Raw genomic sequence first — 143,775 nt, 5'->3', positions numbered from 1 at the left:
GTTATTATACTTGGTGTTAATAACAGAAAAACAAGTTCCTGGCTTGAAAGATGCTTCTGTAAATTTCTGTGAAGGAGCCTCTCTCTAAATGTCATGACCTGATCTGAATGACGTCGGAATTTGTACCAACCAACTACATCCTGAAAGCATATACAGAGAAACATCAGGGGTGTACCTCAGTGACTACAACCACGACAGGGCTTGCTGTCATGCCCGAGCAGTAAGACTGATGACCTTAAGGATGCTATCTTAATATTTAGCAAGATGGGGCCTATGTAAACAAAACACACACATACAAATACACCTTACCTTTTGTAAAGTATGCAAACTGACTTGGAGTTAAACTACTTTCCATTCAGTTACCAGGGTACAATCTTATTTAATATAGATTAAAGAAAAAAGGTCTTAGCTTCCTTTAGTTTCCCTTATGGCGTTTACTATCTTAAAATCTTAATCTTTAGTCAAATTTAAATGAAGAAAATGTCAGTGACAACTAGTTAGCTTCCTGGACAGATAATTGGTTTGTTAAGTAAGTAAACGGAACACAGTAGCTTTTAACTGAAACTCATATGGGAATGTTACCCTATATAAGCAACCCCACAAAGCTGGTTTCAAGATTAAGATCATGCGTGAAGGGGTTTTGTAAACTATAACATGCTAAACAAACGGGTTGTTAGTATTACTAAACCTTTTTTTAACCTGGAAAAATAAATCTCATTGACTCAAAACAGTACTAATTATAACAAAGAACAACCACTCATTCCTACAGGTACATTTTTACGTACATGTAACTGAGGGGAAAGCACTTTGAACAAAAGATGTTTTTTGAAAGAAACTTCTTTTACTGAACTACTTTTATTCTCAACTAAGAGATCAAAAGGTTTTAAGAGGAAAAAAGTACCCAGAAAAAAATTTGTATTGGGAAGAAATATCTATTTTAATCATTCAACATGTTTTAATGCCAAGTAGGCTGTGGAGGATCCAAATCAGGTCCCGTACAGGAAATCACCCCCCACAGAGTAAACAAGAGAAGGTGCAGCCAGGCCAAATAACAGCAGGGGACTGAGTCCTAGAGTGAGTGGTGCTGGAAAGGGGGGTGGTGGGAACATAGGAGAGGGAACGATCAGTGTAAATCAGAACAGTCAAGAGAAGGATGAGAAGGGAGTTCCCTGGTGGTCTAGTGGTTAGGATTCAGTGCCACTTTCACTGCTGTGGCCCAGGTTCAATCCCTGGTCTGGGAATTGAGATTTCATATCAAGCAGCTGCCTGCTGCAGCCAAAAAGGATGAGAACAAGATGAAGATTTTTTATTTATTTATTTTTTTTTGTCTTTTTGTCTCTTTTTAGGGCTGCACCAGGCAGATGGAGGTTCCCAGGCTATGGGTCTAATTGGAGCTACGGCCGCTGGCCTATACCACAGCCACAGCAACTTGGGATCCAAGCTGTGTCTGCAACCTACACCACAGTTCACGGCAACGCCGGGTCCTTAACCCACTGAGGCCAGGGATCGAACCCGTAACCTCATAGTACCTCATCAGATTCGTTTCCGCTGCACCATGACGGGAACTCCAAGATGAAGATTTTTTTAACAATTAGCTTTGCTTTCAGAGAAACCCCTTTGAATTTCTAGAGACAACAAGCCTTTCCTCACCTGTTTTACACAGGACATTGTAAAGACAAAAGCTGCTTGAAACTTCTGTCAAGAGTGTCCCATGTTTTTAGAAGCTGAGAAGTACATATAATACTAAAAAATAGGAGTTCCTGTTGTGGCTCAGAGGTAACAAACCCAACTAGTATCCATGAGGATGTAGGTTTGATCCCTGGCCTCGATCAGTGGGTTAAGGATCTGATGTGGCTGTGGCTGTGGCTGTGTCCGGCAGCTACAGCTCCAATTCAATCCCTAGTCTGGGAAGTTCCATGTGCCGCAGATGTGGTCCTAAAAAGACAAAAAAACAAAAAGCAAAAAACAAAAACCCTAAAAAAGAAAAAGTGAATCACCTTTTTGACACTTGATAATATTTTCTTCAGCGCTTGCTCATTGACTTCACCAGAAGAATTGTAAAAGCTGTAAAAGCCAAAGTTACAGGCACTTCAAACAAGTTAAAAACATTGAAGATTTTATCAGCACTTTTAATTTTAGTTACTCCTATAGCCCAACCACCCAAGATCCATACACCCACTCACCTGCTAGATGAAGTTCTAAAATAAATAGGAGAGAAATTCTCAAATTAACAGACTTAAAACTGTAGAAATATGTGGTCCATAAGCAATGAGAAAGGAAAAGCGGTGGAGAAACTTCACAGGAAAAGTTTGGGTACCACATTTTTTTTTAAACCTAGAACAAAAACTATCCACTAAATATAGGTATTATAAGTTTCCATAGCTAATTCACAATTTACTTAATAAAAATTTTTTTGCAATAATCACACATACAAAAGTATGTGTAATGTGAATAATGAAGCACAATAACAAAAAGACAATTTATTTATTGCTAATTCCAAAAGCTGTACTTAAATTAAGAGAAGTGCTTTAGGAGTTCCCTTGTGGCGCAGTGGATTAAGGATCTGGTGTTATCAATGCACCAGCTCAGGTCACTGCTGTGGCGTGGGTTCGATCCTGGTCCAGGAACTTCGACACGCCATGGGCACAGCCAAAAAGAAAAAGAAAAAAAAAAAGAGAGGAATGCTTTAGGAGTTTATTTTTTGGGGGTGCTAGGGGTTAGGTTTAGTTTAGCGATCTCTGCGCTGTAGTTGGAATGTCAAAGATGTAGGAAGAATTGGAAAATAATTCTAAAGCGTTTACTTCTAGCTTTCTTTCCCCTCCAGGGACTGCAAATAACACTCTTCTCCCTTTAACACTCATTTCTATGCAAATGTAAAATCCTTGACAAATAACATGCATTGAAATAGGCTTTTACTGGAAATTCCTATCTGTACACTGAAAAAATTCAGTTATATAGAACTGAAAAAAAAAATCCTAATAGGCAATATATTTTTTCTTTCTAACTTACAAAATAGACAAAATAAAGTGTTTTACCATCAAAGGGGCTAATTCAGCTCATCAAACAGATCTCTCCATTTTGCTATTTATTCCAATATGGAAAATCTAAATACCAGAGTTTACTCCTATATTTCTCTAGGATGGTCCACTTCTGAGCGTCTCAAAAACCGGGACACAAGGCAGTACACCAGGGTGTAAGAGAGACAATAAGATCGCAGTGTCCATCTTCTATGCGAGCACTGGCTTTATGTGACGTTTCTGGGAAGGGGGGCAATTTTATGGAGAAATAGATATTTTGTGCAGGAGAATTCACGTTAAACTGCATACTCTTTTTAAAAGTGACTTTAAGTTTTAGGCTTCAGTAGGCTGTTTTCCAGATTTCCTCCTGATTTCTGAAATAAGGGAATAAGTGTTTTGTCAGAGGAAAACTTTGAGAAACAATGTATTAGAGCAAGGTTGACAATTTTTTTTCTGTAAAGCTCCACAAAGTAAGTATCTTAGGCTTTACTGTTACATATTCCTCCATTGTTCTTACCCCCCCCTCCAACCCTTAAAAAATAAATACTAACTATCCATAGAGCACCAGATAAAACAGGCCATGGAGCCAGACTTTGCCATCCTCTGTATTAGAACATAAAACTGGGCATTAAAGCTTATCTAGCTCGGATTCTAAGAAGTATGGTGTTAGAAGACTTTCTTTTTCACATGTTCACTTATATCATTTAAAACAAGGAAAAGAAACATCATACTATGCTATTGGATTAGATCCCAAGAAATCCTGATTCTTCTAAGTTTGCCTACCACCCACCTGTTCTTCCCCTCATCCTCCGACTTTCAAAGCTAAAAGGCTGAGGCATGGCTGCCTCAGCTCTAAGGCTCCATGAAGTTGGTCTAGTTAGTTAAGGCGGCTGCCAGAAGAGAGTGAATCATCCCCCCACCCCCACTTTCCCTTGTTAATCTATCACTGGTGCAGAGTCCCTCAAGGAAGTACTTTTTATGAGTTTCCACCAAGAATCCCTCACTCAACAAATACTTTTTATACCCACCGTCTATCAGGCAGTAGAGGAGCTGTGCTCCTTTCTGGCTCAGCAGTTCATGGACACACTGAGCCTTTGTCTGTCATGCCCAACGATGGTGTTTCTCACCTTAACAATATGCCCACTGCAGCTCTTACACAGCTTTAGGAATGCGTGCATACCCCGTGACTACAAGATCGTAAAGCTGATTTTTCATGCATGGTTTATATAAATCATAAAGCTATTTTGTCAAAGCTACACCATGTTGTCTATGGTTACAGCTGTTTGCTTTATGGAAATTCACTTTTCTGTGTATGGTACCTCCGTAAAAAGCTGTTAACAACAACACAGCCTATCAGGGGTTAACCGTACTACCACCATCTGCAGAACTGAGAGTGCAAGTTTCCACCCTGGAAAAGCAACAGGAAGCTGGTAGATGAAGAACCTAACCAGTTAATAGACATAAGCAATGAGATAAAAGTGAAGAAGCAGATAATAAGCCGGGAAAAAAAAGGATAGAAAAAAGGGCTGCAGTTGATGTATGAGAACGTGTCACTGAGTTTACATACGTGATGAGGCAACCGGGTGGGAGAAGGAAAAGCAAGGTGAACTGGTCCCTGGAAGAGGGAGTGAAGACCTGCTAATGGGGCCGATAAGTACTGAGGACAGGGTTGAAGTGAACAGGTGAATGTCAGGCATTGGGAAAAAAAAAACCTTTTTGAAAAAAGACTGAAAAAGGAAAAAAAGAAAAAAAAAGCCTTTTTGGGGAGGGGGAGGGACTGGGAGTCTGGGATTAGTAGATGCAAACTGCTGCATCTGCAGTGGACAAGCAAAGGAAGAGGTCCCGCCACAGAGCACAGGGAACCATATCCAGTCACTTGTGATGGAACACGATGGAGGATAATGTGAGAAAAAGAATGTACATGGGTCAATCTGTTGTACAGCAGAAATGGACAGAACATTGTAAATCAATTATAATTTTTTTTTTTAAAGTCTTTTTGGAGTTCCCTGGTGGTGCTGTGAGTTAACTGTGAGTTAAGGATCCAGCACTGTCACTGCAGCTCAGGTCGCTGCTGTGGAGTGGGTTCAATCCCTGACCTGGAAACCCGCCTGCCGTGAGTATGGCCAAAAAAAAAAGGGTTTTCATTTTAATCTAACCATCATGTATAACTTGTAACCAAGTTAGTTTTAAAAATTCTCTTGCAGGAGTTCCCACTGTGGCTCAGCGGTAATGCACCCAACTAGTATTCATGAGGACACAGGTTTGATCTCCGGCCCCTCTCAGCTGGGTTATAGATCTGGCATTGCTGTGGATGTGGTGTAGGCTGGCAGCTGCAGCTCCAATTCAGCCCCTAGCCTGGGAACTTCCATATGCCATGGGTATGGCCCTAAAAAGAAAAAAATTCACCTGCAGAGAATAATAATTTTCACAATGGACCATGTATGTCCTCTTAGTACTCACCTAAAGAGCTGATAGCATGGAATGTATTTCTGAACATCTGGGGAAAAAAAAGAAATTTTAGTTATGCTAACATTAATTATCAGTTGAATAACATATACTGACTTCATGCCAGGAAGTACATTACCAGTATCTCATTTAATTTCCACAAAATCTATGAGACTGATATTCTCATTCCTTCCATTTTAAAGATGAGGTATCAAGCAGAAAGATTAAGTGGCTCACCCAAGCCAGTGGAGGAGACAAAATCCACACCTATAGCCTGATTTGTAACTAGAATGCTATATTCCTTCTAAATAGGTTTAATAACAGACACACAAAAGATAAATTCCCAGTTGCTATATTCATTGAGTTCTGAAATGGCTATGCTCTAATTTTACCCAAGTGATAAAAACAGCTGCTAAAGGAATTATTGGTTGTTATTCCAACTGGTTGTTTCATAAAGGATTAGTCAATGTTAACTGTAGACTAAAGAAAAAAAGTCCAACACCTCTAAAGAGGTGAGTTTTACCCTCCTGTCAATAGAAATACTACACCTAAATACATCTAAATTCTGGGAGCTGCAGATGGTGTGCTAACAGATTAATTTCTATCACAAGACAGCATTAAAAATCATTTAAGAGAAGTTCCCATTGTGGCGCAACAGAAACGAATCTGAATAGGAGTTTCTGCTGTGGCGCAATGGGATTCACAGCCAGTTGGGAGCGCTGGGACACAGGTTCTAACCCTGGCCTCAGCATTGCTGCAGCTGCGGCTTAGGTCACAACTGTGGCTTGGACCAGATACCTGGTCTGGGAACTCCATATTCTTGCAGGGCAGTCTAAAAGAAAAAAAAAAAAGAAAGAAAGAAACAAATCTGACTAGTAACCATGAGGTTGTGGGTTCGATCCCTGGCCTTGCTCAGTGGGTTAAGGATCTGGCATTGCCATGAGCTGTGGTGAAGGTCACAGACATGGCTCAGATCCCGAGTTGCTGTGGCACAGGCCGGCAGCTGCAGCTCTGACTTGACCCCCAGCCTGGGAACTCCCGTGTGCCATGGGTGTGGCCCTAAAAGGCAAAAAAAAAAAAATATTTTAATAAATAAACATCATGTAAGACGTGTCAAGATGAATATGGTGTTTCCTCTATTATTCCAAATTTCCATATCCCTCATGATTCAGGAGGGAAGAGTGAAAGGCAATAGTCACCTCTGATGACACAGAAAGACATCAAGACAACACGAGTTCTTCTAGGCATCTCGTCTTTACATATGTCCCTTGTGTCAAGAAGCAAATCTTATCAGACAGCATGCACTGGACCACTGCAACAGTAACCCCCTATCGCAGTTCCTGGGATGGGTCCTATTTGAGTCCCTTCCTTGGGGAGATCCTAGCCAGACTGTTAGAAATTTCATTAGGCATCTAAATCAAAGACATCAGTTTGACTACAGAGAATTTGTGACCCTTCATCTAGACGAGGAAACCCAATACCAAAATGCTGAAGAGTCTTTTCAGGTAAATATGTGAAGGCTACAGACATCTTTGTACCTGCAAATGCCATGCGTACGGAGAGAACTACATGAAGACACCATCTCAATAACCTCATATATATCTATCAAGTATGATACTATACTATTACAAAAGTAATTCAGTCGGCCTTTTTCCCATGAAACTCCAGAAATTACGTAAGGTTTTCAATTACTTAAACCATTGAGTTTTTTCAGTTCTCATCTTCCAAATTTTCTCAAGCATGTTATGTGTCTGTCCAACCTGTTTTATTTTTTTTCTTGGTCTTGTTTACTGGTTCCTTTTGCTGCACCATCTTCCTGCCACTTAAATATCTGCAGGAGCTATTTCATCCTTATTTCCTCCTCAGTAATCTTAATTCACTTCCTATGTCTCATACTGTTTCTTCCTTTAGACTAGGGTATAGCCATCATTTTAACTGAGAAATGAGTGCAATATATTTTTTTAAAAACTTGCTTTTAAAAATTCATATCTATCTCAACAATGTAAAAAGTAATTTATGATGATCCGTTTTAGCATAAACTATCAAAATAGGAGATAAATAAGTGACTCACCAATTGTATAAATAACTTCAACATCATCCATTTGGGAATCAGTTATGCTGTTCTTAGCTTCACCTTTCACCTCCCCAAGGAGAAAACCTTCCTATGAGGATAAAAATAAGAATCAGATGTGGAATACACTGATAGAATTACCAGCCACTTAACAAACCAGTATTTCCCAAGTATTTTACACTATGTACAAGTGTGTGCTACCAGCTGGAGGACACACGAAAGAAAGACAGGTGCGTTCCAGCTTGGTTAAAAACACCCAAGTTGTAGAGACTGCAGACACCACTACATTTTGGCACTCTTGGAAGCATAAAAGGCTTAAAGCCAGAAATAAGCACACAATGTTTGCGGGCAAGGAGCCCTAGAACAGAAGCCTCGCATCTGTGAGTCAGGAAATCATAAGCAGAAAAGAATAACGCCAATAATGGACCCTCCTGAATGACTGGCCAGGCACTCTGGATTAAGAGCACCTGCTTCTGGAAGCCAGCGAAGGCTTCTGAACTATGAAGAGATACAGGGGTGGGTTTTTATTTTCATTTCAAAAAAAATTTTATTTTATTTTTTTCAGCAGCATCTGTAGCATATGGAAGTTCCTGAGGCAGGGAATGAATCCAAGCCACAGCTGCGACCTACACCACAGCTGTAGAAACTCCACATCCTTAACCCACTGGGCCAGGCTAGGGAACTGAACCCAGACAGCCACAGAGCAATGCTGGATTATTAACCTGCTGCACCACAGCAGGAACCTAAGAGTGAATTTTTAGATTAAAAATTGTGCACAATATTCAAGAGTTGCAGAGTCTGCCTTCTAAAACGGTAGCTGTGAGCTCTGATTCTTGTTAAAATATAGACATTTTGCCACAACGTCAGTGATTTCTTTGAATTTTAGAGAATTCAGTTATTTCTCTTGGCATTTAGAGACCCAGTGTGGTTGACAGTAAATTTTTAATCTTTTTTTTTTTGTCTTTTTTCTAGGGCCAATCCTGCGGCACATGGAGGTTCCCAGGCTAGAGGTCTAATCGGAGCTGTAGCCACCGGCCGACGCCAGAGCCACAATGTGGGATCCAAGCCTCGTCTGCGACCTACACCACAGCTCACGGCAACGCCGGATCGTTAACCCACTGAGCAAGGGCAGGGACCGAACCCGCAACCTCATGGTTCCTAGTCGGATTCGTTAACCACTGAGCCACGACGGGAACTCCAATTTTTAATCTTTATAATTACTTTAGAATGCTTTAAAAAAAAAGTTTCATTCGAAAGAAGAGCACAGAAGGAATGTTTCCACAACATCAGTCTACTAGGATCGAAGGAGGACAATCCAGACCTCTACACTCTAACAGTGTTCTAAACAAATCCCTGGACAGGAGACAATGTTTTAAGAACAACCATCTAGAAAACCACCTTTTAAAGACTTCAGGAAAAAGATCTAAGAAACAAAGCCTTCTCTAACATTTAGTACTAAGCATTTTGGGATTGCTAATCCTTTAAACTACAGACTAATAGACCCATTCTCTTTATAGTTACACTAAGCCACTCCAAAATAACTTCCACAACCACATACATTTTTTTTTTTTTTAAATGGGCCGCACCTGCAGCGTATGTAGGTTCCCAGGGTAGGGGTCGAATTGGAGCTGCAGCCCCTGGCCTACACCACAGCTCACGGCACTGCCAGATCCTTAACCCACTGAGTGAGGCTAGGGGTCAAACCTGTGTCCTTATGGATACTGGTCAGATTCGGTTCCGCTGAGTTATGGTGGGAACTCCCACATACATTTTAAATTATCCTGTGTTTGCTCTTTGCTAGGTGTTAATGTACAAGATTATTTAAAATTACATACATGGAAATGATCAATTCCAACCCATTTTGAGTAAGACAGCCCTTTATTATAAAAACGAAGGGCACAAAGAAATGACCATGCTTTGTTCAGTATGAGATTCTCTAAACTGTATCAGCCAATTACTAAGCACTCACTCTAAGACACTACTCAGGGTCAAAGTTTCAGTCTAAAATTTCGTAAAAGGAGCTCCTATCCTGGCTCAGTGGAAACAAATCTGACTAGTACCCGTGAGTGCGAAGGTTTCATCCCTCGCCTCACTTAGTGGTTAAGGATCCAGCATCACCATGAGCTGTGGTGCAGGTCGCAGACCAGCGAGGATCCCGTGTCGTTGTGGCTGTGGCGTAGGCCAGGAGCTACAGATCCGTTTTGACCCCTAGTGTGGGAACCTCCAAACGTCAAGGGTGCAGCCCTAAAAAAAAAAAAAAAAAAAAAAGAAAAATGTAAAAACAAAAGCTTTAAAAAATAAGCACTGTGTTTTTAAAAAGTCCTTCATTACTTCATCCAGAGGTTTTGAACGGGCAAAAGGAATAAGCATTTAAATATCTAATATGTGAGGACAAACTTAAATACTTAAATTTTAACGGAAAGCATCTCACAAGGAACTAGCTGAGGCCTCACAATATAACACATTTGATATCAATGCAAACAAAAGTCAAAGATACCCTCTAAGCACGTTAATCTTCTTCATCTAAGATTTCTCCCCAAATAGCCACTGGATGCACCGCTTATCATTCCCTTACCCGCCGACCCTTTCAACAAACGTGCACAGTAGCTGTTCTGCAGGAAAAAATCAAGAGTGGTCGGAAAACCCCTGGGGGTCTTAGGAGAGCCTTAACCCGCACCCTTCCCGGCGGGGCGACAGAACCCCCGCGACCTCTCTTCCTCCTCCACCGAGTGAATCCCGACAAGGCGAGCTGCGGCGGGAGAGCAAGGGGGGCGTGCGGGACTCTGCGGTCGGGCGCGGAAATGAACACCGGCGACCAGAGGAAGGGTCAGAGGGCGGGCGGCAGCTCCGGGACCGCCCAGGGGCTGAGAGGGCCGCTCGGGGGGCAGAGGGCCGGCCCGCCGCCGTCGTCGTCGTCGTCGGGGAGCCCGCGGGCGGGACCCGGGCCAAGGCGGCCACGAGGGGCCCGCGCGCAGGGCCTCTTCCGAGGCGACTGCAGCTCCCGCCCCGCCGCTCGGCTCACCGTGTCCGAGTCGGTGTTGAGGTGCTGGAAGGCGAGAGCGCCGAGCACAAAACCAGAGAGCACCGCCGACGTGCTCTCGCCCTCCATGTTGCCGCCGCCGCCGCCGCCGCCGCCGCGCTGGTCAAGGGGGCGGGGCGGAGGCGGGGCCTGAAGAGCTGGGGCCGCGGCCGCGCGACAATGGGGCGGGGCCAGTCGAGGGGGCGGGGTCTGCGCCCGCGCACTGGCTGCGGCGCGCTCCGGCGAGGGCACGGGCGAGGCGGCGCGGGCGCCCTCTGGTGGGTGAGGCGCTGCGCAGCGCTGGGACGGGCCTTCAGGCGTCGGGGCATCTCCGCCCAGGGCGACGGCCAGCGCTGCCACCTGAGGGAGCCTGTCACATATACACAACCGAAAAAGGGAACAGTGCTGACAGAATAGAAGCGTTGTTTAGTGACATAATATCACAGTGGAGATGCCGCTTTGCGGTTTTCCAAGTGCCAGATGCTTCCCTTCACCCGTGGAAACTTCTGGAATACTAATGACGGCCTCGGAGGACGGCGCTTCCAGAACCTCCCGTGATGTTCACCCCGCCGAGCGCAGGCGGGGAGCGCGTTTCTGTGAGTGTTTTCTTGCTTTTAGAAAATTGACTCACGGACCTTTTAATGGAAAGAACACACAGATTTTTAACCTTGTTCTGACAGTTTAATGTTAGGTGTAAAGACTGTTCCCGCTCCGAGGATGAAAACGTAGAGGGAGTGGCAAGACCAAGGCTTGACAGTTTCCCACACACGATTTTACAGTATGGATGTTATTTTATTTTTATTTGCTTTTTAGGGCCTCGCGCACGCAGACGGAAGTTCCTAGGCTCCGGGTTGAATCCGAGCCGCAGCTGCCGACCTGCACCACAGCCACAGCAGGGAGGCTCCTTAACCCCCCGGGCAGGGCCGCTCAGCCACTAGGCAGGTTCGTTACTGCTGAGCCATAGCAGGAGCTCCCAAACCTGCGGTTTGTTTTTCGTTTATTTTTTTGCTTTTTTTTTTTTTTTGTCTTTTTGCTTTTTCTAGGGCCGCTCCCGCGGCCTATGGAGGTTCCCAGGCTAGGGGTCCAATCGGAGCTGTAGCCGCCGGCCTACGCCAGAGCCACAGCAACTCGGGATCCGAGCTGCATCTGTGACCTACACCACAGCTCACCGCAACGCCGGATCCTTAACCCTCTGAGCAAGGCCAGGGGTTGAACCTGCAACCTCATGGTTCCTAGTCAGATTCCTTAACCGCTGCACCAGGATGGGAACTCCCCAAACCTGTGGTTTTTAAATGAAAGTCAGCAAACTATCAGACTAACCCGAACTGCTGCTGAATTGGATTAATATCAGACCACTAAAGTGAATTAATAGTGCATACTTCTGAGTTTTGTTGTGCAGCAGCCATATTTGACTAACACGTTGAAGACATACGTATAGTGTTAAAAATTATGTATTTATTCCCAAAAAGTGTTTCTTGCTGTCATTTCTGCAAAAGTTCTATTAACATGAAAAGATTGTCATGTAATTTGTATTTTGCAGATAGTAATGATCTAGAGTTCCCTGACGGCTCAGTGAGTTAAGGATCTGGGATTGTCACTGCTGGGGCTTGGGTCACTGCGATTATGGGCCTTGATCCCTATCCCAGGAATGTTCTGAGTGCTGTGGGTGTGACAAAAAAAAAAGAAAGAAAGAAAAACTATACTAATGATCTAAAGGATTAAAAAATAAAATGTAATGTATTCCAGGCCACCAGAAGTAAATTCTCACATAAAAGGGCAAATGATTTTTAATGTGGTTGCCAAGGCCATTCACTGGGGAAAGGACAGGCTTTTCAACAAATGTGAAAGAATGAAGTTGGACCCTTACCTTACAAAATCAATCAGCTCAAAATAGATGAAAGACCTAAATGTAAGATCTAAAGCTATGAAACTCCTGGAAGGTAGCATGAAGAAAAGCTTCATGACATTGGATTTGGCAGTGATTTCTTGCATGGGACACCAAACACATAGAAAAAAAAATAGATAAATTTTACTTCATTAAATTTAAAACTTTTGGGAGTTCCCCTTATGGCGCAGTGGCTAACAAATCCGACTGGGAACCATGAGGTTGGAGATTCGATCCCTGGCCTTGCTCAGTGGGTTAAGGATCGGGCGTTGCCATGAGCCGTGGTGTAGGTCTCAGACGCGGCTCGGATCCCGCGTCACTGTGGCTGTGGCGTAGGCCAGCGGCTACAGCTCCGATTGGACCCCTAGCCTGGGAACCTCCATATGCTGCAGGAGCAGCCCCAGAAAAGGCAAAAAGACCAAAAAAAAAAAAAAAAGTAAAATTTTTGTCCATTAAAGGACACTAGCAAGAGAGTGAAAAGGCAGAGTTCTTGTCATGGCGCAGCAGAAATGAATCTAAACTAGCATCCACGAGGGTGCAGGGTTTGTTTTTTGTTTTTTGTTTTATTTTTTTTTTTTTTTTTTGTCTTTTTGCTATTTCTTGGGCCGCTCTCTCGGCATATGGAGGTTCCCAGGCTAGGGGTCGAATCGGAGCTGTAGCCACCAGCCTACGCCAGAGCCACAGCAACGCAGGATCCGAGCCGCGTCTGCAACCTACACCACAGCTCACTCCAACGCCAGATCTTTAACCCACTGAGCAAGGGCAGGGACCGAACCCACAAGCTCATGGTTTCTAGTCGGATTCGTTAACCACTGCGCCACGACAGGAACTCCGAGGATGCAGGTTTGATCTCTGGCCTCACTCGGTGGGTTAAGGATCTGGTGTTGCCGGGAACTGTAGGCCGAAGACGTGGCCTGGATCTGACGTTGCTGTGGCACTACAGCTCCGATGCAACCCCTAGCCTGGGGAACTTCCATATGCCAAGGGTGTGGCCCAAAAAAGACGGGGGGGGGGGGGGGGGGAGAGAGAGTGAAAAGACAACCCACAAAATGCACAAAAAGGGAGAAATATTTGCAAACCATGTATCTGATAAGGGATTAATATCCAGAATATATATAAATAATTCAGTGACAACAGAAAAATAACTCATGAGCAAAGAACATTCAAAGATATTTCTCTAAAGAAGATATACAAAAGATCTGTAAGAACATGAAAAGATATTTAACATCATTAAGTGATGAAAACATGAAAAGATACTTAATCATTAAGGTAATGCAAATCAAAACCGTAGTGACATACCACTTCACACCCTTTAGGATAGCAGTGGTATAATAAAAGCTGTATTTGGTCTTTGTTCCTGCGTTCAGGAACAGAGTTCCTAAAACCCTTAGAGTCTGCAGTGTGATAAAAGTTTCTTCCATATGTATTGCAACTACCGGGGGGTGGGGATGGTGGGTTAGGTAGCTTAAGGATGGGAGCTAGTTTCCAGAAAGACCAAGTCTTGACTGGAATTTTTAGCCCCACTCCTGACCTCTTAGGTGAGAGGGGATGGAGACTGAGTTTAAATCACTAATGACCAATCATTTAATCAGTTATGCCTAAGTAATGAAACCTCCATTAAAACCTTTAAAGAACAGAGTTCTAGGAGTTCCCTGGTGGCACAGTGGGTTAAGGATCTGGCATTGTCACTACTGTGGCTCTGGTTACTACTATGGTGTTGGTTGGATCCATGGCCCAGGAACTTCCACATGACTTGAGTGTGGCCAAAAAAATCGGGTTCCAGATTAAAGACTTGAATATTAGACCTGAAACCATTGAACTCCTAGAAGAAAACGTAAATCAGTACACACTTCGACATTGGTCTTAGCAATGTCTTTCTAGATATGTCTCCTCAGGCAAGGGAAACAAAAGCAAAAATAAATAGGACTATGTCAAGCTAAAAACTTCTACACAGCAAAGGAAACCATCAGCACAATGAAAGGACCAAATGGGAAAAGATATTTGCAAATAAGGTATCTAGTAAGGGGTTGATATCTAAAATATATAAAGTACTAATGCAACTCAACAACAAAAAACTCCAAACAACCCAGTTAAAAAGTGGGCAGAGGAACTAAATAGACGTTTCCAAGCAAGACATAGGGATGGTTAACAGGCACATGAAAAGGTGTTCATCACTAATTACTAGCGAAATGCAAATCAAAATCGTAATATGATATCACCTCATACCTGTTAGAATGGCTGTTATCAAAAAGGCAAGAAGGAGTTCTCATAATGGCTCAGCAGTAACAAACCCAGCTAGGATCCATGGGGGCTCGGGTTCTATCCCTGGCCTCACTCAGTGGGTTAAGGATCTGGAGTTGCTGTAGCTGTAGCTGTGGCTGGCAGCTGGAGCTCCGATTTGACCCCTGACCTGGGAACTTCCACATGCCAAGGGTGCACCCCCCCCACAAAAAAAGTCAAAGTTCCTGTTGTGGCTCAGTGGTTAACGAATCCGACTAGGAACCATGAGGTTGCAGGTTCAATCCCTCGCTCAGTGGGTTAAGGATCTGGCATTGCTATGAGCTGTGGTGTAGGTCGCATACTCGGCTCGGATCCCCCGTCACTGTAGCTCTGGCGGAGGCTGGTGGCTACAGCTCCCATTTGACCCCTAGCCTGGGAACCTCCATATGCTGCAGGAGCGGTCCTAGAAAAGGCAAAAAGACAAAAAAAAAAAAAGGCAAGAAATAACAAGCATTGGTGAGGATGTGGAGAAAAAGGAACCTTCATGAACTGTTGGCAGAAATATAAATTGGTACAGCCTCTATGGAAAACAGTATGGAGAATCCTCAAAAACAAACAAACAAACAAACAAAAACAACAACAACAAAAAAACCCCAAAAATGAAAACTACCAGATGACACAACTATCCCACTTCTGGGTATTTATCCAAAAAATACCAAAACACTAAGTCAAAAAGATATTTGCACTGCTAGGTTCATTGTGGCATTATTTACGATAGCCAAGATATGGAACCAACTTAAGTGCCCATCAATGGATGAATGATAAAGATGTTGTGTGTATCTGTATCTACACACTGGAATACTACTGAGCCATAAAAAGATGAAATCTTGCCATTTTTGACACCATGGATGGACCTATGCTAAATGAAATAAGTCAAAGATAAATACCACATGATTTTACTCATACATAGAATATAAAAAAAAAGTAAATGAACAAACCAAACAAAACATGTAGATTCGGAGAACAGAGTAGTAGTAATCAGAGTGTAAGGTGCTGGGTAAATGGGTTCGACTGTATGGTGATGGATGGAAACTAAAATAAATCTAAAAGAAAAAGAGTGATTTAACCAATACTAAAGGATAATAGAGTGGCGGCTGAGAGTAAGAATGTATAGGTGACGGTTGTTGAAGCTGGGCGATGAGAATGAGGAAAGGCAGAAGGAAGAGTCAGAGGACTCTCCCAGTAAATTACGGTGGAGATCTCTAGATGATTATTAAGAAGTGGGGGCGTTCCCGTTGGGGCGCAGTGGAAATGAATCCAACTAGTATCCATGAGGATGCGGGTTTGATCCCTGGCCTCTCTCAGTGGGTGAAGGGTCTGGCATTGCCTGCTGTGAGCTGTGGTGTAGGTCGCAGGTGCGGCTCAGATCCCGAATTGCTGTGGCGGTGATGTAGGCAGACCGATGTAGCTTTGATTCAACCCCTACTTGGGAACTTCCACACGGAGAGGCAGTGCTGACTGCAGAGGGAAGGGCCAACTGGGTGGGCCTCCCTGGTGGTGCCAAGCCGGAGGAGCCTGGGATGCCCGCGGTGCTCAGGAGCCCCTCCAGCCCCTCCCTTCGGGCCTGGACATGCAGAAGTTCCCAGGCCAGGGGTTGAACTCATGCCACAGCAGTGACAATGCTGGATCCTTAGCATGCTAGGCCACCACGGAACTCCTCGTCCCATTTCTTGTGGAAGTATGCTTCCCAGCTGTATTAGTTTGCCAAGGCTATCATAAGAGAATACTTTAAACTGGGTGGCTAAAAGAATAGAAATTTATTTCTGGTTCTGGAGGCTAGATGTCCCAGATCAAGGTGTCAGCAGGATTGTTTTTTTCTGAGGTCTCTCTTCTTGGCTTCTGGATGGACGCCTTCTTGTTATGTCTTGGGCTGTGCAGGAGCAGCCCTGGTATATTTTGGGTGTGCAGACTCTTCTTGTAAGGACGTCAGTCATTTGGATTAGTTCCCACTCTAATGGCCTCACTTGAACCTAATTACCTCCTTAAAGACCCTATTTCCAAATACAGCCACAGTTTGAAGGACTGTTGGCTAGGGTTTCAGCATAAGCATGGGGGTGGGGGGCACAGTTCAGTCCATACCCCTAGCCTGATGCATTTAGGATCCCAGATAACTAATTCACTGGAGGTCTGATCCTGAGGGTCATTAAATGGTCTCCATAAGCAGATGACTTCCGGAAGTGGAAAGCTTTCTCCTGTAAAAAATTAGTAAGCTGACATCAGAATAAAATAGGGTTGGGAGGCCAGAAGGGGGAGCTCTCACACCCTGCAACAACATCAGAGCCCGACAAGAAGACGGACCGCTCTTCTCTCCCGGCCAGGACTCAGCCAATGAAAAGCTGTGGACTCTGCTTGCGATAGCCCTCCCAACAGCCCTGTCCCCTCTATACAAGCGCTCTCCTTCTCTTGCTTGGGTGGGACTTGCATGTGGCTTGCCGTGGTTGCAGACCTCAAAATGCAACTCTCTGGTGATCCTGAATAAACTCATCTTTGCTGGAGATATACCTGGCAGTTTGCTTTAGGCCAACACTCCAAAAACTTTGTGTATCAAGAAGATGGCGTTGGGTATTGTCCAAGATAAACAGATCTGGCCTTTAGTTGAAGTGGTAAAAACAGACTTTATTTAGGAAAAATTACCATAGTGAAGAGAGTTGAGCTCCACTCCAGTTTGTGCAGTCATGACTGGACACTTTCAGGAAGAAAGGGAATAGGAAGGAAGATGGGGCTTGAGCAGAGGCAGAAAGTGAAAAGTTACCAAAAAGGGGTAAGAGGCTAGTCAGTGTAAATATGATTGTCTGTGCTTACTCATTGCAGTTCTTTTTTTCCTTTTAAATTTCAGTTTCTTTTTGAGGATGAGTTTTCTGTCTTCATTTGAATGAAATGAGTTACTTTTTAAAATTAAAGTATAGCTGATTTACAATATTGTGCCAGTTTCCACTATACAGCAAAGTGACCAGGTCATACAACATATGTATGTTCTTTTTTTCATATCATCCCCATCATGTTCTGCCCCAAGAGGCTGGACACAGTTCCCTGTGCTCTACAGCAGGATCTCGTCCATTCTAAATGTCATAGTTTGCCTAATTGCCATTTCTTGAAATTAGGCTTCTGTCCTTCCAGAGAGACTGGGAGACAGAGACCCTATCCTTCCTGACGATTACACTTCAAAGGAATAGTTTTTCAGGTCCTCGAGAAAGACACTCTTGGACTGTAGGTGCTACAAATGCATCTAAAGGGACAGAGGAGATATTTACAGTTGGAACCCCTTTAAGTAAATGCTCTAAGGAAGGGCAGTCAGGGCCCTATCATCAGCTACTGGCTAGAACAAACAGCACATTCTTTTGGAAATCTTAAAATCTTCAAGACAGAATTTCATCCCAGGGCCACCCCAAGCATGTGCCTCTGTCTGCTAGAAGCCATGCAGTTGGTCAAGTCTCTTAGTGCATGGATTTGGACGGAGTCTTTTGTGCCAAGAGTTTTCTGCAGCTCTCAGCAAAAACGTCTTTCTCCCATTACCTTTGGATCAATATCCAAGATCCGACAATGGCCTTTAAAATTCCTAAATATCATGCTCAACAATCAAGGTGCAAATCTTTCCAAGGATTGGACTTTCCAACCGTTGGACTTTGTAGCTATTGAGTGAACTGGCCCAGGAACCGTCTAGAATTTTATCAGCCCCAACACATCTACGTGCATTGTGTACTCTAGGCCTCCAATAACAAGCTGCTGTTACTCTTGTCCCCCAGAGCCTTAAAGAGACCCAAGAGACATCAGGAATAGAAGGAGACAAGGCACCACAGTGGAAGCTATTATCTAATTATTTGCTCACAAAGTCATACAGAAACCATTATTTAATGCCATTCAGGGCATTTATTCTCCAAAATCAGACCAGATAAATTTAGACAGCCGCTGATACCTTAAACTGTACATTTATATCTCCTCAACGAGAACCCCTGGGACGTTTCTTCCTGTGCTTACCTCCTCAAAATGCAGCTTATAATTTGGGCACGATTCTGGTGAACAAGACTTGCTGTTTCAGCTGCCAAAGTTTCTCTTAGCTCCAGGAAGCCACCTTGTCCAAGGACCTGCCCTTTCTAGAGGGGCCAGCATCTAACTGGACATCCAGGGGTATAAAGGCCTGGCCGTTTTGGTCCAGTGGGGACAATTCTTGTGAGTTGTATATGCCCCAAAGCTTCCCTTGGCTTTGGTTTGGCCAAGGCTTTGCCAGGCCAGAATGGCTGCTGGATTCACCTTCTGCCTAATCCTATTCCCCACCCAGCCTCCCAGGTGTTGCTGTTCCCAACCAAGCTTGGGTCCACTCGCCTGACCTGCAGCAAAATCAATCTACTGACATGGGCTGTGCTGGAGGAAAGTACAGGGTCTTTTGCAGGGCACCACGCAAGGGTCTGGAAAGCTAGTTCTCAAAGACCCAAACTCCGCAATGGCTTTTAGGTAAGGATTTAAAAGGCAACATTAGGGGTGAGGGTCACAGGGTGCTTGTGCACATTCTTTTGATTTACTGGGGCTTTTTTGTTTGTTTGTTTTTTGTCTTTTTAGGGCTGTGCCCACAGCATATGGAAGTTCCCAGACTAGGGGTCGAATTGAAGATGCAGCTGCTGGCTGATGACACAGCCACAGCAATGCGGGAGCCTCGTCTGTGACCTACACCACAGCTCATGGCAATGCTGGATTCCAAACCCACTGAGCAAGGCCAGGGATTGAACCTGCATCTTCATGGATATTAGTCAGGTTTGTTAACCACTGAGCCACGACGAGAACTCTTCTGATTAATTGGTGGTGATGTTTTGGGAATCTTGATCACTAGTCTTCTGGTTTCACTCAGTCTGGGGTCTGCGTGGTTGTGGTCAGCATGTAATCAGCATCCTCCCGGTGGGGGTCTTGGTTTCCTCAGAACAACTCAAAGAAATGCCTCAGTTCAGTCTCTCTTCAGGAGGAACTAGGAGTCCTGTGACTGTTTTATGACTGAACTGTTGTTTCTTGACTGCTTTTCCTTCGTATCTGTATTTCTTCACTTCTCTAATTATTAACTACTTGAGTCAGCTCTTTGGAACTTAGGGAAGGCCTAGGAGGCTAAATGTTTTCTATAAACAAGAAGTGGGGGACATGGAAGGGCTTTGGCACCTGAGATGGCCTCCCAGGGGCCTGCTCGGTTTCACTGGTCCCCCCAAAAATGCCCCGAAGGTAGAATTCCATCTCAATGGTAGCTTTCAAAGAATCTAACATGCCTCAGGGGTCAGTTGGACTTTCCAAATATTCAAAACAAACCCATCAGTTGATTTTATGAGGATGATAAATTACCCAGAGAGACTGGAGACACTGCACTGGTTTGTGCCAGGATTTTTGATCTGACTACAAGTTCTGTGGTATGTAATTTAACCCTGACTATGTCCCAGATTGACTGGTCCTGGGTATAAAAATAGGTTCAAAATATTTCTTATGATATACATTTTTTCTTTTTAGGGCTGCACCTGTGGCATATGGAAGTTCCCAGGCTAGGGGTCAAATCAGAGCTGCAGCTGCCAGCCTACACCACAGCCACAGCAATGCCAGATACAAGCTGCGTCTTTGACCTATACCACAGCTCGAGGTGATGCCAGATCCCTAACCCACTGAGTGGGGCCAGGGATCGAACTCATACTTCCTCAGCGACCTGAGCCACCACAGTGGAATTCTTAACCCTGCGCCACAGCAGGAACTCCCTTCTTGTCTCTCTCTCTCTCTTTTTTTTTTTTTGTCTTTTGTCTGTTTAGGGCTGCACCTGCGGCATATGGAGGCTAGAGGTCCAATTGGAGCTGTAGTTGCCAGCCTACACCACAGCCACAGCAATGTGGGATCCAAGCCACATCTGTGACCTACACCACAGCTCACGGCAATGCTGGATCCTTAACCCACTGAGCAAGACCAGGGATTGAACCCGCATCCTCACGGATACTAGTCAGGTTTGTTAACCAATGAACCACAACGGAAACTCCTTGTCTCATTTTTTTACCTTTGATTGTAACCAAGAATAAACTCCTAATATGCTACCTAAGTGAAAGATCTCTGAATTAGTCCCAAGAAAAGAAAATTATTTATTAATTTTTCTGAGGTTACTACTTTGAGCTTGAGAGAGCTAAACTAGGATTGCCAAGCTGATGATATAACCTGGACTAGCATGAAACCTTCCAGTGGTGAGTCTGCATATTTGATTCCTGGAGCAAGTATGTCATTAATTTTTTTAACATTCCTTCCTCTATACAAAAAAATATATTTGTTTATTCAGTAATAATCACAGAAAGAAATAAATAATGATAAATGCCAAAAATGCAGACATTGAAATGTCTTTTTTATTGAATTTTATGTATAATTATGCCAGGAAAAATAAGTAATAAATAAACAAATTGATGATAAATATTAGAGTACAGAAAAAGACAAAATAATAGATGAATACTTTTTAATTCCATTAATGCATTTTTTTTTTTTTTGAAGTCGAGGAAACTCCTATGTACACATTGGTCTGTGTCATAATCAGTAGTAGTATTTCAGTTTTTCCATCAGAGGCATAAGTGATGAAGTGTATCTCATTCTGCTTGGAGTTCCCTGTGGAAGCTGGCAGGCACCGTCCCTGAATAAGAGAGAAGGACTTACACTCACTACAATAAAACAATTGTGTGAATAATATAGGTTATTGACCTAGTAGTCAAATAAAGACAGATGAAAACAGTAAAAGTAGGAAAACACTTTAGTTGTGTTATTAGAATCATATTAGTTATAAGTTTGATGCTTCAGAGAGATGTGCTTGCTTGCTTAAATTGGGATCCAATAATATTCACCTCTGTTAAGTATTTGTGACCTTTTAAATAGATGGGTTGATGCAAGGGAAGACTACATATTTTTACTTTTTTTATTTTTCTATTTGCATTTTTAGACATCTATTTTTCTGATTTAAAAAAAAAAACAAAACTGTAGCAGGAGTTCCTGTTGTGGCTGAGGGGTAAAAAACCTGACAAGTAGCCATGAGGAGGTGGGTTCTATCCCTGGCCTCACTTAGTAGGTCAAGGATCCAGTGTTGCCATGAGCTGTGGTGTAGGTCACAGATGCAGCTCAGATCTGACGTTGCTGTGGCTGTGGGGTAGGCGGGCAGCTGCAGCTCCAATTCAGCCCCTAGCCTGGGAACCTCCATATGCCATGGGTACGGCCCTAAAAAAAAAAAAGACCGAAGCAGGAATATGGAAAGCAGTGGTTACACTTGTGACATCAAATTTTGAACAAATGTACATAAAAGTAAATGAGTATCATAATAGAAAAGATAAATTATCTTAACAGCATATTGTTATTTACATAGTTTATTCAAAGTGAATGGAGCGTGTGATGGCCAGGGAAGTGCCCCGCTCAAGTCTCCTTCCAGAGAGCCCACCGGGCAAGCAGGGTTGGTGGAAAGCCTCCACCTGCAGCCCGTGTGGATGCCATGGCCATACTCCACCCCACAGCTGCTTCCAGCCAATCGGTGAGATGGTGGAGGAGCTAACACAGACCTATACCTTTGAAACAAAGTTATTCTGGGTTTTTTCCTCGGTTTTATTGAGGTGTGATTGAAAAAGAAATTGTATAAATTTAAGATGTACAACGTGAGATTTCATATACATATATCTTGTGAAATGATTACCATAGTAAAGTGAGTTAACACATCCATCACCTCACGTAGTTATTTTTCTTGTGTGAGAGCATTTAAAGTCTTCTCTCAGCAATTTCAAGTATACAACAGTGTCATTAATTATAGTCATCGTGTTGTATATTAGATACCCAGAAATTCTTCATCTTATAACTGAAAATTTGTCATCTTTGACAAATATCTCCTCCTTTACCCTACCCCAAATAATCTCCATTCTGTTCTTTGTTTCTTTGAGTTCCATTTTTTTAGATCCTCCATATTAGTGAGATCACATAGTACTTGTCTTTCTCTGTCTTATTTCACTTGACATAATGCCCTCAAGTTTCATCCGTGTTGTTGCAAATGGCAGGATCGCCTGCTTTTTACAGCTGAATAGTACTCCCCTGTATACATACACCACGTTCTTAAAAAATGAAGTCATTCTTGAGGTCACTACATAGAATATAGTACAGTATAAAAATAGAGTTATAAAATATCTAAAAGGTGAACTCAGAAAACGTTTATTTCATTTACACCAGTAGGACTTGGGAACTCCTCTGAAATGCTAGGAAGCCTGATCAGAACACAGATCTACCGAGCGTGTTTAGACCTCAAGTGTTATCCTGGGTATCCTAGGTAGGTAGGGATGAATCAGGCTTTAGTGAGAACCTTTACATTAGTAAATTACATTGCAGAGTACTTTGCCTTAGTAATACTAGTTGTTTTAATTCTTCATTTACTAATGATCTTTGACCTTTGACTTAATTAGATCTTCGTGGTCAAAGTATCAGAGATAAAAAAAAAAAAGGAGTTCCCCGTTGTGGCGCAGTGGTTAACGAATCCGACTAAGGAACCATGAGGTTGCGGGTTCGGTCCCTGCCCTTGCTCAGTGGGTTAAGGATGCGGCGTTGCCGTGAGCTGTGGTGTAGGTTGCAGACGCGGCTCGGATCCCGCGTTGCTGTGGCTCTGGCGTAGGCCGGTGGCTACAGCTCCTATTCGACCCCTAGCCTGGGAATGCGGCCCAAGAAATGGCAACAACAACAACAACAACAACAACAAAAGACAAAAAAAAAAAAAAAAGCCAGACATTAATTAAAGCAGTGAAAACAGATTTTCTTTAGTAACAGTTGACAGCAGTGGAAGGAGCTGAGCTCCATTCTGGTTTGCTTAGAGGTGACTATTACTGGGCCAAACTTGAGTCCGCTCACCTGTCATATAGCAGAGCTGATCACCTGACATCAGGTGGTGTTGAAGGAAAGGACGGCATTTATTTGCAGGGTGCCAAGCAAGGAGAACGGGCAGCTCGTGCTCAAAAGACCCAAACTCTCTGATGGCTTTTCGGAAAGGTTTTTTAAAAACTAAGGGTGTTGGTTGCAAGTGTGTGATCGGCTCATGGACATTCTTCTGATTGATTGGGGGTGAGGTAACAGGATGGTATTTTGAGAATCTCAGTTGTCAATTTTCTGGTCCAACCAGTCTGGGGTCTACATGCTGGTAGTCAGCATGCAGTTAACTTCCTCCACCTGGTGGGGTTTTTGGCATCCGTAGACCAACTCAAGGATATGGCTTAGGATATTATTGATAGCCTTTGAGGAGGAACTAAGCGTCCTTGACTTTTTTTTCTTTTTGGGAGAAGGAAGGATTTATTATTATGTGCAGCAAGTAAGGAGAACAGCAGGGATATCCCAGAGCAGCAAAGCTGGGGAATTTTAAGCCCGGGGTATATGCATATTCACAAAGGGGCTTAAGCAGAGGAGAATTCAGCATGTGATTGGGACCAAGGCCCACCAAGTCCGAGTCTTAGTTGATGGAAGTCAGGAGAGTCCCTGGCATCATTCTGTCCTCTCCTGGGTAGGGCCTTAGCTCACATCACTCCTGGAATGACAGTCTGTGACAGAGGTGCCCCCTCAGGAGGTGAAGATGTTGAACTTCCACCCCCACAGTGTTCTCATCTGCACCGGGTCAGCTCATTCATTCAGTTCAGTACCAAGCCGTGGATCTGGTACCATCTGAGGCATCGGGGTGAAGAAAGAATGTCCCTGGGTTCATGGAGCTGCATCCTCCTGCTTTGCCACTAACTCTTTGCTGCATGGCGTGTCTCAGCCCCTTTCATCTGTCTTGCCAAGTTCATGCTCTTTCTCTACAGAATTTTATTTTCTTATATCCTTGCTTTAGTCTGCTTACACTCCTACAACAAAAGTACCATAAACTAGGTGGTGTATTAACAAAAAACAGTTGTCACTCACCGTTCTGGAGGCTGGGAAGTCCAAGTTCATGGCCCCAGTAGATGTGGTGTCTGGTGAGGGCTTCTTCGCACTGTCCCTCACATGGCAGTGAGCTGGCTCTCTCGGGTCTCTTTTGTTAGGGTGTTAATCTCAGTCTTGAGGGCTCTGCTCTTGTGACTCTATCAGCTCCCAACAGCCACACCTCTTAATACGGTCACTGGGGGTTAGGACTAAAAATATGAGTGGAGGTGGGGCACAAAAACATCCAGACCACGGCAGCCCCTTTCACGTCTTCTGTCTCTTCTGTGCATCTACGCCCCACCTCTTCGGTTTCTACTTCCCTTGAATCTTTGTCCATGGGGAAGTTATTTTTGTTCCTATAGATTTATTATTTATTTATTTATTTATTTTTGTCTTTTTCTAGGGCCGCACTCACGGCATATGGAGGTTCCCAGGCTAGGGGTCTAATCGGAGCTGTAGCTACCGGCCTACACCACAGCCACAGCAACGCCAGATGCTTAACCCACTGAGCGAGGCCAGGGATCGAACCCACAACCTCATGGTTCCTAGTCGGATTCGTTAACCACTGGGCCATGACGGGAACTCCCTATAGATTTATTTTTAAATCAATATCAACTATTTTGCTAGCATGTGAATGTTGTATGAATAGAGATTAGTTGTCTGCCCAACCCCCACCCCCACATTATTTTTAATCCCTAGAATAGGCCTAGATCACGTTGACACTAAATAAGTATTTGTGGAGTGAATGTGTTTTGGTTGGGCTAGTTAGGTGTTTCTTGGATTTTTTTTTTTTTTCCAAATTAGGTCCCATGCAAGCTACTGAAGATACATTGAATTATATAGTGTCTGCTCTAACAGAGTTATAATCTAGTTAGAGACAGAAACATTAAAGACATAATCTCTTATGTTTGACATAATTACAAGTCTGATAAACACTTTATAGGAAAATATAGAAAGCTAGAAGCAGGGATAACTAAGGTACCTATGCCTCTAGTGTTGGCATCAGGAAAGGTTTTCCGAAGAATTTCAATGCTGGGAGGAAAAGGGATGGGGAAAGAAGCAGTGCCAGTCAGAGGAGCATCAAGAGTGGAAGCCCTGACCAGAACTTTAGAATCTTTATTATTGTTATTATCATTATTTGGCCATGCCAGCTGAACGTGGAAGTGCTGGCCAGAGAATGAACCCCAGCCACAGCAGTGACAGTGCCATATCCTTGTTTTTTAATTTTTTTCTTTTCTTTTCTTTCTTTCTTTTTTTTTTTGTTTTTGTCTTTTTAGGGCTGCACCCATGGCATATGGCAGTTTCTAGGCTAGGGGTCTAATCAGAGCTGTAGCCACTGGCCTACGCCAGAGCCACAGCAATGCAGGATCCGAGCTGCATCTGTGAGCTACACCATAGCTCACGGCAACGCTGGATCCTTAACCCACTGAGCAAGGCCAGGGATTGAACCTGCAACCTCATGGTTCCCAGTTGGATTCATTTCTGCTGCACCACGACGGGAACTCCCCCAGTGCTGTGTCCTTAACCTGCTGTGCTGAAGGAGGTTCCTTTGTAATCTTGCTTTGAGTCAACTGTGAACTGTTCCCAAAGTTCTGGGAAATCACTGGCATGAATTCTTTACCCAAAACGTTAAGCAAGTACTTACCCTTCGTGTTTAGGAGAAAAATAAAAGAAAAACAAGGATGTAGACTTTTAGACGTAAGTCTCAGTCAGTGGTATGTTTGGACTCTAAATAGTTGTGGATAATTGATTCATTACTGCACACGAGACTCATTTGCTTCTGTGGTGGCAGGTGTTTCTTTGTTTCGACTTAGAGTTCACAGTCCAGCAAAGAGGACATACCCTTGGGGAGGTGGGTGTGAGCTTATTCAAGAATTGTTTGCTGGAGATCCAGAGCTTTTGCCTTAGAGCCAAGGAGGCAGTCTTCACGTTATGCTAGAAAAACCAGTAATGAGGAATAGGACTGGGATTGGCGCAACCCAGTCTTTGGTGGAATGTTGATATTTTACACTAAAACGGCATAACCCCAAACATACTGATGCTTGCTTTCAAAGTGACTGCTCCAATAGCTGAGTGGAAAATGGATTGGAAGGGGCAAAAGTGGATTCATTCTAGGTTATTCTGTACTTATGGGTCTTAATTACTTTCTTCACATGCACTGGACCATTTTGTTCTTCTTTAAAGCTCCAAGATTTCCTATAATATCTGGCACATACAAAGTATGTCCTTCATATTTGCTTTTTGAATGAATGGATTTTTTTCATTAGGATATTATTTAAAAAGTCATTATATGAAATACATAGTAAGATATCCCAAGATCACCAGAATTTGGAAATAAAAAGATCCTTTGAGAATGAAAAGAATGTGTGTGTGTGTGTGAGTGTGTGTGCGCGCGCGCGTGCGTGTGTATTTCTTTGCTCATCATATTTTCCTTTTTTCTTTTAGGGCTGCGCCTGGAGCTTCCCAGGCTAGGGGTCCAATCAGACCTACAGCCACTGGCCTTCGCCACAGCCACAGCAACGCAGCATCCAAGCTGCGTCTGCAACCTATACCATAGCTCACAGCAATGCCGGATCCTTAATCCACTGAGCGAGGCCAGGGATCGAACCCGAAACGTCATGGTTCCTAGTCAGATTTGTTTCTGCTGCGCCATGACGGGAACTCAATGTCATTTTTTTCTTGATACTAATTCTCAGTTTTTCCCAAAAATGGTTTGAAGGGATGAATAAGGGAGCATAATGAGTCCTTGGTAGTGGGGAAAAAACTCATTTGAGAAAACTGGTCCTCAGAGTTCCTGAGCGGGTTAAGAATCTGGTGTTGCCATGAGCTGTGGTGTAGATCGAAGATGCGGCTTGGATTCGTTCTTGTGGCTGTGGCTGTGGTGAAGGCCGGCAGCTCCGATTAGACCCCTAGGCTGGGAACGTCCATATGCCATGGGTGCGGCCCTAAAAAGACAAAAGACTGAAAAACAAAAAACAAAAAACAAAAACAAAAAAAACTGGTCCATGTGTTGCCTAAGAGATGTGAGGAACACCCATAAAAGTGACTAGAGCCAGTTTTCTAGAGGAATGACCCGAGTATGACTAACATTAAGAAACCTGTGACCTCGCTGACTATGGAGAAATCTGTTTGAAGAAGGAAGGCAGGGAGTTTGGGTGGAATCAGGAAAAGCAAAGGAACCCGAGAGGCTGACCTGGGTGTCATCATGTAGCTTGACCAGAGGAGGGAACGGGCGGAGGTCCCTCATCTTTCAGCCACACAGCAGTGACCCCGCTCCAGGCTTCTCCTGGGCTTGGACGAAAAGACTTACTGCATTATATTGTCCATTTGCTCCCATTTCTTTTGGTTGGGAGTTTGGACTTCCATCCCTTTGACACAGTGAAGGAAGAGGCACCATGTTTGGAGGACATCCTGGCTACTAGAAAAAGAAAAAAAGCACCACACATGGCGCTTGGCATTCTAATTCATACCTTGGTCTCCTGTGAATTTAATTACTATGAACTGGCTCAAAAAGCCTGACCAAATCAAGTTTTTGGCTTTAACACCAAGGGCCATTTTAGCTCTTTCAAATGATCACACTAAAGTAGTGATGGGTCCCTATTTTTAAAAAATAATTCAATGAATTTTATTATATTTATAGTTGTGCCACCATCATCACAACCTAATTTTTTCATTCCTTTTTTTTCCTTCTCTTTTTGCCTTTTCTAGGGCTGCTCCCATGGCGTATGGAGGTTCTCAGGCTAGGGGTCTAATCAGAGCTGTAGCTGCTGGCCTACACCACAGCCACAGCAACGCGGGATCCACACCCTGTCTGTGGCCTATACCATGGTTCACAGCAACACTGCATCCTTAACTCACTGAGCAGCGCCAGGGGTCGAACCCGAATCTTCATGGATAAGTAGACAGGTTCCTTACCACTGAGCCAAAACAGGAACCCCACATCCTGATTTTAGAACATGTCCCTCCCCAACCCCCGCCCACCCTTCCCCTCCTCAGCCTGTCCCCTTTGGCGGCCATAAGTTTTTCAAAGTCTGTGAGTCTGTTTCTGCTCTGGGAATAAGTTCATTGGTATCCCATCCCGTTTTTAGATTCCACCTATAAGGGATATCATATGATGTTTGTCTCTCAATGTCTGACTTACTCCTTATGTTTGATATTCTGTCTCATCCTCTCTAACCCCATTGGAATCCTACAGGAAGAAGCTGCCTCCTCAGGGTAGCTCATTCCTAGGCAGGCTTTCAGAATCTGTGCTGTGCAGTCATTGACGTGGCTTGGCTTTAGCAGGGCTAGGGAGGTGGGTCACATTATTTCAGGTGGAAGTCATGGAGAAAATGATTTCCAGACACACTTTGGTAAAGGTAGGTCATTAGGAAAATCTGAAAGACTGAAGCTTTCATCAACACTAAGCAGCCTGATGTTCTCTTTAATTCGTTCGACACGAGTGTGTAGATGAACCATCTGCTTTTTAAGGTCTTTAATGACAGACTCATGGGTTGGGCTTTTCCTGGTTCCAAAGAATATGTACTCAGAGAATTCTCAGATCTCTGAGACATATGTATATGCTAATTTAAGAAATATTGAATAAAAAAGTGGATGGCCACTACTTCCTCACAGAGGACTTATGGACCCTGTGAATATGTGTGTGTCCCCCTTGAGTTCCAGAGACTCTTGTTTCGGGAAGCGCTGGGGAGATGATGGTCCCTTTTTTTTTTTTCTTTCTTTTTAGGGCGACACCTGTAGCATAAGGAAGTTTCCAGGCTGGGGGTCGAATTGGACTGCACTATAGCCACGGCAACATGGGATCTGAGCCACATCTGTGACCTACACCGCAGCTTTTGGCAAGGCCGGATCCTTAATCCACTGAGCAAGGCCAGGGATGGAACCCACATCCTCCCGGATGCTATGTCAGATTCCTAACTTGCTGAGCCACAGCAGGAACTCCGAGATGATGGTCTTTAGCTGGTTGTTTACTCATGAACAAGGTTGGATTACTAGCTTTCTGCAAATTTATGTTGAGGTTCTGCCCAGTGTGGTGTTTGTCTTTTAATGACGATAATACACGATGGACTTAAATGGACATAAAACAAAAACTTGTTTGTTTGTTAAAATAACAGTAAGAATCATGGAAATAACTGAAGCTTCGAAATCAGCCGGGAAGTGCTTGGTACCGCTATCAGTTTGAAGCTTTGCTCAACTAAACCCTGGTTTGAGAAGGGGGTGCTTTTCCTCAGGACTCCAAGGAGGAGACACAGGAGGGGACAAACAGAGTAATGGTAGAGCATTGCAAATAATAGAACTGTATCATAACAGTCGTCATGGTAGTCGAAGAGATTTTATTTTTAACAGAGGCCAGAGTGCATTGAAGCTATTAATTAGTCAGCGAGTTGTTTTCTTTTTAATCATTGTTGTCAGCCAGTTGCCCTCTGGGCAGAAGTGCACTTTAGCACTGTACATTACTGGGTGGTGACAGCAACCTATTACTTAAAGACAACGTCCGTGATCTGAAAACGATGTTAACGTATGAACTTGCAGAATGGAAGACTCCAAGACTAATTCTTGGATAAGAATGACTGTGGTCTTTAACTACTAATCTATTTATTTTTATTCTGCCTTGGTAGAGGGAAGGTATGAGCCTGAATATTTAAGATACCAATTTCCCTTTATTACCGCTTGTCCAGGTATATAATTTAGATATATAATTCAGAGCTGCATTTGGTCTTTAAACATTTTATTTTCAAAAGTTTTTTTAGGAGTTCCCATTGAGGCACAGCAGAAACGAATCCAACTAGAAACCATGAGGTTATGGGTTCGATCCCTGGCCTCACTCAGTGGGTTAAGGATCCGGTGTTGCCGTGAGCTGTGGTGTAGGTCGCAAATATGGCTTGGATCTTGTGTGGCTGCTGTGGCTGGCAGCTGTAGCTCTGATTAGACCCCTGGCCTGGGAACTTCCAAAAGCCTTGGGTGCACCCCTAAAAAGCAAAAAAAAAAAAAAAAAAAGTTTTTTTAGTGAGTTCCTGTCATAGCTCAGTGGTTAATGAACCTGACTAGTATCCATGAGGACGTGGGTTCGATCCCTGGCCTCGCTCAGTGGGTTAAGGATCTGGCATTGCTGTGAACTGTAGTGTAGGTTGAAGACTCGGCTCAGATCTGTTGTTGCTGTGGCTGTGGTGTAGGTCAGCAGCTACAGCTCTGATTCAACCCCTAGCCTGGGAACTTCCAAATGCTGCAGGTGCGGCCCTTAAAAAAAAAAGCGTTTTTTTTTTTTTTTTTTAATTTTCCCTGAAATATGAATACTTTAAGGACAAATGGCATAAAATCAATTTCTATGACAAATTTTCCAATGATGATTGAATTTCTGTGTGGAATTGATTATACCATTAGAAAATTATAAATCAAGAAACCATGCCTGGAATCAGCAAACCATTAAAAGCTATGACTCTGTGTGTGTGTGTGTGTGTGTGTGTGTAGATATGCTGCAGTATTTTCACCAGGGAGATGAGGACTTTACCCACTCTCAAGGTCAGAGGCTACATCATATATCAGCATCTGAGCAAAATGTTGGGATTATCCAGAAAATTGAAATATAAAGTCAATTTTAAAAAATCTGTTAAGACTTTTAGTACTTAATATAATAACGTAATGTTTTCAAAATTGGAGAGAGATTTGGGGAAGACTGGCAAGTCATGGATACCAGTGGGAATAAAAGTGGGTATAACTCCCTGAGTAAGAAGACCATTTCTTCCTTGTTTATCTTTTCAGGGCCGTACTATGGCATAGAGGTGTTCTTGGGCCAGAGGTCAAATTGGAGCTGTAGCTGCTGGCCTAGCTATAGCCACAACAACATCAGATCTGAGCTGCATCGTGACCGACACCACAGCTTGGTGCAACACCAGAACCCTAACCACTGAGCAAGGCCAGGAATTGAACCTGCATCGTCAGGTTCCCAGGCTAGGGGGCAGATCTGAGCTATAGCTGCCGGCCTATCCTGCAGCCACAGCAACGCCAGATCTGAGCTGCGTCTTCACCACAGCTCACAGCAACGCTGGATCCTTAACCCTCTAAGCAAGGCCAGGCATCAGACCTGCAACCTCATGGTTCCTAGTCAGATTCATTTCTTCTGTGCCATGTTGGAAACTCCCTGAAGCTGCATGCCAGCACTTTGGGGGCGTTCTGTTCATTTTAGCAAGTCTGCCTTGAGTATGTCACTGTATCAGAACACTGTGCCCCGGGGTGGAAGATGTTCCCCACCAGTTTTTACTGCTACTCTGACACTCGATGTAATAGGTCAGACATCATGTTCTATGATAGTGGCTCCCAGTCAGCTGTAGATTAGAATCCAGGGGGTTGCGTCCTATCCAGGAATTGGACTCTAAGCCCATCTATAGAGAAAAAGTTGGGTATGTCAGATGCATCCTCGAAAAGTTCCCTGGGAATGCTCCACCACGGAGACCAGTGCTCTTTCACCATGGCAGTTTTCCCTTCAATTTTGGAACCGGTCCATTGCGTCTTGGTCTGAGCACAGATGAAGTAGTTGCCTGACTTTTAGGGCTAAGCTCTTGAAAATATGCACTCCAGCGGTAAACACCAGAATCCTATTCCGTGGGGAAATGGTCACACTTTGAGAGCCTTCGCAGGAACTGAGGCCTCCAGAAGGAAAAGCAGGTTTATGTTCCCCACTGCCACGTGCTGCTTGCAAGTCCATGTTGGCTCTTTTCATTTAGTCATTTAACTGAATTCAGATCAGTGAAATGAGGCATGAAGTATGAGGCACAGAGCATCAGGCAGCTCTGCCGTAAGTAACGTGCCTTCATGCACTGTTGTGTTTTTGTTGAAGAAGCACTTTTATGTAGGGCAGTGGTTCTCCAGTGACAGCCCAGGGACTCCTGGAGGTCTCTGAAACCCTTTCAGGGGGTGCACAACTGTTTTTATAGTAATACTTAGAGGTTATTTTCTCTTTTGACCCTTATTTTCTCGTGTGTGGGATTGACCGTCTTTTTGATGTGTACACGTGGCCAGGCTCCTCAGTTAACCCAGTCAAACACTAATCTAGGTGCTGCTGTAGTGTTGTTTTGTAGGTGATTAAAGTACAAAGTTGAGAGTTCCTGTTGTGGCTCTGAAGTAACGAACCCGACACAACTAGCATCCATGAAGGCACGGGTTTGATCCCTGGCCTTGTTCAGTGGGTTAAAGATTTGGCGTTAGTGTGAGTTACAGTGTAGATTGCAGATGCGGCTCAGATCTTGAGATGCAGTGGCTGCGGCATAGGCCAGTAGCTGTAGCTCTGATTTGACCCCTAGCCTGGGAACCTCCATATGCTGTGGGAGCAGCCCTAGAAAAGGCAAAAAAAAAAAGACAAAAAAAATTAATTGAATTTAAAAAAAGAAAAATAATGATGCAACCGACAAGGGCTTAATCGCTAGAATATTTAAACAACTTATACAACCCAGCAGCAAAAAAGCCAATCAATCAATGGAAAAATGGACAAAAGACCTGAATAGACATTTCTCCAAAGAAGATATACAGATGGCCAACAAACACATGAAAAAATGCTCAACATCGCTGGTTATAAGAGAAATGCAAATCAAAACTACCATGAGATATCACCTCACACCAGTCAGAATGGCCATCATTAATAAATCCACAAATAACAAGTGCTGGAGGGGGTGTGGAGAAAAGGGAACCCTCCTGCACTGTTGGTGGGAATGTAAACTGGTACAGCCACGATGGAGAACAGTTTGGAGATACCTTAGAAATCTATACATAGAACTTCCATATGACCCCGCAATCCCACTCTTGGGCATCTATCCGGACAAAACTCTACTTAAAAGAGACACGTGCACCCGCATGTCCATTGCAGCACTATTCACAATAGCCAGGACATGGAAACAACCCAAATGTCCATCAACAGATGATTGGATTCGGAAGAGGTGGTATATATACACAATGGAATACTACTCAGCCATAAAAAAGAATGACATAATGCCATTTGCAGCAACATGGATGGAGCTAGAGAATCTCATACTGAGTGAAATGAGCCAGAAAGACAAAGACAAATACCATATGATATCACTTATAACTGGAATCTAATATCCAGCACAAAGGAACATCTCCTTAGAAAAGAAAATCATGGACTTGGAGAAGAGACTTGTGGCTGCCTGATGGGAGGGGGAGGGAGTGGGAGGGATTGGGAGCTTGGGCTTATCAGACACAACTTAGACTAGATTTACAAGGAGATCCTGCTGAATAGCATTGAGGACTTTGTCTAGATACTCATGTTGCAACAGAAGAAAGGGTGGGGGAAAAATGTAATTGTAATGTATACATGTAAGGATAACCTGACCCCCTTGCTGTACAGTGGGAAAAAAAAAGAAAAAAAAAAAGAAAAAGAAATGATGGACAACTCTCAGAGTTCTTGGTGTGGTACAACAGGATCAGTGGCGTCTTGTGAGCACTGGGAGGTTCAGTCCCAAACTGGTTCAGTGGGTTAGGGATCTGGTGTTGCTGCCACTGTGGCTTAGGTGGAAACTGTGGCTGGGATCTGATCCCTGGCCCAGGAACTCCGTATGCTGTGGGGTGTCCAAAAATGATAAAAAAAAGAAAAAGGGAAAAAAAAGACCTTCAATCTGTGGACTGTAGCTTCTTGTGCCTGAGAATTTCAGCCTGCCCTTCTCGAGAGCCTGTCTATGGATTTCAGGTTTGCCTAGTCAGTCCCCATAATTTTGTAAAAGACAGTAATTTTTTTAGGACTAGAAAGGGTCTTAGAAATTATGTAAGCATAAGGGAACATGATTTATCACCCAAACCAGGGCATTCTTGAGAGTGAAAGGAAGCATCGCTAAAAAATCGCTGTTGTAGAGAGTTCCCATCGTGGTGCAGCGGAAACGAATCCGACTAGGAACCATGAGGTTGTGGGTTCAATCCCTGGCCTTGCTCAATGGGTTAAGGATCTGGCGTTGCTGTGAACTGTGGTGTAGGTTGCAGACGCAGCTCGGATCTGGCATTGCTGTGGCTGCATCATAGACTGGCGTCCGATTGGACCCCTAGCCTGGGAACCTCCATGTGCCAAGGGTATGGCCCTAAAAAGCAAAAACAAACAAAAAGTTCCTATTGTGGCTCAGTGGAAATGAACCTGGCTAGTATCCATCGGGCTACGTGTTCCATTCCTGGCCCCACTCAGTGGCTTAAAGATCTGGCATTGCCACGAGCTATGGTGTAGGTGAAAGACACAGCTTGGATCTGGTGTTGCTGTGTCTGTGGTGTAGGCCAGGAGCTGCAGCTCTGATAAGACCCCTAACCTGGGAACTTCCATAGGCCTTGGGTGCAGCCCTAAAAAGAAAAAAAACAAATATATGATAGAAAAACAGATGAATTGTCCTGATCAACCTCATTATTGAGTATTTACTATCAGAGTTTAAATGTATAATCTCAAATCCCCGTAACTCTCCAGGTGGTGTTATTATCTCAGTTTAAGATATGGTCGGAGTAGTGGGTTGAACTGTAGCCTTCCAAATGTGCTCAAATCCTAACCTGTGAATGTGGCTTCATTTGGGGAAAAAAAGTTCTTTGCAGATTAGGTTATAATCAAGTTGGATCATCCTGGATTAGAGGGGCCCTGAGTCCAGAGTGATGCGTCTTTATACATGAGGAGAAGTGACATGAAGCCACATGAAGACTGAGCCAGTGAGTAAGGAGGCTACCACAAACCAAGGAATGCTGGGCTTTACCAGAAGCTGGAAGAAGCAAGGCTGGATTCGCCTCTAGAGATTGAGGAGGGAGCTTGGCCCTGCAAACACCTTAATTTCAGACTTCCAGCTTCTAGAACTGAGAGAGTAAATTTGTGATGTCTAAAGTCCCTAAGTTTATGGTAATTTGTTAAGGCAGCCCTGGAAATTAACTCAGTAGGTGCAGGAAGTCCTAAGTGCAGGAAGGGAGGGGGGAGCCTTTCTAGGTTTAACTGAGAAAGATTAAGGGTGGGCAAGGCAGGGTAAAGGTGGGCTTCCGGTGGCTCAGTGAGTTAAGGATCCGGCATCGTCCTGCTGTGGTGTGGGTTCTGGCCCTGGAACTTGCGTGGGTGTGGCCAAAAAAAAAAAAAAAAAAGGAAAGGAGATGAGTGAAAGGGAGCATTGGGATCACCCACCTTTTTTCCCCTTTCTTCTCCCTCCCTCATCGCTACCAAAGTGAGCCCATCTTGGCCCTCCCATGTTTTGGGGAGAAAAAGATGGAGAGGTTTGGCACTTGCACCAAGCTGCCTTCCATCTCAGCAATTTCAAACTCATAGTCACATCTGACCCCAAAAAGAATCCATTTTACCAATGAGAAATCGAGCAGATCCAAGCAGCGTCTGCGACCTACACCACAGCTCACAGCTACGCTGGATCCTTAACCCACTGAGCGAGGCCGGGGATGGAACCCACAACCTCATGGTTCCTAGTCAGATTCCTTTCTGCTGCGCCACCACAGGAACTCCATAACTTGGTTTTTATGACCGAATTATAGTTTTTTCCCCTTCGTAGTGGAGGAGGAGGTTTCCATACCTGCCTGGCAGGAGGTGTAGAGAACAGACATTGACGTTCTTTGCAGGGGGCTCCTCTTCTCTTCCGCTCCCCATTTCCTCCACACCCTGGCGGGGGGCAGCCTACTTTGCAGTAGTTACTATCCACACTGCTTCAATTCCATTTGCTTGCCCTCCCAGTTTTTCCAGCTTGCCTTAGGTCTCATATAGGGAGACCTATATGAGATTTTAGTTCCATTTAGTGACATCTGGAAACTCTGGGGAGCCTGAGTTTCTTGTCTATTACCATCTCAACATCGCTTCTCATGTTAATTCCTAAAAACATCGGTTTCTAAGAGGCAGGAATTACAGTGAAGCAAATACTTGCACAAGGCTTTGCCCTTCGTTGTTCTAAGAAGGGCTAGCTAGGCAGGGGTGCGGGGACTGAACACTCCAGAAGCGGGTCTGCTGGCTGAAGCTTGGGCGGTCCTGGCGTTTCTGCGGCTTCGATGCGCTGAGTGTTGGGTGGAGGTGGGGGAAGCCGGGGGTGGAATCTTGTCCCTGGAAGAAAGCGACGCTCAGAGGAAGGGTTTCTGTGCCAGGGAGGCAGCGGCTGAGCAGGGAAAGCTTTCCATTCTTGGGATGAGCAAGATCTCGCCAGGCAGCTCGGTAGAGGAGGGTTTAGAAGGAGGGAGGGAAGGAGGTGTAGGAGACCTGGAAGCGGAGGAACCCGCAGCTCAGCAGCGCTCTGGGCATTTCCTTCTCCTTGAAAGCCCTGCGGAGAGGTCGTTTTATGCCTACACAGACAGAACCTTCTGAAGCGTCTCGGACGTGTCAGTAGGTCGTTTCGGGGGTGAGAAAATGCTAACGTTTTGCAGATGAAAACTCTGCTCCCTAAAGGATCTCTGCGGAGAGCGCTGGGGGGCGGTGGCGCGGGGAAGGAGGGAGGCCGCCCAGAGGGCTGCGGCTTTGGTGCAGATCCCGCCTGGAAGCTCCCCGTAGGGCGGCGGAGGAGGTGGGGCGGGGCAGGGCGCAGAAATAGGCGCCCGCGTCGGAGCGCAGCTGCCAGCAGCACAGTCCTCGGCCAGGTACTGGTTCCGCTGGCGGCTGCTGCGCGGTGCAGCGCGCCGCAGGGATCCTCGCTCCGGGAGAGCCTGCGTGAGTCACCGCTGAGTTGTCGCAATCGCCTCCCAGCGGAAATCAGGCCCGGGGTGGGGCGCATTCCCCGCAGCGCCCGCGCGCCCTGCCCGCGCCGCGGCGTCCCTGTGCTCACCCCCAGCCCCTTTCGTCTGGAGGGCGCTGCCAGGTCTGCGCACGAGGCGGCGGCTTGAGCGGGGGCTGGGCCTCCATCCGAGAAAGAGTTAATCGGCCACGGCTAGGAGGAGCCCAAAGAGGAAGGAAGGAAATTGCTGTCCTTCTGAAAGTTTTTTCCTTCCTCTCTTCTTTCCCTGCAGAGGTGAGGGCCGGGAGGCGGCGGCGCTGACTCTCGGGAGCCGGGCTCCGGGACTCTGTTTCCGGAGCTGCCTCCCTACTACCTGGGGACAGGGACCGCTGTCGCTCTTGGACCTTCTCCGTGGACCCCTTCTGGGTGCGCCAAGCCATGGATGGCGCAGAGCTGGCCGGGAAGATCTTTTACACCTGGCTTACTCTGGTGCTCGGCTTCATACTGCTGCCTTCGGCCTTTGGGGTGTCTTTGGGCATCTCCGAGATCTATATGAAGATCCTGGTGAAAACTTTAGAGGTGAGTGCTTGGAGGGATGCTGCGCCCCCGTCTGGGAGGGCTTTAGGGAGAAGCCGGGACTGTGGGAAACTCGGGTAGAGCCAAAAGCCGTGTAGACACAAGGGGACCGGTTCGGAAGGTCAGTGATCAGGAGCCGTGTGAGGTTTAGTTTCTCCTAGGCGACATCTAGGCTTCTCCCGCAGAGCTGGAGGAGTCCGGGCCTAGACAACTGGACAACCTCGTTGTTGCTCTGGTTGAAGGTAGAACTAGCCCCATCCCCTGCTGTTAATTGTTATTCTGATTTTTACTGATGAGAATAGCACTTAGACCTCCTTTTCCATCTCGGAGTTTCTTCATATGCTTTATGCAGGGCAGCTGTCACCTCCTTCGATTTTACAGCCCCAGGGTTTCAGAAGCCCTATCTTGGACTAAGGCATCCTGTCCTGAAAGGCATCAAGTTCTAAGTTTATGTTCAAGATAGGAAACCAATTGTTGGTGATAGGAAGGCATCATGGAACGTTTAACTGGTGGCACTTGAAAGAAATATCCTTGAAAGTCTGTATTCTTTGACGGCAGCTCTTCCTACACTCCTCTATCCGAGTTTTGCAAAGAAAGGTGTTAGATGGGAGTAGGCCTAGTTGGGAACAACTGCAGGGCTTTACTAGATCACGGAGGGTTCCCTGTTGACCCTCAGATGCCTGCCAAAGCCTTGGAAGGTAGGGAGAACTCGTGTTACCCGCCCTTGCCAGTAAGAAAACAAACTCCAAGGAGTTCAGTGGTTTGCTTGAGTTAAGTGATGGAGACAGGAGTCTTAACTGAGCAGGAGCCCTGTAGCCTAGTGGTGAAGAGTACAGACTTTGGGTACAGACTTACTTTGACTTGGTTCCAAAATACCAGCTCTGCTTCTCAACATGTGACTTTAGGGAAGTCCCCTACTTCATTTTCCTCATTGATAGAGTAGGAGTTACAATAAGTACTTTTCCCATAAGGTTGTTTAAGTGAGTTAAAATATGTCAGGTATCCTAGAATGGTATCCGTACACCTTAGGTGCTATGTATGTGTTTGCAGCTGTTAAAAGAAGAGTATCATTATTACCTAGATTCTAGCATCCTTGTTTCTCTAGCTACTTCAGGACCTTCTAATACGGGTTCTCATTTTCCTGCTCGTGTTCTCTGTCTGCCCCGAGGACTTGGCTTTGTTTGCTCTTCTCTATCTCTAATCTCCTACCTGGAGATCACCTGTCATCTCCCACTAACTCATATGCGAATCTCTTCTGCGTGCTTATTTTCTGTTTTACCCCATGTTTTTGTTGCACCTTCTCTTTGTGGCTATTTTTCTGTCTAGCCTTTGAAGTTATAGTTGGTTCTTCATCCTCAGCCCTCATGTTTTGAAAATTCTCTTGTTTCTACTTGGAAGATATTTCACAGCCTTGAACCTTGCTTCCTGACTCTGAACTTGGTCACACTGTGAACTTCTTAGTTGCCTTTTCTGTTAAGATCATCCTTAGAAAACTCTTCCCATAGCAGCTAATGGTCACTCTTCCTCAGAACTCTGATGTGATTGAACTGTTCTCCCGCACACACACCAGGGTCTTTGGGAATTTATACTCCAAGCGAGAGTAGAGTGAAGTAAATCAATCATGGTCTTCTAGGTGCTGACTCCCACGTACTTGCTTGAGTAAGCCAAGGTACAGCTAAACAGATGTCAGGGAGAGAGGCCTTCTCGCTGCTCTTAGCCTGGTAAATAACTGCTATTCTTTGAAGGGATATCTTCAGTCAGGGTCTGGCCTTCCACGTGGCAGGGCCTCAGGTTTTAATTTTTGTCCATGTAGATCTGAGGAGTGACTTTTGGAGTTTCTCTTTGTCAATCAAAATCTGAAGAAGGCCAGCTTTCTGACTGTTGTGGGAGATAAACCACCTCGCCTGAAGCCCACGTAGATGGCAGCATAAGGACCACCTCTTTGCTAAGACTAAAGTTAGTAGGTCAGAGGGGTGGTTGGCATATTTGGAATTAGAGTGGGGATTCATTTTGTGAGTCCGCTCTGACTTGGAGGTAGCTGCCTGGAAGGCCTGGGTTTGGGGGCAGCTGGGCTCCTCAGGAAAGCGGTATGACCTGTGGCCGTATCTGCTTTAGACACGGCAGAGGGGGATGGCAACCTTGGGCTTTTCATCTTCCAACCAGAACAGCGTGGATGTTTCATACATTTCTCTCAGGCAGGGGTTGGTACAATGGATTGCTTTTTTATCCATTGTGGGGAAAATTTCCTTAAAAATTTTAAATATTAGACACCTTTAGATCTGGACAAATATTCTGACTTTTTGCAGCATCCATTCAAGGCCCAGCCCCGCCATTACTCATTGTTCCTTACGTGGTCTCAACGGACTGGGTTGTTCTTTCTTTCTTTTGCATTCCAGTCCCAAGAATATTGCTTGGGTTCTTTGATTGGAACTGGATATTTCTCAGGTTTCCTTGGTTACAATTCACATGGCATTTTATTTTATTTTATCTTTTTATTTTTTGTCTTTTGTCTTTTTAGGGCTACATCCATGGCATATGGAAGTTCCCAGGCTACATGTCGAATTGGAGCTGTAGCTGCCAGCCTACACCACAGCCGCAGCAACACTGGATCACTGAGTGAGGCCAGGGATCAAACCTGCAACCTCATGGTTACTAATCGGGTTCGTTTCCACTGCGCCTCTGCGGGAACTCCTTACATGGCATTTTAAAAGGTCATTTAGTTTTTTACATTATATGTTTACTTTGATAAGGTTTCCTAACTTAAATTCTAGAAGTTGCAATGTGTGTAAGGTACTTTCTGTGGTAATTGCTAATTGTCAAGTGACTCAGCCAGTTGCTCTTCTTGGGCCCCTGGTGGGCTCCCCAGTTCTAATCATGACTTACTGAGCACCCGCTGAATGCTGCCTTCTGCACTGCTAACTAGCTCTAGCTGTCTTCCTCAGTGCCCGATATGGCAAGGCTTGAATTCTTAGCTTAGAGTAAGTGTAGTGATTCTCTGAACCATTCATTTTCAAGGGATATGTAATAATTTCTGAGGAATATATAGGTCAATGTTATAACTTGATATCGGGGAAAGTTATTTTAGCAATACAGACAATGAAAAGTAAAACTTTCGGTTGAGAGGATTGTAGGGGTCATCTTCTTCCTTCCTGGGAGGGTGTATGTATCCAGATCTCTGGGAGCCTGTGAATGTTTTATGTTTGTCAGACAGGAGCATGGATTAAAGGTTGCAATATACTCCTCTCAGTCATGCAAGGTTAATGATGAGGTGAGGGTGGTGAAGGATTGCTATTCATTGGCCTAAGGTTCATGATTAGAAGGAAATAAAGAATGGGGAGGGAATATAGGACTGATGGAGAAGAAGGCGGCTGAGGAATAATATGTCCATTATCAAACTGGATAATACAAGCCACAGAGAGATAGTAAATGTTTTTGTTATTGTCTTTTTGCGTTTTATTGAGCTGCTCCCACGGCATTTGGAGGTTCCCAGGCTAGGAGTCGAATCGGAGCTGTAGCCACCAGCCTATACCAGAGCCACAGCAACGCAGGATCCGAGCTGCATCTGCAACCTACACCACAGCTCATGGCCATGCCAGATCCTTAACCCACTGAGCAAGGCCAGGGATTGAACCCGCAACCTCATGGTTGCTAGTCGGATTTGTTAACCACTGTGCCACCATGGGAACTCCGAGAGGTAGTGTATGTTAACGGACTAATTTTTCCATCAACTTTTGAGGAATGAACTGGATTCATGCACAGCTTCCTCCAAATTTCTGACACTGTACCCTTGGGCAGGTCACTAACACTTTAGTTTCTGTGTGTGTAGGTAGGAATGTGCGCACAGAGTTACTGTGCAGGTTAAATGAGGAGAGGTAGAGCATAGGAGGTGCTCAAATCTTAGTGGAGTTTGAAGTGGAACACTCTCTGGTTGTATTTTATTTTATTTTACTTTTTAAAATTGAGGTATTTATTTTATTATTTATTAATTTATGTACACTGTACAGCATGGTGACCCAGTTACACACACATGTGTACATTCTTTTTCTCACATTATCATGCTCTATCATAAGTGACTAGACATAGTTCCCAGTGCTACACAGCAGAATCTCATGAGGTATTGATTTAAAATGTTGTGTTAGGAGTTCCTGTTGTGGCTCAGCAGGTTATGAACCCGGCTATTATTCATGAGGATGTGGGTTAGATCCCTGGCCTTGCTCAGTGGGTTAAGGATCCAGTGTTGCTCTGGCTGTGGTGTAGGCCTGCAGCTACAGCTCCGATTCAACCCCTAGCCTGCCTGGGAACTTTCATATGCAGCAAGTACAGGCCTAAAAAGTTAAAAAAAAAAAAAAAAAAGCCGTGTTAGTTTCAGATGTGCAGCAAAGCGATTCACGTATACGTATATACACATAGCCAATCTTTTTCAGATTCTTTTCTTTTATGAGTTATTACAAAATGTGGAATATAGTTCCTGTCACTGCATGTTAGGACCCTGTTGTTCATCGGTTTTAAGTATAGTATGTGTATCCATTAATCCCAACGTCCTGACTTATCCCTTCTCTATGCCCTTTCTCCTTCGGTAACTATAAGTTTGTCTTCTATGTCTGTGGGTCTGTTCCTGTTTGGGGAATAAATAATTATTCATTTGTATCCTTTTTAATTTTAATTTTTATTGATTTTTATTTTTTATTTTTTTTTACAAGAGAGCAAATGCACTTTTATTTATTTACTTTTCAGTAAGTTTGAGTCCTTGAAGGGTGCAGCATCACATGGATTCTGTGTCCAATGGCCTGAGCAGGAAGGTTGCCGCAGAATTTGACATGAACCATGCCACTCTTGGCATGAGCACGATTATCTCTCCCCAGATCACTCTGGTTTTGTTAGGTTTTCCACCAGGAGTCACTGGTTATTCTTGGCTTTGTGCACATAAGCACATCTCTTGCCTAGGTAAAATTCCGTTTCATCTTGGTCATAAACAACTTCGAATTGAGGAAGAGCTGTGTGCTCCCTCTGGTTCCGGAGACCCCACTTAGAACCAGCAAAAATGGCCTTGGACCACAGTCTTCCTGATGTATTTGTTGTTTTAGTTATATCATTTTTCTTAGATTCCCCATATATTTGGTTGTGATTTTAATTTATTTTTTTGCGCCTATGTGGCTAAGATTTAACCTACCTCCAGATCTTTGATGAATCAGCACAACGCACATACTCAGAGCAGACTACTCCCATTTTCATTTAAAATTTTTATGTATTTATCTATTTTCTTTTTATGGATGCACCTGTGGCATATGGAACTTCCTGTGCCAGGGGTTGAATTGGAGCTGCAGCTGCAGGCCACAGCCACTGCCACAGCAACACTGGCTCCTTAACCCACTGAATGAGGCGAGGGATCAAACCCGCATCCTCATGGACACTGTGTCAGGTTCTGAGCTGAAACAGGAACTCCCTTTCATTTCAATTATTATTCTTCCCCTTACTGACTCCTCCATCCACTAGTTAGTTTTCCATCTTTTTAAAAAAGTATGTGAATAATTCTCAGGTGGTTAAGCCCTCGGTTATTATAACCCTTGGGGTATTATCCCTGGGGTTAGAAATACAATAAACCTACTGGAAGGCCTTGGCTGTTTATGACAGAAAGTCAAAGAAAAGCTACTAAAGCAATATGCTTTTCAGTTAACTTAATTCTATAGCAACTCTCTGGGATGGGTCTGTCACTATTCCTGTTGACAGAGAGGTGATTTGTCTGGGTGGTGGCATGCAGCTGCCGGTGGTAGGATCAGGATTTTAATTTAAATCTAGAGTCTGAATTCTTGTGCTGTCAAGATGACAGCGTCTGGGAGAGACCCTTTGCTCTCTTGCTACAGATGATGGCCAGCGGTTGTTTGAGTAGACCTTACCTTTTGAATTTTTATGTAAATGTATACATTTTTCCTTTCCCTCTCCTTAGTCAATTCTTCTTTTTTTGGGGGGGGTCTTTTTAGGGTTGCTCCCATGACATATGGAGGTTCCCAGGCTAGGGGTCCAATTGGAGCTGTAGCCACCAGCCTACATCACAGCCACAGCAATGCCAGATCTGCAACCTACACCACAGCTCACAACAATGCCCGATCCTTAACCCACTGAGCAGGTCCAGGGATTAAACCTGCAACCTCATGGTTCCTAGTCAGATTCGTTTCTGCTGCGCCGTGATGGGAACTCCTTAAATGTCTTTTTAGTATGAAAACTGAAAGTTGAATTGTCTAGGTGACAGTGTCACTTTTTTGACAGCTTTTGGCCTAAACTTTAAAAATTAGACTAAACCCTTTATTCTCGGTGGATTGTGGACAGCTACTTGTTTCCTTCCACGAGGATTCTGAAATTAGGAGGAGTGAAAATCTGAATGAAAGCTGTCACTCTCCTTAGTAGGGGAGTGATATGGGGTAGGGGGATCTGGGCGTGTTAGAAGCTGTTACCTTCAGGGCCCTTTGCAGACAGAGCTGCTGCTTTCATGGTACCTTGAGGCAGATGTGTCCTGTGGTACCTCGAGGGAGTTAGAACCTCTGAAGAGAACTTCTGCCTCTGTGTTGGGGCTTACCTGATCAGCTAGAGAGGCTGGTGTGGTAAAAGAGAAACAGCTGTTAATTGGGAGATGCACTGATGGTCTGGAAAAAACTGATCATTTTGGTGCCCACACAAAGTGGGACGTGGGGAAGGAGGAGGAAGCCAACATTTTTCTACCATATGACCGATTGTGTGGTGGTCATTGGCTAGGTTATCTCCTTTAATCTCCCCCCCCCCCCCCGCCGCTTTCCAGGGCCACACCCACAGCATATCGAGGTTCCCAGCCTAAAGGTCAGATCAGAGCTATAGCTGCCGGCCTACACCACAGCAATGCGGGATACGGGCTTTGTCTTTGACCCACACCCAGCTCACAGCAATGCTGGATCCCCAACCTGCTGAGCGAGGCCTAGGATCAAACCTGTGTCCTTAGGGATGCTAGTCGGATTCGTTTCCCCTGCGCCACGACGGAAACTCCCTATCTCCTTTCATCTTTACAACCACCTTGATGCTGTTTAGAGATGATGAAACTGAGGCCACAGGAGGTTGAGATCTTGTCTGAAAGGGTGAGAGCAAGGCAGTGGCACAGCTGCAGGTCGTGTGTACATCTGCATGTTGGGCTTCAAAATGTGGGCCTTTGGTCACTTTCACTGGAGAGTCAGCCCCCGAGACGGAAATGGGGTTTCCTGTCCAGATTCCCCTTGGCACTAGGTGACTTAAAACTTGCTGGTCTCCAGCACCGCAACAGACTTTGGCGTTAGCATTTCAGGAGAGGATCTGTTTTCTGAAACGTGTGTGATGATGGGACAGGGAGCTCTTTGGAGCGCCTCGTGCTTTTGGAGGACGGCCCCAGCATGAGTGTGCTGCTGTTAGGAAGTTCCGCAGACTGGGCGGCTTAGACCATGAGCATTTATTTTCTCACAGCTCTGGAGGCTGAAGTCCAAGATCAGGGCATTGGCAGGTTGGGTTTCTGCTTTGGCCTCTCCGCTCAGCTTGTAGATGGTGCCGTCTTGCTGTGTCCTCTGCACAGGCCCTGGCTCTCTTCCTCTTCTAAGGACACTTCACCCTAAGGGCCTCATTTTAAACTTAGTCACCTTTTTAATGGCCAATTTCCAGTAGAGTCACATTCAGAGGGGGCTGGGGTTAGGGCTTCAACACATGAATATCTTTCAGAAGGGTGGGGGATACACTTAAGCAAGTAATAGCCACAAAATACCAATATTTTCCATCATATTAGCATGGACTAATTGTCTTCGTCTAAGGGAAATATCATTTATATAAAATATAGGGAGTTCCCATCGAGGCTCAGCAGTTAACGAACCCAACTAGTATCCATGAGGTCGGGGATTTGATCCCTGGCCTTGCTCAGTGGGTTAAGGATCTGGCATTGCTGTGAGCTGTGGTGTAGGTCACAGCGGTGGCTCGGATCCCACATTGCCGTGGCTGGGTGTAGGCCAGTGGCTAAGGCTCTGATTCAACCCCTAGCCTGGGAATCTCCATGTGCCACGGGAGCGGCCCAAGAAATGGCAAAAAGACGGGAAAAAAATTATAAAATATAAAGATCACACACCCACAATAGAAAAAAAAAGTGAGCTCCAGAATAAGGGTGATTGATTATTTACAAAATTTTATTTTCATCGTATCGTTGGTCTACTTAACAACTGATAATAGACTTTTAAATGAAAAACTATGGAAAATAAACCTTTACCTCTATTGAGAAAAGGTGGGAGGTTAGAGTTTGAGAATTCCTTCCCCAGTTCATCAAGGAAGAGAAAAGAATGCAGCCAGTTTAAGACTCTGAGCCTGTTATCATTTGGGATTTGCCACTCGAAGCTGGGAAGATTAGGCCTCTATTTATAGGCTGTTTTCTAAGCATAACGTCATGTTCCTACTTTAATCTTTGGGATGTTGTGTGGGCACCTGACGTAGTCAGATCATGTGTTACTCCTTGGCCATCATGTACATGTTTTAGGTTCTTTATTCTCTATCGTTTGCTTCCTTATTTATTTGAAAAAAAATTTTTAACCTCTCTTTTTAATCTTTTCTAAGCTTAGCAGAAACAGGTTTTTGCCTTCACACATTTAATAAATTCTGTCTCTTTGCTCCTTCAGGGGTTCCCAAGTCCTAATTGTAGTTACCACAATGCCTTTACCTCTTGTTTCACTCTTCTACCACCTCCCCAAATCAAGTCTTTTTAACCATTGTTAGCTTCTAGAATTATAATCATCTAAGTAATATTTTATTTTTTAGTTAAAATTTTTTTTTTATTAAAGTCTGGTTGATTTACAAGGTTGTACCTATTTCTGCTGTAAAGTGATCCAGTCATACATATGTAAACATTCCCTTTTTTTTTTTTTGTCTTTTTATGGCTCAACCTGCAGCATATGAAGTTTCTAGGCTAGGGGTCCAATCGGAGCTGTATATAGCTGCTGGCCTACACCACAGCCACAGCAATGCCAGATCTGAGCTGCATCTGCATCCTACACCACAGCTCATGGCAATGCCAGATCCTTAACACACTGAGTGAGGCCTGGGATCGAACCCGAGTCCTCATGGATACTAATCAGGTTTGTTACCACTGAGCCACAGTGGGAACTCCCAACATTCCTTTTCTTATATTATCTCTTGTCTAAGTAATATTTTAATTGTTCCTTTTCTAAGCTAGAAAAATAGACATTGGGATTTTCCTGAGTGCTGTAAAAAGAGGTCACTTGCAGCTTTTGACCTATGATATGAATGGTAGATAATTTTGGAGGTGCATGCAAAATACATAAAGGAGAAAAGAGCAAAGCACATCTTGGTATGTTTCCTTACACTTTTCTTTATTCTTTTTCTTTCATTTAAAAAAAATTTATTGAAATAGAGTTGATTTTCAATGTTGTGATAATTCCTGCTGTACAGCAAAGTGATTCAATTATACATGCACACACATCCCTTCTCTTTCAGGTTTTCCCCACACAGACCATCACAGAATACTGGCTTGCGTTCCCTGTGCTGTACAGCCTGTCCCAGCCGGCCAGTCATTCCATACACCACAGTGTGCATAGCTTCTGCAGGATTATTTCAGATGTAGGCAATTTGGCATCTTTGAGTGTGTCTCACCCTTGAATACCTGATTTGTTGTGAAAATAGTGTTCTTTGTGACCTCTGTTTATGTTTTTGCATGTGTCAGTCTCATTTGATCCTCATAGCAATCCTGTGGGATAGGAACTATTATCCTCATTTTACAGGTGAGGAAACCGAGGGGGATTTAGTAACTTTAAACCCAGATAGACTTGATGCCATAATCTGAGCTCTTGCCCTTCATGCTTCATGACCTTTCCAAGGAGTAAGTTATTGGGGTTCCAGGTGTGTGTGGGGGTTTAATAAGGTAAACCTGATTTTTTCCCCCATTTTATTTGGGCATTATCAGTAACTAATATAAGAGTACACCTGGGACTTGGAATACTGTTATATCAGAGATTCAGTGGGGGTATCTCTTCAATTCACATAGCACCAGGACTTAATAATTAATTTCATGTCTGTACAGGCATGGCTTAAATATTTTACGTTCTGTTTGTGGCACAGTTTACATTAATACTTCTTGTTTTTGAACAGTGGGCCACAATACGAATTGAAAAAGGAGCCTCAAAGGAGTCAGTTCTTAAAAACTCAGCTTCTGTTGGTAAGTCTTCCTTTTCATTACGGTGGTTAAAATATCCAAATTGGGTATATTTTCATCTCCCCAATTTGAACTTGAAATATGCATAGAATAGTGTATTTTATGGTCCTTGACCTGTTCATAATTCTGTCCTTTATGCAGAATAGCAGCCATCTGAGTTTGAATGAGTTTTTCCTGTTCATCTGTGGATTCTTACAGGGTGTTTCTAAAGGTTTGCATTTAAAGGTGGTTGCTCCTTGTAGTTAATGTTCTTAAGAAAAAAAGAGGGAGTTCCCTTCCTGGTGCAGCAGAAATGAATCCCACTGGTATCTATGAGGATGCTGGTTTGATCCCTGGCCTTGCTCTTTGGGTTGGGGATCCAGCATTGCTGTGAGCTGTGTTGTAGGTGGCAGATGCGGCTCATATCCTTTGTTGCTGTGGCTGTGGCTCCAATTGGACCCCTAGGCTGGGAACTTCCATATGCCGTGGGTGTGGCCTTAAAAAGCAAAAAAGAAAAGAAAGAAAGAAAGAAAGAGGCTAATTAGATTACCTGGTATTAAGAGCAGTTTGTGTTCAAGGTTTCATTAGCCCTTTATTCTAACTTATGGTTCTCAAAGTGTGTTCCTCAAAATATTCTTTCCTGCCAAAAACTAATTGTTAATCCGTGAAATAGAAAAGCAGCTTCCTGGGGAAATAAGCCTGGGCACCACCCCATACTCCACATTCCTTTCGGAGAGTAATGATGTATGGTGACAAAGGCTCAGAAAAGTCTTGAGCAAAGAAACTTGATTAATTTTTGTTAGAAGTGAGTTAACAAGTCAACTGAGCTAACTAGTTCCTGCCTCTATTTGTGTGCCTTGCCTTTGACCCAGGAAACCCTTTCGCTTTGTTAAGAATGTTAAGACTTTAAAGACACTGGGTTCATAGGCAAGTGGAATTCCGTGGAAGTGAGCGCTGTGAAATTGGGAAGAAGCAAATCTTTGCTTTAATTAAAACATCAAGCCTTTATGTGTTTTTCCAAAATAATGTGGAAACAATTTTGAGCCCATCTAATTTAGGGTTAAAGATGGTCAAAATGCCAAACTTTTCACTGGAAGGAATTTAGCTTCTGGAGGCTTGTCTGCGAGGAGTTGTAGACATTATATACTATAGTGCATTTTGGAAATAAAGAATTTGAGCGAAAACGTCTATGCATTTTTGTGTAATTAGATTGTTATGTTCAAGTGATTGAAGAAACCAGTGGGTCTTCATGGTACTACCCAAACACCAAAGGATTAGCCCCGATGACATTTTTACCAAGAGTGCAGGTTTCTGGCTATGCTTGGTCCTCTTTTGATTGCCATATAACCTTCTCTCCATTATGGCAGATCTACTAATTTTTAAATTTTCTGAGTTCTTAGGATTTAAGGGGAGAACAAAATTAATTGCTGATTTTTTGTTGTACTTGGTGAGACTTTGGGCTGTCTTTGATCTTGGGCGAAATTCTATGTAGATTGGGGTGGTGGCACATGTCTTGGGCCATGAATTTAAAAAGGCACAAAGCGACAAAGTGTTTCAGTTTGAAAGGATAAGAGGATTAAAAAAGCACTAGGTGAGGGTGTTTGGAGCATTGTTTTAGTTTTTTCAGCCTTCGTGGGAGTGAATATTTCCACTTGTTTGATTTTTTTTTTTCCTGCTCTTATGTCTTTCTTTTCTATTTCCAGTTTTTGCCTTTTTTATGGTACTTCCAGGAAGGAGTGGAAATCAACAGGAGGAGAAAATATAAATCATACTGGTTTAGGGGTAAGGCTGATGCCTACAAAATTTGTCATATTTCATTCAGAGTGGCTGCTCTTCCTTTTGTCCTGTGACTACAGCAGTTACTGAGCATTTCCTACCTGTGAGGCTGACAGGGGCTCCACAGATGATGAAGACAGGGTTGCTGTGGGGAGTCAGGCATCCAACGACAGGCCACTGGGATAAATGCTAAAATAGGTTCATAAGCAAAGGATGATGTGATCTCATCTCTGTTAATCCCACAGCTGTGCCGGGCATGCACCTCCACTCCCATCCTGACTTATATCCTGCTTGGGTTGCCCTCTTGCAGGGTGTGTACCCTGTTGGTACCTGTTGGTATTTGGAGTCAGCCAACAGGTAGTATCACCATCCTGGACAGAGGTAGATGCTGATGAAAGATGCCAAGCACCTGGGTGCCCGGCTGGTGCAGTCTCCTGACTTCACAGCATCATGTCTGTACCAAAGCCGACCAGAGCACAAGTCAGTGTTGAGCTGGTCCAAGTTTAGGGATGTGTCACTGCAGGCCATGGGCCCCAGGGGTAACGGGTGCGATTTTGAGACATCTGAGTGATGGAATGCTGATAAGGGGTTTGGGGAGCGTGAGGGAGAGATGAGCAAACTGGGACAAGACTTACGTTTATTTTCTGCAAGCAAAAAATTCTTTCTGCCTCTCTTTCTCTTGGTAATACAGCACATTTTTGGAAACAGGTTTCAAATCTCCCACTCTCGTTAAACCCCTCTTTGTCTTGTACATGTGTGCTTTTAGCGAGTAAGCCGCTTGAAAGCGGAACCTAGGGACATTTGATCTTTGTGTTTATATACTTCCCTGCTGTCTGGCCATCCTCTACCACGTCTTCGGTGGAAACCCCGTCTTAGCTCACTGAGTTTCTGAGATGATCGTGAATAAGGGCTCTTTAAGAAGCTCTGTCTTGGCACTTTCCCCGTCTAGGTTTAAGGACTTTTCTTCCCCGTTAATGCGATGAAGGTAAATTGTCTCCCCCTTTCAAGTAATTAGGCCATAGGAAAGCTTCCGGCTTTGGTGGCGAACACAGAGCTACCCTTTACCTTAGTTTTTGTTCCCCGAGAGCTGATGTGCTAGAAGGGAAGCCACGGAAAGGCGGGCCCTGGCTCTGGGCTCCTCTGCACTGGCTGCGCTTTTGTCTCTCCAGCCGCAGCACACGGGTGTCTCCTCAGATCCTGGGACGGGGCCTGACGGAGAATTTCACAACTCTTGTTTTCCTCTGTTGTACGTAGTGCAAGGGGCTCTTTGACTCTGAGAAGCCGCCGTCCTCACCTCACTCTGGGGACCTGGTTTCCAGGACTCGTGCTTTCAGACGGGAACGTTTGTGATTGAAATGAATGTAATTAAGGATGTCATTTTCCTGACTCAAGGTAAATTCCAGTGTAATTGCATTCTGAAGCTAGGACGTTTTGAATGACTCCCAACCACGTGGTAGGAGTTGAGGCCTGGGGAGTGAGTCACAGACGATACAGATAAAGAGAGGCGGTGGCTCCATCTCTTTGGCAGAGTCCCCGCTGCCTGACTCAGCACTGCCGACGGTGGGCACACACTTCGCTCCTCAGGTCCTCTGCGTGCCCCTGTTCCAGCAAGGACTGGGAGTACTCGGCCTGCTGTTGGTTAATTAAGCTCCTGGGCTGAATTTCTCTTCTGCCCTGTGTCTCTTGCCCCTCAGCACCACCTCCCCGCTCCTCCGCTCAAATACACACAGAGGTCAAAAGGCTGTGGTGAAGGGTCTGATGTTATCCCTGTTCAGAGAGAGCTCAGGCTTGGAATTCTTTCTGTGACAATGGATCTGCCATGTCAATACCTGTACAACACTGGTTACAGCAACATTAAGCAGACCTCTAGTTCCCGCTGTGGTGAAGTGGGTTAGGAATCTGACTGTAGGAATTCCCACTGTGGCGCAGTGGATTAATGATCCAGTTTGTCCCTCTGGTGGCAGTGGTTCAGTCCCAACCTGGTGCAGTGGATTAAGGATCTGGCATGGCAGCGGCAGTGGTGTAGGTCACAGCTGTGGCTCAGATTGGATCCCTGGCCCCGGAACTTCCCTATGCCACAAGGACAGCAAAAAAAAAAAAAAAAAAAAAAAAAAAATCAGATCTCTTGAATTCACAGAAAATGTGGGTGGAATAATTTGTTAAAGCAGACACTTGAGGAGTATCATTTTTATATGTTAATTTTGACTTTGGCAGGTCATTTTTGAGAGTCTAAGTCAGTTAAGTCGTGGCATAAACTCTCTGAATATAAAATAGTATCCAATGTCCTCAAGGATGTGGACTATAATGCTTTCAGTAGGGTTATCTTGCTGATAAAATCCTGAAACTTGTCTAGATACTTGTAGAGAAAAATAATCCGATTACAGGATATAGAAGGATTATAAATGGAGTTTTTCTTTATCACAGCCAAACGTCCACCTGATTTTATTAGTCTGTCTTTGTTGGTAATGATGATAATGACAATTTTCAAACATATACAAAAGTAGAGAAATAGGGTAATGAGACCCGTGTAGTCCAGTTCGTTGTTTTAATTGATTAGCCGATTTACAGTATTGTCTTAGTTTCAAGGGTACAGCCAACTACACTTGATTTGATTATACAGATATACATCTATATTCCTTTTTAAAAATTCTTTTCCATTACAGGTAATTACAAGGTATAGAATATACCCTGTGCCTTACAGTAAATCCTTGTTGTTTATCTATTTGATATGTTGTTTATTGTATGTGTATCTGTCAATTTCATACTCCTAATTTATCTCTCCCCCCCTTTCTTCTTTGGTAACCATAAGTTTGTTTTCTATGTATGTGTCTGTTTTTGTTTTGTAAATAAATTCATGTGTGCAGTTTTTTAGATTTCACATATGAGTGATCTCATAGTATTTGTCTTTCTCTATCTGACTTAACTTAGTGTTGTAGCCCATATATCCAGCTTTTGTCAAGGTTTTGCCACACTTGGTTCATCTATCATTCCTTAGTGTTTGCTAAAATATTTGAGGCAGATATAAGATTCCATCTTTTCATGACTTTTTCTTTCTTTCTTCTTCTTCCTTTTTTCTTTTTTTGTCTTTTTAGGGCTGTACCCATGACATGTGGAGGTTCCCAGGCTAGGGGTGGAATTGGAGCTGTAGCTGCTGGCCTATGTCATAGCCATAGCAGTGAGGGATCTGAGGCACTTCTGCGACCTACACCACAGCTCATGGCAACGTCGGATCCTTAACCCACGGAGCAAGACTAGGGATCATGGATAATAGTCAGGTTTGTTAGCCATTGAGCCAGGATGGGAACTCCCTTCATGCATTCTTTTCAAAAGAACTTAAAAAATAACCACAATGCTATTATCCCTTTAAGAAACTTAATAATTTCTTAATATCATCTAATATGCAGTCCACATGTAAATTCCCTAACCAGTTCATAATGGGTTGACAGGTGACTTGTCTGACTCCAGAGTCAGTCATGGTTCACAGATACGGTTTGCTTATTTACTAATTGACTGATATTGTCTGTATTGGACATATGAAGTCCAGTTTTCCCTTTCTTTTCTTTCTTTTTTTTTTTTTGTTGTCGTTTTTCCTTTTCTAGGGCCGCTCCCCGCGGCACATGGAGGTTTCCAGGCTAGTGGTCTTATCGGAACTGTGGCCATAGGCCTACGCCAGAGCCACAGCAACACGGGATCCGAGCCGCGTCTGCGACCTACGCCACAGCTCACAGCAACGCCGGATCGTTAACCCACTGAGCAAGGCCAGGGATCAAACCCGCAACCTCATGGTTCCTAGTCGGATTCGTTAACCACTGCGCCACGACGGGAACTCCCACGGAGTACAGTTTTCCTTCTCGGAACAAAACTTACTGAATAGCAAGTTATTCTGAAAAAGAAATCACTAGCCTATCATGTGTTTTAATCCTCACATCTTAATGTAGCTCTGCAGAAGGCAAAGTTTTGATTTTTTTTTATTTGTTTGAAAACCAGAGGGTTAGTCATTTACATTTCTAAGTGCATTGTCATGAAAAGGTAGTTCAGCAACACTCTGGAGAGCACTTGGGCAAAATTCCTATCAAAGGTGAAGACCCACCACCCCACAGTTTTACTTCTCCTAAGACAGCGAAGCTGCCCAAACCCTCAGCTTGTGTGTGTGAGGGGACAGGTTACAAGTGCACGCAGACGGTGGGAAGGTGGGGACCACTCAGCCGCTCCTCGGGAGGAAAGTTACGTAGCTGCTTGACGTACTCCAGACAGCCATCGAGATGAACTAACTGGATTTACATGAAGAAAACGAAATGGCCCAGTCTCAAGCGATGTCGAGAGAAAGGAGATGTGTAGTGTAGAATAACCGTTTATTTAAACTTTAGTACCTCAAATATATACTATATATTCCTGTAAATGTGTGTAAATAAGTATGAAACACATGTGAAAATGAGATCCTGCAGGATAGCGGTGACCTGCTAGGAGGGAGGAGAAGAGGTGGGCAGGTGGGCTTTAACTGCACCTGCAGCTTTTTCTTTAAAAAATATCTGAGGGCAGATATGACAACGGGTATTTTTTCTTTGTTGAACTCATAATTTTTGTTTAAACATATTTTAAACATAAACGCTAAAAAAAACCCCAACCGAATAAAATATCAGTAGCCATTCATCTAGAGTCTGTAGTTTGATGAGCAGAACTAGTTTCGTATGAATAGAAAAATACAGACGTTCGTGTCGTGGCTCAGCTGAAACAAATCTGACTAGCATCCATGAGGACAAAGGTTCCATCCCTGGCCTCCCTCAGTGGATTAAGGATCCGGTGTTGCTGTGAGCTGTGGTGTAGGTCGCAGAAGCGGCTCGGATCTGGCCTTGCCGAGGCTGTGGTGTAGGCTGGTGCCTACACCTCCAATTGGACCCCTAGCCTGGGAACCTCCATATGCCACGGGTACAACCCTGAAAAGACCAAAAAGAAAAAAGAAAAAGAAAGAAAATACATACTATACCACAGGTGCATCAGTTAAAAAAATTAAATTTAGAAGAAAAAAAGAAAGGAAAGAAAGAAAAAAAAAGTACCTGACTTGCGGGTATGATTGATGGTTACGTGGTCCAAAATCCATTTCCAGTCAGTGTGACCAGTGCCTGGACTTTAAATGTAAACCCGTGGAACAAAGGCATTGTTCACTGAAGTATCTTACCTCTTAGCCGGATTTTGCAACTTCAGTACTACTGACATTTTGGGCTGAGTAACTGTTTGTCACAGGAAGCAGTCCTGTGCCATGTAAAGTGATTAGCCGTGTCCTGGGTCTCTACCTCCCAGATAATAGGTGACAGCTGTGTCCGATAGTAGCAGGTGTCTCCTGGGGCCAAAATGCCCCCTTCCTTCCCCCTTCCAGTCCTTTGGGAGGCCCCTCTAGTGAATGAATCTATTGGTACCCAGTCTCATTAGCATAACTTATTTTAGTTCTCTAAATCACAGCCCCTTGAAGAAACAGAACTTCATTGCCACAGTTTTGGGTGGCCGCTTTGCAAGGTAAGGCGTGGGAACGACGGAGTTCGTGGGGTCACTGGGCGGTGGGTGAGAAGGCGTGGTCTTAAGGAAAGGCCGAGGTGAGGCAAAGGACTTGCTTCACAGTTCGCCTCGAAATCCGACAGAAGTACCTCGCTGCCGTCTGGGGGAAGCTTTACTTTAGAGTGGGTTAGAGACTCGACCATGACTCTGTGCTCTCCCCGCTGAAAGCAGATGACTTAGCATTTAATCCTGGCCCACAATGAGTAAGCGGGGCGGAGTGCTGTTTCTGGCAGGAAAGAGGAAGACGGGAACAGTCCTATAACCGTGTTGGGAGCGACAGGTGGAAAAAGAGCACTTGAAGCCAGAGGTCACAGCAAGGAAGGTTCCCATCCTAAGAACCAGTTTTCCCAGTACGTTTCAGCCCATAAAACATACTCTTATTTTTTCGGTTTGTTTTTCTTTTCACATAGCTGTAACAAAGTAGATGGCTCATCCTGTCCCTATTTTCTGTGAAATTAGTTGAAAAACAAAACCATAGTATAAGCAGGTTTACAGTGTTTCTGTCCTCAGCACTAACGAGCTATTGGAGATCTTGTTGGCAATTCACCCTCTTTTAATACCAAACCCCTCGGCAGTTGAGAAGAGGGTACTTGCATCTCAGAATCGTGGAGGTTTGAATAAGCTGGGTGAGAACTAAGACTGAAGGATTCTTTGAGAGTGAAAGGATCATGGGATCAGATGATAAGATAGTCAACTTAAGAATAATAAGATGGCCGCCGTGTTTATCCGGAGTTTTCTTCACTGTTGGGAGGAGTGGACACCTCATCAGTACCCATCAAATTCAAAATTCAGCTCGTGGAGGTCCTGCTGTGGCTCAGCGGAAACGATTCTGGCTAGCATCCATGATGATGCAGGTTCCATCCCTGGCCTCACGCAGTGGGTTAAGGAAACGAAATCCACTTTGTGATTTTAGACAGGTTCCCTCCCATCCACCACACCCCTTCGGGCCACCCTCTCCCACAGAGAAAACCCCAGTCAAAACTGCAAAGCTGCTTCATTTTGTTCCTATTTTATAGAAACACCTATCAGTAGAACCCATCACCAATATTTGTTGAACACTGACTCCGCTGTGCACACTCAGTTCACATGGCCCACTTGAGGATGACGTCTTGTGGATCCTCATTTTACTCAAGAGGAAGCTGCGATAGAAGGAAGTCAGGCAACTTGCTTCAGATCACATCAGTAGTCAAAGGCAGCCCGAAAAGGAATCCCAGTTTGTCTTTCTCACTCAGAATCCCTCACCACCACCGCTACCCAAACCATGCCTTCTTTCCAGCTCCTCTGGTCAGTGTCTTATGATTCTCCCTTTGAAGGTTGAGGTAACTCAGCCGCAAATGCAAACTCCTCTGCCGAGCGTTGGCTTTGTCACATCCTAGCAAACTCATAACATTTCAATGTCAGATCAACAGAAATTTTAAGGAAATAACTATATTAAGAGTTCTCAGCTTGGGAGTTCCTGTTGTGGCTCAGCAGGTTCAAAATCTGCCTGGTATCTGTGAGAATGAGGGTTTGATCCTTGGCCTCGTTCTGTGGGTTGGCCTCTGATGCAGCTGGGATCCGGTGTTGCTGTGGCTGTGGTATAGGCTGGCAAGTGCAGCTCTGGTTCGACCCTTAGCCTGGTAACTTACATGTGCTGCAGGTGTGGTCCTAAAAAGAAAAAAAATAATATCCAGCTTTGTAATCAAAGATACCATAGGTAAACGCCAAATGATAAGACTGACATGGTCATTGAATTGTTGGTTCGTTTGTTGAAGTTTTATGGAAGTTTATCCCATGTTGTGGGATTTCTTGTTTAATCAGATTGCTTATGTCCAGATCAACAAAGTTAATGTAGGCTGTCAGCCAAGATATGGATCAACAGTATATTGAACGAGCTGTTAAAATGTTAGTTGTTCAAATGAAACTGCCTGTTATTCCAAATGCCCGTTGGTGTGTCTGCAGTGTTGACTGACAACTGATTACAATGGCCACACTTCCACCCTGCTTATGCTTTAAGTTAGGTGTAAACAAATGGTTAATTCCATGACTGGTATTTATATCTGGAGTTAAAATCTTCCCACTTTATAATCACCACTGATTATTTTGTAAGTTTTTGGAGAACTGCGGGGATCTATAAGGATGAAAAAGGAGGTAGGTTTTTTCCGCCCACCTTTCTCAAGAGACTAAAGTACATCGCCAGTACTCTTAGCTTAGTACTTTGAGTCTTGAGAACTGAGACACTAAAAGAAAATTACTCATAATAAAAAAGGCAAGTTAGTCTAGTATAGATATACAAACCATGTAGAAAACAGAAAACTAGAAGCTTTATTTCTGTAAAGCTTTTGATTCCATCTTCATCCCAATAATGGGGTCAACAAATCCATGGTGCTGGCTGGAGAGGAACTTCCATTCCCTGCAGTCCTAGCCCATTTTTTTGAAGGTTCCTCAAGGAGCAGAACCAGGAGACCCTTATGTCTCCCGTAGCTGCCGGGGCACCTGGTGAGCAAGAGGAGAGGACAGAATGCTCTGCTGTTAGGGCCTCAGAGCCTTCTTCCTGTCCATCCTTGAAGTGTCTCTCTGGAAACAGAGGTCTTGCCTCTGCGCTTCTCCCGCGTTGAGTGCTGAGCAGCCTGTACCTGCTCTTTTCACCTGGGAAGCAGGTGTGGACCCTGGTGCACAGGGATGCAGGACGAACTGTGTGGGTGACATCATTTGATCTTTTTATCCACGAACATCTGAAAAATGCCCTGTATGTGGAGGACAGCAGCTTCAGGCCTTTACAAAAGAGTTAAAATACTCTGGAGACAGTGCATATACATAGCAAGTGACATCCTTTGGCACGTTCTCGGAGAGAACAGCGTCAGGGGCAGTGGCTTCGAGTATGCCTTTGGAACCAGTGGCATTGGCTTAGGCAGAGGGGAAATTGACAGTGAATTGCAGAGACCACCCCTTAAAAAGAGAGAGAAAATAGGAGCTGCAGACCCAATAGAGAGTAGACACTGGCTGTGCGTATCAACCTGCTCGCTAGACTCTGTAAAATACTCCAAGTCTTTGCAAAGGGTTAAGTGTATTTTTTTTCAAGTGTGGTAAACTTTTCCTTTATTAAGTTGATATCTGTTAGTGTATCGTGCAAACAAAGCCCTTCCTCTTTTGCCTCTGCAATGAGATTGGCACAGGTTTACCTAATAAATGAACGGTCCCTTTTTCAAAGACTTGTACGTTCAAAATGGTGAGTTTCCTTGCCAGTCGTTGGCCAACACCCTGGACCCCGCCACAGCAGGTGTCAGGTGTGTGATGCCAGCAGGCATTGTGAAATCCCAGCATGTGACACTGTCAACCTCTGATGCTCACTTGGCGTCTCTACAACTATTCTGTGCCCAAGGTCGCTGATCAGTAGAGAAGCGTGTGTATCAGGGTTTGTGTGCGGGAGAAAAGCAGGCATTTTGTAATCAACAAAAGGATGTAACATCCTTTTTTTTTTTTAAAGGGACGTCCTTGCCTTTTGGCATTTCACCCTTATCCTCACGGGAAGTTACCTATTGTGTCCTTTAGTACAAGCCTGACTTAGTTTTAGAAACTTGTGTGATTTCGTAAGTTTCACGTAATGTGTTCTTTTTTTCCCTCATCTTTGCTGATAATCAGTAGAAACAACCCCTGCATCATATACTAAATGGGGTTGCTGGTTCATGGGCTCAAGGAAGACAAAAAAGGGGAAAGTGGAGTTCTGCTGATGTGAAGAATCTCGAGTGGTTTTAGGAAAAGAGGTATCAGGTGGAAGAAGTCGTAAGCAAAAGCAGGAGGGTAGGAGAGCCTAAGAGATTTTAGGGCCCGAAGAACTGATTTAGTCTGGCTGCAGCTAGGATGAACGAAGATGAGTTGGAGGTGGAAAGAGTTGAGACTGGATATTTCAATCCTAAAAGGGCTTGGATGCCAGGCCAAGAAATTATTTAATTACATTGTGAGATCTTAAGGTTTTGGAAGGTTGAATCTAGCAGCTTTGTGGAAGCGAGACCGGATGGGAAGAGGGCAGACTACGTGGAGAAGGAAGGTGGTAGGTGGAAAGCTGTTCTGGGAGGTGGTGGGGCCTTGAACCAGAGGCGTGGGGCTGGTGGAGGGGTGGAGCGTCTGGGCAGCCACCTAGAAACCTGAGCCATGGGGAGGAAGTCAGCACTACAGGTGCACGTTTTGGGGAGTTATTCGCAGAGGGTGGAAGTTGCAATGGTAGATGGAATGAACTCGGAGTGAAAGGCATTGATAGAGGCTAGAGGGAAAAAAAAGCATAGAAAGGGGCAGGAAGAGATCAATGAACCAGCTAAGAATCAGCCAGGGAAGAGGATGGGGGCAGAAGGCATAGGAAGCTCAGAGGAGAGGGAATTCTAACTTTATATTTTTCTCTCTCCTCTTTCCTCCACCCACTGATGCTCTTTTGTGCTACATTTTTCTCCCAAGAATCGCAGATGTTGTCCGTCCACTCCTTTTCAGAAATGCAATGAGAATACCTTATCTGTAAACTGCTTTTCCTTGAGTATATACACAGGCGAGGTGGAGGGGGTTACTAGGGACTTCTAAAGCTAACCCAGAAATGATGTAGTTGGCGGTATATTTGAAATGCAGGGGTGACACTGGTCATGTGGAAAGTGGTCACAGTACGGTTTCACTTTGCTGCATCTTTACAGTCCTGGACAGGCTGAGCCATCAGGCTGATGGGATTCTGGGAGAGCAAGCAGGTGAACACACTGAGGGTACAGGTGTGCCAGTTCTTGTGTAAATATTTTAAATTTTGGGTTTACACATCTTTTAAAAAGTTATTGCTATAAGTAATGTAGTTGCATGGCACAGAAATCATAGCAATTTAAAAACGTGCTTTTTGGGAGTTCCTGTTATGGCTCAGTGGAAACGAATCCGACTAGGAACCAAGAGGTTGCACGTTTGATTCCCTGGCCTTGCTCAGTGGGTTAAGGATCCGGTGTTGCCATGAGCTATGGTGTAGGCCAGTGGCTACAGCTCCAATTAGACCCCTAGCCTGGGAACCTCCATATGCCGCAGGTACAGCCCTAAAAAGATAGAAAGACCAAAAGGAAAAAAAAAATGCTTTTTGGGAGTTCTCACCTTGGCACAACAGGATTGGCGGTGTCTCTTCAGCACCAGCATCCATTCCTGATGTGGAACCCATGTCAAACACAGTGGGTTAAAGGACCCGGCATTGCCACAGCTTTGGCTCAGATCTGAGCTCTCACCTGGGAACTCCATAGACTGCTGGACAGCCAAAAAAGAAAAATACAAACAAACCTACATGTGCTTTTGGAGTTCCCTGGTGGCCTACTGGGCTAAGGATCCAGCATTGTCACTGCTATGGCATGGGTTGATCCCTGGCCCAGGGACTTCAGCATGCCATGAGCATGGCCAAGAAAAGAAAAAGTGCTTTGATAAATATAGCTTCCAGCCGTTACTGACACTTCCAGGCCGTATTGGTGTCCTGTAGATGGTGCAGTGGTTCTTTCTGCCGTTGCAAACGTGCTGTTATAGCGCAGATGTTTGTTATTTTCTTAATTTGTCAACACCAAAAATGACATACAATGAACACTACTCTGAGCCTGTGTTTTTCACTACATCCTATAGTCCTGTCTACGTAATGATGTGGAAAGTTTCTTTTTTAACAACTACAAGAAATTTCTTTACATGAATGCAAATGGTGCTTTTTACCTGTAGTTCTCCACCTTTTGCTGGCAAAAAAAAAAAAAAAAAAATCGGAGATACAGACTCTCTGTAACTTGAATTGTACTTACCGTGAATCTGTGACATGAACGGGCTCGCCCTTTCAGAGAGCATTTGTAGTTCTCATCAGCTCGTCCTTCATTAATGGCTGTACTGTTGTTCTTCCCCCCAGCTTCACCGAGGGTGTTCATGTATCTCAAACTCTTGGGTTTGGAGTTCCTGTCATGGCGCGTCGGAAACAAATCCGACCAGGAACCATGAGGTTACGGGTTCAATCCTTGGCCTCCTCAGTGGGTTAAGGATCCAGCATTGCCATGTGCTGTGGTGTAGGCTGGCACCACAGCTCCAAATAGACCCCTAGCCTGGGAACCTCCATATGCCGCAGGTGTGGCACTAAAAAGCAAAAAAAAAAAAAAAAAATTGGGTTTGTGTCAGTCTCATAGGTGAGAAGTGGAAGCTCAGGTTTAGTCTCAACTTGTGTAATTTCGAAACATTTTATGTTTAAGGGCCATCTGTATTTCTTTTCCTGGGAATTATCTACTTACGTCTTTTGTCCATTTTTCTATTTCTTTTGGTTTCTGTTTTCCTTTGACTTCTAGGACCCTCTCATATATTAAAGTGATTGGCTTTTATCTGTGCTGAGATACAAGTATTGCTTTCAGTTTGCGATTTGTATTTTTTCCTTTGCATATCGTGCTTCTTACTATGAAGATAGTTTTCATTTTTATGTAGTCAGATTCATCAATGTTTTCTTTTCATAGCTTCTGCGTTTTGAGTTTTTAGTGGAAAAATTTTTCCCTCTGCTGGGTCTTAAGGGAATTCTCTAACATTTTCTTTGATTACTTTTATGTCTTTAAAAAAAAATTTAAATCTTTGATCTACTTATTCTGGTTCATTTGTCCAGATGGCTATACAAATTTTGCAACACTCCCTGTTAAAAACCCCATCTTCCTGACTGATTTGCAATGCATCCTTAGTAATTCCCTGAATTCTAGTATATTTTTGGATCTGTTTCTGAACTTTCTATTCTCTTTGTCTTCTCATGCACTGGTATCACGTTGTTTTAATTATTGATATTTTAATAGATTGTTTTCATATCTGTTAGGAATTGTTGTTCTTGTTGCTTTTCCTTACAGAATTCTTTTTTCTTTCTCTCTCTCTCTTTTTTTTTTAGAAACACACCTGTGGCATATGGAAGCTCCTAGGCTAGGGGTTGAATTGATGCTGCAGCTGCCAGCCTACACCACAGCCATAACAACTGAGCAAGGCCAGGGATCGAATCTGCATCCTCATGGATACTAGTCAGGTTTGTTACCGCTGAGCCAGAATGGGAACTTCAGTATAAGTTTTTTGAATGAACAAGAGGATGAAGGGCCAGGGTAACAAAGTGGACCTTGTACACAGAGGGGAACAGATTGTGGTGGTTCTTTTTTTGTCTTTTTAGGGCCACACCTGCGGCATATGGAGATTCCCAGGCTAGGGGTCGAATTGAAGCTATAGCTATCAGCCTACACCACAGCCACAGCGATGCGGGATCTGAGCTGCTTCTGTGACCTACACCACAGCTCATGGCAACGCCGGATCCTTAACCCATGAGAGAGGTCAGGGATTGAACCTGTGTCCTCATGGATGCTAGCCACGATGGGAACTCCTATAGGTGTTTATTTTTATTTATTTTTTGTCTTCTTGCTATTTCTTTGGGCCACTCCTGCGGCATATGGAGGTTCCCAGGCTAGGGGTCGAATCGGAGCTGTAGCCGCCAGCATACGCCAGAGCCACAGCAACACGGGATCTGAGCCGTGTCTGCAACCTACACCACCGCTCACGGCAACGCTGGATCCTTAACCCACTGAGCAAGGGCAGGGACTGAACCCGCAAGCTCATGGTTCCTAGTCGGATTCGTTAACCACTGCGCCACGACGGGAACTCCCTCCTATAGGTGTTTAAAGTAAACTTTACCCTTGTCATATAAAAAAAAAATTTGAATGTAACTTTTTTTTTTTTGGCTGCCCCTCAGCATATGGAGTTCCCAGGCCAAGGATCAGATCTGAGCCAAAGTTGCTGCCTAAGCTGCAGCTGCGGTGATGCTGGACCCTTAACCCACTGTGCCAGGCTAGGGATGGAACCTGCATCCTCATGGACACTATATTGGGTTCTTAACCTACTGAGCCATAATGGGCAGTCCCGCCTTTTCTTTTGATGGTATATACGAATCTAGTTCTACAGCAGCTTTGCTGCTACATGGACACTTGTAAAACTTTTCTGTAGTGAATGTTTTCAGTTCGCGTCGTATTCATGTTTTTGCTTTCCCTCCTGTCTAGTCTCTCCACTTCCAAGACAGAGAAACTTCCAACCTTCAAAACAACAACCAAAAAATGACCTAGCCCACAGCAACCCCTCTTACAAGAACACTGCTAACTTGACCATCAAATAGATAAAATATTATCAATAACGGGCAGTAATTAAGCAGAAAGGCGTTAATGTGTCTGTGAACTCTCAGTGTTCTAATCCTTACGGGTAGTAACGTGCTTCTCTCCTCCTAAGTCTCCTCTTCTAAATCATTTTAGGTTGTAGGGTGAGTGGGTTAACACAGACCCGTTGCTCGGAGCAACAAGATGATAACGTGAATCAGAGGTGGGGCTGGTCCAGGTTTTGCAATAGCCTGAAACTTATGCAATTTGGAGACTCTCTTTAAGAAAAAGAATTCACAGAATTCGGTGTGGGAACTTCGAAGGGGCTGTGCAGATGAGGGAAGCTTAACCTTATTAGCTTCACGGTCAGTCTGCCTTTGGTTCAGAGACCTTGAACTCAAAGGTAGAATCATGGCCGAGGCGACAGCAGGTTGTTGGGTCCGAAAGAGGTAGAGGCTCTTTTCTGTAAACGTTGGCCGGGTGACCCTCCAGGTTAGTGAGGATGTAACAGGGGCAGACGACATCTGTGTATCTTAACCGCACAGCAGCACAGCACCGAGGGTGATTCTCCTTTCTAAACCTTCACTGATCTGCAGCATGCATGGGGCAGCTCCTTCTGCATCATAGAGGACTTGAAGGGGAAGGAGATTGGCAGGACGTCTGTGTGCTGAGTCATAAGCCAGACAGAACAGCCTCCTGGGACAGTTCACACCTGGCTGAACCACAAACTGAGAGAGCATTAGATGGACCTCTGCCGAGGGCTGCTTTTTGCTGGTTTATCTGAGAAAATCTAATCAGATGTTCTCCAGGCTGTAAAAGATTCCTGCCACAGTTTGAAAAAAAAAAAAAAAAGAAGTGACTCTGGCTTTTTTCTGGGATGGATGATCCAGTCTGAGTCAGTTAGTGACAAGCGCATATCCAGATTCATGATAGATGGAGGCTCTCCCTTCCAAGGTAGGAGAGGTCCTAGAGCCCCTGCTGCTCAGGGCTTCTCTTTAACAAGGAAGAAACGGGGCTGCTGTGGAGTTGATGGGGAAGATCTTACATATTCGAGGTTTGTCACCGAGGAGGTGGTGAACAGTGGCATGGAATTGGAGGATTAGGATATGAAGGAATATTTGGAATATTAGAACATGAGGGAGTATTTGGTTTTGGAGTTGCAGACTTGGTTTCGAATCCTGGTTTCCTTTTTCTCCCTGTGGCCCCAGGCAAGTTACCCAATCCCTCTGAGCCTTACTTTCCTCGTCTAAAAATGGGGATAATAAGAGTTCCCTGGCTGCTGTGGCGTGGGTTCAATCCCTGGCCAGGAACTTCTGCAGGCCCCAGGCAAGGCCAAAAAAACTGGGAATAAATTGGACGATACCTCATAGGATCATGAGGATTACATATGTGAGTGTACGTGTCGAGGTTTAGCGCAGTCACGTCAAGAAGCATTTAATAAATGTCAGTTGTCTTTTCGTTTAGAAAGGAAAACTTAGAAAATATTCATGGAAGGATACGTATGATTGGCGAGGCCCCTAACTGGGATTATAACTAGAAGTTGTGGGAACTCTTAATTGGAACAGTTTTCTGATTAAAGAAAAGTGAGACGTTCTCTCGTGGCTCAGCAGATTCAGGATCTGTCATTGTCACTGCCGTGGCTCTGATTACTGCTGTGGCAGTTTGATCCCTGGCCCTGGAACTTCTGCATGGTCTAGGCTAGGTCAGAAAAACTGAGGCATAATTAACATTCATTAAATTACGCAAATATCAACTGTTCCACAAGGTGAATTTTTACGTATTTATAGACCAGTGTGACTGCACCCAGATTCAGTGACAGAACGTACTCATGATCTCAGAGTCCTCTCGCCCTACTTGGTAGACGTCACTCGTCCCTCGGTCTCCATGGTGACCTCTTTTGATTTCTGTCCTTATCAATTAGTTTTTCTTTTCCTTTTTTGAGATGCATGTAAATGGAATCATACAGTATGGGCTCTTTTGTGTCTGTTTTTTTCACCCAGCATAATGTTTATGAGATTTCTCCATGTTGTTGCATGAATCAGTGGATTTTTTAAATCGCTGTGGAGTATTTCTTCATACAAATACGTAATAATTTGCTTACCCGTCATCACGTTGATTGACATTTGGGTTATTTTCGGTGTTTAGCCCTTTGGAATGAAGCTGCCATAACCCTTGCTGTGAATCTGTTTACTCATTTCTCGTGGGCGAACACCGTGAAGTAGACTTGCCAGGTCATAGGCTAAGCTGGTGTCTGGAACTGCTGGAAACTGCTTAGTGCCCTTCGAGAGCGGGGTCAAGCTCAGAGCTAAGTCTCAGTGCCTTCCAGTTGCTCCATAGCCTCTTCAGGGTTTGGTATTTTGGGCCCTTTTAGTTACAGCCATTGTGGTGGGTAAGTGGTAAGTACATCTCTCTCTCTCTCTCTTTTTTTTGGCTGTGCCCTCGGCATATGGAACCCAAGCCTCAGCAGTGAAATGCCAGATCCTTAACTGCTAGGCCACCAGGAAGCTCCTCATTTTTTTTTTTTTTCTTTTTAGGAGGTTCCCAGGCTATGGGTCTAATTGGAGCTACAGCTGCCGGCCTATACCACAGCCATAGCAATGCGGGATCTGAGCCGCATCTGCGACCTACACCACAGCTCATGGCAATGCCTCATCCTTAAGCCACTGAGTGAGGCCAGGGATCAAACCTACATCCTCATGGATGCTAGTTGGATTCATTAACCACTGAGCCACAATGGGAACTCCCATATCATCACCTTAATGAATGTCCTTTTATGGGAATATTTTAAAACTAATCTAGATTAGGTCCTTTTACTTCCAATTACTTTGGTATGCATCTCAAAATCTTGACTTTTTTTTTTTTTTTTTTGCCACACCCCATGGCATCTAGAAGTTCCTGGGCTTGGGATCGAACCTGGGCCACCCACACCTGAGCTGCTTAAGTGACAATGCTGGATCTTTAACCCACTGCGCCACAAGGGAACGCCTCAAAAACCTAACTTTTTAAAAACATAATCCTGCTACCATTATAACGTTTAACTAAGATAATAGCAATAAACTGTGGTTTTAAAAAGGACTTAGAAAGGAAAGCAGTGGTAATCAGGAACACAAAAGATCCCCCGTGAAGTAAGCACAGTCAAACCACCTAATTTACGTGTGGAAATTGTAACTTGACTAATGGCCCAGCAAATTTTTTGCATAAGATACAGTTAAAGCGTAGCCTTGTGGCATTACAGCTGAACTATTTTGAAAAAAGATGGCAAAAAGTGGACTGGAAACCTGTGCAGTTGGGTGACTGTGTCATTGATGCCCTGATTATTGTCTTAGTATCTGCGATGATTAACGAATTGGAGGAGAAAGGGGACAGAGCCCGGTGGTCTGTTTCAGGGAGCTCTCCTTGGCCCTGGCTTCTTAGAATTGTAGAAGGACCTTGTACTACGTCTAAGCGATTGAACGTGTGTCTTCTCTCTCTGGAGCTTGGTACTGAGTATTTCTGCTCTTTCATCTTAGCATCTCTCACCCACCCTGCTCCCCAGCCCCAACCCCAAACAATCTTTACACCTATTTCACCTTGGCCTATCAGGCCAGCCGCATTTATGGATTAGGAAGGATATCGGGACTTAGGAGGGAATAGCATAGGCTTGGCTTGCTTGCTTGCTTGCGTTTTTCTTTTTAAGGCTACACTCCCAACATAAAGAAGTTCCCAGGCTAGGGGTGGAATCAGAGCTGCAGCTGCCAGCCTACCCCACAGCCACAGCAACTCTGGATCCTAGGCACTTCCACAACCCACACCGCCACTCACGGTAACTCGGAATCCTTAACCCACTGAGCGAGGCCAGGTATCGAACACACATCTTCATGGATCCTAGTTGGATTCCTTTCTGTCATGCCACAAAGGGAATTCCCAGAAAATACTATTTTATTTAATTTATTTATTTATTTATTTATTTATTTATTTATTTATTTATTTTGTCTTTTTGCTATTTCTTGGGATGCTCCCGTGGCATATGGAGGTTCCTAGGCTAGGGGTCGAATGGGAGCTGTAGCCGCCAGTCTACACCAGAGCCACAGCAACGCTGGATCCGAGCTGCGTCTGCAACCTACACCACAGCTCACGGCAATGCCGGATCGTTAACCAGATCGAACCTGCAATCTCATGGTTCCTAGTCGGATTCGTTAACCACTGCGCCATGACGGGAACTCCAGAAAATACTATTTTAAAAGACACAGAGTTCCAATTTATTTAGGCAAGAACCATCAGTAGCTGCTAATACCGCTAGGCAAATGTTTGAAGATCAGGATATTTCTGTAGTCTCCGTGTATCTCCCTTTATGGAGTTCCCGTGGGGCTCAGCGGGTTACGTATCCGGTGTTGTCACTGCAGTGTCTTGAGTTTGATCCCTCTCCTGGGAAGTTCGCGTGCTGTGGGCACAGCCATAAGTAAATAAATAAATAAAATTTGTAAACAGGATCTCCCCTTTATAGACACTTTTCAGTAATAATGATCTATTATTATTAAAATCAAAAAGAAAAAGAATACATTCCCAGCGGAGAAGACTTGTCAGCAGACTGCCTCGAGCCAGGGGCTCCAGTGAGCATCAGCGGTCATGAGACCAGCTGAGCGCGGTGCCTCCTGAGGCCCCATGGGAGGGCAAGAGCACCGCTTCCACGGGGTTCCCACCCACAGCACTGCCTGCGTCCAATCATGAAGAGGCATCAGATCAACCCAGACTGAGAGACCTACAAAATAAATTGCTGGTACTCTTAAGAAATGCCAGGGTCTTGAAACACAAAAAAAGGCCAAGGAACCTTTTCATACAATTGGAGACTAAAGAGTTGACACTTGGAGCTCCCTTTGTGGCTCAGTGGGTTAAGGATCTGGTATTGCTGCAGCTGTGATGGCGGTTGGAACTGTGGCTCGGATTTGATCCCTGGCCTGGGAACTTCCATATGCCAAAGGTGAGGCTGAAAAAGAAAAAAAGAAACAGATGGCAGATAAGTGTAATGTGTAATTCTGGGTTGACGCCTGGACCCAAAAAAATCTAGGATACTATTAGGACCATTGTCAGAATTTAAATAAAGTCTGTAGATTAGATACTGGTATTGCAGTAGTGGCCACTTTCCTGATTTTGATAATTGAACTGTGGTTAAATGAGTGAAGTTCTGTGTCCCAAGAAAAATCTATGCTGAAATATTTGGGGACAAAGAGCATGAAGTCTGAAATTTATTCTCAAGTATTTCCAAAAAAAGTACTATTTTATACAACAGTAAAGCAAATGTGACAAAATGTTGGCAATTCGTTGATCTGGGTAAAGTGAACTATTGTTGCAACTTTTCTGTATATTTGAAATTATTTAACAAAAATCTTCCTGAGTTATTCCTGGGAGTGGAATTGCTAGGTCTGGGGCTGCGAATATCTTTAAATTTACTAGACAGTGCCAAATTGTTTTCTAGTGTGGTTCTAACGCTTGATATTGTTCAATTAAAGAAATTTTTTTTGTGGCTGCTCCTGCAGCATGCAGAAGTTCCTAGGCCAGGTATCGAACCCACATCACAGCAGTGATCCGAACTGCTGCAGTGATAATACTGGATCCTTAACCTGCTGAGCCACAAGGGAACTCCTTAATTATATTTTTTTAAATCAGTCTTCACAGGTATGAAATAGTATATCATGTGGTTTCAGTTTGCATTTCTCTGATTATAGTGAAACTAAACATCTTCTTAAATGCTTATTTGTGGAGTTCCCATTGTGATGAATTGGAAACAATCCCACTAGTGTCCATGAGGATGCTGGTTCCATCCCTGACCTTGATCAGTGGGTCAGGGATCTGGCATTGCCATGAGCTGTGGTGTGGGTCGCAGGCTCAGTTTGGATCCTGTGTTCCTGTGGCTGTGGTGTAGGCCAGCAGCTGTAGCACCGATTTGACTCTTAGCCTGGGAACTTCATATGTCACAAATGTGGCCCTAAACAAAGCAAAAAAAAAAAAAAGTTTTTTTGCTGTTACTGTTGTGGCACAGGTTTGCTCCCTGGCCTGGGAACTTCCGCATGCTGTGGGTGCAGCCAAAAAGAAAAAAAAAAAGGTCAGTCGTTAAGGCTTACTCTTTTTTTTTTGTCTTTTTGTCTTTTTAGGGCTGCACCAGTGGCATATGGAGGTTTCCAGGCTGGGGTCTAATCGGAGCTGTAGCCGCCGGCCTACACCACAGCCACAGTAACTCGGGATCTGAGCTGTGTCTGCGACCTACACCACAGCTCTTGGCAACGCTGGATCCTTAACCCACTGAGTAAGGCCAGGGATCGAACCCACAATCCCATGGTTCCTAGTAGAATTCGTTAACCACTGAGCCATGACAGGCGCTCCAAGGCTTACTCTTTTTATGAATTACTTGCCGTATACTTAGTGATCTTTTTTTTTTTTTTTAACTGAGGCCTTTGACTTTTTATTAATTTTTTTTGTACATCTGAATATATTGTGGAAATTAATCCTTTGTCAGCTAGATGCATTGCGGTTACCCACATGCTTTCAAAAGAGGCTTAAGGAAAATATAAATTTGTGTTATATTTCAGTTACACAGAATGAAGTAGGTCGGGGGCAGAGAAAACATTGCACATCAAGTGTGTGGGGGCAAAGGAGCTGGTTTCTGTTTACACATCTCTTCTCTCCTGGGCTCCTGGCTCAGTTGAATCATCTGTGGCAACTTGAACTTGTGTTCTTACCTCTGGTCCCCCTGAAAGAGGTTGTTTTTAGAAGGGCTAGCTCCAGTGTGTTGCATTCAGAGGTTTCCTGAATAACTGTTCATCCCTCTTCTTCTATGCTTAAAAAAAAAAAAATCTGTGCAAGTTGCTAAATAATGAAACTCTTGTATTGCTAAATACAGTGCTTGGATTGAGTAACCTGCTCTGAGTGGCACAGCAATACCTACAGAGCCAGAGGGTAATTCAGTAGCAACACTACTTGCTTTATCATCTAATACTGATTAAACCCTTTTCAGAGATGAAAAAAGGTTAATAAACCACTTGGACTGCACTACTGAAAAGCATAATCTAATGATCATTCAAGAAACTTATTACTTTATTGCTCTCATTCATAAAGTGATTAGGTATTAGCTTTGCAAGTGGGCAAAAACAAAGAAAACCTTCTGAAAAACCCAAAAGTAAAATCAGGCAACTTTAGGCTTTGGGGAGTTCCCTTTGTGGCTCAGTGGGTTAAGAACCCAATATAATGTCCATGAGGATGCGGGTTAGATCCCTGGCCTTGCTCAACAGGTTAAGGATCCAGCATTGTTGCAATCTTCGGCAAAGGTCAAAGATGAGGCTTCCTGTGGCTGTGGTGTAGGTCGGCAGCTGCAGCCCCCGTTTGATCCATAGCCTGGAGTCTCTATGTGCTGCAGATGTGGTTGTAAAAAAAAAAGTGAAAGAAAGAAAAGGAAGGGAGGGAGGGAGGAAGAAAGAAAGAGAGAGAGGGAGGGAGGGAGGGAGGGAGAGTGGGAGGGAGGGAGAGAGGAAGGAAGGAAGAAAGGAGGAAAGAAGAAACTTTTAGCCTTTATAAGGCTACTAACACTTGCCCACGCCCCACCCCACCCCCATTTTACAAAGGACGACACCACGTTAGGTGACTTACTGGTTACCCACAGTCATAGAACTAGCTGGTGGTTGTCCTAAAGGAACTTGACTTTGGACTCCAGATCCTGTTTATTTTCCAGTGCAGTATGCTACTGTTCCTTCAAAAAGTGGGTACATTGCAGCTCCTTCTCCGGATGCACATCCAGATTCTGCAGAGGATAGATAACATAGTTCTCGCACTTTCCTCTCTGATTTCCTAGTAAACTGGACAGTGAGAAAATCAAAGTGGATCCTCTCTCACGGAATTCAACCTCTTAAGTCTTGTCTTTTCTAATGTAGGAAGTAAATTCCTTTGTGATATGCCCCAGGGGGACACATGGATAGCCATCTCACTGTGTATATGGCTACTTTCTATTCTCGAAGATTGCCTCATGTGTGGCTTTTATCTAGTGGTTAGAACTGGGTGGCAGTAGTCATTTTTCAATTTACAAAACTTATGCTACTTTTAAAAAATCTTTGAATTATTTTCTTTATGGAAAGTACAATAACAGTTTGAAGGGGAAAATCTAATCCTGCTGCCCAGGAATAACCACTTAATGTTTCTGTCTTGACATTTTTACTACTAGATCCTGATTTTTTTTCACTTAAAATTATAGAGTTTATCAATGGATGTGCTATATATCTCATTGTCTAGGTCAATTATAATGGAAAATGCTGCAGTGAACACTCTTGCCTACATATCTGATTATTTTCTTAAGAGAGATTCCCAGAATTAGAATTACCAAATCATCAGCAAAACTATATTTAGTCTTTTCATGCCAAACAGATTTTGACAAAGTTGCTGCTAGTTCCGCACTGATAAAAATAGAGCATAAGAACACCTGTATCGTTTCTGACTTTGAACTTTATCATTAAACAAACACGTTGCTGATTTCATCATGTAAATAGGCCAGTCTTTGTCTAAGTCACATTTCTTTGATTAGTAAAAAGACTTTGATATATTTATTAGCTATTTATGATGTTTCTATGATTCATTCATGAACTTTGCCTGCATATTTGCTGGAGCCTTTTTTTTTCTTTTTAAATAATTTTTATGTATTAAAAATATCAACCTTTTGCCATTTTTCTTGCGCTTCTTGGTTTTAGAGTTTTCCTGTGGGGAAAACATAAGTCTTTGTTTCTATATGAGGTTCCTAAACCTGGGGAGAGGTTATTTCTGTAAGTTCTTTTGCTAACAGTGTGTAGAGAAAAAAATGCAAACAAAAGCCAGAGGGTTGCTGAGAGCCAGATTCCTCTGTAATGAACTGAAATCATTGGGTAGAAGCCATTTCATGCAGACCCAATGATTTTATCTCTTTTCCCACTGCTTGTCTTTTATTTCTGAAATTTGTTTCATGTTACCCATTAAACGTATTTTTTTTTTTTGGTCTTTTTAGGGCCACACCCTGCAGCATATGGAGGTTCCCAGGCTAGGGGTCCAATCAGAGCTGTAGCCACCAGCCTACACCACAGCCACAGCAATGTGGGGCCTGAGCCGAGTCTTTGACCTGCACCACAGCTCGTGGATCCTTAACCCACTGAGCGAGGCCAGGCATCGAATCCAGGTCCTCATGGATCCTAGTCGGGTTTGTTAACCGCTGAGGCACAACGAGAACTCCCCAATAGATGTGTTTGCTTGTCTTCTGCACAGTTGAGATATAGCCTCGTTGATCAGTTGTTCTTCCGTCCTATGGCGTTTTCTCATGTCCTGATGCTTTCTTTTAAGGTATTATCCAAAGAGATGAGTCACCCATGGAAAAAGGGCTGTCTGGTCTTCGAGGAAGGGACTTTGAGCTGTCTGACGTGTTTTATTTCTCCAAGAAGGGATTGGAAGCCATCGTGGAAGACGAAGTGACCCAGAGGTTCTCCTCAGAGGAGCTGGTGTCATGGAACCTCCTCACGAGGACCAACGTCAACTTCCACTATGTCAGCCTGCGGCTCACCGCCGTGTGGGTGCTGGGCGTCCTGCTGCGCTACTGTGTCCTCCTGCCTCTCAGGTGCGGCTCCTGCCCGTAACGTGACGGTATCACTGGGTCGGCTTTTTAAACTTTTTAAAATTTTTTAGCCTTTTAGGGCCGTACCCACGGCATATGGAGGTTCCCAGGCCAATCGGAGCTGCCTATACCGCAGCTCACAGCAACACCAGATCCTTAACCCACGGAGCTAGGCCAGGGATCAAACCTGCAACCTCATGGCTCCTAGTCGGATTCATTTCCACTGCGCCACGACGGGAACTCCTAAATTTTTTTTAAAAATTGAAGTGTAGTTGATTGACAACATTGTGTTCATTCCAGGTATACAGCAAAGTGAGCAGCTTTTAAAAAAAAATCATGTATGTAGTGACCACATGAGAGTATTAATAGCACTGATGTCACCCCTTTCCACCTAGCAAACACCACTAAACGTGACCTCCACAAAAAAGATATTCAGTATTGGGTTAAGGCTCATTGGGTTAAGAACTGACATTTTCTCCATGAGAATGCGGGTTTGATTCCCAGCCTTGCTCCGTGGGTTAAGGATCCAGCCTTGCCTCAAGCTGTGACATAGGATTTGGTGTTGCTGTGGTCATGGCGTGGGCTGGCAGCTGCAGCTCCCGTTTGACCCCTAGCAGGGCAACTTTCCTATGGTGTAGGTGTGGCCCTAAAAAGAAAACAACAACAAATTATTAAATATCTATTCTTTCACGTTTTCCCCAAGTGCACATGTTTATTCAGAATTCAGTACCTATCGGTCTTGATCCCTGTTGCGTTTGTAGTCATGGGAAATTTACGAATGGGTAGAAAAGAGAAATTAGAAAGAAGAGCGTTTCATCCAAACTGTGACTGGACTGCTACTCTCTGTTGGCTGCTCAGGAGGAGAAAACATGGGCGAGAGCGCTTCAGAAGAGTGGATTTGTTCCACGCAATTCCATCATGATCACTCCCTTTGCATAGAAAAGGAACCCCTTTTGGTTCTAAATTTGCGTGCCTCCTGATGAGGACATAGCCTCAAAGCCTGGTCTCCTGGAACCTCAGCATGAAACGTGAGTGAAAGAGGTGACCCCAGGCAGCGAGGTGAAGTGGTTAAGGTCTGTGTGCCAATCACAATGTTACTGATAACAGTCTTGCTTCATTTCCTTGGACGTGGCTTTGGTGTCCTCTCAATAAAGCTTTCCAGAGAGGTGTTACTAGCCCGCTAAAATTAGCACATGAGTTGAAATCTCTGTACCATCCCTAGGGTGGCTTATCCTTGCCTCATTCAGATTTATTACAGGGGAGAGATTACTTAAGTGTAGGCAAAGGCGCATTTCTAAGGAGCACTGTCTGTTTTCTTGTGCTCATATTGCCAGTGTATAGATACTGGGGCGTAGTAGGTCTTCGGGGAGTTATTTCAGCTGTGATAACGAAGTGAAATTCAGATACACTTTTGCTTCGTCGTTAAGCCAGTATTCCCAAAGTGGGGTTCATGCGCTCTGGGGATGCACAAGATTATCTATCTGCTGGTGGGTAAGAAGGAAATATTTCAGCTTTTTTTTTTTTTGCCTTTTAGGACCATACCCATGGCATATGGAGGTTCCCAGTCTAGGGGTCCAATCGGAGCTGTAGCCGCCGGCCTATGTCAGAGCCACAGCAACACCAGATCCCAGACCCAACTGTGCGGCCTGTACCACAGCTCACAGCAACGCCAGATCCTTAACCCACTGAGCAAGGCCAAGGGTGGAACCCACATCCTCATGGTTCCTAGTCGGATTTGTTTCCGCTGCTCCACTACAGGAACTCCTCAGCTTTTATTCCTTAGACACTTCTAGTCTCTTAGTGCTTCCATTGATTTTGTTTTTATTCTTATTAAGAAATGAAACTTGAGTACCGTTGAGTATATAGACGAGCTCTTACACCCTCACTTGGTTCATGGGTCAGGGCTGTATCCAAGGCAACCTGTGGAAAGACTGAGGACTTCATAGCCCAGACTACTTGAGATGCCCTCATGTGTTGGTTAGCTTTCACTTGCTAGGTGCCCAGCAAGTGATGATATGATTCTATTATCTAGTTTAAATTAATGCTTACAGGAGTTCCCATCGTGGTTAACGAATCTGACTAGGAACCATGAGGTTTTGGGTTCAAACTCTGGCCTTGCTCAGTGCGTTAAGGATCCGGTGTTGCTATGAGCTGTGGTGTAGGTCGAAGACGCAGCTTGGATTCCAAATTGCTGTGACTGGCATTGCTGTGGCTGTGGTGTAGGCTTGAGGCTACAGCTCCAATTAGACCCCTAGCCTTGGAATCTACGTATGCTGTGGGAGCGGCCCTAGAAAAGGCAAAAAGACAAAAATAAATAAAAATCAAAATAAAAAAATAAATTAATGCTTACAAAATAGATACTGATATAAAAGATTCTTGCAAAGAAACCATGGATTTAGGATAATCCAGTAATGTCAGCACCCCAAAACAAGAAGAAAATGGCAGAATTGAGGCTCCTACTCTTAGTACAGACTTTTTATTTGAAAGAATTGCTTTGTAAATGCTTTTTATTTTTTATTTTTCTGTCTTTTTGCCATTTCTAGGGCTGCTCCTGGGGCACATGGAGGTTCCCAGGCTGGGGGTCTAATCGGAGCTGTAGCCTCAAGCCTACAGCACAGCCACAGCAATGTGGGATCCAAGCTGCATCTGCGACCCACACCACAGCTCACGGCAACGCCGGATCCTTAACCCACTGAGCAAGGCCAGGGTTTGAACCCTCAATTTTGTGGTTCCTAGTTGGATTTTTTAACCACTGAGCCATGAAGGGAACTCCTGTAAATGCTTTTTAAAAGAAGCACCTGATATAAAGGGAATATTTAAAGAAGAGATTGTGCTAAAATTGGTTGTATTGATGGTTCTATGCCTCTGTGAATATCCCAGAAATCGTAAAATTGCACACTTTAAGTGGATGAATTGTATTTCAGTAAGGCTCTTAAGCAAAATAGATTGTAGTAGAAAACTTGTGTCATTTATGAGAACTCTTCTGTTGGCTCACTGAAACTGGAAAACGGAATTTTCTGGCCTGTTAATTTAGGAAATAAAACATTTTCGTAGTTTTGAACCTAATTATTAAACATGTTAAACTGTATAACCTGAAAGTTCCTAAATGGCCTAATGGTTAAGGATCTAGTGTTGTCACTTCTGTGGCTCTTGTTTGATCCCTGGCCTAGGAACTCCCACATGCTGTGGGTATGACCAAAAATGAATAAATAAAATAAAACATATAACCTCTTCTGATTTAATGTATAGGGACAAGTGCTTCTCAATAGAGCAAGATGACATTATTTTATTTATTTATTATTTTTTTGTCTTTTGTCTTTTTTAGGGCTGTACCCGCGGCATATGGAGGTTCCCAGGCTGGGGTCTAATTGGAGTTACAGCTGCCAGCCTACACCACAGCCACAGGAACCTGGGATCCGAGGCGTGTCTGTGACCTACATCACAGCCCATGGCAATACCAGATCTTTAACCCACTGAGCTAGGCCAGGGGTCAAAACCACAACCTAATGGTTCCTAGTCGGATTCATTTCCACTGCACGACAACAGAAACTCCAATATGACATTATTTTAAAACTCTTGCATAATTGTTTTTTTATTACTCAATGAATTTATTATATTTATAGTTGTACAATGATCATCACAATCCAATTTTATAGGATTTCCATCCCACAACCCCAACGCATCTCCCCACCCCCCCGAACTGTCTCCTTTGGCAACCATAAGTTTTTCAAAGTCTGTGAGTCAGTATCTATCTGTTCTGCAAAGAAGTTCATTGTATCCTTTTTTCAGATTCCACATGTCAGTGAAAGCATTTGATGTTGGTGTCTCATTGTCTGACTGACTTCACTTAGCATGATGATTTCTAGGTCCATCCGTGTTGCTAAAAGTGCTGGTATTTCGTTCCTTTTAATGACTGAATAATATTCCATTGTGTATATGTACCACATCTTCTTGATCCACTCTTCTGTCAATGGACATTTAGGTGGTTTCCCTGTCTTGACTATTGAAAATAGTGCTGCAATGAACATCAGAATACATGTGTCTTTTCGAGTCATGGTTTTCTCTGGATAGATGCCCAGGAGTAGGATTGCTGGATCAAATGGGAGTTCTATTTTTCATTTTCTGAGGCATCTCCATACTGTTTTCCACAGTAGCTGCACCCATTTACAATCCCACCAACAGTGTACTAGGGTTCCTTTTTCTGCACACCCTCTCCAGCACTTATTGTTTGTAGACTTTTGGATGATGGCCATTCTGGCTGGTGTAAGGTGGTACCTCAGAGTGGTTTTGATTTGCATGTCTCTAATAATGAGTGACGTTGGACATCTTTTCATGTGTTTTTTGGCCATTTGTATGTCTTTGGAGAATTGTCTGTTTAGATCTTCTACCCATTTTTTGATGGGGTTGTTTGTTTTTTTGGTATGGAACTGCAGAAGGTATTTATAAATTTTGGAGATTAATCCCTTGTCAGTGGATTCACTTGCAAAGATTTTCTCCCATTCTTTGGGTTGTCTTTTCGTTTTGTTTAGGGTTTCCTTTGCTGTGCAGAAACTCTTAAGTTTGATTAGGTCCCATTTGTTTATTCTTGTTTTTACTGTCATTACTGTAAAAGGTGGATCTGAGAAGATGTTGCTGTCGTTTATGTCAGAGTATTTGGCCTGTGTTTTCCTCTAAGAGTTTTGTAGTGTCTGGTCTTATATCTAGGTCTTTAATCCATTTTGAGTTTATTTTTGTGTATGGTGTTAGGGAGTGTTCTAATTTCATTCTTTTCCATGTGGCTGTCCAGTTTTCCCAGCACCACCTATTGAACAGGCTGTCTTTTCTCCATTGTACGGTCTTGCCTCCTTTGTCATAGATGAGTTGGCTGTGGGTGCGTGGGTTTAATTCTGGGCATTCTATCCTGTTCAAATGATCTATATGTCTGTCTTTGTGCCAGTACCATACGGTTTTGATGATTGTTGCTTTGTAGTATAGTCTGAAGTCAGGGAGCCTTATTCCTCCAGCTCCATTTTTCTTTTTCAGGATGTCGTTGGCTATTCTGGGTCTTTTGTACTTCCAAACAAACTTTAAAATATTTTGTTCGAGTTCTGTGAAAAATGTCCTTGGTAATTTGATAGGGATTGCATTGAATCTGTAGATTGCCTTGGGTAGTATAGTCATTTTGATAATATTGACTCTTCCAATCCAAGAGCATGTATGTCTTTCCTTCTATTTGTGTCATCTTTGATTTCTTTCATCAGTGTCTTACAGTTTTCAGAGTACAGATCTTTTGTCTCTTTAGGTAGGTTTACTCCTAGGTATTTTATTCTTTTGGATGCGATGGTAAATGAGATTGCTTCCCTAATTTCTCTTTCTGATCTTTCATTGTTAGTATATAGAAATGCTGCCGATTTCTGTGTATTAATTTTGTATCCTGCAACTTTGCCGAATTCATGGATCAGCTCTAACAGTTTTCTGGTAGAGTCTTTAGGGTTCTCTAGATATAGTATCATGTCATCTGCAAATAGTGATAGTTTTAGTTCTCCATTTCCAATTTGATTCCTTTTATTTCTTTTACTTCTCTGATTGCTGTGGCTAGGACTTCCAAAACTATGCTGACTAGTAGTGGCGAGAGCGGACATCCTTGTCTTGTTCCTGATCTCAACGGGAATTATTTCAGCTTTTCACCATTGAGAATGGCGAACGCTGTGGGTTTCTCACATGTGGCCCTTATTATGTTGAGGTAGGTTCCCTCTATGCCCATTTTCTGAAAGGTTTTTTTTTTATCAGAAATGGGTGTTGGATTTTGTCAAAGGCTTTTTCTGAGTCTATTGAGAGGATCGTATGGTTTTTATTCTTCAATTTGTGAATGTGGTGTGTCACACTGATTGATTTGCGGATATTGAGGAACCCTTGCATCCCTGGGATAAATCCCGCTTGATCGTGATGTACAATCCTTTTAATGTATTGTTGGATGCGGTTTGCTAGTATTTTGTTGAGGATTTTTGCATCTGTGTTCATCAGTGAAATTGGTCTGTAGTTTTCTTTTTTTGTGGTATCTTTGTCTTGTTTTGGTGTCAGGGTGATGGTGGCCTCATAGAATGAGTTTGGGAGTGTCCCTTCCTCTGCAATTTTTTGGAATAGTTTCAGAAGGATAGGTGTTAGTTCTTCTCTAAATGTTTGATAGAATTCACCTGTGAAGCCATCTGGTCCTGGCCTTTTTTTTTTTGGAAGTTTTTTAATCACAGTTGCAATTTCAGTACTTGTGATTGGTCTGTTCATCTTTTCTATTTCATCTTGATTTAGTCTTGGCAGATTGTACTTTTCTAAGAATTTGTCCATTTCTTCTAGGTTTTCCATTTTTTTGATGTATAGTTGCATATAGTAGTCTGTTATGATCCTTTGTATTTCTGGGATGTCTGTTGTTACTTCTCCTTTTTCATTTCTAATTTTATTGATTTGAGTCCTCTCATTCTATGAGGCCACCATCACCCTGATACCAAATCCAAACTTTGGCATAATTGTTGAATGAGATTACATTGTCATTTAGTTGTTGCTGATATGGAAATATGACATCTAAGGCCTGTAATCGGACCAGAATCGGACCTTCAAATTTCTGTGTCAAAAGATGTTAAACTGAGACTTTAGCAACATTTAATACCTTAGGGTATTTATACGGAAGCCCAATTTATTTGGAATAAATTAAAATCTCAGCTTTTTTTTTGAGCGATTTTACTTACATTTCTAAAAGTGACTTTTCTTTTTGAAGTGATTTGTATGGACATTAAAAACACTTTTCAAAAATGAGACAGTGTCTGCGGAGATTAGGCGTATTGTCCGTCACCATGTTTACTAATTTCTGAGCTATCTAGAACCACGCAGGGACACCACAGTTAAATTTTTGTGGAAGGATTCCTACATGGCAGTTTAATTTGGTGTTCTTACTACAAAAGAGCCTTTAAGTGAAACTTTCTTGCCATTTGCTATAAACTTTAAATTTCTTTGAGAAAAATTTGAATTCCATCTGTTTACCTTGTTATTAAAAAAACCCAGGAAAACAGGAGTTCCCTTTGTGGCATAGTGGGTTAAGGATCCAGCGTTGTTACTGCTGTGGCTCAGATCACTGCTGTAGTGTGGGTTCAGTCCCTGGGCCTGGAACTTCTACGTACATCAGGCATGGGGAAAAAAAAACAACAGAAAAATAAATTGTTTTGAGACCTTTGTGAGATATTTTCTTTTGGGAGTTCCTGTTGTGGCTCAGGGAGTTAAGTATCCATGAGGACGCAGATTCCATCTCTGGCTTGCTCAGTGGGTTAAGGATCTGGCGTTGCAGGAAGCTAAGTCACAGATGCGGCTCCGATCTGGTGTTGCTGTGGCTGTGGTGTAGGCCTGTAGCTGCAGCTCCATTTTGATCCCTAGCCTGCAAACTTACGTATGCCTTGGGTGCAGCCCTAAAAAAAAGACCAAAAAGAAAAATCATAAGAAAGATATTTTTCTTGGAGATCCCATGGTGGCACAGTGGTTAATGAATCCGACTAGGAACCATGAGGTTGCGGGTTTGATCCCTGGCCTTGCTCAGTGGGTTAAGGATCCGGTGTTGCCATGAGCTGTGGTGTAGGCTGCAGACACGGCTCGGATCATGCATTGCTGTGGCTCTGGCATAGGCCGGCAGCTATAGCTCTGATTCGACCCCTAGCCTGGGAACCTCCATTTGCCAAGGGATCGGCCCTGGAAAAGGCGAAAAGGCAAATAAACCAAAAAAAAAAAAAAAAAGATATTTTTCTTTTACAGTCATACCATACCATGCCAAAACATCCTGAGCAAAATAAGCTAACTACTTTCAGCCTGAAATGACTCCTTTATACAACATAAAACTCTTTTCTTATACAAGAAGTTAATATATGTGTATTTAAATTTTTTAAAAATGGCGTCATATTTTATACATTATCTTGGAACTTACTCTGATTTTTTTTCCCTTCTCAAAATATACCAAGAGCAAATCTTCTATGTCAGAATCTATAGCTTTGCCAGTTCTTTTAATGGCTTCATCATATCCCACAGCATGGATGCTGTTGAATCAGGCTCCACTGCTTGCTGCTTACAAATATCAGTACTCACAAGGGGTAGAAAAGAAGGCTACCGTTCATCACAATGCCGGCCATCTGGGGAGATGTGGGCTCAGCATCCCCAAAGAGCCACCCCTGGAGATTCTGTTCGGCCATGACAGGTTTAAAGGGAACCGGAAGTAACCTCAGTTAATCATTGTCCCCCGCTGTGTGCAGGCTTGTCGTCTCCTGGTGACTCCCTCTAGACCTTACCTTGTTCACACGGTTTGGTCTACACAGTTTGTTCAGGAGGTTGCTGAAGGGGAAGCTGGGGAGGAGAGCTGCTCACCTGTTAGTTACGGATTCTTCGTTTCCACTGCTTTGATCTACAGAAAGAACTGACAGGTTAGGCAAGGTGCTTCGTGACTGAAAGACCCGAGAGCTGTGTTTGGTGGAGATGAGTAGAGCACGGTGGTGCCTGGGTAGAGGTTAGTTACAGTGTGCCTTTGCCCATATGACAGGGAAAGGGCTTCCTGCTGAGGGCAGTTTCCGGCAAAGAGCTGCTTCTGGGAATGCGCCGCCTTCCCTCGGCTCTTCAACTACAGATTTTTTAAATTTTTTTTTATTTTGTTTTATTTTATTTTTTATTTTTTTGCTTTTTAGGGCCTCACCCGCAGCATATGGAGGTTCCCAGGCTAGGGGTCCAGTTGGAGCTACAGCTGCCAGCCTACACCACAGCCACAGCCATGCCAGATCCGAGCTGCATCTGTGACCTACACCACAGCTCACAGCAACGCTGGATCCTTAACTCACTGAGCGAGGCCAGGGATCGACCCCACATCCTCATGGATACTAGTTGGATTCGTTAACCACTGAGCCATCATGGGAACTCCAGCTGTTCAGCTATAACTTTTTCATTACCTTTGCTTTTCTTTTCCAGGGTTACCTTGGCTTTCATTGGGATCAGTTTATTGGTTATCGGAACCACCCTGGTTGGACAGTTGCCGGACAGCAGGTGAAGTGTTTCCTTCTTCACTTTATTAGAATTGTCCCTTTTCTTAGCTGTGTCCACAAAGAAAACACTTATTTGATCTGTTTGTACTACATCTGTGGCCTCAGCACACACATTAAAATGCTGCTGAGGAGTTTCCTGGTGGCCTAGTAGGTTGAGGATCTGGTGTTGTCACTGCTGTGGCTCGTATTGCTGCTGTGGCGCAGGTTCAATCCCTGGCCCGGGAACTTTCACATACCGCAGGCCAGAAAAGAAAAAGCGAAGTGTTGGTCACTTCCTCTTCGTAGTTGTACTTGGTTTCCCATCGTATGTTCATGTCAATTGAAAGAAGTTGCTTTTCCAAGGGGAAATGTCCCTTGGACTGAGAAATGACGGGTGGACTGAGGGGCTCGAGAAAAGCAAGAAGATCTTAGAGTCTGATCAAGCTTGTAAGGGCGAGACGAGCTTGTCTTTATCAGGAATTTATCATGATAGTCTGTCAGGTAGGGTGGGAGCTATTTTCCATTAGGTGTTGTCCTAAATGAATGCCTCAGCGAGACTAAGAAGTGAGCTGCGCTCGTTGTTGAGAAAACAGCGCACTGCTGTGAAGGGGCACGTTGCAGCCTTTATTGTGTTGTCCTTGGGAGCCCAGAACTGCACAATGAAAGGTCTTCTCTCTTCTTCAGCCTCAAAAGCCGGCTGAGTGCGCTGGTCCACCTGACTTGCTGCCGCATCTGTGTCCGGGCCCTCTCTGGTACCATTCGTTATCACAACAAGTGAGTGTCTGCTGGCTTCCTGCGGGCCCTTCCCTGGGTGACTCGGGTGATTGACAGTAGTGGGTGGGAAGAGGCAGGTGAGGTGAGAGGACGGCAGTGTGTCCTTCCTACCACTTAGAGTGGCCTGGGCGGAGCGGTGCGCACACACGCTTCTCCAAAGCAGTCCGCCTGCAGGAATGCCCACTGTGGCTCAGTGGGTTAAGAACCTGACATAGTATCTGTGAGGACACAGGCTTGATCCGTGGCCTTGCTCAGTGGGTTAAGGATCCCACATTGCCGCAAGCTGTGGTATAGGTCGCAGATGCGGCTCAGATCCCACATTGCTATGGCTGTGGTGTAGGCTGGCAGCTGCAGCTCCGATTTGACCCCTAGCCTGAGAACTTCCATATGCCGCAGGTGTGGCCCTAAAAAGAAGAAGAAAAGCAACCCACGTGCAGAAGGGACACAATAATGAACATGTAATGACCCTATTAATTGGGCCTTTATGGTGTGCAGGCCAGGCCTTTGCTTCTCATCCCTGTGAGAAGGTGCCTTTATCCTGGTTTCCAGGTGAAAAGGTGGAAGCTCTGGGATGGGTTGTTGAGGGTCATGGGGCAGAAAATGGCAGAGTCGGGTTTTGAACTGATTTGATAAAATGTATGTATTTATTTATTTGTTGTGTTTTGTTTTTTAGGCAAGAGATACATTTATTAAGATAGGATGCTTGTGAGAGATGCAGGCGAGCAGGCAAGGAGGCTCTGCTAAGATTTTTTTTAAATGGTGAAAGTTGACAGGCCTGTAGAATGGTGGGAGGAGGCCTGGACCTGGAGTCCCAGCTCTGCCACTTCTGAAATCCCATAACTGAGTCTTAACAACCCAGCATTCTGCTTGCCTCATCCCTAATCAGAGAGGATAAAGGTAGCTCAGTGAAGTTATTAGTTCAGTGAAAATTACTTTTCTCTGAATTCCATTTTATTTTTTTATATTTAAAATCATTATTTTAAAAGTTCTAGGACAAATGTCTCACCTATGCTATAGCCACAGCTACGCCAGATCGGAGCCATGTCTGTGACCTACACCACAGCTCACAGCAATGCCAGATCCTTAACCCACTGAGCAAGGCCAGGGATCGAACCTGCGTCCCCATGGATACTAGTCAGATTCGTTTCCCCTTAGCCATGGTGGGAACTCCTGGATATTTTTTAGAAGTTACTTTCCACGGAGGGTTATGACAACATGCTGGCTCTATTCCTCAGGTTGTACAGTTCATCCTTGAGCCTGTCTTACACCCAGTGTTTGGGCTATGAGTTTTGGGGTGAGGAGGAGAATAAAGTGGCTTGGTAAAAAGTGTGATCAGGGAGGAGGTTCTCGTTGTGGGTTAAGGATCTGGTGTTGCTGCAGCTGTGGTGTAGGTTGAAGCCATGGCTTGGATTCGGTCCCTGGCCCGGGATCTTCCCTATGTCGGAGCGTGGCCATTTAAAAAAAATTGTGATCACTACAGAAAAACTGCTTTAATCACCCAGACAGGAGTGCACAACTTATTATAGAGTTGCTTCTAATTTTAAGGAAAACATGCTGAAGTTGTTGTGTATCTGGTCCCCTTTCTTCTCTGTACAGGTTTAAATAAAACTCCTGTGTCTCATTCGTGTCCAATACGCTGTGAACTTTTAGACAGAGGTGGGGCAAACTATGGGCCTGTAGGCCAAATGTGGCCCACCATCTAGTTTTTGTAAATAAAGTTTTATTGGAACACAGCCATGGTTATTCACTTATGTATTAGCTGTGGCTGCCTTTGTGCCAAAACAGCAGAGTCCAGGAGTTTTGATAGGGATTGGCTGGCTTGCAAAGCCTGAAGTATTTACTCTTCGGCCTGTGATAGGAAGAGTTTACCAACCTCTGCTTTAGGGGAAAGGAGGGAGGAAGCTGTAGTAAATTTACTCTGTAAAGTTCACTCTGAAAGTGATGCTTATGAAGACTGAAATAACACGAACATACTTATGATAAAATAAATAAACCTTATGGAAGTTCCTGCTGTGGTGCGGTGTGTTAAAAATCCGACTATAGCAGCTCAGGTTGTTTCGGAGGTGTGGGTTCAGTCCCTGGCCCAGCCCAGCAGGTTAAAGGATCTGGCATTTATGCAGCTGTGGCTTGGGTCCCAGCAGTGGGTTAGACTCAATACCTAGCCTGAGAACTTCCATGGGTGTGGCCATTTAAGAAAAAAAGGTAAAACTTACATATCACGTTTATTCAAGTTGTAGAATCTTTATAACTCAGCCTAATATTTTAAGATTATCTTTTCATCCTAAAAGACAATATGAGGGAGTTCCTGTTATGGCTCAGTGGGTAAAGAAACTGACTCATATCCATGAGGATTTGGGTTTGATCCTTGGCCTCACTCAGTGGGTTAAGGATCCGGCTTTGCTGCATGCTGAGGCACAAGTCACGAATGTGGCTCTGATCTGGGGTTGCTGTGGCTGTGGTGTAGGCCTGTAGCTACAGCTCCGTTTCAGTCTCTAGCCTGGGAACTTGCATATGCTTCCGGTAAGGTCCTAAAAAGACACACACAAAAATAGCAGATAATGTGATTATTATAGAAAAATAATATAAATGTATGTAAAGGGGAAATCAGGGGCCCCTTCTGTACTCTTACCCCACTCCAATAATACTGCCTAGAGACCTTTTTAAGGTTGGCCTGGATACTTTGAAACTTTATTTTTTTGTGTGCACTTTTAAAAACAAAATAGCATGAATTTCTACATGCTGTTCTATAAAATAGTGGCCGTTTTTCAAGGTTTAGTATTAACCATCATTTGTAATTGCAGGCAGTACAGACCCCAGAAGGGAGGCATCTGTGTTGCCAATCATACCTCCCCAATAGACGTTTTGATCTTGACAACGGATGGATGCTACGCTATGGTAAGGACAGCTCATTGATACATCAAGTTAGTTGCAATGCTTTGTGGATTGTTCAAACTTTTAGTTTGTTTTGCCACAGCCTAGAAAGTTAGTTTTATATTAGAAAGTGACTGGGTTAGGGGTTCCCGTTGCAGCTCCGTGAAAGCCAATCTGACTAGTGTTCATGAGGATGCAGGTTTGATCCCGGGCCTCGTTCAGTGGGTTAAGGATCCCTCGTTGCTATGGCTGTGGTGTAGGCCGGCAGCTGCAGCTCTGATTCAGCCCCTAGCCTGGGAACTTCCGTATGCCACAGGTGGGGCCCTATAAAGCAAATAAATAAATAAATAGATACATGAAAAGAAAGTGACTGGATTAAACCACTGTAGCTGTATAAGTTAGGTAATATATTTACATGAGGAATATTTAGTGCAAGAAAAAGAAAGAAAATTGTCATGATGTTTACGGAGTTAAGAAATTAACTTAGTGAAATGCAGACCTATTTGACCTTAGTAGGGCTTTATAAAGTTGATGCCATCTTGTTTCTAAAATCCCTGCCATGGAGTTCCTGTCGTGGCGCAGTGGTTAAGGAATCTGACTAGGAACCATGAGGTTGCAGGTTCGATCCCTGGTCTTGCTCAGTGGGTTAAGGATCCGGTGTTGCTGTGAGCTGTGGTGTATGTCGCAGATGCGGCTCAGATCCCGAGTTGCTGTGGCCGTGGTATAGGCCTGCGGCTACAGCTCTGCTTCGACCCCTAGCCTGGGAACCTCCATATGCCGCGGGAGCGGCCCTAGAAAAGGCAAAAGTAAATAAATAAATAAAATAAAATCCCTGCCATGTTTAATAACACTTTGAGACGTTCAAGTCTTCCTGCTTTGAGCTGTACAAATCCCTCATCAGCCAATTAGTTTTGTCTTCCTTCAGGGAGTTGTATGCAGTTAAAAAAACAAAACCTGGCTCTTTAATGACCATCAAGCAGAAAAGGCAAATATTTATGCCACATTGCCTTTCTCACTTCTTGCCTACAGCCCCCAAATAAAAGAAAATAAAACCCCTCAGCAAACCACAAAGCCGACAGTAAAATCAAACACTTCAGAAGACCTTTTTTTTTTTTTTTTTTGTCTTTTTGCCATTTTCTTGGGCCACTCTCCCGGCATATGGAGGTTCCCAGGCTAGGGGTCGAAGCAGAGCTGTAGCCACTGGCCTACACCACAGCCACAGCAACTCGGGATCTGAGCTGCATCTGCGACCTACACCACAGCCCACGGCAACGCCGGATCCTTAACCCACTGAGCAAGACCAGGGATCGAACCGGCAACCTCATGGTTCCTAATCGGATTCATTAACCACTGAGCCATGATGGGAACTCCCAGAAGACCTTTTGGTGGCATTTCTGGCTTTTTTTTTCTCCAACTTGAAGCAGCTTTTCTCTCCCCCTGAAGAACTTGTCAAGATTTCCTTCCTCTCTTTTGCATGTGTGTTAGGTAAACTTTGGAGACCCCTAAAGCTGTCCTTCCTGCATGGCGGTAATGCACGCCCCGCGCCGGTGTGTGGAAGAAAGTGATGGGCAAGGGCTCCTGGGGCATCTTCTTTCCCTACCGAACCGTCATGGCTTGGCCTTCAGAGAGAACAGAGGGGTTTTTATTTCACTTGTCCGCTCCAGTGACTGATAAGTCCTGGTCTGATGTGCTTTTCTGGGAAGACATTTGAAGGGAGCTTTTGAAAATTTATTTATTTATGTGATATTGAGGAATAGTCAATATTCCACTTATGGTTATTATAAAATATTGGCTCTGTTTCCTGAGTTGCACAATAAATCCTTGTAGCTTATTTATTTTGTTCGTAGTGGTTTTACCTCCTGGTCTCCTCCTCCTACTGACAGTCACCCTCGGGTGCGCGTTTCTGGGGAGGCCTTTGAAGGGAGCACTGTCGATTTAAGCCTCTGCTTCGGTAGCAGAGTGGGGAGTGTAGTTGACTGTCTGCGGGTTATATAGTCACTGAGGGAGGTTTGAAGACCTTTGTGAAAACTCCTAACTTATGGCCAGATATTTAATCTAAGATATAAATTCAGTTATCTAACTCTTGGGCAACCACATTTTAACATATTGTGAAATATCTCTAAATTGTGGGGCTCTTTCTGAATCTAAGGAAGCTTTTACCACCTCTCTGAAAAGACTTACGGGAATTGATCGCTCTTAACCTTTTTGTGCGTGTGTGTGTGTGTGTTTGCCATTTCTAGGGCCGCACCCATGGCACATGGAGGTTCCCAGGCTAGGGGTCTAATCAGAGCTGTAGCCATCAGCCTACACCAGAGCCACAGCAACTCGGGATCCGAGCTGAGTCTGCCACCTACACCACAGCTCACGGCAACGCCGGATCGTTAACCCACTGAGCAAGGCCAGGGATGGAACCCGCAACCTCATGGTTCCTAGGCGGATTCGTTAACCACTGCGCCACGACGGGAACTCCAGTCAGCTAGATTTAAATCAGGGGCAGTAGAGGGCAGAAGTGGGAGGAACTGTCCAGCTGAGCTGTAGAGGTCATATTTGTCCCCTTTTGGCTAAACATAAACTATGTATCTGAAGAACATTCAAGATCTCTTCTTAGTGGCTTTTTTTCCTCCTGAGACCTCTACTTTATTTTTTTTAATTTGGAAATATTTTCTAATTTACGGGGAAATTGTAATAATGTTACCTAAGGACATCCACATGCCCTTTAGCCACATCACCTATTGGTAACATTTGCCCCATTTGCTTTATTATTTGCATTCTCGTATGCTGTGTTCTCTCTCTACATAAAAAATGTGTGTCAGATGTTTATATTTCATATGGATGTATAGTACTAATACAGTATTGGAAATCTGAGTCTGTAACAATCCGTTCAGATCATCGAGGTTTTTCGTACCTCCCCAGGCTGTATTTGAAACGCCCCCTCTTCGTGGCGAATACCCTGTTTTGCAACTGTATCAACATGCTTCCTCATTTTCTCAATCCTATAGCGCATCTAAAATCCTATAATGCTTCAGAATGCTTCATCCCAGAGTTCCCATCGTAGCTCAGTGGAAACGAATCTGACTAGTCCCCATGAGGACACAGGTTCAATCCCTGGCCTCGTTCAGTGGGCTGCGGATCCGGCGTTGCTGTGGGCTGTGGTGTAGGCCACAGTCGCAGCTTGCATCTGGCATTGCTGTAGCTGTGGAGTATGCCAGCTGCTGCTGCTGTGATTGGACCCCTAGCCTGGGAATGTCCATGTGTCAACAGTGCAGCTCAAGAAAGACAAAAAAAAAAAAAATTGTTTCATCTGTTGTACTACACACAAAAAAAATGTTGTCAAAAAGAATTCAGGGTATTTTACAGTCCTTCTTGGTACCCGACCTGAGATGGAGGAGCTGTGATCTAATACTGTCTCAGTAAATTTTCTTGGATTTTTCTTTCCTCCTTCAGTGTTGTTGTTTTGTTCATTTAAGTTCGCTTTTAGTTTGCTAGTCTCATGCTTGGTGGCTTATTTTTTGAATTTGTAAAAGGACATTAACATTCTTCTGTTGCAAAAGTTAAACAAAAAAGCTGTACTCATTGAAGTATCACTCCTCCCATGTTCATCCTGCCCCATTCCCTCCTATCCTCGTGGGTTTCCAACCTCACTGGTTTGGGTTGTTTTTTCTTTTTCTAGAAATATATATGTGTATATTTCCCTTTCTAACTCAGAAGGTAGTGCTGCTATATTTGCTGTTGTGCAATTTGCTTAACAGTATCTCCCGAAAGATGACTTAACCTTGTCTCCTGGATTTCACCCCTTATCAGCCATAGAGATCAACCTTGTTCCTTTCCTCGCTGCATAGTATGTGGTCCATTGTGCACCATCGTGTGTTCATCTAAGTTCCTACATTTGAACATTCAGATATTTCCATTATCCCACAGTTAGAAATCATGCTGCAATTAAAATCTTATGGGGGTTCCCTTGTGGCACAGTGGGTTAAGGATCTGGTGGTGTCACTACAGTGGCTCAGGTTGCTGCTGTGGCGTGGGTTTGATCCCTGGCCTGGGAACTTCCGCATGCTGTGGGCATGGCCAAAAGCAAACAAAGCCAAAAATCTTTTGTAGGGAGTTCCCGTTGTGACTGAGTGGTTAACAAATCCGACTAGGAACCGTGAGGTTGCAGGTTTGATCCCTGGCCTTGCTCAGTGGGTTAAGGATCTCTCTTTGCTGAGAGATGTGGTGTAGGTTGCAGATGCAGCTCAGATCCCACGTTGCTGTGGCTGTGGCGTAGGCCGGCGGCTGCAGCTTCAATTAGACCCCTAGCCTGGGAACCTCCGTATGCCGCGGGAGTGGCCCAAGAAATGGCAAAAAGACAAAAACAAAAACCTTTTGCATATATATTTTCATTTTGTTGGAAGTGTATCTTCGGGGTAAATTTCTATAAGTGGAATTGAATTGAAGGGTCAATGTGTATGTAATTGGATAAATGTTGCCAGTTTTCTTTCTGTGGGTGTTTTAAACTCCTCATCCGAAGCCAGGTATTAGAGGGCCTATTTCCCACAGCCTGGGCTCAGAGTGCATTGTCAGGCTTTTGAATCTTTGTCAGTCTGATGGATCTGAAAGCATATCTCGGTCTAATTTTAATTTCCATTTCCCTTACCTTGACCGAGTCAAAGGACTTCTACTTTTTAAAGTGAGAGTAAAGCTATGTAACCACCTATCTCCCAATTCAGAGGTGCTTCTAAAGAACATGTGTTTGTATTGGCCACTTGTGTCCTTTGCATAGATGAAGAACCATGGTCAGTAGAGGAGGAAGAACACTCTTTTCTCTGAGTGGGGCATAGGAACTTTTTTTTTTTTTAAATGGTTTTCTTTGGAAGCTATGCCTTTACATTTTCCCCTTTTCTCGTGGTCTTTGTAGGTTGGCCAGGTTCACGGTGGCTTGATGGGAATTATTCAGAGAGCTATGGTCAAAGCTTGTCCACATGTCTGGTTCGAACGTTCAGAAATGAAAGACCGACACCTGGTTACTAAGAGGTAAGCAGTGGCATACTCGATATCTCTTGGGACTTAAAATCTTTTGTCTCAGCCTCCCTACCAAGGACAGCAAAGCGGTACTGAGGTTTAAGACTAAAATGGGGAGTTCCTGCTGTGGCTCAGCGGGTTAAGAACCTGACTAGTATCCATGAGGATGCAGGTTTCATCCCTGGCCTCGCTCAGTGGGTTAAGGATCTGGCATTGCCGTGAGCTGTGGTGTAGGTTGCAAATGTGGCTCGGATCCCACATTGCTGTGGCTGTGGTGCAGGCCAACAGCCGTAGCTCTGATTAGACCCCTAGCCTGGGAACCTCCATATGCCGCAGGTTCGGCCCTAAAATGAAAAAACAAACAATCAAAAAACGAAAACATATGGAGCTCTATTTGTGATTGGCCTTTTCCGATGAAGTTAGATTTTAAAAAGTTTTACTCCTGTAGTCATAGCAGGGTGCATGATGAGATGAGAAGGCTGATTCTTTACATTGCTGTGACTTAAGTCACTGAAGTTTTAAAGTTAAAAATTACTACCTTGAAGGTTAAATCATTGGTAACTGTTGGCTGAATAAATAGATGATTAATTAAGTGTTTGCTGAATGACCATTATCACTTAAACTGATCTAGAGATGGACAGAGCTAATGCTCCGTGTGGAGCAGCAGAAAGAACTTCTGGGATGTGGGGTAGGCATAAGCTTCCAGGAACCTTTGTTTGGAAATGGATTTTTGCCCGAGGCCTTTAATTGAAGGCAGTCTGGTCATCGCTTCTGTAAAGATGAAGGTGGGCCAAGCTTTTAAGATTAAAATGAAAGTGCTGCTGAAATGTGTTCAAGGTTAGAAAGCCATCCTCCCTCTCGAGATTGATTGGTGATTACTCTGGCCGGTGTAATCCCCTCTCAGCTCTACCAGCTGCCAGTGAGCAGTTGGGAGTGTAGGGCTGGCTGCAAGGAGGACACGACCTTAGCCTGGAAGACCTCCAGGCTCAGCTTTACGGTGCACATTTCAGAGGAAAGCTCAGCCTGACTCATGTAAGAAGCCGTCTTGTGCTGAACGGCGTAAGGCCGACGGGTCCAGCCACCAGTATTCCCGAGTTTCAGATGAGGAAGTAAAAGTACCAGGAGACAGGCACATGGTTCACGCCACAGGGCCCAGAGTTCGTTTCACATGCCTGCTTCATCATCTTTTTTTTTTTCTGTCTTTTGCCTTTCGTCTTTTTTTAGAGCTGCTCCCTCGGCATACGGAGGTTCCCAGGCTAGGGGTCTAATCGGAGCTGTAGCCGCCGGCCTACACCACAGCCACAGCAATACTGGATCCTTAACCCACTGAGGGAGCCCAGGGATGGAACCCTCAACCTCATGGTTCCCAGTCAGATTTGTTTCCACTGCACCACAACGGGAACTCCCTGCTTCATCTTTTTTTTTTAAGTGTAGGCAGCAGGCACTGAAAATCACTCACTTTGAGATGCGAGAAATTGAAACAGTGTACTTATCATAATGCTTTTTGGGAAAGGGACCAAATTGAGTCTATTTCTCTTACTTATATCATTTCTTTTCTCCTATGGCTTTATAGTCTATTTGTGTTAATAGAGAATACCAAAGAGGACGCCCACCTCTTTCTTTTTAAAGGCAGAATTTTGATGCTTTTTTTTCCTTCACAGACTGAAAGAACATATTGCTGATAAGAAAAAATTACCCATATTAATCTTTCCTGAAGGTAAGAAGGGGGATGCGTAGCAAGCTGTAGTTGATAACAAAAAGTACCAAGTGTGTGGGGAGCTGGCTTTCTTAGTCCAGATCTCTGCTGTCCTGTAGGAATGGAAGGGCCTCTGAGCTAGTCATTCCCTGTTTTCTTTTGAGATTTGATGGAAGTCATGGTACCTTTTTGATCTTAGAAGTTGTTTCTGGGTAATGAACTTGGAAAGGTACTGTCCATAATTTTTTAAAGGGCCTTATTTTAAATGTATTGAAATTGTCACCCATTGTGGAGTAATTGTATCTTTAGAGTATTCATTAAAGTAAAAGTTCATTACTGAGTTCCCTGGTGGCTCAGTGGGTTAAGGACCTCATGTTGTTGCTGCTGTGGCACAGGTTCAATCCCCGGCCCTGGAACTTCCACATGCTGCAGCCAAAAAAAAAAAAAAAAAAAGCTTAACACTGTTGAATTACTCTTTAAGTGGAAATTGATTTGTGAATGATAGCGAAACGTCTAAAATTTTGATGTGGTAAATATTTTATATCAAAATAATTCCTTTAAAAAATTAGTTTAGGAGTTCCCGCTGTGGCACAGTGCGTTAAAAATCCAACTGCACTAGCTCGGGTTACTGCAGAGGAGTAGGTTCAATCCCTGGCCTGGCAAAGTGGTTAAAGAATTTGGCATTGCTGCAGGTGAGGCACAGGTCACAGCTGTGGCTCATATTCAGTCCCTGGCCTGGATCTTCCATATGCCTCAGTGCGGCCATTAATTAAATAAAAATTAAAAAAAATAAAAAACTAGTGTAAAAATGGACTTCTTTTAAAAGTATTCACATGCACACCTCTGCCCCCCCCTCCCGTTTTCCTGCAGGAACTTGCATCAACAATACTTCAGTAATGATGTTTAAAAAGGGAAGCTTTGAAATTGGAGGAACCATACATCCAGTTGCAATTAAGGTAAAATGGATTATTTGCCCCCACGCCCCCAAAGGGGGCAGTGACATGGTAGCTTTATTTCGCTGTGATCTCCAACTTCCCCAGGAGTCCCTATGTGTGCTTTTGTTCAGATTCACCCGGTGTTTGCCTTTGCCCCAGTTCCTGGATCATTTCTCCTCTCTCCTGATGTGCATGTAGAGATGTCGGTGGGGGGACTGGGTGGCAGAGTACTGAGGACACAGTGGTGAACAAAACAGAAACTGTTCCCACCCTCACCCACCTTCCAGTCAAGCGGGGGACAGGTGTTTAGGGTCACGTCCATAACCTGTCCGTTTCAGTGCTCTCTGGCTCTTGTCAGAGGCGCTGGCTGGCCTGCCTTACTCTGTGCCTCATTTCTGATGAGCGAAATTGCTCTCTTTTTCTTGGGGTCTGATGGTGATGGTTGGCCTGTCACCCATTGACATGGGTGAGAGGAGCCGCCACTGAATTACTAACTGGCGTGCGTTTCCTCTCTCTCTTCTCAGTATAATCCTCAGTTCGGTGACGCATTTTGGAACAGTAGTAAGTTCAGCATGGTGAGCTACCTGCTTCGAGTGATGACCAGCTGGGCCATTGTCTGTGACGTGTGGTACATGCCTCCCATGACCAGAGAGGTATTCCATAGATAACAGCTGGTCTTTGGTGCTTTATCTAGCCAGGCGAAGGCAAGAAAACCTTTACCTGCAAACATGGGTGTCTCCCTTCCTCACGTCAGCTGGAGGTGGACTTTCTGCTTTCCCAGCAAATGAGTCATTACAGAAAAGAGTAGCTATCTCTTTTCAAAATCAAGCTGGTTTTATATTCACAGACTCTTTTCTGTAGTAGTTTGTACAATTGCTGTTGGTTTATTGAACCTATAGATATTGTGGAATGTCGTATCTTGAATAAGACTGATAAAGCCCATCATAAATATGTATACATGTGATAAAAAATTAAACAATACACTGCTTTTCCTGGATAGACAAAATAATTGATGTGATTCAGACTAGAGCATATCTGAGCAAAAATGTGGATTGTATCTTTTAAAACAAATCTAAATGACTGTGAGACACTTGAAAGCATTATTTGGAAACTCTGTCTCAGGATGTACTTGTATTTTTTTTTTTCCCCAGGAAGGAGAAGATGCAGTCCGTTTTGCTAACAGGGTTAAGTCTGCTATTGCTGTACAAGGAGGATTGACTGAGCTTCCCTGGTAAGAAATTTTTCATAAGTACTGTCGCTTTCTTTAAATTAGAAAAACCCAAGTGTTTAATAATGTCATGTGTTATACTGGGTAGCTGGAGGTTTAGCTGACACCGACTGTGGTTTATAGAGCACAGTGATGGCTTAAATGAGAGAATTGTATCCCCCTCACTTAAGCATAGGCAGTCTAGCTGGTGTAACTCTGTGTTGGTTGGTCCATCATCCTCAGTGTGCTTCTGCTTTATGGTCCAAGATGGACCTGCTCTGCCAGTGAGTACAGCAAAATACCTCACAGGGAGAAACTAAAACAAGAAGGATGCACACGTGTCTTTAAGAGCACAGGCTGGAAGCTGGTCAGGCCCCTCCACTTGTAGCTGTTGACTAGAACTCAAGCCATGTGATAAGACCTGGCTGCAAAGGAGGCTGGGAAATGTAGTTTTTGTTTGTTTGTTTGTTTGTTTTCTGCTATTTCTTTGGGCCGCTTCCTGCGGCATATGGAGGTTCCCAGGCTAGGGGTCTAATCGGAGCTGTAGCTCCCGGCCTACGCCAGAGGCACAGCAACGCAGGATCCGAGCCGCATCTGCAACCAACACCACAGCTCACGGCAACACCGGATCGTTAACCCACTGAGCAAGGGCAGGGACCGAACCCGGGCAGGGACCTAACCTTCAACCTCATGGTTCCTAGTCGGATTCGTTAAACACTGCGCCATGACGGGAACTCCGGAAATGTAGTTTGTGTCCAGCTATGTGTCCAGCTAAAATTAAGGGCCCTTTCACTTAAGGGTAACACTTGAAGTCACAGGTGCTTAGGGCAGCACAGGGTTCACTGGGGCTTGGGAAGGAGGACGGAGTACAAACGAGGTCAGGATGCTCAAACAAACCTGGCTGTGAATTTCACTTTATTTCATGGAATTTTCCTACAGCTGATCCCCTGGAAGATTTGTGGACCGAAGTCTGTCTTTAACCTGAGGACTTCCTGGTGGGCTGTGTCTTAGTTTTGACTCTAGAGGCCAGAACAGTGCAGTGGGCTCAAGCAGGGGTGTGTTTGTAGGTAAAGCTCTTGATGGCATTGAGTTCACTGGCTAACCTATGATCCGTTCATCATCATTAGAGAGTGCTTGGTAGACACTCGTGCTCAGCTGGGTTAAAATTAAACAGTATGAAATGAGCAAGTTCAGGGTCTGTGCCCTCTTAGAAGTTAAAATCTAAAACCCTGGATTAGGAGTGAGCTAGTGGCCCTGGGAGCCTAGCTGTCTTCCAGCTCTTCCCGCCTCCTCCTCTGTGTGGTCCAAAGAAGGGGAGGCACGCAGAGCCCTTGTAACCAGGCAGGACTCTGTGGTCACCACACTGGAGAGAAAGATTCACAGGCTCTGAATTAAGGAGTCCTGCGTACGTAGACACTATTACTGGCTGAATGCAATTTAGGTTTTTGTTGCTTGTTTTATTCCGAGTCTGTTTTGGAATATGGAAGATTATAAATACTTGAAAGAGGACTTCCTGTTGTGGTTCAGTGGTTAACGAATCCGACTGGGAACCATGAGGTTGTGGGTTCGATCCCTGGCTTTGCTCAGTGGGTCAAGGATGCGGCGTTGCCGTGAGCTGTGGTGTAGGCCAGCAGCTGCAGCTCCGATTTGACCCCTAACCTGGGAATCTCCATATGCCACAGGTGTGGCCCTAGAAAAGGAAAATAAGTAAATAAATAAATACTTGAAAGATAGTGCTTTGAATGAAAACATGATGTGCTAGATGTAAGATTAGATTTGAATGACTTTTTTTTTTTGTCTTAAAAAGACAAAAATTTTAGGGCCGCACCCTAAACCTATGGAGGTTCCCCAGCTGGGGGTCTAATCGGAGCTGTTGCTGCCGGCCTTTGCCACAGTCACGGCAATGCGGGATCCAAGCCACATCTGTGGCCTACACCACAGCTCACAGCAACGCTGGATCCCCAACCCACTGGGCAAGGCCAGGGATCGAACCACAACCCCATGGTTCCTAGTCGGATTCGTTAACCACCGAGCCACGATGGGAATGCCAGTAGATAAGCCTTTTAAATCACTGCTAGGAGGACCCTTTCCTTATTTGTGTTCCTGTCCTCAGGGATGGAGGTCTGAAGAGAGCCAAGGTGAAGGACACCTTTAAGGAAGAGCAGCAGAAGAATTACAGCAAGATGATCGTGGGCAATGGATCTGCCACCTCCGAACTGGACTGAACGCCAGCGGGGCTTTCCAGAGCCAGTCCTTGGAAAAGGAATGTGCTGGGGTTGGGGGGAGCAGGATGGGCCTCGCTTGGTTTTACCGTCTTTGTTTTTATTGTTAGTCTTTTCTACGGGATGATTGTCTCTGCCTCTTTACGCCAGAGGCAGAACCCAAGGTGCCCTTTTGGCTTTTGTTGTTGTTAGAGCATTAGCCTCCGGAGCCGTAAGGCAGTTGACTGAGTTTAAACAGATGCTGCCTTTTGTAAAACTTGATGGTGTCTTGTGGATTGAATGAAATCTTTTATTGGGGCAGGCGGTGGGAAGGGCTTCTAAAACACTTTTACTGCTGGTTGTGTCTGGCACTCATTGATAGGGTGAGCCTCACAAGAGTACCCCAGACTCTTTGCTCACAGCCAGCGTGCTGAGCCCTGTCCTCCCACCCGCTTCAGCCACTGACACCGGGATCACAGGGCCCTCCCAGGTTGCTGTTAGGGTTTTGTGCCACCGCAAGGTTGAAAAGAAAGGACAGCTTTGCGGCCACTTGATTGGAAAGTCGAAAGGAAACGTAAATGTTTTTAACTAGCTCTTTAGAAAAAACATACTATTTGAACTTTGCCAAAGAAAAGCGAGTCTGGGTTAACTGTGTATGCACATTTGTGTGTTGGCAACGTGCAGATAAACCTATGTCAGCCAGCGGTGGGTGTAAAGTTTTTAGTTTTCCTTGTTTGTATGCTAAAGATCTATACCTAAGGCCTTTCCCATCTACTGATTTGTTTGATCTTGTAACCAAACCTATTTTCAAATGGGAGGAGCCTTTTATAATGACAACAGATTATACCGACTTTAGCGGGAGTAAGAACAAGGGAGTGAGGCGTGGGGCTCCCCCCTCCCCCGCCCTTTGCTGTTTATTTCAGGACTTTCCCAGTTTCTGCAGCCGGAAAATAAGGGTAGAATTACTTTTTGGAAACTGAGCCTTAACCTTTTAAAGGGGACAGTAAGTGTTTCCCGACTCCGTAGCGTAAGCGATGTCTGATGCCCATATGATACCATTGGGGTGTTATGTCTTCAGGTAACCATCTACAAAATGTGAAACTGTCTTACAGTCTAATATAAATAAAGTCTATATTTCTAACCGTGTCGCATTGTTTTCCCTGCACCTCTACCCTCTGCTGATCTTAAGTAGCTGAAATTCTTTCATTGCCAACAAGGGTCATTTGTTTTTCAATTCAGTGCCATAGTTCTATTTTATTGGACTGGAACAGCTGGGAAATGAGAAACATAAACCCCTGCTTTTGGTTTGTTTTTTCTTCTTTTTTAGCCTAGTTGCCTGGGCTCTGACCCTGTGGACTCCATCTTGGGCAAAGGCACAGACTTCACTTCTTTTGCAGGTGATCCCAGGAGCTCTGCCTTAACTGACCGTGTGCACAGGTAGGTCTGCCACAGCACTGTCAGCGTGTATTCTTCTCGAGCTAGAGGGAGTCGACCCCAAAGGAAAAGTTACGAACAGGTGACCTCCACGGTCAGCTGCTCTTCTCCTCTCATGCCCCTTCCGTCTTTTCCCTTCTTGCTTTACGCTTCCCCCCAGCCAGACTCTTCTGGGGGTGAGCTTGACTGAAAATCAGCAAATCCAAATACGCATGTCGGGTGACTCTGTCTTATTTTTTTGTCAGAAGATTTCTTTTTTTCTTTTTACTTTTTGTAGTCAATATAGCTTGAATTAATAAATCCACTTTGTTAATTAGGTCAGTTCTCAAAAAAGCTGATAGAACAACCAACAGTTGTTTTCTTTGGATGTCCTAGTATGTATCTTTCCAGGGGCACTGTGAAAGCAGTAATGCTATCGCGTATTCACTGGAAGACCTGCTGCCATTTGAGTTGGAACCTTTGTCTTGGAGGTCTTTCAAGTTGTTTCAGGAATTGCCATGTTACTGAAAACATGGTTTTAGAAAGCAAATACTGCTCAGATTTATCTTACGCTCCCCAGAACTCCTCTTCTGGATTTACTCTTCCTAATATTATTTTTATACTGACTTGAAAAATACTGTGCCCAGGAGTTCTTGTCATGGCTCAGTGGTTAACGAACCAACTAGCATCCATGAGGACGTGGGTTCGATCCCTGGCCTCGCTCAGTGGGGTAAGGATCCAGCATTGCCATGAGCTGTGGTGTAGTTTGCAGACCTGGCTCAGATCCCGAGTTGCCGTGGTTCTGGCATAGGCTGGTGGCTACAGCTCCAGTTCGACCCCTAGCCTAGGAACCTCCATGTGCTGTGGGTGTGGCCCAAAAAGACAAAAAAATGAAAAAATACTGTGCCCAGAGCTTGGTATTCCTAAGTCTTCTGTAACTGTGTTGGGATATCAAGGGTAGGCAGAATTTGGTAGAAAAAATTCCGTTAGATAAGCCTTAGATAAATGCACAGATTCATTCACTGAAACTTGAGGTCACCTTTTTTTATTCCTACTCTTTGTCTTGGTAGCATTTATAGACATCAGGTTTCCTGAAATGTCCTGGCACATCCTGAGATTGGATGAGCTGTTGCGTCTGAATCAGCAGATACGGGCAGAGGATAGGGAGTGGCCCTGGACCCCAGCCTGGTGCACACAGTGGTGAGGACAGTGGTCTTGGATGAGCAGACTTTCCAGGGTCTCTTCAGCTTGGTCTGAGCGGTTTGCCGTTTTGCATTAAGTGCATGTGCTGCCTTGGGGCATATTCTTTGGCTGTCTGAACAGAGATGAAAAGGGGTCTTGGTTTCTCATGACTGAGATGATGTGCTGCTCTCCTAAGGCTGCTGCTTGACCACAGTTGCCCTCAGTCCTTTCTGAAATGTGGTACTTCCTTAAATGTGCTCTTTCAGATCTAACCTGCTTTCTTGCTGTGGCATCTCAGTAGCTTGTGAAGGGGAGTGGGATGGGGGGATCTGGGATTGGTACTGAAAACTAGAGGCCCCTTTAGGAACTTGACAAAAGCTATGTGCTTGCGGTTTTTTGTTTTTTTGTTTTTTTTTTTTTTTTTTTTTTTGCTTTTTAGGGCCACACTTGCGGCATATGGAGGTTCCCAGGCTAGTGTTTGAATTGGAGTTACAGCTGCCGGCCTACACCACAGCCCAGCAGTGTAGGATCCGAGACAAGTCTGTGACCTGCACCACAGTTCACAGAAACACCGGATCCTTAACCCACTGAGCGAGACCAAGGGTGGAACCCGTAACGTCATGGTAACTAGTCGGATTTGTTTCCACTGAGCCACAATGGGAACTCTATTTTTTTTAAACACTGGATTGATGCTACTGGTACTTGATGTTATTTTTTGGAGTAGTGGTTGAGATAGAGTCATAGGGCATTTTCTAATTGTGGCTCTAGCACTTATTGTCTTCTCAGCCTTTGGCAACATACTTCTGTGATTCTCGCTTGTCTTTTTATTTATTGTGGAATTATAGACACACTTACAAATGTATATGAAAGTGTGCAGGTACCCTTTAAGGGCAATGATGAAGGGAGTTCCCGTCGTGGCTCAGTGGTTAATGAATCTGACTAGGAACCATGAGGTTGCAGGTTCGATCCCTGGCCTCGCTCAGTGGGTTAAGGATCCGGCGTTGCTATGAGCTGTAGTGTAGGTCGCAGACAAGGCTCAGATCTGGCTTTGCTGTGGCTGTGGTGTAGGCCGGCAACCTTAGCTCTGATTCGACCCCTAGCCTGGGAACTTCCATATGCTGCAGGTGCAGCCCTAAAAGGATAAAAGGCAAAAAAAAAAAAAAAAAAAAAAAAAGCAATGATGAAAACAGTTACCTGCATGCTTGTCACCAGACCAATAAGTAGCACATGGCTGTTTCCTAGCAGGTATGAAAATAATCACAGATTGTTCCTCCATTTACAGTCAGTAGACAGTAGGGTTCTTTTCAGCTTAAGTAAACATGCCTGTATATATCTCTCGGTAGCATGCACAAGGGTTTCTCTGGTTGTATGTGGAGTAGGAATTAGGATTTCTCCAGCATAGGGTATGAGCATTTCAGCTTTAGTGTGGAAACAGCCAAGCTATTCCAAAAAATTTGTACCATTTTGCCTAACTCATTAGCAGTATGTGAGAGCAACATTTACATTCAGGGTAATAAGGTATTTGGATTTATTTTTAATCTTATTTTGTACTTTATCTTTCATCTGATTTTTAAATCTCTCTCCTTGCCCTCTTTTGGATTATTTTTCTTCTTCCATTTTCTCTATTTAAATTAGAGGTTAATGGTGTTATTTCTTTTTATTCTGTGCTTACTTTATAAATTTCAACTTGCGTAGTTAGCAAAGTCTAAAATCGATCACTATCCTTATACTCCTGAATGATACAAGAACTTTAGAACTTGAATTCCACTCATTCATTCCTCTTGCAATTTATATGATACTATGCTTTTTTTTTCTTCTTTTTTTGTCTTTTTGCCTTTTTCTAGTGCCACTCCTGCAGCACATGGAGGTTCCCAGGCTAGGGGTCGAATCGGAGCTGTAGCCTCTGGTCTACGCCAGAGCTACAGCAGCAGCAACACGGGATCCAAACCAAGTCTGCCACCTACACCACAGCTCACGGCAATGCCAGATCCTTAACCCACTGAGCAAGGCCAGGGATCAAACCCAAAACCTCATGGTTCCTAGTCGGATTCGTTAACCACTGCGACATGGCGGGAACTCCTGATATTATGCATTTTAATTACTTGTATAACTTCACCAATTTCATAGTCATTTCTGTCATCATCATCATTTTTGTTATGTTTACTCACAGGTAGACTGTTTGTTATTCTTAACTCTTTTATTTCAATCCTTCCATCTGGGGTGACTTTCCTTATTGAGAGTCTGCTAGTGTCAAATTCAATTTTTGTTTTTCTGAAAACATCCTTAAAAGTTTTTACTGGAAGTAGACCTGTTTATGTTCAGACAACAGTTATTTTTTTCTAAACACATTAAAGAGCATTCCCTAGTTGCTCCTGAGAAGTCAGCTACCAGGCCCGGTTGTCACTTCTTTAAAGGCAGTATTTCAAGAGTTCCTGCTGCGGTGCAGCAGGTTAAGGATCCAGCATTGCTATAGCTATGCTGCCGGTCACAGCTGTGGCTCAGATTTGATCCCTGGCCCAGGAACTTTCATATGTTGAGGGTGAGGCCAAAAAGAAAAAAATAGAAAAGTAAAAGGCAATATTTCTTCAAATACATTTAAGATCATTTCTTTGTTTAGTTATTTTATTACTTTGCTATCACTTTATACACTTTGATGTATCTAGGTGTGGATTTCTTGGTTTTTTTTTTGTTTGTTTTTTTGTTTTTTTGTCTTTAGTTGTTGTTGTTGTTGCTATTTCTTGGGCCACTCCCGCGGCATATGGAGGTTCCCAGGCTAGGGGTTGAATCGGAGCTGTAGCCACCGGCCTACGCCAGAGCCACAGCAACGCGGGATCCGAGCCGCGTCTGCAACCTACACCACAGCTCACAGCAACGCCGGATCGTTAACCCACTGAGCAAGGGCAGGGACCGAACCCGCAACCTCATGGTTCCTAGTTGGATTCGTTAACCACTGCGCCACGACGGGAACTCCGATTTCTTGTTTTTTATCTTGCTTGTGACTTGGTGGCTTCTCATCTGTGGTTTAAGTGAATTTTCATCAATTCTCAGATATCCCTTTCCATAATGTCTTTGTACCATTTGCCCTCTCTTGTCTTTTTCAAAGTCTGATTAAATGAATATTGTACTTTCTCACTCTATCCTACATGTCTCTTAATCCTTCCCCCTTTTATTGGCGGGGGCTGCATCCGAGGCATGCTGAAGTTCCCAAGCCAGGGACTGAACCCATGCCATAGCAGTAACCAGAGCCACAGCAGTGACAACACCAGATCCTTAACCTGCTGAGCCACTCGAGAACATTTTTTTTAATATTTTCCATGTCTTTGCCTCTAACTAGACTTTTTCTTTCTGCACAGTCTTAGGTTATACCAGTTTTGTGTAACTACTACTCTGTCCCTTAATTTCAGTTTTTTTCTTCTCATTTCTATGAGTTATATTTGATTTTTATTGCAGTATAGTTGATTTACAATGTGTTAGTTTCAAGTGTACAGCAAAATAATTTGGTTATCTATATATAATATATTCTTTCTCAGATTCATTTTCATTATAGCTATTACAAGACAACAAAATATTATTTCCTGTGTATTTGATTCTTTTTCAAATGTGCTTACTCTTCAGTAAGTTTCGAGGCATCCTATGCTTATTGATTGTATATTTTTTTCCGAACAATTCCCAAATCTTAACATCTTTTGAGGTCTGAGTTTTTTCCCCTTGACTTCTCATTAATGGAGTCATTTCTGTGTGTGTTTAGAGAGTTTTCATGATGATGTCAAGGTCTTTGGAATTTTATCTTCCCTCAGCTTCGGTCAGGGATCAGAAAACTCCAGCCCACAGGCTAAATCCTGCCTTCTGCCTGTCTTTGTAAATAAGATCTTATTGGAAGGCAGCCACACCTGTTTGTTCCCACACTGTCTGTGTTTGCTTCCACTCCATCACAGCAGAGCTGAGTAGTTATGAGTGACTGGATGACCCACAAAGCCTAAAGTATTTACTGTCTGGCCTTTCACCTGGAATAGTTTGCCTGCCCTTGCTCTAGGGCACTGCCAGTCCAGAACCTTTAAAGTTACTTACTGGCTTGAAGTTTATTGAGCCATGCGATCAGTGAGAATTTAGCCTGTAAAGCCAAGTGAGGGCCATCGGATGGTTTTGAATTCTCTGTGTAATGTTTTTGAGAGTCATCCGTGTGGTTGTGTTTATAAGTAGTACTTTCCTTTTAATTGCCAAGTGGTTTTAAATCCTTAGGGGGGAATTATTTTTCTCCTTCACTCCCTGGCTGGCATCTGGGAGTGAAGGATGGGTGACTTCCACTTTCTTCTTACTTAAAGGATGTGGCCTTTTGAGACCTCATTCTTCCAGGTTAGAGTTTCTAGTTAGACATCCCACCTCAGGCTGGCCTTCAACTGTGTCTGTTGTCCTACAGGCCCTTGAGGTTCTGGAAAGCACTGCTCAAGTTTGCTTGGTTCATCCAACACTCCCAGGGTGAAAGCTGACAGCTGGCCTCTCCTCTCTGCTTATCTCGCTGGGATAACATATATTCCCTCAGTCTTGGGCTTGGGTAGTCATAGGTTTGTTTTACCGTATAGAAAGAGGGTGGGTACATGCTGGTGAAAATAAAAGTTCCAGAAAACAACTGCTTTCTAAAAAAATTGTTTCTCTGGAGTTCCCATTGTGGTGCAGCGCAAACGAATCTGACTAGTATCCATGAGGATTTGGGTTCGATCCCTGGCCTTCCTCAGTGGGTCACGGATCCAGCGTTGCTGTGAGCTGTGGTGTAGATCTCAGATGCAGCTCAGATCCTGCGTTGCTGTGGCTGACCCCTAGCCTGGGAATTTTCATATGCCAAAGGTGCAGCCCTACAAAGCAAAAATAAACAATAAAAAATAGTTTCTTTAAGGCATTATTTAATCAGAAACACTTCTTTAGAATTGAACTTAATTTGTATATTAAATACTCTGCTCTGAAGGTTTTTCTTTTTTCTTTTCTTTTCTTTTTTTTTTAAGAGCTGCCCCACAGCATATGGAAGTTCCCAGGCTAGGGTTCGAATCAAAGCTACAGCTGCCAGCCTACTCCACAGCCACAGCAACGCCAGATCTGAGCCATGTCTGCGACCTACACCAGAGCTCACAGTAACACCAGATCTTTAACCCACTAAGCGAGGTCAGGGATGGATCTTGTTGGACTAATGGATCCTAATTGGGTTCTTTACCGCCGAGCCACAACAGGAGCTCCCTGAAGGTTTTTTTATAAGATGAAGTGATAGACAGAGGATACAGACCAAAACAGGGAAAGTGATGAGTTTTTTTTTGTCTTTTGTCTTTTTTTGTTGTTGTTGTTGTTGTTGCTATTTCTTGGGCCGCTCCCGCGGCATATGGAGGTTCCCAGGCTAGGGGTTGAATCGGAGCTGTAGCCACCGGCCTACGCCAGAGCCACAGCAACGCGGGATCCGAGCCACGTCTGCAACCTACACCACAGCTCACGGCAACGCCGGATCCGGATCGTTAACCCACTGAGCAAGGGCAGGGACCGAACCCGCAACCTCATGGTTCCTAGTCGGATTCGTTAACCACTGCGCCACGACGGGAACTCCAGTGATGAGATTTTTAGCCTCCATATTGAATAGGATAACCTAACAGCATGAAAGCAGCAAAGAGCAGGTTCAGTGGTAATTTCTGCATTTTGGGTGAGTGGCAAGTTCTCTGACTGCCCATGTTACAGCCCTGGCTTAGGTCCTGGCAGAACCTTTGATGGCCCTTCCTGGGGGTCAAAAATCCCCACGTTGGGTGCCCCCTGCTGTTGTAAGAGGCATATAGCTGTTCTGACTACTTGTTGGCTGGCCTCTTGGCTCTATGTCTGGAAAAGATGCCCAGGACAGGTTTGAAAATAGAATATTAATGTCTCGCCTTGGCGAACTAAAATATTTGGAATCCCTTTGAGCTCTGAGCTATGATTAGGGTGTGGGATGCCTAGAGGACTGGCACCAAAAGTCATCCTCCTCGAAAGGTAAAGTGTGATGCTGCTTTTAAAAATAAGTAACTTTAATCTTTTTTTTTGTCTTTTTAGGGCCACACCTGTGGCACATGAAGGTTCCCAGGCTAGGGGTCAAATTGGATCTGTGCCGCTGGCCTAAACCAAAGCCACAGCAATGCCAGATCCGAGCTTCATCTGCAATCTACACCACAGCTCATGGCAATGCCAGATCTTAACCTACTGAGTGAGGCTAGGGATCGAACCTGCGTCCTCATGAATGCTAGTCAGATTCGTTTCTGCAGAGCCATGACGGGACCTCCATGAATTGAATTTTTTTTTTTTTTTTTTGAGAAGCTTTGACAATTGTATCCCTCGACTTAAGCTTCAGCCTTGTCAATTATACAAATCAACTGGGAGCCAAAGCTTTCTTGGGAAAGCTTTCTTGGGAAAGCTTTATAAAGTAAAATACACATGTATTTGATGTCCCTCGTGGTTCTGTATGTGAGAATGCAGCAATGACAGAGAAAGATAAAGTTGCTGAACTTAAGGAAATCTACTGAAGCAGGTGCAAAACAAAAAATCAAGAAACATGTTTGAACAAAACCATCACGAGAGATGCAGAATGATCTTTAATTTTTTTCTTCTAAGCCTGGTAAATGCCTGAGCATTCTTTAGAAGGCGTTTGCAGACAAGGCTGCTCCTCTCACAGCTAGAGTGTAGCGTCAGTGGAATTGAGGTCTCTGACTTGGGGTGGGGGGGTGCGTCTACTCTGTGGAATGCACACCTGACAGTGCTCATTGCCGAGTGGACTGAAGGTTTGACCTTGGCTAAGTCCTGCTTATTATAGCAACCCCGACACACGCAGCCTCGACGTCTGGTTGTTGCTAAATCAGGCGCGAGTGAAAGAGTTCTAGATTTCTAACTGGAAGGAAGTTTCAGGGCTTGTTTGCCAGGCAGCCTCTGGAATTTGAATACGTCATGAAATGCACACTGATTCAGACTCTGCTCGCCCTGAGGCTCTGTGCTGCCCGAGACCCCGGCATCTTCCCTGCAGGAGCTTAGAAGCTGGGAGTGAGAAGAACGCCACTAACCATGACAGGAGGTGGCAGAGGCTTTTTTTTTTCTTTTCGGCCCGGGCGCAAAGTGCTGTGGAGTCTGAAGAAGTGGTTGATGCCGGGGGCGGAAGGGAGGACGTTTGAGCGAGCTGTGGAGGACGAGATCTCTCTCATGAAACTAGCGGAAAGGCGGGCGGATGGAGTCCTCGGCCCACAGCGTACCCATGGCACTGGGTCCTCCCTTCCGTCACCCAAACAGAACAAAAACAAAAACCCCAAGAGCAGAGGGTTATTTACAATCAGAGACCTGTTTGCCCCTGAAATGTTGTTCCCTGTTCTTAATTTTGGAACCATTTGCTCTTCCTCCACCGTTGCTACCCGAGGCCAAGCCGTCATCACCTCTCCCCTGGGCTACAGTCAGAATCTGCCAACTGCTCCATCTGCCTCTGCCCTTCTCCCCCAAAGCGTCTGCTTGGTGAACTGCAGCTAGTCTGACCCTCTAGGATCACGAGTGAATCATGTCCCTTCCGTCTAAAATGAGGCTGCGGTTCCTTCCTCCGTGGATGCTCCGCACCCTCTGCACAGACCCTGCGCCTGCTCTGGCCCGTCTTGGTCTTCCCACCAACAGTGCGGGGCCCTCACTCCGCGCCACCTGTGGTTTTAGGACTTAATCGTGCAGGGAAGGGAGAAGAGAAGGGGGAGGCAGGAAAGCCATTCCTCGTTTTTTGTGTATTTGTGGAGGGGTTGTGTGTTGGTTACAGGGTATATCTTTTTTCTACCTTTACTTTCAGTCTTATGTATTTCTTTAAATTTCGTATAAATAAATACACTTTTTTTTTTTTGCTTTTTAGGGCTGCACTTGCGGCATAAGGAGATGCCCAGGCTAGGGCTTGAGTCAGAGCTCTAGCTGCCAGCCTACACCACAGTCAGATCCAAGCCACGTCTGCAACCTACAGCACAGCTCATGGCAATGCTGGATCCTTAACCCACTGACAGAGGCCAGGGATCGAACCTATGTCCTCATGGATACTAGTCAAATTTGTTTCTGCTGAACCACAATGGGAATTCCTATACATATTTAAGATAGAGTTTCTTTAAATAACTAGGTAATGAACAAAGAATATTAAAAATGTTTTAGGACTATGCTTTTTTTTTTTTTTTGGCTGTGCCCACAGCATACAAAAGTTCCCAGGCCAGGGATCAAGCCCTGCCAGAGCAGTGACCACATTGAATCCTTAACCACTAGGCCACCAGGGAACTCTAGGACTATGCTTTCTTTTAAAAACTGAGGTCTAATATTATGTGAAACAAGCAAGTCTGATTTTACTGTAGTACCTTGAGTAAATGTTTTTTTTCATTTCATTGAAGTATAGCTGACTTACAATGTGTTAATTTCTGCTGTACAGCACAGCGACTGAGTTAAATCTGTAGTCTTCTTCCTGTTCTTCTTCATTATGGCTCATCATGGGGTACTGAATATATTTTTTCCTGTAGGACCTTGTTGTTTATCCATCCTATATATACTGGTTTGCATCTGCTAATCCCAAACTCCAATTTTTCCCCCTCCACGCTCCTCTCCCTTGGCAACCACAGCTCTCCGTGTCTGTGAATCTGTTTCTGTTTCATAGATATGTTCATTTGTGTGGTGTTTTAGATTCCACATGTAAATGATACCATGTGGTATTTACCTTTCTTTTTCTGACTTTGCTTAGTATCTTAATCTCTAGGTCCAGCCATGTTGCTGCAAATGGCATTTTGTTCTTTTTTTGATGGTCAAGTAATATTCCATTGTATTTATGTACCACATCTTCTTTGTTTCCCTGTTGGTGGACATTTAGGTCGTTTTTATGTCTTGGCTAGAAAATGGTGTTGCTGTGAACATGGGGGTGTGTGTACCTTTTTGAATTATACTTTTGTCTGGATATATGCCAGGAGTGGGATTGTGGGATCATGGGGTAACTCTGTTTTTGTTTTTTTTTTGAGGAATCTCTATGCTATTTTCCATAGTGGCTGCACCAGCTTACATCTGCAGGAGGTAAATATTATCTTTCCTTTGCCCATCTTTTTTCCTATTGTTGCCAAGTTTCCGTATACGTCAAAGGACTCTTCCTGCCCCGCAGGTGGGTAGAGTCCTCCAAGGCTGGCCAGTTAGAGGACTTCCTAACTGGAATCTTTGTTCCCAGGGTGGACCAATGACCTAAGAGAGTCACGTAGAGTCTTTTGAAAGAGCAAAAGGGATACAGAGAGATAGCTTCTTATTTCTCCTGAGACTGCACTGGAAAGAACCCTGCCAGTGTAGAGATCCTGGGGGTTGTCTCTGTGCCACAGGGAATGAAGCCAACATAGAGGAAGACAGAGAAGGAGATTTATCCTGATGTTAGAGTTTGATACCCTCCATTCACTAATGCCTGAAGCCGGAAAACCCTATGGAATAACAGATACAGTAGTTGATAGAATCCTTTCCCCTTACTTAAGCTAGATGGGTTTGCATTTAGAGTTTAAGTTTTCGGCTATAGTATGTTGAAAATGAAGCAGTCCTAAAACAAATGATTTTGTAAATGTGTATATATACTATGTGTACATATATAAGCACTTTTTCAATTTTATTAAAAAAAAAATTCTTGCAGCCATGCCCTGGGCACGTGGAAGTCTCCAGGCCAGGGGTCGAACCTACCCCACAGCAGCGACCTGAGCTGTTGCAGTGACAACACCAGATCTTAACCTGATGTGCCGCAAGAGAACTCCACTAGCACTTTTTTTAGCTAGGGAATTTTTTTTCCCCCAACTCAAATTTCTGTTAGAACTCCAAAACATAATACTTTCACTGGATCGGGGACGGGGTTCTAAAGGCCCAGAGGCCCATTCATCTCCCTTAGCCTCCACTGGGTCACTCTGAGGCAACCCTGTGAAAACGTAGGACCTGTGGGAAAAAAATGAAAGCCTGGCCTTGGAGCAATGAATGTGCATTTTAAAGGCATTTCCCCCTTCAGTTAATTAAGGCCTAATTTTAAGGTTTAAATAGAAAGTCCAATAAACCTTGTTGAATGTTTACAGGATTTAAATGTCTCCCTCAGACACTTTTTTGGACAGCATCAACTATTAAGCTAATTAAGTATTAGTGTAATTAAACCTGAGTCCAGCTAAGGTAGGTAATTGTGCCCAGGAGCTTCTGGCAGCTTCCTGCTGGGTGTAGAACACCTGTCTGAGGCAGAAAGAGCAGTGTGTGTGTTGCCCCAGACGGTGTGAGGCAGGGCAGTGTTAGCACAAACTCAGAGAAACTGGAGGGAGACTTGCCAGAAGTCTCCCTCTCCCTTTTTAGAGTGAGATGGAGAAAAAGAGCATTTGAGGCCCTGAATCTCTCTCACTGTTTATTTATGTATTTTGCTTTTTTTTTGTTTTGCTTTGTTTTTTGTCTTGTCTAGGGTTGCACCTGTGGCATATGGAAGTTCCCAGGCTGGGGATCCAATCAGAGCTGCAGCCACAGCAAAGCCAGATCTGAGCCTCATCCACAACCTACACTGCAGCTTGCAGCAACGCCGGATCCTTAACCCACTGAGCAAGGCCAGGGATCAAACCTGTATCCTCACAGATACTGGTCGGATTTGTTTCCACTGTGCCATAATAAGGACTCCCTGTCATTGTTTGTTATTATTATTATATTATTTTCTTTTTAGGGCCATACCTGCAGCATATGGAAGTTCCCAGGCTAGGGGTTGAGTTGGAGTTGCAGCCACCATTGTACACCACAGCCACAGCAACTCAGGATCTGAGCCACATCTTCAACTTATACCACAGCTCACGGCAACGCCGGATCCCACTGAGGGAGGCCAGGGATAGAACCCGCATCCTCATGGATACTAGTTGGGTTCTTATCCCACTGAGCCACCAGGGGAACTCCCTTTCCTTATTAACCTTTGCCTGATTCTACCCTGTGGCCCGAAGGAGGCCTCCATCCTCAGCAGCAAACACACACATTTCCTTAGGCCGCAGATGTTAGACGTGGGTGTGGACCCACCACTCCGACTTCCCAACACAAAAGGGATCATTGAACAGACTTTCAAAGGGGTTTAGTAATCCTGGGAGTTAGAGGTTCTGCAGTGCATAGTTAGACTTTGAGGGGGAGCTGAGGAGGTAGGTATCAGTGCTTTTCTTCTGTAAACAAACTCCTGTTGTTAGGAGAGAGAGTGATGCTTTGCAGAAGAACAACCGGCAGAATCTCAGAATGCATAAACCATGACAGCCTGCAATAAAGCCCTGTAAAAAGTAGCCCATTTTCTCACTGTGCCCTGGGGATTGCCATCTGTGTTAAAGAAAAACATTTCAGTGCTTTTCTCTGACCTTGTTTTCTCTTGATCTTTTATTTTCTTCTATTTATAGTGTGATTCTTTCAACACTCAGCCTGGCTTTGCCTCTGCTCGGTTCATTTTGCTTTGCTATTTTGAACACGTTGTTGGGGTGGTTTTGGATCAAAGTCTTGTGTCTTGGCAGCATAAGCCATTCAGCCAACAAAGGCATAGTAGTCACTGAAGTGACGCCAGATCAGAATTTTTTTTTAAGTGTAAGCATTTCAAGTGGTTATGTGAATTCTGGTAAGATTTGCTTTGGAGAAAGAAGCATTTATTTCCTAGTACTGATCTCATTTCCTTCTAAAGTGGTCTCCTCAAATAATTGCTTGCATCGTTAGAAGAAAATTCAGTTTCCTAGACACAAGCCAAAGTCTGAGGCTAAAAGTTCAACTGCATCCGCTAAGAAAGTAAATAACGTCATATTAGCAACTTTTTTTTTTTTTAAACTAATGGGAAATTGCTACATGGCCACAGGTTTTATTTTTTTTATTATTATTTATTTATTTATTTTTTCTACTTAAAAAATTTTTTTTATTACTCAAATGAATTGATCACATCTGTAGTTGCATAATGATCATAACAATCTGATTTCACAGGATTTCCATCCCACAGCCCAGGCACATCTCCCCACCCCCCAGGCCACAGGTTTTAAAGTTCTTCCTTCTTTCTGCTCCTGATAAATTCCAACTCAGGAGATTTTGTTCTACTCCTGTCGTACTTACAGATGAAATTAAGAGAGTGGATCTTCTGGAATAGTTCAAAATACTTTGCTGGTTAATCACCTGTCCTATATCTGTAGCCCAACTTTCTGAACAAAAGCTTAGAGACATTGATTCATCCATTCCCTCAGTGGTCACTGAATTAGAACCTTTCCCCAGGACCCTCTGATTGGGCAGGAACAAATGTTAATTTTTCACCTGGGTGGGCCGATTGTCCGTGGGTGTGTCCTTGGTGCAGGCGCTAAGGTTGCCAGCAGATCTTTCTCTGGTCTCAGGCTAGATGTCCCTACCTTCTCTTGGTGGTGAGGGTGGAGGGCGGCCAGGGCTGGTGAGTCAGGCTTTTGAGCCCTGGGTTCTGCAGCTGCCCACTGGGGCTCCTTGCGGAGGGGCTAGATGTGGCCCCTGCCATGTTGGCAGATTTGCCAGTGGCCAGGAGAAGTGCTTGGCATTATTTAGAAACGCCTGAGTTCAAATAAGGGTGAGGGAGATGGTATTTCTCCTTGCCTTCCTCACTGCCCCCTCCACTAGATTCATGTAATTTCCTGGAAGGGAAAGGAACTTGACCTACTGTGGCTTCAACAGGTGGATCTGTTTGAGCCACACCACCAAGAATTGGTGACCAGCCAGGTATGCCTTTCTTACTCTTCGAGGTGCAACAGTCATTGCTGCTGTGTGTTCTGTGTACCAGGGACTCCAGCTCTACCAGTAAAAGTTCTCATCCTCATTTTCAGATGGAGAGAAGTGAGGTCCACGGAGCTGAGGGGGCCCACCTAAGGCCCACAGTTTGAGAGATGGAGCCACACTTGGTACACTTTGAAGACATTTCTCCCATAAATATTTTACTGCTGTATTTTTCAAATGTGCTGCCACTCCTCATCCCTTGTTTTCCGTGAGTCTAGTGGTTTGCAGTGGAGTTTTCATTGCTTTCCTGCCTTATGGACATTGTATGTCCTTTGGTTCTTCTTTCTCACTTTGTCTCCCCATCAGCGTGGCTGGCAACACCCGAGCCTTCTTTGCCCTTTCCTGCCCCCTCCACGCAACTGGATTCTTACTTTAAAATCACTCCCTTGATTTCCCATTGTGACTCAGCGGTTAATGAACCCGACTAGTATCCATGAGGTTGCAGGTTTGATCCCTGGCCTTGCTCAGTGGGTTAAGGATCTGGCGTTGCTGTGAGCTGGAGTGTAGGTTGCAGACACGGCTTGGATTCTTGTTGCTGTGGCTGTGGTGTAGGCCAGCGGCCACAGCTCCAATTGGACCCCTAGCCTGGGAACCTTGGTATGCCATGGGTGGAGCCCTAAAAAGACAAAAAAAAAAAACCCCACAAAAACACTCCCTTATTTTCTTAGTCCCAGTTGTCACCATTTAGGCAGAATCCAGACTTTTTCAGTCTGTTGCTAGATTATAGCAGTCTTAGAATTAAAATTCTCTAAACCTGATGCTGCTATTAGATCTAGTTTCCCCAAACGCCCCTTTCATCTTTTCTTGGTTCCTTATGAGATACCGAACAAAGGCCAGTTCCTTAGCCTGGAATTCTAGGCTCCCCACAGTATGGTTCCAAACTACCGAAATTTCTATTTATCTTCTTTCCTCTGGGTAGGTGTGTATACTTGATGTTTTCAAAATATCCCAAGGCAGATACTATTTGTTGTCCCCAAATTAATTTTCTTCCTCCTTTTTAGTAACGAAACCCACTTTTATCTAAGATGTCAGCTTACTCACCTTAAAACTATACTTCCCAGGCTCTATTGTAACCAAGTCCAGCTGCGGGACCAAGCTATTAAAAGGACATCAATCCAAGTGTTGGATGGGACTTCTGAGAAGTGTCTATAAAAACTATTTTTTTTCTTTCTGGCTGCCTGGTTTGTGGATGTGATGGCTGGAGCTCTAGTAGCCTTGTTGGCCTTTGAGGACAAGAGTCACACGCTAGACAAGGTGGACTAGAGTTCAGGAGGGCCTCTGGGTTTGTTGATCTATATTATGAACTTTGCTTTCCATGTTATTTGAACCATCATTTTTGTCCCTTTGTTATATGACACCAAACATAATCCAACTGATATACATGCTTTATGGAAAAGCAGCTTTTAGACAGTCCTTGAGGGAAAAGCAGGATTTAGACAAAGAAAAGAAACATTACAGGCAAGGAAATCAAATAATAATAAACGAGCATTAAATTTACAGAGCACCTTACAGCTTATAGAGTGAGGTCACATCCACTGTTTCATTTTCCTTATAACCACTGGTGTGTCGCATGCAAATATTATCCCCATTACCACAGATAATAACTGTGGAATCCAAAGCTGGGCAAATAACTAAATGGAAGAAGCACTGGGTTTGTAGTCAGAAAATCTGGATTTGAGTTTCTTTTTGTGGTAGACGAACTTTAAGGCAGCCCCATGTTCCCTCTCCTGGTATTTATGTTTTGTATAATCCGCTCCTCTTGAATGTAGGGGAATCCAGGATTTCCCTCTAACCAGTAGACTATGGCAAAGGTGATGAGAGGTTACTCCATGATTACATTACATTGTATCTTGCTCTGTCCTCTGGCTGACTCAGTGGGTTAAGGATCCGGTGTTGTCCCTCCTGTGGCTGTGGTTACAACTGTGGTGTGGGTTTGAACTCCAACTATGTCTTCATTTTTGAAGGGATTAAACTAAAGCAAGTTGTAGCAGGACTCGAGGTGGCTCTGCGTTAGTGGTGAGCGTAGGGCTAGGACGTCTGCTTTCTTGTCTAACGTCTCGCATGACATCACGTCCAGTGTTCAGAGGAGTGGAAGGTGTGCAAAGCCTGGGGCAGGGTTGCAGGAAGACGTTTCTTTAAAAATGAGCAGGTGAGTGCAGTGATTTCAGAGCTGTCCCTGCCGAGCCAAACAGTGCATCTCTCTGCAGAGACTCTAGATTTGGTTGTCAGTACGTTGAACAGAAACATAGCTACACCTTACATATGTTTTAGTTAAATTAAAAGATGGTTGTGGATTTATTTTGAGGCAATTGTTGAAACACCCTCCTTGTGTGTAATGGAATCTTCTGCTTTTGGCGATGCTAAAGATAGTTCATTTAGCTGCATATGTTGTCCGTGAAATTTCCCACATGCTTACACGAAACATTTGTCTTCTACAGATGGCCTGTGTAAAGGCCAGTTGTTCTTCCAAATAAATTTATAGTTATGACAAATGTGTTATCTCTCTAGACTGGATGAGAGCTCTTTCTTGGAAGAGGAAATGGTCTCTGCCCATTCAGGGGGGAGGGTGGGCACCCAACTGTACCAAAGCCTATCACAGGGTGGGGACTGAGTTTGGAGAAATTGGTAGGGTGGCTATGTTGCTTTCATCTCCCCTCCACCCATAAAATCTGTGTGATCTTAAGTCTCCTCCGTCAAAGAACCCCAAACCTAAAAGATCCCCTGAAGAGAGTCCACTTATTTCCAACCTCTTGCTCTACAGCTGTTTTCCAGTAATGCCTGCCTTCCTTTGTTAAAAATTCGAACATTTATTGTTCAATAGCTGATGTCATAGAAAGAATGTCTGTTTCACATAGATAATTATGAAGCATGCTAAGACACACTGAAGTGCTGTGGGACCACTGATCAGCTCAACAAGCCCGAGCACAGCTAATGCTGTTCAGTGGATCTGTGGCTCCTTTCGTTCCACTTCCTTCCTCTCCCACCATGAACCGCATTGTGCTTGACTTTCTGAACTTTCACAGACTGATTATAATTATTTCTAAAGCTTTTTTTTTGGGGGGGGGGGGGGTGCGGTGGCAATCCTACAGAATGTGGAAGTTCCCAGTCCAGGGATCAAAGCCACGCCAGAGCAGTGACCCAAGCCACTGCAGTGACAATGGACACACCAAATCCTTCATCCACGGTCCTGCAAGAGAACTCCAACATAATTATTTATAAAGACTTTTGAAAACCTTTGTGGGAGAATATGCGGTGTGACTGCAGATGTGTATTGACAAGAGTTCTTGACTTGATGTGGTGCTGAAGATTCTCTTTTCTTTTTGTGTGTGCGTGTCTTTTTAGGGCTGCACCCACAGCATATGGAGGTTCCCAGGCTAGGGGTCCAATCGGAGCTGCAGCCACTGGCCTACCACAGTCACAGCAATGCCGGATCCGAGTGGTGTCTGCAACCTACACCACAACTCACAGCTATGCTGGATCCTTAACCCACTGAGTGAGGCCAGGGATCGAACCCACAACCTCATGGTTCCTAGTCAGATTTGTTTCTGCTGTGCCATGACGGGAACTCCCACAGCTTTTCTTTCTTGCAATTGTCTTGTTGCTCCATGGGCTTCGATCCTAAAAAGTATACAAATTGAGTTTCTGAATTGATTTTAAAAAAAACGCATGGCAGCATTCATTATTATATTGAAAACCAGGATTTCTATTGGATGAGTCAGGTTTTTGAGAGAGAAAAGGAGTCCTTAAGCACTGAGTTAACTTTTTTTTTTTGCTCTTTAGAGCCACTCCTGTGGCATATGTAAATATCCATATCCAGGCTAGGGGTCAAATCAGAGCTACGGCTGCTGGCCACAGCAACAGCCACAGCAACACCAGATCTGAGCCGTGTCTGCGACCTACACCACAGCTCCTGGCAACACCAGATCCTTAACCCACTGAGCGAGGCCAGGGATCAAACCTGCGTCCACGTGGATACTAGTCAGATTCGTTTCTGCTGAGCCACAAGGGCAACTCTGGAGTTCACTTTTTTTTTTTTGTCTTTTTGCTATTTCTTGGGCTGCTCCCGCGGCATATGGAGGTTCCCAGGCTAGGGGTCCAATCGGAGCTGTAGCCACCAGCCTACGCCAGAGCCACAGCAACGCGGGATCCGAGCCGCGTCTGCAACCTACACCACAGCTCACGGCAACGCCGGATCGTTAACCCACTGAGCAAGGGCAGGGACCGAACCCGCAACTTCATCGTTCCTAGTTGGATTCGTTAACCACTGCGCCACGACGGGAAGTCCCTGAGTTCACTTTCTAATTGTAGTCTGGAGAGGATGCGAAGTGTGGGAGCAGTAGCCTGTGAGATGGGCATTAAGGTCTAAGAGGCTGGTGGGAAGCCAAGCTTCGCAGAGAACGTGGCTGAGGCTTTGATGCTGTTGAGTGTAGATGCGCTTCCTACACTGAGCCACGTGGCGGAGGCAGAGGATGAGAAGGGAGACGGTTTAAGTGTTCCTGGAGGATGTCAGGGCAGGGAGAACAGACTCTTATTTCCCAGGTTAAGCCTAAGGCAGCCAGTCTTAAAAGCGGTCCTTCCATCCTAGCCCCCAGGTAGCTGGACAGGACCCCACGGAACTTTCCCGGGGGCAGGCCCCTCTCTCACTTCCTCTGCTTGAGCTCCTGTACGAAGCACCCAGAGGACAGTATGATACACATTTCCTGAACTGTTTTTACTGATGTGCACCCCGCACCCCAGTCGAAAGGAAGATGTTGACTATTTGATGACCTGGAGCACGAAGCCCCTGGTCCCCAGAGCCTGAGGACTGATAATGCCAACCCCTGGGACACCTCCCTGTTACCGCCCCATTAGCCGTCAGAGAACTGCGCAGGAGCTGAGCACTTGCTCTGCAAGCCTCACCCCCATGCTTGACTTTTCAAATGCTTTACAAAATCCTTTGGGGGAGTTGGGAGATTCTGGAGGCAGGAACCCCCGTCCCCTTGCATGGCCCTGCGATAAACATTTCTCTGATCCAAACGCCGATGTTTTGAGGTGTTTGGCCTCTCTGTGCGACAGCCACCTGAACTTGGGTCAACCCCCAGGCTAATATGACACAGCTGAAGAAGAGCAGCAATGGGGTGGCGTGTGTAGGCAGAATCTTCTCCAGCTGCTCAGCCACAAACATGCAGGAAGTTACGCACGACTCAGGTCTTGTTGCCAAAACCAACCCGGCCTCTGTCTGCCATTGCGGAATAGAAACTTGAAGACAGAGTTTGGGGTGAAGGAGAAAAAATTGCTTTATTGCTTTGCCAGGCAAAGGGGGCCACAGCAGCTCGTGCCTGAGAGACCGTGTCCCCTGTGGAAGGGATTAGGAGATGGTTTTATAGGTTAGAGGAGTGGGAAATAGGGCCGCAGACAAGGATCAGGGCAGAGACAAGCTCGCATCGCCTTTCAAAGCTGGTGTTTAGTGGCCTTGGGACTGGTTCTGGTGGTCCTCCTTCTCCCCGGAATGAAGATGCTTCATCAAGCAGTTCTTCCCTCTGTTGGGGGTGTTAGTTACACAGAAAGGCTCAAAGGTATTGTTATGTATATTCCTGACCAGGACCGGCCCCAAGGCTTCACTGTGGTCTCCTTACAGCTCCCCTCTGGTCTCTGCATCCCATCCCTTCCCTGATGAGCAGCAGCTGCCCTTTGGAGCTCAGGGGAGGTCAGGGAGGCTGAGGCTTATTCCCTAAAAGAAAGAAATGGAGAGAGTTCCCGTCACGGCTCAGCAGAAACGAATCTAGCATCCATGAGGTGATGTCAGAAAGATAACACCGGAATCCGGGTTCTTGTTCACGGCAGCGGGAGAATGAACTCCTCGAACACACAGGCAGCAAGCAAGCAAGGTTTTCATTAAAGGAAAGCAGACAGCTCCCAGGGTTGCTGGGGCCGGGGGTGGGGGTAGCCCCCCTTCTCTGTTGTCCCATAGAGGTTTTTATCTCTTAAAGGTCGGGAGAGGCACCAACGTGGGGTCCAGAAAGATGTGGTTTTCTCCTCCTGGCCTTATTCAGTTACCTATATCAGTCCTTGTCCAGTGGGGCTTTTGGGGTTGGAAATGTCCTGAAAGTTCTATGGGTTTTTTGTTTGTTTGTTTGCTTTGTCCTTTTTCCATTCCTCTCATTCCTTTTCTATCAGTGGAGGAGTGGGCTAGGGATTCGCATTTTCTGTAGTAAACAAAGCCTTGGGGAATGTGCATTTCCTATAATGAAACAAGGCCTGTGGCAATGTTACTCCTTAGAGCCCTTAAGCCACAAATGTTAATCAATGGCCGTCCTAAAGACGGCATCGAAACCCACGCTCCTTCACCGACTACCTGAGTTACTGTTCTGCCTCAAGGGCAGCTTCGATCTCTGGCCTCACTCAGTGGGTAAGGATCTGGCGTTGCCATGAGTTGTGGTGTAGGTCGCAGACACGGCTCGGGTCTGGCGTGGCTGCAGCTGCGATTCTGCCTCCATAAGCCGTGGGTGCAAGCCTGAAAAGACAGACAAAAGCAAAAAGACAAGAAACGGAGGACACAGGAAGGCTTGTGTGCCTAGGAGATGAGCCCCGTTACAGGCTTGGAGCAGACTGAGAGCCACTAGGGACTTGGGGAAGCCTTGGACGTGGGCAGAGGGCCTAGATGACGTGTGTGGCGTGGTGACCACGGAAGGTGGGGAGGGACTGGACATTTGCACTGGCAGTGGGGACTGTGAAGCAAAGACAGAGGATGAACTGTACGCAGCAGAACCAGCCTGAGAGTGGAGAGAGCAAGAAGGGCTGGCAGACCGCATTCCTGGGGACACCAGGACCACAGACGCTTTGGCTTAGTCTGGAGACAGACCAAGTGCTAGGAATGGCCTGTGTTACATGCTGTACGTGTTGAAACCCAGTGGGACACTTTGGGGCCTTGGGGAGGGGGGAGCATGTCCTCTGCCATTTATTTATTTATTTATAGATTTATTTATTTATTTATGTCTTTTTAGGGCCGTACCTGTGGCACATAGAGGTTCCCAGGCTAGGGGTCTAATGGGAGCTGTAGCTGCCGGCTGGCCTGCAGCATGGCCACAGCAATGCCAGATCTGAACCTCATGTGTGATCTATGCAGTTGTAGCTCTGATTGGACCCCTAGCCTGGGAACCTCCATATGCCACCAGTGTGGCTCTAAAAAGACCAAAAAAAAAAAAAAAAAAAAAACCCAAACAACCTCCCCCCACCCCCGCACCTCCCAAAGTCCCTTTAGTTGTCAGGCTGCTGGACTTGGAGCGAGGGGAGAAAAGCCATGAACTATTAGGAAATGATTCCGAAATAATACTTTATTAGCAATAAAAACACTTTTTCTATGCGTGTAGGCACCTTTGCCTATGCTCCCTTAGTTGACTCAGGCGAATCAGGCTTCTTACAGACGCAGAAGAAAAGACTCAGATTTCTAAATTGAAGCTCTTTCTAACACTATTTTGAGCAGGAAAGATAGTGCCTAGAGGTCGGTTTGTGTGAACCCAGGGTGAGGAAATGGGGAGAAGGTAGGTCCTTCTAGACGGAATGTCAATTAAAACCGCACAGTCAGTCGAATGAAGGAAAGCAGTGATGGCTTCAACATGTCACTTGGGTCTGGCTTTACAAGTTTGGGTGACGGCCATGTGGAGTCCCACTTTCCTTCCAATATTGTCACTATCGTTGGTCAAAAGTTCTGGGAGGAAAACTCCGGAGCTCAGACCCATCACTCAGATCCTTTGAGAGTATCAGGCTTCATTTTGCTACCGTACACGGCACACTTTAGGACCCGACGGAATCTACACTAGGTTTACAAGTGCGAAGGAACCTCTCTCTCCTTTTCTTTGGGTAGCAGAAGCATCCCCCTGGAACGGGTTCTGGGTGGGCCTGTCAATCAACGTGCCCCTCCTCCAAGAAAAGGTTGATCACATGACCCACTCTAGGCCAATCAGATTCCCTCTCTGAAGTTGGAATCGGGACTGGTGTGTTTGCACAGGCTGAATTGGTTCCTTTTTTTTTTTTTTTTTTTTGTCTCCTTGCCATTTCTTGGGCCGCTCCCTGCGGCATATGGAGGCTCCCAGGCTAGGCGTCCAATCGGAGCTGTAGCCACCGGCCTACGCCAGAGCCACAGCAACGCGGGATCCGAGCCGCACCTACACCGCAGCTCACGGCAACGCCGGATCCCCAACCCACTGAGCAAGCGCAGGGACGGAACCCGCAACCTCATGGTTCTTAGTCGGATTCGTCAACCACTGCGCCACGACGGGAACTCCCTGAATTGGTTCCTTTGAGGGCGGCATCTTGAGTGGAATCTGTTCATTATTTCCTGCTACCAAGATGCTCACAGCGCCCTGTTTCCTCCTCAAGGCCTGATCCTTCTTTGGAATCCTGTCTTTGCATTCTACCACATGTCCTTCTAAAACATTGCTTTTGGTTTAAGTCACCCAGAGTTAATTTTTGTTCCTTTAGTCAAATAGCTCTACCAGGTACAGCAGTAGTACCATGCTGCTTGGTATTTTCTTTCTTTTGGGCAGTCTTCATATCCTATGTAAATACTAATGTACATTTGCTTGTTTGTAGAGAAAAAGCCCTTTTTCGACTGGACGCAAACTGGAGTCAGATTCAACAGGTAATAAAAAGTGTGGAAAATCTGGAGTTCCCTTGGTAGCTCAGAGGTTAACAAACCCCACTAGAATCCTCAAGGATGCAGGTTCAATCTCTGGCTTTGCTCAGTGGGTTAAGGATCTGGCATTGCTGTGAGCTCTGGTGTAGGTTGCAGATGCAGCTCAGATCCTGCGTTGCTGTGGCTGTGGTGTTTGCTGGCAGCTGTAGCCTGAGAACCTCCATGTGCTGCAGGTGTGGCCCTAAAAAGCGGGGAAAAAAAAAATGTGAAGGAGTTCTTGTGGCTCAGTGGTTAATGAATCTGACTAGCATCCGTGCGGACGCGTGTTTGATCCCTGGCCTTGCTCAGTGGGTTAAGGATCTGGTGTTGCCGTGAGCTGTGATGTATGTCCCAGACTCAGCTCGGATACCGAGTTGCTGTGGCTGGGATGTAGGCTGGCAGCTGTAGTTCCGACTGGACCCCTAGCCTAGGAACCTCCATATGCCCAGGGTGCGGCCCTAAAAAGAAAAAAAGTAAAAGTGTAGGAAATCTGACCGAGATCACCAGGAGACAATAGGTAGGAGAGAAAACGCAGGTGGGTTAAAAAGCTTAATTGACCAAAAGCACTTTGGAGGGTGGAGATCAGGTTAAGTTTGATCCATCTGTGGCCAGGAGAGTTTAGGGAGAACTCTAGTTGGGACAGGAATAGATGCAGAACTTCTTAGCCTCTTCCTGGGGCAGAGGAGTGTGTGTGCTGGAAGTGGGTTAAAGGTACTGGTACAGATCCTAGGCTCCCTGTGTAAGGCTTTTCTCCCAACCTGGATTGATTGGACTCTGGAATTGTTCTGTGTACTTGCCCTGTTTATCAGGGTACAGATTGTGTCCTGATAAATAATTGCACCTGTTTAATGGTAACTCTCTGTATTCAGGAAAGTGACTTCAATTTGTGACACTCTCATTTGTTTATTCATTCAATAAGTATTTATTGAGTGCTGAGTACCTAGTGGTACAGAATAGTTTCAATTCCTCTGTCCTGGAGATAGTAACTGTAGAGAGGGAGAACAGTATTAAGAAAATAATTAAACAGAAATCTGTAATTACAAATTGTGCCAAGTCCTAAAATTACAGGCTGCAATCAGGATATAACTGGCGATGGTGTTTTACTATCCAAGGAAGGGCAATGGAGCAAGATTTTGTTCCCATAAAGAGGGTTCACAAACTTTTATGCTGGTGGTAGGACCTTTGCATTTTATCCAAGAGGCTTTGTCTTTCATTTTCATGAACTCACATTAAAATATAATATAGACTCTGTAAGATGGAGTATATTTTTGTGTTGACTTGTGTGTAATAGGTTGTGACTGAAAACTGAAGGCAAGCTTTCTTGGGCCAATTGGTGAACACTAAATCTAGTTTAGAGACAGGGATATAAATTAATTTTTAAGAGAAAATGATTTAAGTATAATATAATGTTGTGTCTGACGGTGCAGAAAGAACGGATAACCAGGCTAACTCATGAGCACCTAATAGGGCTTTGGCGATCTAAACTGTCATACCACGTGTTGATGCAGCTGAATTCCCTAGACATATCTGTTATCCTGAAAGAAAAGACGAAATCTCCCCTTTTTAACATTTGTTCAATATTTTGGTCCTTTGACCACTTGCTGAAGACCATTAAGTGCAAGATACTCTGTGAGGTATACTCTAACTACCAGAATGCACATGAAATCATCTAGAATGGCACAATTTTGCAACCTAGTGGAATCGACAGGGGGCATAAATAAGACGTTAGACTGGCAATGGGCAATCATCCTGCGTGGCTAGTTGAGAAGAAGCCTTTGAAAGAATGCTTTAGGCGCCATCTGGTGGTCAGCATTAGGAATGCATTGAATTCAACTCACCTTCCACTTGCCAGATTGTTTAAAAAGTTTATCAGAAAAAAACCCCCCAAAACCTCGTAAAATGTATTCCTTCTGTGGTGCGGTGGGTTAAGGATCCAGCGTTGCCATAGCTGTGGCATAGATTGCAGCTGCATCTGGGATTCCATCCCTGGCCTGGGAACTTCCATATGCTGTGGGTGTGGCCAAAAAAAAAAAAAAGTTTATGAGAAAGATTTGTGGAATATTTGGACTTGAAAACTCTCCCCATAGAAATAATATCATAAAGGGAGGTCACATTATCTGGCTAGGGCAAATGGTATATTCACCAGGTCTCCTTTCTGTCACACAGGCGACTGAAACCCATTTCAAATAAGCTTAAGCAAGAAAAGGTGTGTCCCTCAGACTGAGAAGGTTGCTGAAGGAGCACAGCCTTGGAGGCTCCATCCAGGACCCCATGTCACCAGGCCCAGGCCCTCTGTATCTATTTCTGTTTGGTTTTATCCTCTCTTGCCTCAGGGGATGAGCAGAGATCCAGCTTTCAAATCATTTCTGCATTGTGACTCAGGGGCAAATAGAAGAGTCTCAAAGGAAGGACTCTGGCCTGATTTGGCTCCTGTGCCACGTCTTGCACCAATCGTTTGGTAGCGGACGGCTGGCTGGAGTCTGAGAGCACACCCTGTGGGTGGGGTGGAGGAGAAGGGACCGTCCTTCCCGGGTATGTTACCATAGTGACAGGGCCTGTGGGCACGCTGGCTGGGCCAACACACGAAGTAAAGGAGCAACTCGACCCACTGCACCGCACTGCTGGGACGCCAGTACACATCCATCCCCGTTCCCTGTGCCTGCAATTCTGAAAGGGCCCAAATGCTTTAACTTTCCTGAGTGCAACACAGCAGCACAAACTTACCCCCTCTTCAAAAGGAGGCAGCTCCAAGGTGCACTTAATGAATGAATTTAACACCAAGCTAAGGATTTCTGGACAGTGTGCATTCTTCATAGGTCTAGAGAGAACGGCTACTCTTGGTACAACAATCTATTCCATTAAGAAAAAAATCTTTCTTTTCTTTTTTTAGGTCTGCATCCATGGCATATGGAGGTTCCTGGGCTAGGGGTCCAATTGGAGCTGCAGCTGCCAGCCTACACCGCAGCCACAGCCACACCAGATCCGAGCCGAGTCTGTGATCCTTAACCCACTGAGCGAGGCCAGGGATCACAGCAACACCAGATCCTTAACCCACTGAGCGAGGCCAGGGATCAAACCACAACCTCATGGTTCCTAGTTGGATTCATTTCCTCTGAGCCATGGCAGGAATGCCAAAAAGGGGAGGGGGAAAAATAATTAAAAAAACCAAAAAACAAAAAACATGACTACAAAGTCAGTTCACTGGAATTGATCTATTTTGGGCTCACTTAACATATCTTTGAAAACCCACCCCACCAAAAAAAAAAAAAAATCATATGAGAAACTAAGGTAGACATTTTAGAGACATCCATCCATTTATTCAAATAAACAGTTATTTGAACCCCTAATATTGGTCAAGTATCATTTTTAGGTCCTAGGAATATGTCCCTGAATTCTCTGAATGTAAAGACATGAAAAATAATTACAGTACTAAGGGGTTGCAATTGCATGATGACTTGTAGCATTTTTCAGAATTGTAGATATTTCACAAGTGGTGCTCATGGAAAATAAAAACCACTGGAATTAAGAGAATCTCTTTGGTACAGAGAATGGGGGGTAGTGGAACTTCAAACAGCGGTATTACTGGGGTTAATTTCAGAGTTATAGGTACTTGCCAATGGTTTGTCTAAAAAGATGAAAGCAGGAGTTCCTGTAGTGGCACAGCGGAAACGGATCCGACTAGGAACCATGAGGTTGCGGGTTCGATCCCTGGCCTCGATCAGTGGGTTAAGGATCTGGCGTTGCCATGAGCTGTGGTGTAGGTCACAGATGCAGCTTGGATCCCAACTTGCTGTGGCTGTGGTGTAGGCTGGCAGCTGTAGCTCTGATTAGACCCCTAGCCTGGGAACTTCCATACGCTGTGGGTGTGGCCCTAAAAAGGAGAGAAAAAAAACCTGTGAAGTCTTTCTCATTGGTTCTGTTTATGAAGTTACTTGTCAGTTTCCCAAATGAAGAGTTTTTCCAGGGCTGAGAATGTAGGGGTGTAATATGACCATGCTGCCAGTAGGTGGTACTGTTTCACGAAGCAGTCGGGGAAGCTTGGGTTTGGACTGTATTTGAGTTCACAATATTAATCTCAAAATGAATTAGATTAGTTTCTGAATGATTGATGGGATTTTAGTATCAGACAAGCAATAAGGGGAGAAAAGCCAGCCACCCGTCTCCATCAGCAAAAAATTCAGAGGAAAATACACTCTTTGCAATTCATGCAATTATAGCCAACAGCGTGGGGGAAGAAGAAATGGACAAAAACTAGTCTTTGGACCTTGGAACAAGATGGTTGCTTCCAAGTCCATTATATGCTCTTGTGTGACCTGGACAATTCCAGTTTTGAAAGACTGTTCTGGACAGGCACGTGTGCCAGGAAAAATTCAGATTTAATGGATAGTTTTTGCCTGTAGGGTCAAGAGTTGCTTAAATATACAGCTTTGAGATGAACTGGGATGTGATGGACTTAGCTTTGTGAATTACAGCACATGGAATACACTTATGCTGGCAAATTATGACATTTAAAAACAACTCGTACAGTAATTTTCAAATGCTCTGATACGTATAACTTGACAAACTGCTGAGCTATCTTAATATCTCAATTGAATTTAATAAACACTTATCGGGGGTCTACTACATACCAGGCAGTCTGCCAAGCACTGGGAATCCACAGATTAATAAGACTGAGCCCTTCCTCCCAGGTTAGCCTTCAGCCCAGCTGTTTTCAGGCTTTATGGAGACCCTGCTTCTCCTCCAACAGCTCTAAGGCTCTGGGTTCAAAGGCCTGGTGCATGGAAAGCCTTCAGTACTCCCTAAATCCAGGCCTTTCTGTAATAAGGTCCCTGCTTCTCTCAAACAGAAACCTTGTCTAGTCCGAGGCTACTGACGAGTAAGAACTGCTCACTCTCTAATTATCATGTCTCTTGTGCTACTAAGCTTCAAATAGGGAAGAACTCTGGGCATTTTAGATGTTTATTAAAATCTAGCAATAGATCAAAAAATGATCACTCGTCATACCTGAATTTTATACTCGTATCCTCTTCCAGGATGCCCGTAGAAGTTTCAAAGACACAGTGAAATGGTCAAAGTCCTCTTCCAGGAGAAGCCTCGAAAGTGATACCAAGATAGTAACAAGATTGCCCCCAGGTTTGCCCTCTCCTCGTCATCCAGAAGGATTCAAGCAGGTAAAAGCTGCCCCATGCAGCAGCAGAAAGATGCCCAATTGTTTTTTGCAAGCATCAAAGCTTTTATTTACTTATTTTTTGGCAGTGCCCTCCGCATGTGGAAGTTCCTGGGCCAGGGACTGAATCTGCGCCAGAGCAGTTACCCAAGCCACTGCAGTGACAACGCTGATCCTTAACCTGCTGTACCACAAAGGGATTCTTTTTTTTTTGGCTTTTAAGGCTGCACCTGTGGCATATGGAGGTTCCCAGGCTAGGGACTGAATCAGAGCTGTAGCTGCTGGCCTACACCATAGCCACAGCAACACCAGATCTGAGCCACGTCTGAGGTCTACACCACAGCTCATGGCAATGCTGGATCTTTAACCCACTGAGTGAGGCCAGGGATAGAACCCACATCCTCGTGGATACTAGTCAGGTTCATAAGCCACTGAGCCACATTGATTGACTCACAATGATCCACCCTCCCCCCTTTTTTTTAAAGAGTCAAAGCTTTTAGAAGAAATGAGCATCAATTATTTTGAAATGGGTCACAGAACAAGAACATCCTTGAAAACACACAGCCCTGATTTGATTCCAACTTAACCATGTACCAATGATTGGGAACAATTCATTTATTTATTTATGAAAAACACGTACTTTTATTTTTCGGCTGCACCCACAGCATATGGAAGTTCCAGGGTCAGGGATGGAATCTGAGCCACAACTGCTGCCTATGCCACAGCTGCGGCAACACCAGATCCTTAACCCACTGCACCACAGCGGGAACTCAGGGAGCAATTTACGTAACTACTGTAAGCCTTGGTTTTCTCCTCCCTTAAACACAGGAATTATCACTCCTATAGCTCATAAGGTTGTTGCAATGCTTGAAATAGGATCACACTGGGAAAAGCATCTACAGCAATTCCTGGCACGTGCGGCATCCGAGTAAATGTTCGGATGGTGCCTCTGCTCCTTGGAAGGGGCGCAGGTGGTCCGTCACATGGTCAAGACAGTGTTTACGGATGTTCCGTGTTAAACGGTGGCATCACCATCGGCCCCGCGTCTCCTCTCGGTTTGCTGCCAGTGGGCCCCGTGCTGATGGCAATGTCTCCAGACCAGGGCGTGGTCAAGGCAGTGGGCAGATGATCTCCGGGGCTGGTTCTGAAAGCGTTCGTAGGGAAACCCAGGGTGGACAGAGGGCGTTTCTGGTTTTCCCATGTTTTCCGGTAGCCGGTGCCCCGGAAGCCTGGCATTCTACAAGCGACCGATGAGATGTCCGCTTCTGCTGGGCCGTCCCAGAGCCTGCGCGTTTGCTGTGGGTGCTCAGCCTGCCAGCTCAAGTGAAGTGAAGAACCGTCTCTCTTCACACGCCGCGGGCAATATGGGAGCCCGACTGCTTGTGTTGCTGATGAAAATATTGTGGGCTCGGTCGCCTGTAATCAGTGTACTGCTTTATGGACCCAAAGTCCTCCAGAGAATTTAATAAATTCACATGATGTTTCTAAGTGCTGCATTGTGCATTTGGAGCGCTGATTTAGCTGACAAGTGTGAAAAATTCCTGTAGCTGGACAAATCCCTAGTGATTAGACGTGTAGAAGCTAAAGGGAGCACGTTGCTCCCGAGAAGGTCCGCATTAACCCCCGGCAGAGCCCCTTCTCTGCTGACCGGCCCCGTGTCCCTGCAGCTCTGGCAGAGAACACCGCCTGCCCCAGTAGCTGGGGGGCTCCTGCGTTTCTGACTCTCAACCTCCTGCAGCTTCTGATCCAGGCAGAGGAAAGAGTAACAGAAATAAAGGTGGTGGTGGTAGAGGTGGTGGTGGAGGGGGTGACAGGGTTGGCACCCACTGCATTTAGAGAGTGAGATGGCCCCTGAATTACAGGCATCTGACCCTAAAGGTGCCAGAGGTTTTTAGGGAGCTTTTGATGGGTTAATATCACAGGGTCACATGTTTAAAACTGGCTCCATTTACGTTGTACTGAATCTTTCCACACTTTTCTTTCTTCCATTCTAATTTCCTTCCACACGTAAACACTCTTACCAAAAAGGAATAAACGCTAATCCATTTTTATTGTTCAAAATAATCTCTATTTACGTACATATAAGCATTTTGCATAGTTAGAATCCATCAATCAATTGCTTTTTCTTAAAAATATCATTCTATATTCTATTTCTCCTCCTTAACATTATTTCATACAAACAATAATGTTATTTTATATCCATCTAGATAGGCCACAGAGCTGCAGTTTCAAATACCTTTTTAGTCTTGAGTGTCTGAAACTTATCTTTAATAGGGACAGGTGTTACGTTGCTTCAAAGATCACTGTGGTTCAGAATGACTGCAGATTTTATTGTTGATTTTTAACTTGAAATTTGATTTTCAGCTTGAGCTAAGATTGGGGATGTCACTTCAGTTTTCAAATAGGGAAACATAGCAGGGGTATATGAACGTCAAGGTTTTATCAGAGCCGACGTGGAAGCAAGCCCACACCCGTCCCGCCTGTCCACCCCGGCTTCCCACAGCCCCGCTTTTCTCTCTACTCGGTGAGCCTGTGAGGATGGAGTGACTCTTGACTCTCTCCTGATGGGCCCACAAGGTAGCTCTGGCTGCCTTCGTGGCTCTGGATCTGGGTGGTACAGACACCCAGACAGTTCACTGGGTAAAAGGGAAGAATTCCACTTCAGGTGTTTGGATGCTGAAGCAATGTTGTTTGGCAGGTGACCTCGGCAAAGGAGCTGAAGCGTTAGGGAGCCACGATGTGGTCAAGTGTTGACAACTGGCGATGGGACCAGAATGAATAGCACTAATCAGCGAATTTGGGGTTTCTAACCATCATTCCAGGTGGAATTGGTATTTACTCGAGAAACGGATGTGGCTGATTTGATCCCTGGGGTCATGGTTACTGGCAGTGGAGCAGGAGGCTGGATAAGTCATAGCGCTTTCCTTTGAAGGATGTCTTTAAACTGCCGTCCACCCTCCTCAGCTGTCCCACACAGAGACTGAGGCATAGAGAATACCATGACCAGCGCAGGCGCCAAAAGCTGGCTAGTGTCTGAGACAGGCTAAAACCCAGCTTCTGTGTTTCCCACGCATGCTTTCCCCACTAGAAATAGTTCCGACCTTTTTTCAGGATGAGGACTCTGTTGTTGCGTTAAGGAGTTGAACCCTTGCATGATGAAAGCCAAATATACATTCTTCCGATTTTCAGACTGCAGTAAAATACACATAACATATAATTTACCAACTTCACCGTTTAAAAAATTGTTTTAATTAATTTTTTTCATGGTAACCATTATTTATTTATATGTTCTTTAGGGCCGCACTTGCAGCATGTGGAGGTTCCCAGGCTAGGAGTCCAATCGGAGCTGCAGCTGCCGGCCTACACCACAGCCACAGCAACACCAGATCCCAGCCACATCTGCAACCTACACCACAGCTCACGGCAACGCCAGATCCTTAACCCGCTGAGCGAGTCCATGAACCAAACCTGTGTCCTCATGGATGTTGCTCAGATTCGTTTCTGCTGAGCCACAATGGGACCTCCTCATGGTAACCATTTTTAAGTGTATAGATCAGGGTATTACATACACCCATAGGAATTCCTGTTGTGGCTCAGTAGTAGCAAACCCGACTAGGACCCATGAGGACTGAGGTTCAATCCGTGGCCCAGCTCAGTGGGTTAAGGATCTGACATTGCTGTGAGCTGTGGTGTAGGTCACAGACGTGGCTTGAATATGGTGTTGCTCTGACTGCGGTGCAGGCTCACAGCTGCAGCTCTGATTCAACCCCTAGCCTGGGAACTTCCATGTGCCACAGGTGGGGCCCTAAAAAGCAAAATAAATATATAAATACACTCATAATGTTGGGTACCCCGTCATCATAATCCATCTCTAGAACTTTTTTCATCTTGGAAAATTCAAACTCTGTACCCATTAAACGGTTCTCATTCGTCCGTCCCCCTGGCCCTGGGAATCACCACCTACTCTGTCTCCATGAATTTCACTACTCTTAAGCACCTCTTCTAAGTGGGGTCTTACGGTATTTGTGTGTGTGGGAATGATTTATTTCACTCAGCGTAATGTCTTCAAGTTGCATGCATGTTGTAGCATGTGTCATCATTTTCTCCCTTTTTAGGAGTGAATAAGAGTTCCCTGGTGGTGCAGTGGCTTAAGCATTCTGAGTTGTGACTGCTTTGGCTCAGGTTGCTGCTGTGGTACGGATTTGATCCCTGGCCAGGGCATTTCCACATGCTGCATGCGTAGCCAAAAAAAAAAAAAAAAAAAGACAATAATATTCTATTGTATGTATATACCACATTTTGCTTGTATGGACAAGCATTCTATTTATTATTATTATTTTTAGCATTGTATCCATAAGCATTTTGCTTATGGAGGAATAGATGGACACTTGGGTTGTTTCTAGTCACTACAGTTTTGGTATCTATTAATTGGGAAAGTCCAAAATAGAGTCCTAGGCCCTTTATGGTGACGCTGTAGCCTCTAGGGCTGCACTGGATAGACCATCACTGCATGAGAGATTTTGATTTTCGAAGACTTCTTAGTGAACTCCGACCTGGATGGCAGCCCGGTGCAGTAAACAAGATGTTTAATTGTGATGCTCTCTCTCATCCAGGAATTAATGGTGGATGATGACAAACGGAAAGGTTGGGGGTTTACTGAAGATCCTTTTCAAGAGAAGAGGACTTGCTAATGAACATACCTTCTAGAGGTTTAACTTGATCTGAACAATGGTGCCAGGTGCCAAATCTAACTGTATTGTATTCCTACCACCCATTCCGAGATGGCAGAACTGACATGCCTATGCCAGACAGACAAGATTCTACATTATTACTCAAATGATAAACTCTCGTGATGTTTGATTTTATTTTTGCCACTATTTTGTTGCTGTCATTCCTGAAAAGTATGTCTCTAAGCTTGTCAGGTGGAGTTTGCTGTCAATTGTAATACGTGAAATGCATACCTTCATATGTACACATTTTTTTCATTTTCTAAAACGAACCTCATAAAAAAGACAGAAACGTGACCTCAAAAGGCAGGATACAGACTCAAAATATCGTACAGCAGCTTCATCTTTTTATTAGATTTTCTGTGTTTTCTCCCCCCTCCTTGCTGGATAAAATCCATACAAATGAAATACTGGCTCACTCAGTAAATAATAATGAAAAGGTAAATTCATTTTACAGAGAAGCCAGTCCATGTAAGACATCATCTTGAATGACTGTGATTTTCTTGAACTGATCACCAGGCTATTATAGTCTCTCAAAAATAATATCTGGCTTTTAGGCTCTCCAATTGTGCCTGCGACCTCTCCTTAACCCTTTGGCTCTTAAGAAAAATTGATTTTTTTTAACCATGTGCACAGCATGCTGCTAAAACCACACAGGGGCCATTTTGCTCACGTCACATTGGTGTTCTCTGTGACGGTGGGACCGGTTGAGGGGCTTCGTTCTGCCATCATCGCCCCCTCAGCTACACCCTGCATAACTTCACCCTCAACTGCGAGTCTCAAGTATTGTGTCTTCAATAGTTACGGTGCCATCATTATAATCACTTCTTTAAAAGAAAGAGAAAAAGAAAGATCTTTGGGGCTGACGTCTTTTCTTTTTAAGGTTATTTTGTAGCTCATTATGTGTCTACAGTTATGTTAGATTCCATTTTATGGGTTTTGGAAAAGTCCAAATGAGGATGTATGATAATTTTGTTCATTCCTCCGTAGTCCCTCGGACTGAGGGAGTTCCCATTGTGGTTCAGCAGGTTAAGAACCTGACTAGTGTCTGTGAGGGTGCAGTTTAATCCCTGGCCTTGCTCACTGGGTGAAGGATCTGGTCTTGCCACAGGCTGTGGCACAGGTTGCAGGTGAAGCTTGGATCTGGCATTGCTGTGGCTGTGGTGTAGGCTGGCAGCTGCAGCTCTGATTCAACCCCTAGCCTGGAAACTTCCATATGCCACAGGTGCAGCCCTAAAAAAAAAAGCAAAAATAAAATAAATAAATAAGTAATAAAATCCCTAGAGTTCAGAAATGCCATGCAAAGAACTGGATGGTCACTGAGTAGCTGAGAAGATACAAGGTATGCCAGCGAAGTCCTTGAAAGAGGTTGTCCTCAACTCAAGATGAGACTTGGACACTATTGGAAGCTTTATTGAGCTTTCTTGAAAACCTTGAAAATGGAACCACATTGGAACCTTTTATGTGTTTGTCTCCAGTATCAGGGGGAGCAGCAGCCTGAGGAAAAGGCCTGGAACCTCTAAGAGCTGCGTCCAGGTTGAAGCAGCCTTGAACTTGAGGTAAGCGAGCTGTGAGCTTGATCAGATAGGCGTCCAACCTGCAGAGACGCCAAGCTGGGCTTGGGAGGGTGGCGGTGAGGGGCTTCAGACAGGAGGGGGTTCAGCCAGGTCGTGGGCGGGTGAGCTCCCGGATGATGGCCTGGCGCAGGCTGTACTCACTAACAGAGGGAGGAGAAGGCAGGGCTGAGTGGGTTTTGTCCTGAAGGCGTGAAAAGTGGCCGGTGGCCTATGAGGATGGGCTCAGGGCCAAGGTGGTTCTGTATGAGAACCCCTTTTCCCGTGGCTTCCCGGAGGTGTAGCTTGGGGCCGTCGCCTTAATCCTCCTGAAAGTGTCCACCGTATGTGTGAACAGGGCACTATCCTGCTGGTCTAGTCACTAGGATGAAACAAGATAAGGCAAGAGATTCAGCTCACTTGCTGGTACCTTGTTAGTGGCCAGTACATGGCACCTGTGAGCGTGGTCGTTATTAACAGGAGGGCAGCCGTCTCGGGCACTTGTCTTGATGAAATTACACTTGATAGAGGCTTCCCTTATCAGCTTATACCATCTTTTCTTCTTCCTGAACTAAAATCATCCTTTTACCAAAAGGGACTGTAATTATGAGAACCGTCTTCCAGCTGGTACCCAGACTGAAAGCGCAACACATCCGTTTGATACGTTCCTTTGGATTAAAGCTTGACCTGTGTTAAAAACCAGTGGATCCAAGATTTCAACAGAACAAATGTCTCTTCCTGGGGCTCCTCTGGGGTAGAGTTTATCCTCCCTCCAAGGCTGAGGACCGAGATGGAGAGCAGGAGGGAGACCTGGGGTAGCCGGCAGCGCAGGGCACACCTGTGACCCACAGTGGGGGCAGCTCTCTGCACAACCCACAGCCCATGTGTTTGGCTCTTCTCTCAGCAGTTCCGCTGACTTTCTGCACCGGGGAAGGTCAGCCTGGGGCCAAGGATTAATCCTCCTCAGGTGCTCTGGCCGAGGCGCGAGCTGGAAGCAGGTACAACGAAGGCCAGGTTTGTGCTCAAGGAGAAGAGAGACACTTTGAAGTGCCTGCTCTGGGCAGCGAAGCAAACTTATGTCATGTCCTCCTTACTGGCTGCTGGAAACTGTACACAGGCCGGTTCGTAAAGGTGCCAAATTCACCCTCACGGGGTTGAATTCAGCTGCTGAGATGGTGTGTTGCTTTGTTTTGTTTTTTTAGGGCCACACCTGTGGCATATGGAAGTTCCCAGGCTAGGGGTTGAATTGGAGCTGCACCTGCCAACCAACACCACAGCCACAACAACACGGGACCTGAGCCTTACCTGTGACCTACACCACAGCTCACAGCAGCACTGGATCGTTAACCTGTTGAGTGAGAGCAGAGATCGCTCATCCTCATGCATACTAGTCTGCTTTGTTGCTGCTGAGCCACGGTGGGAACTCTTGGAGGCTGGATTTTCATGTCCCTGCACCAGCCAGTCACTGAATGCACGTTGACTCCGGGAAGAGGTAAGACTTTGGTTGAGGTGGTTGCATTCAGCTAGTTTAAGGGTGATTCCCACAGGCTGAGAGCTGAAGGTTGGAATTGGAGGCATAAACGCTTCAGTCCTAAAGTGGAGATTTAGGTAGCATAACACAGACTCTTACCAAGGGACTTAATTTTTGAGGGGCCAGTGGAATGTACTGACGTCCTTCTGGTTTGGGGGATAGAGGTCAGTGTGGAACTATCAAAGCAAACTGTGGGATCTGGGGAGCAGGGACTAACCGCGTCTCTAAACTAAGCTTTAAACCAAGTCAGATGAAAATGGATGCGCTCCAGTCTCTTTCTGTGGCCTTCGAAGTCTGAGGCGAGCATATGCTGAGATTCCCATACCCTGGTAAAGGGTAAGTCCTCCGTGTAAGTCTAGTGTTACGTGGTGCCACGGAAATGATGACAGCAGTGCCGTAACAGCTATGACTGGCACAGCTTGAATGCTGCGACGTGCCAGCACTCCTCTAGGTGCTCTGGTTCCTATCTTCTATTTAATCCTTGCGATAACCCCATAAAGTAGGCTGTTGGGGCTGTTTTTATTATTATTATTATTATTGTTTTTTGGCTGCACCTGCGGTATGTGGAAGTTCCAGGGCCAGAGACCGAACCTGAGCCATAGCAGCAACCTGAGCCACATTAGTGACGATGCCGAAATCTTAACCCACTGAGCCAACAGGGAGTTCCAGGTAGGCCATTTTATTATGCTCACTTTAAGGATGAGAAAAATGGGGCCCAGAGAGTTTAAATAAGTATCAGTGCTGGGTTGCAAACTCAGGCAGGAGGAGCAGCTGTGGAAGGGTCAGAACCAAAGTGAGGTGGGCTTCAAAAGCAATGGTCCCTGATGCTTTGAGAGCTGGTCACATGAGGTTTCCTGAGCGATGGCTGTAGCACGACTGGCCGTCTTCTGTTGAAAGGAGTAAGCTTTGTCTGCCCTGTCTGCAGCTGCATCTCCTGGGTGTGGCCCATGAAGGGCGTGGCCCCCTGGGAAGCATGGTCCATTTGAGGTGTTCAAAAACGATGTATTCAATGATGGATGGAATGAATGTACTGGAAGTATTATTGTTTTTAGTGTTAAACAGAGTTAAAACCGCGGACGGTTTCCTTACTCTCTCTATGCCTCAGTTTTTCATCTATAGAAAGGAAATGATGTCTCAGGGGTTTGGAAATAATCTTTGCTTTAGCAAAGAGTCTTTTTTTTTTTTTTCTGATTTTGCATTGTATTAAAGTATGGCTGATTTACAAGGTTGTGCTAATTTCTATTGTACAGCAAAGTGACTCAGTTATACACATATATATTCTTTTTAAAAAAATATTCTTTTGCTTGATGCTTTATCCCAGGAGACTGGCTATAGTTTGCATCTACTAACCCCCAACTCCCAGTCCATCTCTCTCCCCGCCACCTCTTGACAACCACAGGTGTGTTCTCTAGATCTAGCATAGACTGTTGCGTGGCATACATGCTCAGCAGGTGGGGGCAATTATTATTATTGCTATTGTTATTGATGACTTTGCTTTACATGCTGGAAGGTGGTGTTTGATTTAAAAACTGGGAAGAACTGCCTCACCCTTGCAGCTTTGGAAGCCTTGACTGCCTTCTCCCTAGTGCTCCCCTTTACAACCAAGTAGGGGATCCTAGATTTTCACGTTTCTGAGGGGCCAAGTTTTTAAACAAAGTACTTTGTGCCAAAGTAACAATGGCGTTTCTGCCTTCCAGCCTGCTCCGCCCAGCCCCCTTCCAATGTTCTCAAGGCACGTCTTGTTTTTATGACCTTTGCATTAGCAGATCTACTTCAAGGAGCTTCCCCTGACCCAGGAAATGGAGGCTGACTAAAAGTGGAGGAGGAGAGAGGGCAAGGAGACATAAAAGGGATTTTATGTTCTTTTTTTAGAGTCGTTAAAGTAGTGTAAAAGAAAAAAAAAATCCTTCAAATGCCACACAAAGTAGTGCTTAGGTAGGACCCAGAGAACGTTTTCCATGGACAGATGGGGAAAGCAAGGTTCTGTGCTTTTGGGGGATCCTTTAACCCAGCGCCCTGGGCAGGGACCGAACTCATGCCTCTGCAGTGACCCAAGCTTCTACAGTCAGACTTCCACCTGCCACAGCAGGAACTCCGAGGTTATGGTTTTTTAAAAAACATGTCTATTTATTGATTTTATTACTTTTTAAATTATTAAAGTATCATTGATTTACAATGTTGCGTCAATTTCTGACATACAGCAATGTGCTTTTAACTGAGTTATTCCTGGGTGGAGTTACCATGAGGGGCTCTAGCAGGCAGAGCTTGGCTGGATGTGGAGAAACCGTTTTAGTTATTTTAAGCAGAAGGAAGTTTAACGCAGGGAATACGTGCTTATAAAATCGTGGAAAGGATGGGAGGGGCAGGCACCGGCTGGCCCTCTGGGAGCCTCCTACCGAAAGGACAACCCCAGCTGGCCTGGCAAAGGAACCGTGGCTTCGGCACCACGGGGAAGCTGGGGGCTCAGGAGGCCGCTAGGTCATTACTGGTTCTGGGGTCCCGTTGCCTCAGCTGCGAGTCTTGGGTCAGGGCGTCACAGCCCCCTCTGTCGGTTCAGAAACACACCACCTGGGTCAGAATCCAGGGGTCAGGAAGTTGTCTCCATCATCGTTGGCTCCGGGACCACGATCTTCTGCTAACTCGCCACCAGCCAAATGGGTATCTCCCTCCCTAACTGACACAGGTTTGTTTGTTTGTTTTGGCCACCCTGAGGCATACGGAGATCCCAGGTCAGGGATCGGCTCCAAGCCACAGCCCCAAAGTAAACCACCAGGACCCTAGCCTTCTGTGTGGGGTCAGGCATTGAACCCACGTCCCAGGGCTCCCAAGATGCTGCTGATCCTGTTGCACCACAGCAGGAGCGTCTTGACACAGGCTTGAATTCAGGTCTTGCCCAAATGCGTCTTCAAATGAGTCAGGGATGGAGTTTTCATCCTTCCAGCTTCTGCAGGGCAGGAAGGCCGGGTGGTAGCCAGAGGTTGGAGGGAATGCAGCGTAAGGCCAGCTGCTGTTTCTACCGCAGTGGTTTCCAAGAGGCAACCTGGCAAGGCTGCAGTTTTCTCTCCTCCGTTAAGCCCGTTTTTGCGTGTGTTTGGAAAGAATGGCGCGTGAGTGGAAGCATAAACCACACCGTCACCTTAGCTGGATTCCATGACCAATCACAGTCAACTCTAAGCTGGATTCCAGGACCAATCACAGTCAACTGTAAGACCAAACCTGTGTTATCTGGGGTCCGGCACTTTGCAAATACCAGAGCTATTTAGAGAGAAGGCAATTTAAATATCATGGGAAAAAGCGGTCCTCCTCCTTTAAAACTACTTAAAAAACCCATACCCATTAAAATCTCATTAAGAAATAAATAACAATGCCAATTCTCACACAGACAAGCATATTTATTAATGATGAATTTTATGGAGCAGTTTATTTTGTAATACACTTGGAAAACCATCTCTTCTCCAGTGGCTGAAGTGCCCAAATTATTTCTCTCCAGACCCTTTGGTCACTCCTGGACGCTTGGATAATAATCAAGTCTGTTTTTAACAAGTGCACCATAGGGAAGTAGTGCTTGGAGCCCGATCGATGAACACAATCGCTTGTAATCTCTATTTTTTAAAATTTAAAAATTTTATTTTCCTTTAAAAAAAAAATGATAGGAATTCCCGTTATGGCGCAGCAGAAACCAATCCGACTAGGAACCATGAGGTTGCGGGTTCGATCCCTAGCCTCGCTCGCTCAGTGGGTTAAGGATACAGTGTTGTCCTGAGCTGTGGTATAGGCCGCAGACTCGGCTTGGATACCACGTTGCTGTGGCTGTGATGTAGGCCAGCAGCTATAGCTCTGTTAGACCCCCTAGGCTGGGAACCTCCATATGCTGCGGGTACAGCCCTAAAAAGAAAATATATATATATATATATATATATATATATATATATATGTATATATATAAAATAGTTGAATTTACAGTGTTGGGTCCATTTCTGCTGTACAGCACAGTGACCCAGTCGTACATATATACACATTCTTTTTCTCATACTATCTTCCATCATGTTCTATCCCAAGAGATGAGTTATGGTTCTCTGCGCTGTACTGTAGGACCTCATTGCTTATCCATTCTAAATGTAATAGTTTGCATCTACCAACCCTAAACTACCTGTCCATCCCACCGCTCTCCCCTCCCCCTTGGCAACCACAAATTTTTATCTATGGCTTGCAGTCTCTATGAGGTCAGGGGCCACATCTTTCCACCTCCCTTGTCATTCACTTTTCACTGCCATTGATGCTACTTACCTGGGACCATGGATATAGCAAATGTGCAACAGGTATTTGTTGACAGTTTCTTAACTGAATGATAGAATACAGGAACAAAAGATGGCTGAAGAGACCACATCTTGGTTTCAAATTGTAATAGAGATTTTCTGCTTTGGTGAAGTATTTTTGATTTCACAGTTCAACAGTTCAGCCTTTTTTTTTTTTTTTTTAACAAGAATGCTTATGAAAACTGTCCATATATAACCGACTTTTTTCCTCCCTTTGGCTTTTATTCCAGAATAGACACAATGGTAAATGAAATTTACCTTGTGATTATACTTTGGATTTTTCATTCTCTGGGAGGTATAGTTGTGGACACCAGAGAAAGAAGACAATTCTTCCAGTAGCATCCTTACTGTAGCCTTCTTTTCAGTGCATTGCATACTTTTCATGCTTCCCTAGATTTCATAGATCAGCCCAGAATGACTATGTGCTCAGGACTTTTACCCCCAACCGCCCAGTACTCTGATCAACGCTGGCCTTTTGGACCTTTGCAAAGAGCATTGGGTAAAGAGAAAATTTCCTCTGTAGATAAACTGCAAATTATTTTGCAAAGAATGACTCAGAAGAGTTCCACAATTGGCATTTTCAAGCTGCATTATCATTACAAGGTCAAATACTTTTCCTTTGTATGAGACTTCTGATAAGAGCAGAGACATGAATTCTAAGCAATCTGCTCTCATCACGGTGTTTAATTTGTGTGCGGGGGTGGGGGGGGATGTGATAAATTTCTTGGTGAAAAGATCAGAAATTATTTCATCCTTAACCATTCCAAAATTATTTTTGAGTACTTGCTCTATGGCTGCCACATAGTGTTTCCATTGATAGAAATCCAACAAAGAACAAAACGAACACATTTCCTGCCTTCACAGAACTTACGTTCCAGTAAGGAGACGTATTAAGCCCGTGTACACTTGAATAGTAGATAAGGTGCTAAGCTGTGGTTTTTGGAAGGCAGCTATGCTCACCATTATACCACCAATGCTGCACGGTCGCTGGAATGAAGAATGATATAGCAGGTCAAGATGAACACACTGAAGGCTGTTTACGGAGATAGCAATGTGACGGGAAGGAGTGTTCTAGGGAGGTGCGAAGGCCCTGGTACCCAAATGAACAGGAAGAAGGTGGTCAGGGCAGGCCTTCTTGGCCATGATGAGTGTTATGGTCTCTGCTCACGGGTGGAAAAAGATTTCCTGGATTTAAAACAAGGTGTAGAAAAGGCAAGTTTATTGAGGCAGGAGACTGCTAACACAGTGGCCGGCTTCCTGATCAGCAGGGAGAGCTGACTCTGGGCCAGTGGTCCTGTCTGTTTTTATAGCCCAAAGACAAAGGAGTGTGAGGAGTGGTCTTGCCATACACCTGTGGACCTGCTGATTGGTTGGGGAAGAATAGGGTCTTCTGATACACTTGCTGGTTGGTTGGGGGCATATGCTGCCCCTACAGGGCAGGGAAGCAGTGGGCTACATACCTTTTCGTTGGAGGGGGGGGGGAAGGAGTAAGCCAGGTTGATCAAGGAGAGGAGATGAGGAGTGGGCCATATACCTTTCCCAGTAGGGGGCAGGAAGGAGGAGGCCAAGTTGCTGGGCAGGGGAGGTCTTTAGGAACACTGCAGCAGTGACAGTGAGACAGGAAGGATGGTAAGGGTCTGGCAATTCTTATCTTGGCCAGAAGCCATTTGAGTTTTATTTCCTTGGAGAAGCCTTGAAGTCCCACAATGAGGAGTTTGGATTTTATTTTGGGTGTGAAGGGAAGCCAATAGAAAACTAAGAGCAAAGGCTCAGCATGATGTAATTTACATTTTAAAAGATGCCTCTGCTACTGCTTGGAGAATAGGCCATGGGTGGGGTAAGGATGGCTGCAGGCCCACAACTGGGGCTACCGCAGTTAGCTGGGTGTTTTGGACTAATGTATGCAGTGAGTGTTGAGATTGGGTCACAGAACATTATCCAGTAGAATGAGGAATAATATTGTTACTAAATTGGTTGAATGAGCCTCCATTTGGACCCTAGCCTGGCAGAAGCCCCCGCTGCCTTGGTGGGGAAGGCACATTTTTGTTTGAATCTGCACAGCCAATAATGAAACCAATGCTGAGACTGAAACAGCAAAAGCTTTATTCAACGGCCAGAGAAGGGAGAAGCGGGTACTTAGTTCACAAATCGATTTCTCACCCGTACTTAGGCTTAGACACCGCAGGGGTAGGCGGCTCCAGGTAAAAGGGAGGGAATTGAGTAAAGAGAGGGAGGAATAGCCACGATTTGTCTGAGAACAGGGGTATGGGTTGCTTGGAACGGAGGCTATATTCCTTTACACTTCCAGTATGGGCGCGGCTGGTTGTTGCCATGGTAGCCGCGGGCGCGCCTGGCGCAGGTGGGCGTGTCACTTACATGCTAATATATTATAATATATTATAATGTGCTCATAAGGAGCGTCGAGGTCCACGGGTGGGCAGGTCTTCGCCGTCTTGGCTTTGGCCAGTTCTGACCGGTTCTGGTGGTTTCCTGAAGGACAGGAATAACTTTCACCCGGGCTGACCTTCCCCTTCCCGGGCACGAGGAGGGTTAGCGCTGGAGACCGACAGGTGGCAGCAATGCTGAGAACAGCGTCGGGGTAGTGGTTCTTTCCGCCGGACTCTGGACTCCACAGGCGCCGCCGTGCTCGGGCTCGGGGGCGAGGACAGACATTTGGTCGGAGAGCGGAGAAAAAGAGTGTCCAGCACAAATGTTGGATGGGTGAGTGGAAGTAGTGTGGAGTATCTTTCTTGGGATATTTTAGAAAAGGGATGTACTGAAGACTTAAAGGAAGGAAATAGTTAAAATGAAGTGACCATGGAGTGCCCGTTGTGGCTCAGCCGGTTAGGAACCCATGGGGATGCGGGTTCGGTCCCTGGCCCCGCTCAGTGGGTTAGGGATCCGGCGTTGCCGTGACCTGTGGTGAAGGTTGCAGAAGCGGCTCGGATCAGGCGTTGTGGTGGCTGTGGTGTAGGCCGGTGGCTGTAGCTTGGATGCAGCCTCCAGCCTGGGAAGCTCCATATGCCGTGGATGCGGCCCTAAAAAGACAGCAAATAAATAAATAAGTGACCGTGTCTTCTAGAGTGTCGAAAAAAATCCCAGCAACAATATATGTTTACCTAAGGAATTTTCTGTTCACTTGGGTTCCTTCCTTACATCTCTTTTTCAACTAATTCCTTAAACAGCAGATTAGATTATTGTGAACTACTTTGTCAGAACTTTGTCAAGGGCAAGGAGAACAGGCTTACAGATATGTCTAAAAAAGTTGGGAAGATAAAATCTAACTGATTTATCAAAAAATTACATAAGCTTCTTAAATAGAGAAACTTTTGGAGGAAGCTGAACCTTCAAGGACAGATACCTGTAAAAATGTTCATGGAGGTAAGGTCAGAGCTACTAAAGCAGGAAATGAGATGCAGCTTCCGAAGTTGAAATAGAACATTATTTAAAAAAAAAAAATACTCTATCCGGAGCAGGAAAAGAAGGACGAGAATGTTGTCCTTTAATTAGATAGGAAAGCAAGAGACTCAGTGGTGACATCACAGGGCCCCAGGGCATTGGATGCCTTTTTAAAAAAAGTTCCGCCTGATGGAGGGAGTGGGTTTCTAGAAAAAAGGTAATGCATGCTTGAGGAGAATGGAAAGTGCAGCAGACTTGGAGGAGGATGATTTCCATAAGCCGAGCGGTATCTAAAAGTGCAGACCTTGGTGCTTTGCGTCCAAGGATGCTAAAAGAATTGGCTGAAGTATTGTGGGCCATAAATTGAATGTGAGTCAGCAATTTGTAATGCTCTCATTGAACAACGGAAACACAGTAGAGAGACATATTAGCAGAAGTATGACATGAAAAGGGCGAGGATACCCTTGGCATTGATCAACCATTTTTTGGGATATAATTGCCAATTTTGGTCACTGTGTGTTAAAAGAGATGAAAAATTCGCTTCAAGGAAAGAAGCACAAAATGGTGAATGGAATAAATAATAAGTGAGAAAAAACAATGGTGGTAAAAGGTTAAATTCTCCAGTCTGACAAAATTTGGTTAAGAATCCCAGCTTGTAACAGGTCACGCTGACTCGGAACACCCAGCCTTTCATCTCGAGTGGTTGGTTCTCGCAGTAGCCCTGTCTCGGGTGAAAGACGGTGAGGTTTTTTGTTTAGAAAAGAGATGGCTAATGTGGAAGAGGGTTTATTATAAAAACCATTCTGGCTAATTGTTCTTCTTGTTTTCCGGAGGAGAGCATGAGAGGCTTGAAACATATAGGTCTTACAAGAGTCAGACCAAAAGAGCGCTGAACTAACAGTGATTATGTATCTGAGTGGAGCACTCATTTCCCCTCAAATCCTTAGTATAATAATCCATGGTCCATGGAGTTCCCGTTGTGATGCAACGGAAACAAATCCGACTAGGAACCATGAGGTTGCAGGTTCAACCCCTGGCCTTGCTCAGTGGGTTAAGGAGCTGGCCCTGCTGTGAGCTGTGGTGTAGGATCCTGCATTGTTGTGGCTGTGGCTGTGCTGTGGCTGGCCTCTGCTGCTCTGATTTGACCCCTAGCCTGGGAGTACGCCCTAAAATAAAACAAAACAAAACAAAAAAACAGAAACAAAAACAAAACAAAACTATGGTCCTTAAGCATATGCAGTTGTTCCTTGGCATCTGAAGGGGCTTCATTCCAGGACCCTCCCTCAGACACCGAAATCCATGGATGCTCAAGTCCCATATGTAAAAAGTCAGGGTATTTGCATGTAACCTGTGCCCGTCATTCTGTAGACTTTAAATCATCTCTAGATTACTTGTAATACCTAGTACAATGTGAATGCCGTGCAAATAGTTGCCAGTGTACAGCAAGTTCAAGTTTTGCCTTTTGGAACTTCCTGGAATTTTTTTTTTCCAGAATGTTTTAGATCTGTGGTGGGCTGAATCTGTGAATGTGGAAGTTTTGGATACAGAGGCTGACTCTCCTGCTCTTTTGTGTTGTCATAGAACCCTCACGTCCTTGATTCAGCGGAAGAGGAATGATCAGACCAGAGTCACTGATAAGCAGGTGCCTATTTCAGTGGGAATTCTAGTATGATGCTGACATTGCTAAACTGGCAAGACTTGCTTTGGATTCCTCCCGATTACTCTTTGTGTCCTTTTTCCATGGACACACCCTGGCACATCTCTTTCCCAAATGCCCAGGGCATTTATTTGCTCACCCCTTGCCAGTTCTGTACCCATCTCCTCACTCAAATGGGTATTTTCCCTTGGACCCGTGTCTGCATGGTGGCTTTTCACATCTTGGGCTTCTTCCTGACATCTGTCAAAACTTCTCGTTCCTCTGTCCCATCGTCAAGGTCTTTTACTTGGCTTTCTTAATGGACAGGTTAGTAGCACTGGTAACCCTTCTAAGTGGACAGGTTAGTAGCACTGGTAACCCTTCTAAGTGGACAGGTTAGTAGCACTGGTAACCCTTCTAAGTGGACAGGTTAAGAGCACTGGTAACCCCTCTAAGTGGACAGGTTAAGAGCACTGGTAACCCCTCTAAGTGGACAGGTTAGTAGCACTGGTAACCCTTCTCAGCAGTTAATGGCAGTCCCTTCATGTCCCTTACCAAGTGGTGTGTGGGGCTAACGGTATAGGAGGGAGCATTTCGGTGGCTCATGAACCCCACTTTATGTAACATTGAATCAGGCAGAGTGAAAAATACTCCCTTTTCAATTTCTTCTCAACTCTTTCTAATTAAGGCAAGG

General features: G+C 44.6%; 2 protein-coding genes and 1 pseudogene across 5 annotated transcripts in view; 1 reads left to right on the top strand and 2 right to left on the bottom strand.

Moving 5' to 3' along the window:
• Positions 1 to 10,676, bottom strand: part of ABRAXAS1 (abraxas 1, BRCA1 A complex subunit) — a 16,291-nt gene extending 5,615 nt beyond the window's left edge. For both annotated transcript variants that reach the window (XM_047799624.1, XM_047799625.1), the window contains exons 1-5: positions 10,556 to 10,676; positions 7,534 to 7,624; positions 5,478 to 5,514; positions 1,998 to 2,064; positions 1 to 140 (exon numbers count right to left, since the gene is read on the bottom strand). The exon at positions 1 to 140 is cut by the window's left edge and continues 54 nt beyond it. In XM_047799624.1, coding sequence (XP_047655580.1) covers positions 1 to 140; positions 1,998 to 2,064; positions 5,478 to 5,514; positions 7,534 to 7,624; positions 10,556 to 10,642 — 422 coding nt within the window. In that variant the 5' untranslated portion in view covers positions 10,643 to 10,676. The remainder of the gene's footprint in view (positions 141 to 1,997; positions 2,065 to 5,477; positions 5,515 to 7,533; positions 7,625 to 10,555) is intronic.
• Positions 10,677 to 37,146: 26,470 nt separating this feature from the next.
• On the top strand, positions 37,147 to 97,880 carry GPAT3 (glycerol-3-phosphate acyltransferase 3). Of its 3 annotated transcripts, none has more exons than XM_047799048.1 (13): positions 37,147 to 37,190; positions 37,557 to 37,843; positions 47,972 to 48,038; positions 72,770 to 73,040; positions 82,002 to 82,076; positions 82,739 to 82,828; positions 85,630 to 85,723; positions 90,597 to 90,712; positions 92,362 to 92,417; positions 93,267 to 93,352; positions 93,856 to 93,984; positions 94,483 to 94,562; positions 96,652 to 97,880. In XM_047799048.1, exons 2-13 carry the CDS (start codon positions 37,703 to 37,705, stop codon positions 96,761 to 96,763), a joined length of 1,317 nt encoding a protein of 438 aa, XP_047655004.1. In that variant the 5' UTR covers positions 37,147 to 37,190; positions 37,557 to 37,702; the 3' UTR covers positions 96,764 to 97,880. The 3 variants fall into 3 exon arrangements, with proteins under 3 accessions (XP_047655004.1, XP_047655003.1, XP_047655002.1); XM_047799047.1 differs by lacking the exon at positions 37,147 to 37,190 and adding an exon at positions 37,197 to 37,260; XM_047799046.1 differs by lacking the exon at positions 37,147 to 37,190 and having other exon boundaries at positions 37,327 to 37,843.
• On the bottom strand, positions 42,571 to 44,326 carry LOC125138112 (60S ribosomal protein L35a-like; annotated as a pseudogene).
• Positions 97,881 to 143,775: the final 45,895 nt, after the last annotated feature.

This window comes from Phacochoerus africanus, chromosome 10, assembly GCF_016906955.1.
Source record: "Phacochoerus africanus isolate WHEZ1 chromosome 10, ROS_Pafr_v1, whole genome shotgun sequence".
Classification (NCBI taxonomy): Eukaryota; Metazoa; Chordata; class Mammalia; order Artiodactyla; family Suidae; genus Phacochoerus; species Phacochoerus africanus.
This window is presented reverse-complemented; position numbering and strand designations above follow the sequence as displayed.

Coding starts and splice junctions, on each gene's coding strand:
- GPAT3 (XM_047799048.1), top strand. CDS start 37,703: ATGGATGGCGCAGAGCTGGCCGGGAAGATCTTTTACACCTGGCTTACT. Junction 37,844..47,971: donor TCCTGGTGAAAACTTTAGAG/GTGAGTGCTTGG, acceptor GTTTTTGAACAG/TGGGCCACAATACGAATTGA. Junction 82,077..82,738: donor GGACAGTTGCCGGACAGCAG/GTGAAGTGTTTC, acceptor TCTCTTCTTCAG/CCTCAAAAGCCGGCTGAGTG.